The sequence below is a fragment of the Taudactylus pleione genome, unplaced genomic scaffold (genome assembly GCF_031769625.1).
Source record: "Taudactylus pleione unplaced genomic scaffold, aTauple2 ptg000537l, whole genome shotgun sequence".
Taxonomy (NCBI): domain Eukaryota; kingdom Metazoa; phylum Chordata; class Amphibia; order Anura; family Myobatrachidae; genus Taudactylus; species Taudactylus pleione.
In genome coordinates this window covers 4,768,342-4,912,520 of record NW_028284939.1, presented here as the reverse complement: position 1 = coordinate 4,912,520, position 144,179 = coordinate 4,768,342, and positions in this window count along the sequence as shown.

The window sequence follows — 144,179 nt, the reverse complement described above, 5'->3', positions numbered from 1 at the left end:
AATACGCCCCCTGGCCGCTCGCATCCTACGTCATGTCCGCTATTTATTAGATTAATCAAGTAAATCGACCAGCGTATGAACTGCTCGCTATTCTTGTGGTTGGTTTTTGCTACCACAATCTTGCGAGCAGTTCTGGCTATAAAATAACCCAGTGACGTGGTCAATGATGCTGCTGTATTAATTATGCACACCCTTAAAACGCCCGTTTTGACCTTTAAGCAAGCCGGCGTTCGGATCTCCACTCCCCGTTTTCAAGCACCTTCCCCTGTTACCACCCACATACGCCTCATTCTGTCACTCAAAATAGCAGGCATTCGCTATTTAGCGAACAAACGATTTTCGGCCACACTGACTGGTTCGCGCATGCATATTACGATCCGTACACATGCGCAGTTGGGCAAACATCGCTCGGAGCGAACGAGCGGCCGCTTACGAGCTGCTCTGAATCAGGCCCTTAGTGTGTGGCTGCATTGCATTTTCAGGAATGAATACAGATCTTTTTCTCAGGACATTTAGCCTACTTGTGAACGCTGGGTTACACCCATTCCGCTGCAGGTGGACATGTGGCTGATGTGCGTCTGACCCTAAATCACCCGTAGATGCTCACAGTTGCATATGATTTGCTTGGACACATGCGCAGTGTGATAAATCTCAAGATCTGTCCGCAAAACGGACCTGCGTGGAACGACTGAGACCCTAAGTGCTCCATGTAGATTTCATCCTGTCATTTTTGTTCCGCTTAGAACTAAGGGCCTGATTCAGACCCGGACGCTATGCTGCGTTCGCTCACAAGAGGGCGATTTTTCGCAAACTGCACATGCGTATGAGTCGCAATGTGTGTGCGCAAACCAGTCATTGCGATGTGAAAGTGCTCGCCCGTAGCCCGCAGTCGGGCTGCTATTTTGAGTGACAGACAGTGCCGTTTGTGGGTGGTGACAGGGGAAGGTGCTTGAAAACGGGGGTGTGGATGTGCGAATGCAGGTGTGCCCAGGGGCTGGCTGGCAAAGTTTAGCCTGGGGGGCATGCTCATGGCCCTGGCCCATGAGTGGCAGCCCTAATTTTTAACTATCAAGGTGGTACTCCCTGTAATACCATCCACACGTATGTCATCAGAATTAAAAACATAATGCTTGATTCTTGGAATAAAGCATTTGTTTAATGCAACACTATGGGGTCAATCCTATAATGTGCGTAGGGTGCGAGTTGCTGTTGCAACGGCGTTAAAATGCCAGCAATGGACCGGTACCTCGCACCCTTAGCAGCCCACTCTGAGCCCTAATTCCCTGAATTTTGCTCAGAGCCCTATGGAGCTGCGAGCAAATTCAGAGAATCTGGGCTGTCGTAAAGTGCGGCCATTGCCGGGATGACTTGCACCGGCGAGATCATTGCGCCTAATAGGATTGACCCCTATACCTCCCAACATGATTATCCCTACTATTTACTAAATGTAACTCGCAGAGACAGCGGTAGTGATAACCATTGTCCCAGAGAGTTACTTCCCCGGCATATCGGAGGAGTCTTTCGCACTTTGCTGCAAGGGGATGAGCCTAATGACACCCAGTCCCACCATCATCTACAACCTGCAGCTCCTGTATAGTAAGTGTGTGGGTGTAATGTGGATTATATACATGCGTGTTATAATATACTGTACAGCAGTGGCGGATTTTGCCTAGGGGCTGCGAGGCTGCAGCCCCCCGAGTAAAATTTGTCACCTCAGTGAAGTCCGTGACTGCACTGACTACACTGTGACTGACAGTGGCTTCCTAATGGAAGCGCCACCTGCTAGTCACGTATACAACAGGCAGTCTCAGCGGGAAGTGTCTCCTTGTCTCTGCTATTATCAGAGAGCGGCTTCCAGTAGGTTTTCTGCCAGCCCTACCCGGCTCCTTGGGGCTGCAGATGATGCAGCCCTTTGGAAGCTGGTGACATGCGCATGGAGCGGTGCGCTAGGTCCCGGCGCCTGTCAGATTGATTACGCAGCAGGAGTTGGGACTGTCACCAGGCCGGGGTGAGTGACTCTCGGCGGCGGCAGCCCCACTCATCTAAGACGTAAGAGCCGCCATTGCTGTACAGTATATATATATATATATATATATATATATATATATTAGGGGTGTGCACCGGCCACTTTTGGTGTTTTGGTTTTGGATCTGGATCTTTCTTCGTGTTTTGGATCTGGACTGGTTTTGCCAAAACCACCCTTCCGTGTTTTGGGTTCTGGGTTTTGTGTTTTGGATCTGTATGTTTTTTAAAAAAAAGCATAAAAACAGCTAAAATCACAGAATGTGTTGGTTTTTCTGCTCCTATGCTATTATTAACCTCAATAACCTTAATTTCCACTCATTTCCAGTCTATTCTGAACACCTCACACCTCACAATAGTGTTTTTATGTCCAAAAGGTTGCACCGAGGTAGCTGGATGACTATGCTAAGTGACACGAGTGGGCGGCACAAACACGTGACCCATCTAGGAGTGACACTGCAGTGGCAGACAGGATGGCAGTTTGAAAAACTAGGCCCCAAACAGTACATAATTCAAAGAAAAAAAAGAGGTGCAAGATGGAATTGTCCTTGGGCCCTCCCACCCACCCTTATGTTGTATAAACAGGACATGCACACTTTAACAAACCAATCATTTCAGCGCTAGGGTCTGCCACACGACTGTGGCTGAAATGATTGGTTCGTTTGGGCCCCCACAAAACAAGCTGGCAATTAATCTGTCCCTGCACAAACTGGCTCTACGGAGGCAAGATGTCATCCTCATCCTCCTCATCCACCGATTCCTCACCCTTTTCAGTGTTGTGTACATCCTCATAGAGTATTAATTCGTCCCCGCTGGATTCCACCACCACAGGTCCCTCTGTACGTTCTGGAGACTGGTCTCCCTGGAAGAGTTGATAATTCATTTTATGAACATCATCTTCTCCACATTTTGTGGAAGCAACCTCCTACGCCTTTCGCTGACAAGGTTCCCGGCTGCACTAAACACTCTTTCGGAGTACACACTGGAGGGGGGGGGCAACTCAGGTAAAATAGAGCCAGTTTGTACAGGGACCTCCAAATTGCTTCTTTTTCCTGCCAGTACAGGTACGGACTGTCTGTCATGCCTACTTGGATGTTGTCACCGATGTAATCCTTTAACAGACAAACGCACGCTTGTCGCTGCTGCTTTAAGGATGCAGGTGCGGCTACAGCCCACACTTTTCACAAAGACAGAAAAAAAAAGTAGAATATTTTTATTGTTTGTGGAGCGCACTTTGAGGGTTACACCACCCTTTAACAGACAGACGCACACTTGTCGCTGCTGCTTTGAGGATGCAAGTGCGGCTACAGCCCACACAATTCACAAAGACAGAAAAAAAAAGAATATTTTTATTGTTTGTGGAGCTCACTTTGAGGGTTACACCACCCTTTAACAGACAGACGCACGCTTGTCGCTGCTGCTTTGAGGATGCAAGTGCGGCTACAGCCCACACAATTCACAAAGACAGAAAAAAAAAGAATATTTTTATTGTTTGTGGAGCGCACTTTGAGGGTTACACCACCCTTTAACAGACAGACGCACGCTTGTCGCTGCTGCTTTAAGGATGCAAGTGTGGCTACAGCCCACACATTTCACAAAGACAGAAAAAAAAGAATATTTTTATTGTTTGTGGAGCTCACTTTGAGGGTTACACCACCGTTTAACAGACAGACGCACGCTTGTCGCTGCTGCTTTGAGGATGCAGGTGGAATCTAGACGGGATTTGGAACCGGGGACACACTACCTCCATCAATTGTCTAAATCCCACTGCACTAATGGCGGATACCGGACGCACGTCTAACACCAACATAGCAGTCAAGGCCTCAGTTATACGTTTTGCTTCAGGATGACTGCTGTTGTAATTCATCCTCATCGCTAGGGACTGTTGGAGGGTCAATTGTTTAGTAAAAGTAGTGGTGTTCCTATTTCCTCTCTGGGATGATGAACAACTCCCAGCAGCAGCAACAGCACTAGGAGGAAGTGGTTCTTGATCTTTCCCTATTTTATTTTTATCGGAGAAAGTTTGGTCCTCCATTTATGTTATATTGATATATGCGTGCGGCTAAGGCGCACACAAACACAGAAAATATTTTTTTATTTTTGCTGGAGAGTAGTGCACTTTGTGGGTTACACCACCCTTTAAGAAATGAGCCAGCCCGCACGCTTGGCGCTGCTCCTTTGTTGATGAACGTGCAGCCACAGTGCACACAATTCACAAACACAGAAAATATTTTTTTATTTGGTTTGGAGTGTACTTTGGGGGTTACAGCACCCTTTAACGGTCAAGCCAGCCGGCCCTTTACTTATGACACAGGCGCACGCTTGGCACTACTTTGTTGATGCACGTGCGGCTACTGCACACACAATTCACAAACACAGAAAATATTTTTTTATTTGGTTTGGAGTGTACTTTGGGGGTTACAGCACCCTTTACCGGTCAAGCCAGCCGGCCCTTTACTTATGACACAGGCGCACGCTTGGCACTACTTTGTTGATGCACGTGCGGCTACTGCGCACACAATTCACAAACACAGAAAATATATATTTTTTTTTAGCACTTGGGGGGAGCACCCCTGACAGACAGAGCACCCCCTGGACAACACTACAGCACCCCTTTAGGACTGGGACACTGCACAGGACTTTGGAGGGGACACAGCCCCTATGGACAACTGACTGCACAACACAGTCCAGCCAGCCCCTATGGACTTTGAAGTAGTGGACACAGCCCCTATGGACAACAGCAGCACAGCACAACACAGCCAGCCCCTATGGACTTTGAAGTAGTGGACACAGCCCCTATGGACAACAGCAGCACAGCGCAGCACAACACTACACTACACTACACAGCCCAGCCAGCCCTAACTCCCACCCTCCCTCTTCACTGTCCACAGCCGAGTGAGAAAATGGCGCCGACGCGGGTACCTTATATAGGATCCAAAACCCACGAGATCCGGAAGGCGGGATGATGACGTTTTGCCTCGATTTCAGATCCGAGTCAGGCGGGAAAAGTCGAGCCTGACTCGGATCGGCCTCGGATCGGGGGGGCTCGGGGGGTTCGGATTTCAGAAATCCGAACCCGCTCACCCCTAATATATATATATATATATATATATACACACACACACACATATATGTACACACAGTATATACATATATACTGTATCTGTGTGTGTGTGTGAGTGTAGACTGTATAGCTTTTTTCTCTTACCTTGTGACCTGGATGGGGGTTGGCCATGCTCTGACTGCAGTTCCTTATGGCTCCTCTTCTTCTTGATGTGTAGGAAGCCGAGTCATGGACATAGGAGGACTAGTAGGCTGGGACAGGAGGAGGAGTGCTGGGTAATAGGCATAAGATGATAGCCAGGGACAGGAGGAGTAGGCTGGGACAGGAGGAGGAGTGCTGGGTAATAGGCATAAGATGATAGCCAGGGACAGGAGGAGTAGGCTGGGACAGGAGGAGGAGGGGGGGTTGCTGGTTAGTAAAGGAGAGCCAGGGACAGGAGGAGCCAGGGACAGGAGTAGTAAGCAGGCACAGGAGGAGGGGTGCTGGGTATTAGAGGAGAGTCAGGGTCACGAGGAGCCAGGGACAGGAGGGAAAGAGCTGTAACTGGGACAGGAGTAGTAAACTAGGACAGCGCACAGGAAGTCAGGTACCACCACCGTTTAATCAGGCGTCTGTAGAAAGCTGAAGGAGGTGTGGCCAATTCATGGGCGGCGTGGTCACGCCCCATGGGGGGGAAACTGTTTTGCACTGCACAAATCGAGGAGGTGTTGGGGTGGGCGCGCGATCATTGTGATCACTACCCTCCACTCCCCCCACAGACAGAGGAGACTGCTCCTGCTTAGTAGAAGTGAGCAGTCTCCCAGTACATGCAGATAGGTACTAGGTAGGAGGGGGGGGGGTGGTGTCAGCCCCTCTCTCGGTGACCCTGCAGCTGAGCATCAGAGAGAGACACTGACTCAGTGAGGGGATTGCTGGAGCCAGTAGTGCTGCATGAGCATGGCCGCTTGCCTTCAGACAGCAGGCAGGGGGGAGGAGAGACTCAGACTAGAGCCAGCGGATGAAGGGCCTGATTCAGAGCCGCTCGTAAGCGGCCGCTCATTCGTTCCGAGCGGTTTGCACAACTGCACATGCGTATGGAACGTAATACGCATGCGCGAACCAGTCAGTGCGGCCGAAAATCATTTGTTCGCTAAATAGCGAATGCCTGCTATTTTGAGTGACAGGAGGAGGCGTATGTGGGTGGTAACAGGGGAAGGTGCTTGAAAACGGGGATTGGAGATCAGAACGCAGGCGTGCTTAAAGGTCAAAATGGGCGTTTTATGGGTGTGCATAATTAATACAGCAGCATCATTGACCACGTCACTGGGTTATTTTATAGTCAGAACTGTTCGCAAGATTGTGGTAGGAAAAACCAACCACAAGAATAGCGAGCAGTTCATACGCTGGTCGATGTACTCGATTAATCTAATAAATAGCGGACATGACGTAGGATGCGAGCGGCCAGGGGGCGTAGTTTTCCAAAAAACGACCGCAAGTTTTGTTTGCTCGTTCAGACCTAGAGGAGTGAACAGACCGCAAAGAGCGAACGGTTCATTTGAATAGCCACCCTTTTTTTCTGAATGAGCGAGCGCAAATAGCGTCCGGCTCTGAATCAGGCCCAAAGTGGGTCGGTGCACTATTCTTAAGCATTGCCAAGCGCAGCCCATTCTGCAAGGACCAGTGGCCAGCCCAGAGTGCTAAAAATGGGACCGGCCCGGGGGGCATCTGTCACCCTGCCCCACGGCCCAGCCCGCCTCTGGGTGTGCCCGACCGTCAGAACGGTGTTTAATGGGTGTGCATAATTAGCAAAGTAGCATCACTTCACACGTGACTGGGTTGTATTTTAGCCTGAACTGCTCGCAATGTTGTGGTGGGAAAAGGCTACCACAAGCGCTGCGAGCAGCTCCGTTGGCTCTCGATGTTCCCGATTAATCCTACAACTGCTTGAGATGACGTGTGTTGCGAGTGGCAAAGGGGCATCTTTATACAGGTGCGAGTGCATAGTGCGGCCGTTCGCTATCACTTAGTGGGCGGCTTTACGCGACGCAGTGCGAGCGCATGACTTAAATAGCCGGCCCCTTTTAGCCAGCGAGCGGACACAAATAATGTCCGGATCTGAATCAGGCCCTAAATTCCCAGCACAGAGCAAAAGGCATTTACTCTCATTTCCCAGCTCCTTATGGTCTATAAATTCTGCAAAATATTTGTTTACAGATACGTTGTGGAATGAAAACCAAAAGTGAAGACACAAATAGATTGTATCAACGGGAATTGCTGATGGTTGTCAGATGTAGACGTCACTTTGAAGTACAAGTTATACTGCAGCTATTCCCTGCAGGTCATTTTATTAATTACTGCTTCTTTATCTCATGGATTGTTCAAGGGGCTGACTAGTACGTATATAAGGTGTTCTGTCATATGGTTCACTGCATGATATGTTATAGTGTAGTGTGATAACTTGGGGGTTAATTAGCTCAGTAGACTGGGGTCAGTGGTGCAGTGAGTAGGTGCAGAATTAGAGTCCACACGTAGCATTCCAGTTTAAATAAACATAAATGGTGCTTTGATTCCAGCATGTGAAATCAGGAAACAGAAAAATAATAAACAACCTAGCCCTTGTTTAGGGCACTAGCTCACTTCTTGAGCCCTCTCTATTAAAGTGCAGCTAGTCTGTAAATAAAAGTCCAAAGTCCGCTTAGACCTGCTTCATGCAGGTTAACACAGGCTCTGGCCTGGTCTTTAGTTGGCTGGCTGCCACAGCCTCACAGTCTGGCCTGCTTCCTTGCAGGTACCATAGCTCAGTCCCAGAGTTTAATAGCCTTCCCTGTTTCCCACAGGTCTAGATTCAGGCCTCCTGGCCCTCAATGGCTTGCTAGCACAGTGAGCTCTGTCTGACTGGTCTGCCTCAGTCCTGAATTCACTGGGCCCCCTTACACCTCTTCCCAGAATCCTTTTCTTCTCTGTGTGGGTAGATCTCTCCTGCCCAACACAGAATCTGCTGCTCACCAGTGCCATCTCTGGTGATACTGCCAAAGTAGTTACCAGTCAGAGTACTATAGGAAGCAGTAGGGAAGGTGTGAGGATGCATTAGTGTGGGTAGTATAGGTGAGAGTAGGGTAGGTGTGAGGGTGTATTAGTGTGGATAGTATAGGTGTGAGTATGGTAGGTGTGAGGGTGTATTAGTGTGGGTAGTATAGGTGGGAGTAGGGTAGGTGTGAGGGTGTATTAGTGTGGGTAGTATAGGTCATGCTTCTTTTTATTAAAACTTGCAACAAGTATAATAATAATAAATACATAAAATGTAAATAAATAATTACATAAAATCAAAAACTTAATAAAAAAGGCAAAAAAAATACATAATATTACTTCATATTATACCTTTCCTATACTAATACAAACACTTATCTACCCTACTACCTATATACAATCCACCACCTGCAAGGGAAAACTAAACAAGGATTTAGAAACCACCTCAAGTAAAAGGAAACTATCTAAATCATACATCAAACCCTAAACTATATTACACATCACCAACACCTACAGGCAGATGTATGCAAACCTTTCCATAAATAAAACAAAATACTTCTAAAAACCATCTACAAGGGAGTGAAAAAAGAGAAAAGAAAACCCAAAGCTGGAATTCAGAGAGACTGTTTGCCACCCACTCAAGGGGGTTTCAACTGGCCCCACCGACGAGACCAGCCGACAGCATCCAACCCCTCCCTATGCAAATCCATCATCCTTCTCACCTCTTGAAGAATCAAACCCACCACATTCCTATAGGGGAGGACCTTTTTCCTTATGGACACCTGACACCGTGCGCTCCACGTGTGAAATCTAACTGCTAAACTAACTAAATAAATCGTGACTAAATTAAATCCACCGTATCTTCTGACTACCCCATAAACCCACTCAGGGTAACTAAGCCCCGAAAGGCACGGAATACCAATGGCTTTTGACACCTCCTCATAAACCTTTACAGTAAAGGGACACTCAAGCAGAAAGTGGTCCATCGTCTCCACCACCCCTGGACACTCCTCCCGTGGGCAACCACGATCATTGACACTCTTCCACCTGAGATTCTCCCCAACATAAAGTCTTCCGTGAAAAGAGAGCCAAGCAATGTCTCTAAACTTCTGCGGTATCCTCTGTGAATTTAACAGAGCTAACCCGGCCGAAGCGACATCACTCAGACAGTCCCTCAGGGACAGCTGGTCATGGAAGTGAGTCTGCAAAATTCTTCTCTCCAACTCCCTTCTAGAGAAGTTTTTGACTTCACTCACCACCATGCCAAAACGCCTCTGGATGACATAGATCGGGAGGTAACCACACCGAATCCAAAAGCTTTTCACCTGGCCACCCTCTAGCCACAACCTGAGGAAGGGGAACATCCAGAATCTAAATCCCTCTACCCACCGAGGGGGAGCATCTAAAATCAAACTCCCAAGATTAAATTTTAAAAAGGCTGTTACAAAAAAGACAACGGGGTTTACCATATTTAAACCCCCGTCTTTCCTCGGTCTGTAGGTGATGTTTCTCCTGACAATAGACCCCGTTTCCCCACAAAAGAAGGAAAAACAAGGAATTCAGTCTGGACCACATAGATTGAGGCAAAAAACACACATAACTGACATATAAAAACATCGGAATCAAGTAAGTCTTACACAAGTCAACCCTTTCCCTCAGAGATAACTTCCATCTCTTCCAGCTCTCTACCTTCTTGGTAGCATCTTCCAGCTTCTTATCCCAATTTAGGGAGGCATAGTCACCATGGTCAAATGTTATGCCTAGAATTTTAATCTGCTGACAGGCCCGAGGGAAGCTGTCCGGAAGGCAAAATTCATCACCCTCCTCCCCCATCCAGAAAACTTCACACTTTTCACAGTTTACCCTGGAGGACGAGGCTTCAGAGTATTCACAGATAAGATGTTCCACATCACGGGCCTCTATCCGTGAGGAGAGAACCACCGTGACATCATCTGCGTAGGTCACCACCTTTAGCGAAAACTCTGGGCTCAGCTGCACCCCACCCACAGTTCCGCTCTCTACCCTTCTGACGAAGGGGTCAATCGCAAAAACATATAGGAGGGGGCTCAGGGGGCATCCCTGACGAACACCAGAGCCTACCCCAAAAGTGGGACCCACCCAACCATTTACAAGTGGGAAGCTCTCGGCCTGACGATAAATAGCCTGCAGCCAATTCACCACCCGCTCTGGAAGACCATACCTTTTCAGTAGGGCCCAAAGGTACTCATGATTTACCCGATCAAAAGCATTATATTGATCCAATGCCAGTAAATACTTTCCACACTTCTCAGCCCTGCACCGCTCAATGACCTCCCGGACACCTAGGACAGCACTAAAGGTGCTACGGCCCTTCACCGTACAGTGCTGAGAGGGGTAAAGCAACAGCTCAGAAAATTCCGATAGCCTATTGAACAGTACCTTTGCCAAAATCTTCCTGTCTGTATAAAGAAGGGCTATGGGGCGCCAGTTCTCAATACGGGACGGATCCTTACCTTTAGACAGTAGTATAAGGGCAGATAACCTCATGGAAGGAGGGAGGACTCCCTCATCCAGGCTCTCATTAAATACTTCCACAAGGCGAGGAATTAAGAGGTCTGAAAAGGTCTTATAGAATTCAGATGTTAAACCATCCGGTCCTGGAGATTTTTTGGAGTTTAACCCCTCTATCGCTATCTTAACTTCCTCTGCCATTATATCACTCTCCAAAGATTCAGAAGAAACAACCTGAGAATGCAAACCTGGTGTCCTCCTCAGAAATTCCTCCATCCTCTCCCTGATGAGTGAATGCTCAGATAAAAGATCTGAATAATAGGACTCAATCACTTCCAGAATGCCCTTCTTATCAATATGAAGAACACCCTGTCCATCCTTCAGTCCCCTGATCTCTTTGGCATCAACTGACCTCCTACAGCTCTGGTAGGGATCTGGCGAGTGGTATGTTCCATAATCCCTCTCCAGAACTAAGGATGCCAGTCGGTTGTACTGAAACTCCTTCATCCGAGCCTTCACCCGGGAGATTTCCCCACTATCTCCCTCCTCAGAGATCAAGAGATCCAATTTCTTTCTCAGGTTATGGCAGATGTTACGTCTTAACAAGTTTTTTTTAGCAATAGACCCACGGAAAAACTTCCGGATTCTCTTTTTAATCACCTTCCACCACTCAGATCTACTCCAACCCGCCTCCAAAAGTGTCTCCTGAGATTGAAAGAAGACCCTAAAGGATTGTCTAACGCTCTCTTCTTCCAGAAGCTCTGAGTTCAATCGCCACAGGCCCCGCCCTTTCTGAGGGGTTTCTGAGGCATTCAAAGTCACTGAGAGAAAAGCGTGATCGGAAAACTCCACTAACCTCACCCCTAAAGATGAGGTCTTTGAAGATTCCTTAACAAAAAACCTATCTATTCTAGATCTATGACTACCACTAAAAAAGGTGAAACCTGTGAGGTCTGGGAAATGCCGATTATGCACATCTACCAGACCCGCCTGTCTAATCATGCTACCTAAAAAATTGGAGTCATAGCCCAGAGTTTTCTTTGAGCCTCCCCTATCTTTTGGCCTAATTATGGTATTAAAATCACCACCAAAGAAAACTTGCTGGGCCGTAAAAAGAAAAGGTTTAATCTCCATGAAGAGACATTTCCTATCCCACTGTGATTGAGGACCATAAATATTAATTAACCTAAAGGTCCTGTCCCTTCATGTTGATATCCAAAATCATACATCTACCTGCTTGCAACTCTATAACCTTGTACACAGTTACCATGTCAGTAAAAAGCACTGCCACCCCACCATACGGCTCGGCCGCAAGAGACCAGTAAGAAGGACCCCTCCTCCACTCACGCTTCGCTTTGTGGAGGAGATCCAACTTACTAATCCTAGTCTCCTACAAAAACAAAAAATCAACCTCAACCGTGTTGAAAAAATCAAAGGCCATTATACGAGCACGTTCAGAAACTACGGAAGCCACATTAATCGTGGCACATCGTATGGGTTGGGGATCCATGATGTATAGATTATTAAATGCAAGACCTTGCTTACTTTTACCTTGCACAATTCCCAGCACCAAATCCACCACAAAACTACAAGCTAACCCTACTCGGGCCAGCCTTCTCTTCCATAGCGACAACTGTCACTACCCGTTCCTCCCTTACTCCCTGACAATCTACAGGGACCTTCTCCCCCATACGAGAAGGTCCAGGATCAGGAGGTTTGGGTACAAACTTGATAACCTGATGCTCAGTACCACGTACCTGTACCTGACTCGGCCCTACACAGGAGCCTTGGGACACACCTTGAGCCACCCTATCCTCCTCCATACCCTGGGTCTCCTCTATCACCGTCACTTCCTCCACCACACTCCCTAAACTGCACATATTTTCCTCTTCCAGCTGAGTTCCAGCAGGGTCACACTCTAATCCCTCCCCATCACCTTCCTCCTGATCTGATCTCTTTCTCCTCCTTTTATTCCTTTCCTCCCCCCCTTTAATTTGATTAACTTTCTTTGTCACTTTCCTTGCTTGCTTCTTATCCTTCCCTGTTACCAAAATCAATTCACCCCCACTCCTCATTACTTCCTCCTCATCAGAGGAAAATACATCAAATTTGTTGCTTAGCACAACTTGCACATCTTCACCTTTCCTCTTTTTCTTATTTCCTCTCCTTACCTCCTAAAAAGGTCCCTCCTCTACCTGTTTCCCTTGCACCTGCTTTACATGTTCATCTACACCTAGTGGTTCTTTTTGTCTCACCACCTCCTCCTCCCTTCTTGGTTCTGGCCTAACCTCCTGCTCACTATTATGGCTGGCCCGAGGACACCTGCTATATGGGTGGCCTTCTTCCCCGCATAAATTACATTTGACCACCCCACATTCTCTGGATACATGGCCGATCTTATTACACAATGAACATTTTATCACGTTACATTCGCTGCTCAGATGCCTGAAATCCCCGCACTTAAAGCAGGTTCTTGGCTGACCCTGGTAGAAGCATTGTACTCGATCCCTGCCAATGTACGCAGCGGATGGTACATGGATGAATCCTCTGTCAGAATGACGCAGCTTTACTAGGGCCTCCCAAGCTCCCCCCCATACCCCCATCGTATATTCAGATTTACTTAGGTCAGACTGTATATCACAATATCTGGACAACCAGTACGCAATATCTTGGACAGGAATGGACTCATTCCTCACTAGAATATGCACCTTCACTTTATCATGCTTTGTAACCAAATTTACTCTGTACATATCATATGGTTTTGACATTTTACATGCCTGCCATTTTGTCCAGAACACTTGTAGTCCCTGGTAGGATAAAAAACTCAAATCAAACTCTGCAGATTTGACCAGGTGTATGCAAGCATATAAATCTGAGGGTTTAAACCCCAGACCAAAAATCATTTTTAAGAAGGTCTCCTTTGTAGGAACTTCCCCCTCTCCTGCCCATCGGAACTGGATTAAATTTCTCCTTTTTCCAACCTGGCCTGCTGCACCCGGCATTTGTGGACCAGCATTGTTCACATTCATATTGAAAGCATTAGATCTTGTCACCATTTTAGCATACGATACACTTCCAGGAACAGTCTGTTTGTCCGATACGTTTGTTACCACACTCCCCCCACCCTCTCTCCTTCTTACATCATCACAAATAATTTTGGCAGCCTCTGCAGCCCTGGCTGGTACAAGCATCTTATCTCCATAAACAGTTTCTATTACTTTAATCTGCTCCTCCAGCAGCCCAGTCTTTTCTAATGCAGGCATTCCTTGTGCAAATTGTCTTTCCTTTATGCGCCCTCCTAAACCAGTACCATGCGGCAACCTCCTTGTACCTATAACCTTCTCGCCCTGCACGTCTCCGGGAACAATCCCCAGAGCCTCCCCAGTAACAGGTAATTCACCTGCCACTGCTGATTCACCTGGAGATCCCCCCTCAGTGTCACTTTTCTGTAAAGCTTCCTCAAGCCTTAATTCCGCCATAACAACCTCCATTTGAGCCGGGAACACCGCGCCCTCTGTGTTCCTGGCTCCGCCATCTGCCATCACTACAGGTGGAAATAGTTCATGCCGGGCACTGTCAGGCTCAGCTGTCACCGGCCACTTCTTACCTGCCTTACCCCCAGCACCCGGCACACTGTTACTCACCTGCAGGACAGCCGGCTCACCGAAAGCGCCCTTTTCCGCAACATCCTCCACCTCAGGATCGCAAGACATCTCCACTGTGTCCCCTGCCACGGACTTCTCCTGGGAATCAGCAATCACACCACCACTACCTCTGTCATAACTTTATCCCCCATATTTGCTGCATCTTCAGCTGTATTAGACTCAGCGGCTGCCTCCAGCTGCATACACTCTGCCTGGACATCAGCTGGTAGGTTTCTTTCACTTTCAGTTGCACAGACAGGCTGTGGGGTGCTGCTGCAATCACCAGGTACACTGATAACACCTGTCTCCATGGGTGTCGGCCTTGATTGGACCTTTGCATGAACTGGTAACCCTTTCACTGCTGCTTGCATCTGCTTTTCCTTTTTTTCCAAACGCTTTTCTTGCAATTTATTTTTAACCCTTCCCAGAGTTACAGAAAGGGTTTCAATCACTTCTTTTAACACTGGTTTCTCCCATTTATAGCAGGTATTTCTTTTTTTCTTCTTATCATTAATTCTGGTCTGTATACGCTTTGCCTCTCTTTGTAATTCCTCAATAGAGAAGCTATCAAATGATTCCTCCTCATCATCATCTTCTTCTTCATCCCCAGTATCACCAGGGGATCCAGGAACATTCTCCAAGGCATCAAGGGGCTTCACCCCCCCACATACTTCACTACCCCCTGGGCAGACAGTAGCTACTGTCACTCCACCCTGTGTTACATCACACAGGGGAGCACCCAGGGAGAGTTTGTGGGAATCCGACTGTGGCTCCAGTTTCTTCACTGGGGCCACACCGATAGGGTAGGTAGCTTCCAGCACTGCTCGACCCTTTGTTCCATCACATAGGGGAGCACCCTCAGACATAGGGGGAACAAGCTGTGGTTCCAACTGCACAGAAGCCGGGCTGATGATATTGCCTCCACTATCGCTCATGCTGCTTCCTGATGATCCGGACTGGCCTGCCGCACTAGTTATCCGGACACCAGGAGTCTTTGCCTTGGCTTTTGCTTTAGAGCCCGAGCCACAGGCTGAACGTTGGGAGCACTCTCCCCCAGGAGGATCCATCCCCCTGGGGAAGCCAGCAGGGAGTCTCCCTGCAGACACGGGACACACCTGCAGCAGCTAGAGCTCTCCTCCACACAACCTCCTCACAGCTAAGACAGCACACACTGCAGAGTCTCCGCCCCCAGGATAGGTGGGAGTAGGGAAGGTGTGATGGTGTATTAGTGTGGGTAGTATGGGTGAGAGTAGGGAAGGTGTGAGGGTGTATTAGTGTGGGTAGTATGGGTGGGAGTAGGGTAGGAGTGAGGATGTATTAGTGTGGGTAGTATAGGTGGAAGTAGGGTAGTTGTGGGGGTGTATTAGTGTGGGTAGTATAGGTGAGAGTAGGGAAGGTGTGAGGGTGTATTAGTGTGGGTAGTATAGGTGAGAGTAGGGAAGGTGTGAGGGTGTATGAGTGTGGGTAGTATAGGTGGGAGTAGGGTAGGTGTGAGGGTGTATTAGTGTGGGTAGTATGGGTGGGAGTAGGGTAGGTGTGAGGATGTATTAGTGTGGGTAGTATAGGTGGAAGTAGGGTAGTTGTGGGGGGTATTAGTGTGGGTAGTATAGGTTCAAGTAGGGTAGGTGTGAGGGTCTATTAGTGTGGAAAGTATAGGTGGGAGTAGGGTAGGTGTGATGGTGCATTAGTGTGAGTAGTATATGTGGGAATATTTCCATTTATTAAAACTTGCAACATATATGCATTAAATTCTGTATAACACACAAATAAAGTAAATTCAAACTAATCATTGTAGATAAATACGCAATCAAATAAATATACACACAAATAACTACTACCCTTATCTATTTTCTCCATATTTACATATTGTGTAAAGAAAAACTGACCAAAGCTTCTTAGGTATATGCAGACCTATTCCATAAAAAAAACCTATTACCAAAATCTAAATGAAAGACCTCCAGCTAGATTTAGAGAGGACTTCTGCCACCCACTCAAGGGGGTTTCTGGTGACCCCACCATTGAGACCACCTGACAGCATCCATCCTCCCCTTATCCAGAACCATCATCCTTTCCACCTCTTGCAGAATCAAATCCACCACCACGTCACAGGGAAGGACTTTATGCCTTAGGGAAACCTGAGACCGTGCACTCCATGCGTGATATCTAACCGCTAAACTGACTAAATAAACAGTGGTCAAATTAAATCTACCATATGCTTTGAGTGCTCCATAAGCCCACTCAGGATAACTAAGCCCCAAAAGGCATAGGATACGTAAAGCTCTTGAAACTCTCTTATAAATGTTTACGTTAAAGGAGCACTTGATCAAAAAATGGTCCATCATCTCCACCTCCCCTAGACATTCCTCCCGTGGACGGGAAAATCTGAGCCGACTCGGATTTGACTCAGATCCCCGTATTTCGGGCGGGTTCGGATCTCTGCGATCTGAACCCGCTCATCCCTACTTTTAACAAGCGGGAAGCTCTCGGCCTGATTATAAATTATTCTTAGCCAATTCACCACCTTCACTGGAAAATCATACCTTTCAAGCAAGGGCCATAGGTACTCATGGTTCACTCAGTCAAAAGCCTTAGCTTGATCCAATGCCAACAAGTACTTTCCCCACTTCTGAGCACGGCATCACTCTGTGGCCTCCCAGACACCAAGGACAGCACTAAAGGTGCTTCGGCCCTTTACCGTGCCATGCTGAGACAGGGAAAGCAGTTGCTCAGAGAATTCTGACAACCTATTAAATAGTACCTTTGCCAAAATCTTTCTATCCGTATTGAGAAGAGCAATGGGGCACCAGTTTTCAATACGAGATGGATCCTTACCCTTGGACAATAAAATGAGAGCAGATAACCTCATAGAAGGAGGGAGAATTCCCTCAGCCAGACACTCATTAAAAACTTCTACAAGGCAGGGAATCAAGAGGTCTGCAAATACCTTATAAAACTCAGATGTTAAGTAATCTGGGCCCGGAGACTTCTTTAAGTTTAACTCGTCAATCGCCTTCCTGACCTCCTCTGCTGTCACATCACTACCCAAGTTATCAATAGAGGTATCCGGTTTACAAAGTCCAGGCGTCCCCCTCAGAAAAACTTCCATCCTTTCCCTGATGCTCAGACAAAAGATCGGAGTAATAGGATCAGCCCTCACCACCTTCACCTCAACTGATTTTCCACAGCTCTGGTCAGGATCAGATGAGTGGTACTTTCCAAAATCTTTCTCCAGAACCATGGAATCCAGGAGGTTATACTGATATTCCTTCATCTGAGCCTTCACCCGGGAGATTTCCCCACTATCTCTGTGCTCAGAGATCAAGAAATCTAATTTCCTTCTCAGACTCTGATAGATATTCTGTCTTATCAAGTTCTTTTTGGTTACCAGCCTACGGAAGAGTCTCCAAATTCTATTTTTAATTTCTTCCCACCACTCAGATCTACTCCAACCTGTTTCCTGTGATTGAAATAAGTTTTTAATGGATTGTCTAATCCTTTGTTCCTTTAGGAGCTCAGAGTTCAAGCGCCATAGGCCCCGTCCTTTCTGAGTGGGTTTTGAAGCATTCAAAGTGAAAAAGAGAAAAGCGTGATCGGAGAACTCTACTAGCGTTACCTCTGGAGACAAGGTTTTGGAGGACCCCTTAACAAAAATCCTATCTGTCCTAGACCTACGACTACAACTAAAATAGTGAAATCTGTGATGTCTGGGAAATGGCAAATGTGGACATCCACCAGACCAGACCGTCTAACCATACTAGGGATGTGCGCCGGACCATTTTTGCCGGATTTGGATTTGGATTTGGTTCTAATTCGTCGTCCGGCTTTGGATTTGGATTTGGATTTGCCAAACTGCGGTGACTGGCTTTGGATTTGGATTTGGATTTTTTTACAAAAATTGACAAAAAAAGCTAAAATCACATAAATTGGTCTTTTTTTCCTTCCTAGAGTATTATTAACCGCAATAACATTAATTTCCAGTCAATTTAGACCATATCACAGCTTATAATATTGTTTTCAACATTATTGGCCAAAGGTTGCAGTGAGCTGACTGGTTACTAAGCGACAAAGCAGCGGCACAACGACACAGACACCACAGTATAAAGCACATCTATGACACATTGCCACACAGCAGTGGCAGAAATGAAAAGTAGTGCACCCACCCAGTGGGGTACGGCCAGCAGAGTCACAGTACTTGTTTACATAGTGGGCTACGGCCCTAGGAGTCACAGTGCACAATCTTATTAGCATTACACCGCACATAGGGCCTGATTCACATTACACCATAAAGTAGTGTCTCTTATTTATGTTACGACACACAGTAGTGCCCCTTTTACACAATGCCCACAGTAGTGACCCTTTTACACAATGCCCACAGTAGCGGTGTCCCTTACACAATGTCCCCCAGCAGTGGTGCCCCCTATGCTGTCCCCTTAGTAGTAGGGTCCACTATGCAGTGCCCCCAGTAGAATGCCCCCCAGTAGTATGCCCCCCATTAGCAGCCCCCCCCCCAGTAGTATGCCCCCCATTAGCAGGCCCCCCCAGTAGTATGCCCCCCATTAGCATGCCACCCAGTAGTATGCTCCCCCAGTAGTATGGCTCCCCCAGTAGTAGGCTGCCCCAGTAGCAGGCCCCCCCAGTAGTAGGCTGCCCCAGTAGTAGCCCCCCTGTAGTATGGGCCCCCCTGTAGTATGGCCCCCCCTGTAGTAGGCTGCCCCAGTAGCAGCCCCCCCAGTAGTAGTAAGCCCCCCCAGTAGTATGGCCCCCCCAGTAGCAGGCCCCTCAGTAGTATGGCCCCCCCAGTAGCAGACCCCCCCCAGTAGTATAGCCCCCCCAGTAGCAGGCCCCTCTGTAGTATGGCCCCCCCAGTAGTATAGCCCCGCCCAGTAGCAGACCCCCCCCAGTAGTGCAGACCCCCCCAGTAGTATAACCCCCCCCAGTAGCAGGCCCCTCTGTAGTATGGCCCCCCCAGTAGTATAGCCCCCCCCAGTAGCAGACCCCCCCAGTAGTGCAGACCCCCCCCAGTAGCGCCCCCGGACCTTTGACAAGTAAAAAAATAAAAAAAATAAAACTTACCTGATTCCCCGCTCCCGCGCCGTCCGCTCTGTCACACGCTGAGGAGGGAGCCGGAAGACGGAGCTCATGTGTGAGCTCCAGCCGGCTCCCTCCGTGCAGCAGCCAATGAGAGTCTGTGTGACTCTCATTGGCTGCTGTAACAAACACACAGCTGCCGCTGGCGGCTGTGTGTCTGTGTCTGTGTAGGGCAGAGCGCTATCACTGCGCTCTGCCCTACACGCGAGGAGACCTGATGTCGGATTCTCTAGTGAGAATCCAACATCAGGCGGCCGCCGTTCGGCCCCGAACGGGGATCCGAGTCAGGCGGTGAACACCCGAACAGGGTTCGGGTGGACTCGGATCCCCAATGTTCGGAGCGGTTTGGATTCCACAGAATCCGAACCGCTCATCTCTACACCATACTAACTAAAAAATTAGAATCAGGACCCAGGGTTTTCTTTGAACCTCCCCTGTCTTTTGGCCTAATAACGGTGTTAAAATCCCCTTCAAAGACAATCTGCTGGGCCGAGAAAAGCAATGGTTTTATCTCCCTCCCTCTGAGCCTTACAGGATATCTCATGTCTGCCCCCCCTTGCTTACCCATTCCCACACGGTCCATCCTTTGTGCTACAGTATCTCTAACTGTATGTTGATTGCATGATTTGTAGATACCCACACGCTCAGTATGGTATGATGAAATCTGCCCTTAATATGTACCTGTATATTGTCCCCCCAGGCAATTGTTCTCACGTGTCTTGTGTGCTCATGTCTCTTTTGTACTGCTTGTTTTATTCGGATTTATTTAATTCGTCCCTGACCTGCCTGGCACTGCTGAATGTACACTGTAATTAATCTCTGAGGATGATAACATTAATGGTAGTCCACAGAGCTTCACGGCTACCAACAGATATTTATGAAGAAGGTGCTTCAATCCACAGCAGCTAATCAGTTTGCAATTGAGCTCAAACACTGGTTGCTAAGCGTTACAGCACTTTTTTATTACCTAGGCAACAGTATTCATAATTGTTGCCCAAGGTCTATTTAAGTCCTGAAGACTACGGGCCTGATTCAGACCCGCTCGTGAGCGCATATCGCTCACAAGCAGGTCGATGGTCGGACAGTGCGCACGCGTGGCATACTCACTGCGCGTGTGCGGGCCCCGGAGAGAGAAATCACTTTCTCCAGGGCTCGCTACAAGACGGGGTGGCTGTCGCCCCATTTTGTAGGGAGGTTGGGGAGGTGGCTGTACAAACTGAGGCGTTCCCGAAGGAACGCCTTCCGTTTGTGGGCAGCCCTACTGACATCACACGTGATGTCAGTAGTGAACTTCCTCCTCTATCAGAGCAGGAAGTTCACTGGGGCTTGCGGTGGACGAGACCCTACCACAAGGGTCTCGTCGCAAGCCCGATGGTCATGATAATCGTGACCATCACCAGGCCGCCCGCACAAGCTATGGGTGGTCACCCACAGCAATGCGAGCGGCCTGGAGGCAGATTTTTATTTTTAAATCCGCCCTGATTCATAGCGAGCGCCTCTGAATCAGGACCAAGATCTTCTGATCAAGACCCTAGTAACAACATTGAGGCTTATTCTGGGTGTAACACTGCAAAGGTGCAATTAAAAGTCTAAAGGGGTTTAGTAAATGTTTCCAATACTGACAGTGAAATGTTTTATTGAATTTTGCACAATGAACAGAGAATGATCTGTAAGCACCAGAGGGCATAATGATCTAACAGAGGGGCTTCCTTGTGGTTCTCCAACCCTGGAGAAGAGTGAGGGCTCTATTTATCAAATAGACTATATAAACACACCACGTAGAGTGTGAGTGATTAGCCGCCACATCTCTCCTGTGTCCTTCCAATGGATCATATATTTTATTTTGATGCATGATATATACACGGAGATTTTGTGGTTGTTCTACATCACTACAAATTGAATTATTTTGAATATGCAAGTGAAACTGAGTCTAGAAATAACTCAAATATCTAGAGCTAATTAAGTAAGTCACACCTAAACTCAGATCTGTCACAAGTAGAACAGATCAGGGCCTGATTCCTACCAGGTCGCAAGGCTGCGTTCACACACAGCTGTCCGCAGCCAGAGTATGCAAATCCCGTGATCGCTAGTAAACCATTAGCGTGCCCACTATGTTTTGCCGTACGATCGCAGTATGAAATTAGACGCCCACCAGCCTGACACAAGACGCCCACTTTACCTTAGTAACATACATCATCTCCAGGAAGTGTATTAAACAATCGGTAACATCGGCTGACATCAGACCCACTGCGAGTGCTGCTGTGTGTAATTCAGCCATGTGACGCGTATGCTGACGATGCGTCTTAATTATGCATGCCCCTGAAATGGCATTCAGATGCACAGACACGCCTGTGTTCGCACCACCATACCACTGTTATCATCGACCACCCCGTCACCACCCACAAACGGCAGGTCCTGTCACTCATGCTTGCGGAGCGTCTGTGTACTGGGAGCGAACGCTTCCCGTTCGCGTGGACTGGTTCGCGCACGTGCACTGCGTCTTGTGCGCATGCGCAGATTGCAAACATCGGCAGGCTACGTGCGAATACAGCCTTGCGATCGACCGGGTCTGAATCAGGCCCTCAGTTCACACGATTGGGTGTCACCATTGCTGCCCCATGGCACCTTCATTTGGAACCGCAGCCTGTAGATCTGCCTGGAGCATCCTAAGGACTCCCTTGGCACTCACCTTGCAGCTAGCAGAGCTGCCTGTAGTGTCCACAGAATGCTCAGGGCACCGCTCTGCTTACTGGTGACAGCAGCCCCGAGATGTGACATCATGAAGTCACATGTTCAGGAGGCTAGGATTGCACTGCAAGTATTTGAGCCCTGCTATGACCCTGGAACAGATTCTTCACTAAATCCTTAACCACGCTGCACAGTCTGCTGCACTAAAGTCTACTCACATTAGTGTACAGACACTACCCAGAGAGATTGTGAAGATTTGCTCCCATGGAGAGTCCCCAGGAGAAGGATTTGTCACCTTTTCAAGAGTGCCCGGCTACAGTTCTCACTAATTTAGCCATTATGCCAGGCAACAGGTGGTACAGGCACTAGGCCTGTCACCATTTCTTTACTCACTGTGTCTTGGGCCTAAGGGCCTGATTCAGAGCCGCTCGCACGATGTGTAAGCAAATTGCGTAGGCAGTGCTATCACACAGCAATGCATTAGCACGCCCAGTGTTTCTTAGAGAGCGATCACATAATGTATGCAGACACCCACCAGCCTGTTTTAAGATGCCCACTTGTGCATGTCATGTCCAGGAAGCGTATGCAGCCATCGGTACATTGGATGCGATCGCAGCGCTTGAGGTTGACCATACCCTGCCGCAAGCACTGCGAGCACTTCAGTGTAAAAACAAGCCCGGTGACGTGTACTATGATGCTGTCTTAGAATTATGCACACCTCTAAAACGCCGTTGGATACACAGGCACGCCTGCGTGTGCACCTCCACTCCTCCGTGTTTAATGGCCGGCCCCTGTTACCACCTACAAACGGCTTCTCCTGTCACTCCCTCTGCTGGGCTGTCTATGCGCAGCGGGCGAATGCATTGTGAACTTTCGCTAAGGTATGCACATGCGCATAATGCATACACAATACATACCATCGGCAGCAGCGAGAGTATGCATCTTAGCGAGTGGGTCTGAATCAGGCCCTAACTCCATCAGTAGGCCTTATACCACCGACATATTTCCCTGTAGAAGAGGCATTGTCTGTTATACGCATAAAAGGCTCTGGGGCACTGTAGGGGGTCCCTCACCAGTGTTTGGATTGTGAACTAAGGCCCAGGAATACTAGCACCAAGTATGTGGGTTCTTGGATTATTATTGGATGACCTTGTATTAAACCTGTTTTCCCACCCTGGTGTGCCCTATAAATCAGTTCCCCAATAGTCAGCCCCCAGTCATTAAAGGTGGTCTGAAGTGTGTTTCCTGTTTGAATTGTTTGTAGATTGTCTTGCTGTTTACTGCTTATTGGTTGTCCCCTGTAATGGCTGTATTGCATTGTGTTGTTTTGTACCTGTGATTGTGTAGCTAGCTGGGGTAGTACATGATATCTACTGTTAGATTAGTTGCACGTAATGGCTGACCACATAGGTTGTTGTTAGTGCAGTAGGGGTTCGCCCTGATTTACTCAACAATGCCCACAAGTCTTGTCCTTGTTCTGGTAGACCCTGCCCCTTTCGTGGGTCAACAATTGAGACAGTCCTGTCCAAAATTGGAACCACGGCACCCGAGACGCCTGTCCATGCCTAAGGGGCTGCAAGACTACTGTACAGTACGCTCAACTGTAAGTATGGCGCATTTTGATGAGCATGTGCAGTAGATAAATGCCTATGTAAATATATATATATATATATATATATATATTAGGGGTGTGCACCGGCCACTTTTCGTGTTTTGTGTTTTGGTTTTGGATCTGGATCTTTCTTCGTGTTTTGGATCTGGATTGGTTTTGCCAAAACCACCCTTCCGTGTTTTGGGTTCTGGGTTTTGTGTTTTGGATCTGTATTTTTTTTTAAAAAAAAGCATAAAAACAGCTAAAATCACAGAATTTGTGGGTTTTTCTGCTCCTATGCTATTATTAACCTCAATAACCTTAATTTCCACTCATTTCCAGTCTATTCTGAACACCTCACACCTCACAATAGTGTTTTTATATCCAAAAGGTTGCACCGAGGCAGCTGGATGACTATGCTAAGAGATACGAGTGGGCGGCACAAACACGTGGTCCATCTAGGAGTGACACTGCAGTGGCAGACAGGATGGCAGTTTGAAAAACTAGGCCCCAAACAGTACATCATTCAAAGAAAAAAAAGAGGTGCAAGATGTTGTATAAACAGGACATGCACACTTTAACAAACCAATCATTTCAGCGCCAGGGTCTGCCACACAACTGTGGCTGAAATTATTGGTTCGTTTGGGCCCCCACAAAACAAGCTGGCAATTAATCTGTCCCTGCACAAACTGGCTCTACGGAGGCAAGATGTCGTCCTCATCCTCCTCATCCACCGATTCCTCACCCTCTTCAGTGTTGTGTACATCCTCATCCTCACAGAGTATTAATTCGTCCCCGCTGGAATCCACCACCACAGGTCCCTCTGTACGTTTTGGAGGCTGGTCTCCCTGGAAGAGTTGATAATTCATTTTATGAACATCATCTTCTCCACATTTTGTGGAAGCAACCTCCTACGCCTTTCGCTGACAAGGTTCCCGGCTGCACTAAACACTCTTTCGGAGTACACACTGGAGGGGGGGCAACTCAGGTAAAATAGAGCCAGTTTGTACAGGGACCTCCAAATTGCTTCTTTTTCCTGCCAGTACAGGTACGGACTGTCTGACATGCCTACTTGGATGCTGTCACCAATGTAATCCTTTAACAGACAGACGCACGCTTGTCGCTGCTGCTTTGAGGATGCAAGTGCGGCTACAGCCCACACAATTCACAAAGACAGAAAAAAAAAGAAGAATATTTTTATTGTTTGTGGAGCGCACTTTGAGGGTTACACCACCCTTTAACAGACAGACGCACGCTTGTTGCTGCTGCTTTGAGGTTGCAAGTGCGGCTACAGCCCACACAATTCACAAAGACAGAAAAAAGACGAAGAATATTTTTATTGTTTGTGTAGCACACTTTGAGGGTGTCACCACCCTTTAACAGACAGACGCACGCTTGTCGCTGCTGCTTTGAGGATGCAAGTGCAGCTACAGCCCACACAATTCACAAAGACAGGAAAAAAAAGAAGAATATTTTTATTGTTTGTGTAGCACACTTTGAGGGTGTCACCACCCTTTAACAGACAGACGCACGCTTGTCGCTGCTGCTTTGAGGATGCAAGTGCGGATACAGCCCACACAATTCACAAAGACAGAAAAAAGAAGAAGAATATTTTTATTGTTTGTGTAGCACACTTTGAGGGTGTCACCACCCTTTAACAGACAGACGCACGCTTGTCGCTGCTGCTTTAAGGATGCAGGTGCGGCTACAGCCCACACATTTCACAAAGACAGAAAAAAAAAGAACAATATTTTTATTGTTTGTGTAGCACTCTTTGAGGGTGTCACCACCCTTTAACAGACAGACGCACGCTTGTCGCTGCTGCTTTAAGGATGCAGGTGCGGCTACAGCCCACACATTTCACAAAGACGGAAAAAAAAAGAACAATATTTTTATTGTTTGTGTAGCACACTTTGAGGGTGTCACCACCCTTTAACAGACAGACGCACGCTTGTCGCTGCTGCTTTGAGGATGCAGGTGGAATCTAGACGGTATTTGGAACCGGGGACACACTACCTCCATCAATTGTCTAAATCCCACTGCACTAATGGCGGATACCGGATGCACGTCTAACACCAACATAGCAGTCAAGGCCTCAGTTATACGTTTAGCTTCAGGATGACTGCTGTCGTACTTCATCCTCATCGCTAGGGACTGTTGGAGGGTCAATTGTTTAGAAAAAGTAGTGGTGTTCCTACTTCCTCTCTGGGATGATGAACAACTCCCAGCAGCAGCTACAGCACTAGGAGGAAGTGGTTCTTGATCTTTCCCTATTTTATTTTTATCGGAGAAAGTTTGTTCCTCCATTTATGTTATATTGATATATATACGTGCGGCTAAAGCGCACACAATCACAGAAATTTTTTTTTTATTTTTGCTGGAGAGTAGTGCACTTTGTGGGTTACACCACCCTTTAAGAAATGAGCCAGCCGGCTCTTTACTTATGGGACACAGGCGCACGCTTGGCGCTGCTCCTTTGTTGATGCACGTGCAGCCACAGTGCACACAATTCACAAACACAGAAAATATATATTTTTTTTGTTTGGACTGGAGTGTACTTTGGGGGTTACAGCACCCTTTAACGGTCAAGCCAGCCGGCCCTTTACTTATGACACAGGCGCACGCTTGGCACTACTTTGTTGATGCACGTGCGGCTACTGGGCACACAATTCACAAACACAGAAAATATATTTTTTTTTGGTTTGGACTGGAGTGTACTTTGGGGGTTACAGCACCCTTTAACGGTCAAGCCAGCCGGCCCTTTACTTATGACACAGGCGCACGCTTGGCACTACTTTGTTGATGCACGTGCGGCTACTGCGCACACAATTCACAAACACAGAAAATATATATTTTTTTGGTTTGGACTGGAGTGTACTTTGGGGGTTACAGCACCCTTTAACGGTCAAGCCAGCCGGCCCTTTACTTATGACACAGGCGCACGCTTGGCACTACTTTGTTGATGCACGTGCGGCTACTGCGCACACAATTCACAAACACAGAAAATATTTTTTTTTTTGGTTTGGACTGGAGTGTACTTTAGGGGTTACAGCACCCTTTAACGGTCAAGCCAGCCGGCCCTTTACTTATGACACAGGCGCATGCTTGGCACTACTTTGTTGATGCACGTGCGGCTACTGCGCACACAATTCACAAACACAGAAAATATATTATTTTTTTAGCACTTGGGGGGAGCACCCCTGATGGACAGAGCACCCCCTGGACAACACTACTGCACCCCTTTAGGACTGGGACACTGCACAGGACTTTGGAGTGGACACAGCCCCTATGGAGAACTGACTGCACAACACAGTCCAGCCAGCCCCTATGGACTTTGAAGTAGTGGACACAGCCCCTATTAACAACAGCAGCACAGCACAACACAGCCAGCCCCTATGGACTTTGAAGTAGTGGACAACAGCAGCACTACACTACACTACACTACACTACACTACACAGCCCAGCCAGCCCTAACTCCCACCCTCCCTCTTCACTGTCCACAGCCGAGTGAGAAAATGGCGCCGACGCGGGTACCTTATATAGGATCCAAAACCCGCGAGACTCGGAAGGCGGGATGATGACGTTTTGCCTCGATTTCAGATCCGAGTCAGGCAGGAAAAGTCGAGCCTGACTCGGATCGGGGGGGCTCGGGGGGGTTCGGATTTCAGAAATCCGAACCCGCTCACCCCTAATATATATATATATATATATATATATATATATATACAATTTCCCAAAAGACAGGCACTCCACAATACCTCACAAATTCTTGCCTTGATGCCTTCCCCGGGAGGAGAGTTTCCCAAACAATACTACAGCAGACGGGCGGCACTTACAGGACTTCAAAAATACCAAAGGAAGATTGACCTTCAGGTCATTTATTGCCAACGTTTCAATCTCACACCGGAGAATTCTGAAAAATCTCCTCCCACACTCCAAAAATATACTTGTAGGTTAATTGGCTCCCAACACAAAATTAACCGTAGTGTGTATGTATGTGAGCATGTGATAGGGAATATAGATTGTAAGCTCCACTGGGGCAGGGCCTGATGTGAATGATCAAATATTCTCTGTAAAGCGCTGCTGAATATGTGTGCGCTATATAAATAACTAGTAATAAATAAAATAAATACAAATAATTATATATATATATATATATATATATATATATATATATATATGCCTATAGTCATACCCTGCAAATGTATTTCTGTCCAAATCTAAATCAGAGCATCCATGGGTGTCGTGTATCCTTCCTTGATTGTACAGCGCTGTGAAATATTTGGGTGCTATTTACGTGTTAATTGTTTATTAGCAGCTATTTATGTGCCCCAGTTGATCTTGCACTCTATGGAGCTCATTCAAACCCTCTCGCTAGGATGCAAACTCTCGTAGCTGACCGATAGTTGCATTCTGGGCATTCGTATGCATCTCAATGCGCGTGCGCAAACCACTGCGATAGATCAGAATGCATTCGCTCGTTGCACATAGACAGCCCAGCAGATTGAGTGACAGGAGCAGCCGTTTGTGGGCAGTCCACAAGAAACGGGGGAGTGGAGGTGCGAACGCAGGCATGCCAGAGTGTTGCATCACCGTTTCAGAGGCGTGCATAATTACAAGGCAGTGTCATGGTACACGTCACTTGGTGGGATTTCATACTGAAGTGATCGCAGTGCTTGCGGCAGGGCATAGTCAACCACAAGCGCTGCGATCGCATCTGATGGTGCTCGATGCACCAATATTTTCAAGCACTTCCAGGATATGACGTGCACAAGTGGGCGTCTTATGAATGGTTGGTGGGTGTCTGCATACACTGAGTGAACGAGCGACCAAGACATAGTGGGCGTGCTAATGCCTTGCCGTGCGATCGCCTGCCTTGCTGGGCATGCGCTGGATTTGCGAGCAAACGCATCTAGCACAGATGGTGCAATGGTAGCATTACTGCCTCACAGCACTGAGGTCGTTGGTTCGATACCCACTACGGACCTAACTGTGTGGAGTTTGTATATTCTCCCTGTGCTTGCGTGGGTTTCCTCCGGGTACTCCGGTTTCCTCCCACACTCCAAAAATATACTGGTAGGTTAATTGGCTCCTAACAAAAATTACCCCTAGTGTGTGTATGTGCGTGTGCATGTGGTAGGGAATATACATTGTAAGCTCCACTGGGGCAGGGACTGATGTGAATGGCCGAATATTCTCTGTAAAAGCGCTACGGAATATGTGTGCGCTATATAAATAACTGGTAATAATAATAATAATCTAACGAGCGGGTCTGAATGAGCTCCTATATTCCCAACCACCCAAACACACTCATCAATTCATCGAAAGCCAATATTCTTTAGAGGGAGTGCTACCTAAATAAAGGGTAATAATAGAATTGTTACTATCACCTACTAATCAGGAAAGCAGGACAATGGTGTTTGTGTAGCATGTAGGAAGATCAACCGTCTCCACGGTTTGCCCGGCACAATTTTGGGTTTCGGCACTCTAAGATCTGTGTCCTGGACAAAAGCTCCCCGGACGCCTTAAAGTTCCGGCTTTCTTCAAAGAGTGTGATAGGCAACGTAACATACATACGGTGGCTTTAAAAATATTTTTTATGATGTTGAATAGACAAGAAATAGGATAAGTCCATCAATGTGGCAACTGCAGTCTGGCAACAATTTAATAGATCGTATATTTTTGCATCACTCTCCTCTTTGAAATGAAGGCCATTGTTACCGTGAGCCCATGACTGATAACAGGCAGTCTTTGGGATCTACTCATCTTTCTGTGCCCAATACAGAAATTGAAGTATTGTCCCAATTCATTGACTAGGTCAGTGGTTCCCAAACTGTGTGTCGTGGCTCCCTGAGGTGCTGCAGGACACTTCCAGGGGTTGTCTCAGGTTGGTGGTCCACGACCAAGTCCAATTATTTATGGCCAATTTGCTTAATTTAATAATGTTAATAAGAAATGTTAGGCCTTTGGATACTGTGAAAAATATTCTAATACTCTAGGGCACAAGTTCTCAAACTCGGTCCTGAGGACCCCAAACAGTGCATGTTTTCCAGGTCTCCTCACAGAATTACAAGTGAAATAATTACTGTAGCTCCACCGGGAAGCAATCGGGAAGCCGACTGCCTAAATACCGGCAGCCGGCTTCCCGACTGTCTTATCCTGGCATGGGTGAAATGCCGGACGTCTAGATGTACACGCCCGCATTCCCCCGACGCCGGGAGACCGGCACCCGGCATCACGATCGTAGTGATGCCGGGCGCCGCGAGCGGACAGCCGCGGTGGGGGAGGGTTAGGTTTAGGGCTCCCGGGGGGGACTTAGGGTTAGGCACCCCTCCAGGAGGGTTAGGGTTAGGCTAGGGGGAGGGAGGGTTAGGGTTAGGCACCCCCGGGGGGACTTAGGGTTTGGCACTCCCCGGGGGACTTAGGTTTAAGCAGCGGGGAAGGGGGTGGTTAGGGTTAGGCACTTACAGGGGGGATTAGGGTTAGGCACTTGGGGGGAAGTTAGGGTTAGGCACCCCTAAGGATGGTTAGGGGGGTTAGGTTAGTACATACTTACCTATCCACGATCGGGATTTCCAGCGCTGTCGAGCTTCCGCTGCTTCGCACTCTGCTCCTGTCGGGCTGCCGCTGACGGGAAACGAACAGCCGGCCATGCGGCCGGCGGTATATCATACCCATTCCGCTCCACCTGTTAAGCTTTTAGAATGTGTCAGTGAGTAATGATTACACCTGTGCACCTGCTGGGTGACCTGGAAAACGTGAATTGTTTGGGGTCCTGAGGACCGAGTTTGAGAACCACTGCTCTAGGGTGTTGTGATTCAAGATAGTTTGGGAACCACTGGTCTGGGTAATGCAGAAGGTTTAACTGAAATCTGTTTACCTAATAACACCGGAGCGGAATTTTCTAATTCAACAAGTAATTTTTGGGGTAATTAAAGTCCCCCCAGCTGTTGTAGAACTACACACCCCAGCATGCCCTGCCACTGTTTTGCTATTTGGCCATGCTAAAACTGTTGCAAGGCATGCTGGGATTTGTAGTTCTACAACAGCTGGAGGGCCGATTACTGCCCACCTCCGAGTTAAATGCCACCTCAGTATGGCATAACAAGCCACAATCTTTTTTTTTTTTCACTTTTTAACCCATCAAAAAAAATGTAAGTTAAAGTAATGCGTAGTTAACTTTTTTAGACTTGGTAACAGGGGCAGAACTATGGGAGACAATGGAGGCGCCTGCCTTTGGACGCCAGCACTGAAGGGGCACCTTCTCCATTGCCCACAATATATTTACCCCCCTTAGGGCTGTCAATATGTTTCCAGAGTGTACCGACATGGCCGCCCAATACATGGAACATCTTCCTGGCACCGGAGAAGCCACCATAACCATATGCTAGTGGAGAGCTCTGTGTCAGACCATCAGCTGCCACTTCCGTCTATCTATAGCCGGTCTCTGCTCATTGGTGTCGCTGCCCCTCAGCAGCTTCTTATGCCAGTTTGACACTTACGGAGCCCCCCCTCACCCACATCTCCCTGTCCCACTCCCCGAAAAAGGGTGTTTTGGGAGGATATCCTGCAAATTTACTTTAGTAGAACAAATTCACATATTCTATATTAGTGTTTTTGTGCGTGTGGATAGATAGATAGATAGATAGACAGATAGGTAGGTAGATAGATAGATAGATAGACAGACAGACAGACAGACAGACAGACAGACAGACAGACAGACAGACAGACAGACAGATAGACAGACAGACAGATAGACAGATAGATAGATAGATAGATAGATAGATAGATAGATAGATAGATAGATAGATAGATAGATTGATAGATAGATAGATAGATAGATAGATAGATAGATAGATAGATAGATAGATAGATAGATAGATAGATAGATAGATAGATAGATATGAGATAGATAGATAGATTTGAGATAGATATACTGTATATGAGATAGATAGATAGATAGATAGATAGATAGATAGATAGATAGATATACTGTATATGAGATAGATAGATAGATAGATAGATAGATAGATAGATAGATAGATAGATAGATAGATAGATAGATATGAGATAGATATACTGTATATGAGATATATAGATATATATGAGATAGATAGATAGATAGATAGATAGATAGATAGATATGAGATAGGTAAATAAATAGATATGAGATAGATATACTGTATATGAGATATATAGATAGATATGAGATCGATAGATAGATAGATAGATAGATAGATAGATTGATAGATAGATAGATATGAGATAGATAGATAGATAGATAGATAGATAGATATGAGATAGATATACTGTATATGAGATAGATAGATATGAGATAGATAGATAGCCAGATAGATTTGAGATAGATAGATATATAGATAGATAGATAGATAGATAGATAGATAGATAGATAGGCACCATATTTATTTTCCCTTTTTTAGGGGGGCTGTCACTAAATTATAACTTGCCTCCGGGCATCTGGGATAAACTTACGCCACTGCTTGGTAAGGATGTGTCCATGGTTGATCCTATCAAAAGTTGGTCACCCTATTGTAAAAAACATCATCTTTTTGTGAGAATCCTTGGAGTCTTACTGCAGTTTTGCGCCCATTGAAGCTGCCAGTTTGTCCAATAAAACACGAGCCCTGTTTACTTGCCATAAAACTCTCAATTTTACGCAGAGTATTGTAAATAGAAATGATTCACATTCCCACTTACCATAGACATCAGACATACGTGACAGCGCTACATGTCTGTAGGATCTGTACCCCCCACGTGCTTTAATTGCTGCGCACAGCTCATAAGAGGCGATGCTAACTTTGTTTTGTAAATGCAGAAAAGGACTTTAACAGGCAATTACCAAGCTAGAAGCAGTTTTGCAAACACAGGCATACGTGTAAGCACTTTTTTAGATTCGGCGAAGACAGTTCTTTGCTTTCCGTGTTCATCTTTTTAATTCTGCCGTATATTTCATAGAGGCGCAATGAAACTGTCTAAATTAGTTTCTGACTCAACTAAGGCAGAAATAATATATTGTTACATTCCGGTGTGTTGAGTACATTTTGTATCTCTGTAATGCACCCTCTAACTCACTGCAATGACGCTGTAAAACAGGAGATCTGTGGGGGCGCCAGGTTCTGCCGCCGGATGAACGCTTGATTTACATTCTGAGCAGCACAAAATCCACTTCGCTGCTCTTATCCCTGCCAGTGATGTACTAGTCTTAAGCTTGTCAACTTCTATCCGTGCTGGCTATATTGAAACAAATGCAGTATACAGATGTGTCCTCAAACACCTAACGCCTATATGCCATGCAGTGTGAGACGCCCAGAGCACGTGTGACATGACATTGATTGGTGTAATCTAGCAATGCAGTTTTGTCGCTCTCAGTTGTTTTATGTATGCGAATAAGTTGCACATTTTGAGCGAAAAAAAATCACTTGGCGCGGCCAAGTTGTCTGGGCACCCGGCGATACGTGAGGTTCTATTGCCGCGACTTGAGCAATGGTGTATGGTGACACATCTCTTCGTGATCCTGCTTTATTAGGACAATCCCCTTTTAATGACATGATGATTGTAAATGTGCCCCTCCACTAGCCGATTACACTGTACGTTTGCACAATTCCGACAACGTAATCGTGCAATCGCTCAGTAATCAGCCGCAAATCATGCACAAATCGTGCATCAAATGTCGGAAACGAACAGCGATGCGCGCTCCTACTGGTCGTTTCCGACATCAATCATCGGCCGAACATGCAGTCCAATCTGCCGATAACGACAGATTGGCCATGTTCGGGGATGATTGATGTGCCTACTCTGAACGATCAATCATTCAGTGTAGGCACTGCACCCCCTAGGGTAACGACGTTACGATTACGATGTCATAATCGTACCATCTATGCCTGATCTGCTAGTGGATGGGCACCTTTAGGCACGTGGTAGATTGTGCTGGTTCTGATAGGGTGACTGACCATACCTGATGATGATTTTGTAGCCATTTACTAGGAAGTAGTTTCAAAATCAATTACTGCAGTGGTATTTATTGGTAGAGGATGCAATGACGTCATAAATCTTCTTCCTTCAAGGCCTTGGGATAGTGATGCACATAAAGCAAGTACAGTGTTTCAGACTCATGTGGGGATTGAACCAGCTCCCACCTGTTCCTGGAAGGTTGTCGCTGACTGAACAGAGCTGATGCTCTCTATAGATCATGGGCAGGGAGCCTTCACCTCAACAGACTCATCTATGGCAGTCACATGACTTACAGGGCATATAACCTCTCTGCACAGCATTTTTTGTACTTTATATTTCCACATATACTCAGTAAAACCTGTTCTCATTGGCCCTGATTCGAAGATGGACTATTAAGTCATCGCAGACGCTGGCATTTGTATTGAGACGCCCACAGGCACCATCGCAAATCAAACAACTTCTTACTAATATGTGTTAGCAGAGGTTGTTAGTTACCAGATCAAATCTTCTTTCATAGACAGTGAGTAGGCACACACAGGGAAACTCTTTGTGGCAAAACTATTTATAAAAACTAGCGACCCGCCCCGGCTTCGCACGGGAGCATTTTTATTTTGCCAAAGCATCCTGAGCCTGCTGCCACCCTGCAGCTGGCTGCAGCCACGTCACTGGGATGTGCTGGGTAGGGCAGAAGGATCATGGATGAGAGATTCATAGTGTAGCTACCAGAAGCTTTATCAGCAGCATTTCCCCAGGACTGGGGGACCTGTGCATATTTCCTGGGCTTCCAGTTGAGCTTCTTCACCATCTTGCCCCTGTCTGATAACAACGCTGACTTCCATGTGTTCACCGAGGGCAGGTGGCTGAGCGGGAACATCACACTGGAGAGGGAGCACTTCACAGTGGAGTGATGGCCAGAGTCTGTCTGCAGGTTCAGCGTAGGGATGGACATTGGAATCTGATGGTTACTAACCATCAATGTTTTTTGTTCTAATGGTAGAGTTTTTTTATTATTTGATGGTGGCGGCCCGATGTTTTCCACCATCAATTGGATGAATTGTTTGTTTTTCCGATAGCTATGCTTCCCCTGGCTCCTTCCTGGCTACTGTGTCTGCATCTGGGCATTATAATGGGTTTGTTGGAGGTTGTCTCTCGCTCTCTGTCTGTATAAGACGTGACCCTACTCAGTCCCTGTCTCCCTCCCCTCTCTAGGCTGCTGCTAAGCAACAGGGCTCATTGCTATCTCTGATTGGCTCTCACTGTCTCAGAGAGCCAATCCGAGTGCATCTCTCGGCCCTGTAGTAGCAGTCAGTCACTAACACAGCACAACAGTTTTTTTCTGTTACTTGCTTCATTCCAAGCCTCATTTTCAAAGGCCCTCTTGCTGTTTTAGCACCATGGCCTGCTCCTGTACAGCAGCTTGGTTCAAGATTTTATTCTGTGAATTGCTTCACTAAAATCATCACTGCTCGGCTCCCTTTTATCACCATTGAATGGTTCACTCACCTAAACCTTCCTCGACCAATGCTGTATAGAATCATGAAAACTCCATCAAAATCCATCCAGTGGTTCAAGAGATTAGCCCGAACAAACAAACAGACCCCTAAACCAGGGACTTTATTTTATATACTGTGTGTATATATACAGAGAGAGAGAGAGAGAGAGAGGGAGAGAGAAGAGATAAACTGATTTGGTTTAACAGTATACAGACATGACAGGTACACACATGAACAACATACATTACTTCTTCACATCACATCTTCTTCTCTGTACAGACTGAGGGGGTCATTCAGACCTGCTCGCGAGCGCAGGACGCTCGCAAGCGGGTCGATGTTGCCCCACTGCGCATGCGCACGACGGAGGGAGCTCCGTCGTGCGCATGCGCGAGACCCAGATAGCAACGGGCTCTCCGTCGCTCCGGGTCTCGCACCAAAGGGGGCGTGCTGTCGATGTTGATTGACAGCACGCCCCCTTTGGTGGGCGTGCCGGGGGCGTGGCTGCCAGACAGAGGCGTTCCCATGGGAACGCCTACCTTCTGAAGCCGGCCCCACTGACATCACTAGTGATGTCAGTGGGAGTGATTTTGGCTCTGATAGAGCCAAAATCACTCCAGGGCTTGCGGCAGCGAGACCCTACCGCAGGGTCTCCATCGCAAGCCCGATGGTAGCGATGGTCTTGACCATCGCGACCATCATCATGGACGCTCGCATAAGCTGTGGGTGGTAACCCACAGCTATGCGAGCGTCCATAAGGCCGCTCCTTTTTCATGTAGGAGGGCCCTGATTCAGAGCGAGCGCTCGGGTTAGAGCGTCCGGCTCTGAATCAGGCCCTGAGAACACACCAACACATTACGTCACCTGCTGTCCCTCCAGTGTAATCATACAAACTACATTGTCTCAGCCTGTTGTCTCAACAATACCCAACGGCTTACGCAGATCCTTCAATAATCCACCTCCTGGGTTACCCTATGGGCGTACAGAATGGCCGGCAGAACTGAGACGCCACAGCCATGTTTTGTGTGCACGGGATCGCAGACAGAGACATGCCCCAAAACTGGTCGCAACACGCCTGAGTTTTGGCAGCATACCCCATTATCTCCCCAAAACGTCCCTTAGCTGTCAATCACTCTGCGCATAAAAAGTCACTGCTTGCGACTACGGTAATGAACTTTGATGCATGTGCAGTGTGATTTAGATTATGGATGTGTGCCGACCCCCGTGTTTTGGTTTTCGATCTGTGTCTCCTTCAATGTTTTGGATCTGGATTTGGTTGCCAAAACCACCCTCAAGTGTTTTGGTTTTGGTTTTGGATCTGGATTTTAAAAAAAAAATAGCTAAAAAGTTTTAAAAATAGCTAAAATCATGTAATTTATGCAATCCGAACCGCACATCTCTAGTTTAGATGAATGCGCAGTTTACCAATAATCGCTCAACTGCGAAAACACCTTTTCAGAATCAGGCCCATAGATTGAAAACTCTACTGGGGCAGGGACGGTTGCAAGTCCAGAAAATATCTGTAAAGCGCTGCGTAATATTTCTGCGCTATATAAATGATATATAAGTCCTAACACCACTTACTAAGCAACAATGGGCCGTATTCAATTAAAAAAGCCGCTTCCCCCGAAAACGTATTGCCGATCACGGCTTTTTGCGTGGTTGGAACTTAGGCCCTCATTCAGAGCCGCTCGTTAGCGGCAGTACGCTCGTTCCGAGCGATGTTCGCACATCTGCGCATGCGTACGGTTTTTAGTACGCATGCGCGAACCAGTCAGTGCGGCCGAAAATCGATTGTACGCTATATAGCGAGTGCCTGCTATTTTGAGTGACAGACTGAGGCGTATGTGGGTGGTAACAGGGGAAGGTGCTTGAAAACGGGGAGTGGAGATCCGAACGCAGGCGTGCTTAAAGGTCAAAACGGGCGTTTTAAGGGAGTGCATAATTAATCCAGCAGCGTCATTGACCACGTCACTGGGTTATTTATAACTCAGAACTGCTCGCAAAATAGCGGTTGAAAAAACCAACCACAAGAATAGCGAGCAGTTCATACGCTGTTCGATGTACTCGATTAATCTAATAAATAGCGGACATGACGTATGGTGCGAGCGGCCAGGGGGCGTTTTTATCAAATAAACGAGCGTATGTTTTGCTCGCTCGTTCAGACTTAGAGGTGTGAACAGACTGCAATGTGCGAACGGATCATTTGAATAGCCACCCCTTGTTTTTGAACGAACGACTGCAAATAGCGAACGGCTCTGAATGAGGGCCTTATCTCCAAATTCAATTCCAGCCAGTTTTTGCCTACGCGGAAAGTCAATGCAACGTAATAAGCGAAAAAGGTTTGCCTAGGAATAGCAGGAGAAAGTAAGTACAACATTTTTATTTTGGGGTGCAAATGTGGGGAAACCAGTCAGAACGCTTGGGACAGCCCCCCAAAGAACAACACTGTCAAAAAAATCCTGGGAAAAAACATAAGAACACCCCAAAAAAGTACTTTCATTTTGGGGGTGAAAAAGTACAAAGTGGGGGGGACAAGCATAAAAACTAGAGACATAGCATTCTTAGGGGTCTGCAAGGATGGGGGAGGTGTTTCTAGGATTGTAGGTGCATGCAGCAGGTGCGCTTTTCACGATTATTTTAAACTTCACTTTAGAGACTTTGGGCTCTATTTATTAACATTATTTTGACTAAAATAAAGTGATAAAGGCGTTTTCACACCCTTTTCACATTATTTTAGTATCACCTATAGTTATTACAGGGCAATTGGAGTAGAATTTGTAGAATTCTACTCCAACCCCTAAGTATCACTTATTTTTAGTAAGCAGATCGCATTTCCCATAATTGTAATGGGAAATGTGATCTGACCAGAGTTACTAAAAATAAATTGTAAAAATATATTGGGGAAAGCCTTGTGATAATAGCGCCACCTGGAGGTCTCCCCCGGTTACCGGCCTCATGCCCTGCTCAGGGAGAGCAGAGCCGGGAGTCGGTCCCAGTGATCAGCTGTGTGGTCTAAACAGACCGCAAGCTGATCACTGCAAAAAAAATAATAATAATTGGTAACAAAAAAAATTTACTTACCTGACTACAGGGACCGGTGATCGGGCCTCCGGTCAGCTGGTCTCCCATAGTGCACTGCTGCCCGGTCATCAGGTGATCGGGTCCCAGTACAGTATGGGAGATCACCTGACCGGAGGCATGGAGAACATCACCGGAGGCCTGGACCATGCAGGTAAGTGTAATTAAGGGAGGGGGGTGTCGCGGGAGGTCCGCGATTGCGGGGGGCGGGGTTTAGTGCCAGGGGGCAGGGCTTAGTGGGGAAGGGGGTAGCAGCGGCGTCCGGTCGGTGCATGCGCGGCCACTTAGTCACGGTATTTTTTGTGAAAATACCGTGATAAGGCTCCGAAGGGGATTCGCAGGGACAGAGCTTTCCTACAGACAATCCTACTTTATTTCACAAAAAAATACTGCTTAATGCCATTCTGTACTTGGACACTAATAACAAGGATTTTAAGCAACTTCAGTATCGCAAATAGTTTTATTAGGGCTATTGGTACACATCTACATTGATTCGCAATGTTAGTGCATCTTTTGGGGGGGTTCGGACTGATTTCCCCAGTACTTTCCTCCTGTTCTGCATTCGCTGCTTGCCGTTTTTCCCTGGTTAGTAATTGAATAGGGTGAAAAGCGGGGACGCACTCGATAAGTTTTTTGCGTCTAAAACACACGATGTAGGCGAAAAGTTGGGCAGGTGGAACTTTTTCGCCAATGCAAAACTAATTGAATACGGCCCAATGTTTGAAAATAAACAATTTCAGATGCTAGTAGTTTTGTTTTAAATATGATTTCACTAAAAGGAAGCCTGCAATACCTAAAGATTATACAGGAAATGTTTAGTATATGTTTTATCAATGGTGACAGGGCTTTATTTAACACAAGGTGACAACAAATCACAACATGCAATACAGATAATATTAAGCAAAATTAAAGAAATAGACAAACTGCTTTCCAGTCATAGTGGAACTCTTGTAGGTCTAACCAAATAGGACACCATGGTCTGACTGGCTCAGGTTGTCAGAGCTAATGATAGTGCAATATCCAAATCATTAACATTATCGTTATCATATTGTGATTACAGATGTGCGCCGACCCCCGTGTTTTGGTTTTGGATCTGGATCTCCCCTGGTTTTGGATCTGGATTGGTTTTGCCAAAACCTCAGCTCCGCGTTTTGTTTTCGTGTTTTGGTTTTGGATCTGGATTTTTTTCTAAAAATATAAAAAAAACAGCTAAAATCACATAAAACGGGCCTGTTTTTGTTCCTACAGTATTAATAACCTCAATAACATTAATTTCCAGTCGTTTCCAATCAATTTTGACCACCTCACAATATAATTTTTTTCATCTAGTTAAGGCCAAAAGGTTGCATGCAGCTAGCTGGCTGACTAAGCTAAGTGACACAGTGGGCGGCACTAACCTTTGGCAGTTCAGTTTCTAATTTCCGACACGGATACAGAGTGTTATACAGTGTGGGTTGGATACACCAATAGTGCACTTATTGTGACAGCAGTGTTGGCAGAGCGGGGTTGCTGACGGTGTCCTCAGTACATGGAATGGCAGTGCTGCGGTGCTGACAGTGTTCTCAGTGCAGGGTACTGGCGGTGTCAGTAGAGCTGGGGTGCCAGGGGTCTCTTCAGGGCAGGTTTGCTGGCTGTGTCTGCAGATAAGAGGTTGCCGACGGGGTATGCAATCGGGAAGCCGGCGGACGTAAGCCCGACAGCCGGCCTCCCGGCTGCTTTATCCCGGCGAGGGTTAAATGACAGGTGTCTATTTCTAGACGCCTGTCATTTTACCAACGCCGGGAGACTGACACCCGGCATCCCGATCGAAGTGATGCCGGGCGCCGATGCGGACAGCCGCGGGGGTGGGGGAGAGTTAGATTTAGGGCTCCCGGGAGGGAATTAGGGTTAGGCATCCCCCCAGGAGGTTAGGGTTAGGCTAGGGGGAGGGAGGGTTAGGCACCCCCGGGGGAGGACAGGGTTAGGCACCCCCCCGGGGGACTTAGGTTTAGGCTGCGGAGAAGGGGGGATTAGGGTTAAGCACTGAGGGGAAGGTTAGGGTTAGGCACCCCTAAGGAGGGTTAGGGTTAGGGGGGTTAGGTTAGTTAATACTTACCTGGGGACGATCGGGAATTTCAGCCGTGTCGGCCTGCTGCTGTCGGGATTTGAACCACCGGACTTGTGTCCGGTGGTAATTCGTATGTATTCCATTGACGGTGTCCTTAGTACATGGAATGGCAGTGCTGCGGTGCTGGCAGTGTCCACAGTGCAGGGTACTGGCGGTGTCAGCAGAGCGGGAGTGCCAGCGGTGTCTTCAGTGCAGATTTGCTGGCTGTGTCAGCAGTGCAGGGGTGTTCTCAATGCAGGGTGCCAGTGGTGTCAGCAGCAGGGCTGCCGGCAGTGTCAGCAGTGGGGGTGCTGACAGCTGGTGTGTTGGCAGCGGGGGTTACTGGCAGCAGGTGTGGTCAGTAGCAGAGTGTGCCGGCCTCGGGGGGTGCCGGCCGTGGGAACCAGCACCATCTTCTTTTTTCCCTGCATTCAATGGGCTTAATGCTGATTGGTTGAGAGCCATGACAGACGGCTCTGTCAGCCAATTAGCGCTTTGCCCATTAAAGGCAAAGGGATTTTTAAAAATGGCCGCTCAAGGCAAAACCTCGAGATCTGACAGAGGATCGCGAGGTTTTGCCTGGATTAGGGATCTGGGGCAGGAGGAGAGATCCGAGGGGTGCCTCGGATCGCCCCGGATCCCCAAAACTCGGGTGTGTCCGGTTCTCAGGGAACCGGACCCACTCATCTCTAATTGTGATATAAAGGTGTTTTTATTCAGTCACCACTTTTGTCAGAGCCAGTGCTAAGGAACAGTCCCCGCAGGAAATCAACTTTTACTGGGCAAGCCACTAAAATTGCAAATTCAATTTTGAAATCAGAAACATCAAATCATAGACAGAGTTTTGTTGTGAGGGGACGGGGCCCTAATGACTCACCGGGCCCCGCCCCCATCACCTCCCATCTGCTTCTCCTCTCCAAGCTGCTCCTGCAGAGGAAATCATAAAGGTAGGTATGGTGTACCAGTGGCGGAACTCCCGGAGACAATGGAGTCATTTGCCACCGGGCACCAGACCTGAAGGGGGCACCTGGCTCCATTGTCACCTGGCCGTTCCAGGCACTGCTGAGGAGGAGCTGCATGGAGGAGAAGCGCCGATGATTGGCGCTCCACCTCCATGACCTGCTGCTGCCGGAGTGCTCTATGGTCGCGGACGTCACGTAGCATGTGACCGCCGCGTCCTGCCTGAGCACCCGACGCGCACTTAGGGGGGGGTTCTGAGTAAACAGAACGCCCTCTGCCTGCCGATCAGTAACAAACACATGTGTTTGTTTTAGCAGCCAATGAGAGTCAGTTAGACTCTCATTAGCTGCTTTATCCACTCATGAGCTCTGCCTTCCGGCTCCCGCAGTGGTGATGGGAGAGACGTCATGACGTTTCTCCCATAGTGCCGAGCGGGAGGACAGGCAGAGGAGCGGACGTGGCGTGCGCAGGAACGGGAATTCAGGTAAGTCATCTGTGTGTTATGTGTTATATTTGTAAGGGGCACTGCATAGTGGGGACACACTACTGGGGGAACTACATAATGGGGCACTGCATAGGGGGGGACCCACTACTGGGGGCACTACATAACAGGGCACTGCATAGGGGGGATCCATTACTGGGAGCACTACATAATGGGGCACTGCATGGGGGGGACCCACTACTGGGGGCACTACATAACAGGGCACTGTGTAGGGGGGACCAACTACTTGGGGCACTACATAACGGGGCACTGCATAGGGGGGACCCACTACTGGGAGCTCTACATAATGGGGCATTGCATAGGGGAGACCAACTACTGGGGGCATTACATAATGGGGCACTGCATAGGAAAGGCCACTACTGAGGGCACTGTATAAAGGGCACTACTGGGGGCACTGCATAGGGGTACCACTACTGAGGGCACTGTATAAAGGGCACTACTGGGGGCACTGCTGGAGGCACTTCATAGGGGAACCACTACTGAGGGCACTGTATAAAGGGCACTACTGGAGGCACTGCGTAGGGGGACCACTACTGGCGGCACTGTATAAGGGGAACTACTGGAGGCTCTGCATAGGGGGACCATTATTGGAGGCACTGTATAAGGGGCACTACTGGGGGCACTGCATAGGAAGGGCCACTACTGGGGGCAATGTATAAAGGGCACTACTGGGGGCACTGTATAATGGGCACTACTGGGGGCACTGCATAGGGGGACCTCTACTGAGAGCACTGTATAAAGGGTACTACTAGAGGCACTGCATAGGGGGATCATTACAGGGGGCACTACATAGGCGGGCACTGTATAAGGAGCACTGCATGGGGGACCACTACTGTGGGCACTGTATAAGGGGCACTACTGGGGGTACTGTATAAGGGACCCTACTGGAGGCACTGCATAAGGGGACCATTTCTGGGGGGCACTGCATAGGCATTCACTGTATAAGGGGCACTGCTTAGGGGGACCTCTACTGGGGGCACTGCATAGGGGGACCACTACTGGGGGCACTGTGTATGGGGCACTACAGGGGGCACTGTATAAGAGAAACAGTATAGGGGGGTGGCGACAGCTGGGGCTGGCATAGGTCCTGGGGGCAGTGGCAAATTTTAATTTGGGGGGTGGGGGCACCAACATTTATCTTGTCTCCAGGCACCTGGGATGAAGTTACGCCACTGTGGTGTACTGTGTGGGGAGAATTGATATCTATATAATGTTTGCAATGATTGGCTAGCTGGGCATACTGTGCAGGGTATTTGGGGTGTGTCCTCTATTTAACATAATATTCCAATCTATATAAAATTTTAATACATTCTGCTTGGCGAATACACACTTAGACCTGGCCCCTAAGTATCTCACATAAAGGGCTGTACAGGGCCGGCTCCAGGGCTAGTAGCGCCCTGTGCCGGCTGGGTGTACAGCGCCTCTCTTCGCGCACGGCTTCACCGAAAATGGGGGAGTGAACGAATTCACATGGGCCATGCCCCCTTGCGTGATGTTATTTGGGGGCATGCCCGCATAACACACCTCCTGTGCGTGCTGCATCCATTCAGCCTTCGGGGTCCGGCTCCACCGCACAGCTGTGGCGGTGGGGGTACCCAACCTCCCGACCAGACCACCCGCGGGCCACTTCGGCCCAATGGTTGAACAGCGGGACAGTACTGTCCCGCTGAAATCGGGATGTTGGGGAGGGGTGCACCCTCTATGGGGTGGCGCCCCTGTTTGACTGCACTTGTCGAACACCCCAAAAGCCGGCCCTGGGGCGGTATCATGTATCGCATGTTCTCGACCGTTATTGCATGCATATCAGTGTTCATTATCACCATATGCATGAATATTTACACTCGGGGCAGCTTTTCCTATAGGAGCTATCCTTTGCAAAGTTATAACTTCTGGGTTTATGACCCAGCAATCCTATTGGCTGGCTGACGGGCGCGCATGTGCAAACCGCGGGAAAAAGGGATTTTTGTGGAAAGAAACCAATGGGCTTCAATAGGCACTGTCGTTTATAGATGTTGTTGCCTATCGTGCACAAGCTCTGGAAAGTTTTGCTTTTTCGGAGCTCGATACATATGGGCACAAGGGAGTTTTTGGAGGTTTGTCCCGCAATGGGTGCTTAGTACCATACTTACTGACTTTCCTACCATCCTCTCCAGGAGCAGCCCGGAGAGGAGACGTTGCTGTCAGCTATGGGGGCGGGCCCAGATTGTAGGCGTCATTAGGTCCCGCCCCTTTGTGGGAAAAGCCTGTGATTTGCGGGTCTGCGACTTTCGGGAGAGTAGGCGAATGTGGCTTAGTACATACCACCCACAGTATTTATTTAGTTGCCTGTTTTAAAGGATTGTCCTAAACCTTCTTCCAGTAAACTAGCTATTATAAGAGTCTTAAAAGCTCCTGCAAATGGACAGCTCTGCTCATCTATTTCATGTTTCCCATTCTTTGTAGACACAATAATGTTCTTAATATAAATTTAGCAACAGAATGCAATGTTCCGACTGTAAACAAAAGACACACCAAAATATTTAATCATTTCCAGCTAATCCATGTGACCTTGCTATAGAACCATTAAAAGAAAAAAAATCAATAACCTAATCAAATTGTTAGAAGCCGGCGTGAGAAAATTGCAAGGCGGCCATTCGGAGAGTCTGTTTATAGTGATCTAAAATGGTCCTTTCCTTCAAAATGTGTTAATTCCCTTTCAAGTTATTGAGCTAAAAATAATAATCCTTATTCTGCAAGAATAGATCATGGATATTACAGGAGAGGAGAAGCAAGGCTGGCTGGGAGACAGAGACCAAGGGGTCTATTTACTAAGCAATGTTAGGAGACAGAGTGAAAAGTGATAAGATAGTGATAAGGTACCAGCCAATCAGCTCCTAACTGCCATCTCACAGGCTGTGTTTGAAAAAGGACAGTTGGGAGCTGATTGGCTAGGACCTTATCACTTTCTTATCACTTTTCACTCTGTCTCCTAACACTGCTTAGTAAATAGACCCCCAAGTAGTCATACGGCCATCATTAAGCAGGTTAATGTGGATGAGCAAAATAAAGTGGGTCATGTGATAGGGTCCGAGTTTTCAGAAGCGGCGCAATTCCACAGACCATGGCTGCAGGTTTAAAGTGGCAGCAACCAATCAGATTCTAGCTATTATCTTGTGCTAGATAAATGATAAGTAGAATCAGATTGGTTGCTATGGGCAACAACTCCACTTCTAAAAACCTGCACTTTAGTAAATACACCCTAGATATCCGGAAGTGCACTGCTTCTGAAAACTAGGACCCTTATCCATAACCCCCAAAGAGTTTACTGTCATCCAAGAAAACAGGAATGGCTGTAATCAGAGCATAATCAACCACTTAATAAACTCTCCTCCCACTACCTGGTCACAGCCAATCCTCTGTATAGGGATGGGCATCGGCGTAAGTACCTTCGATGACAAAATAGCAAGTGGCCATTGATAGTAACCAACTATGCAATGAATGACCATAGATGGTTTTACCAACCGATGGTCATCCCTATTCTTTGACTGACTGGCCCATGGGCCAATCAGAACCTGGGGGTGGGGCTTCGTGGGTGTCGGAGACGGGGCTATGCTCCATGTCCCAACAGCTTGAAAAAAAAAAGAAAAAACTTTCAATTGTGCTGTTTTATCAAAGGAGGGAAACCATCTGGTTCTCCCCCATCGATGGTAAAAACATTCGACATCAGCCATAAACCATCGATGATTATAATATGTCAATCGTCGATGGCCATCCCTACCTCTGTATGCTATGAATATTTAAGGCAGTGCTGGCTATTATATTGCCTATCTGCCTGGATTGTGCTGAACCTGCTACATACAGTACTTGTTGTCTGGTTCTTGTTACTGACCCAGCTTGTACTTTGGATTCTGGGCCTAATTCAGACCCGCTCGCGAGCGCAGGACGCTCGCAAGCGGGTCGATGGTGCCCTAATGCGCTTGCGCACGACGGAGGGAGCTCCGTCGTGCGCATGCGCGAGACCCGCATAGCGACAGCCAAGCTGTCGCTCGGGGTCTCGCACCAAAGGGGGCGTGCTGTCGATGGTGACTGACAGCACGCCCCCTTTGGTGGGTGTGCCGGGGGCGTGGCTGCCAGATGGAGGCGTTCCCATGGGAACGCCTACCGTCTGGAGCCGGCCCCACTGACATCAGTAGTGATGTCAGTGGGAGTGATATTGGCTCTGATAGAGCCAAAATCACTCCAGGGCTTGCGGCAGCGAGACCCTACCGCAGGGTCTCGTCGCAAGCCCGATGGTCGCGATGGTCTTGACCATCACGACCATCATCATGGATGCTCGCTATAGCTGTGGGTGGTAACCCACAGCTATGCGAGCGTCCAAGAGGCCGCTCCAAGTTGAGGTAGGAGGGCCCTGATTCAGAGCGAGTGCTCTGGTCAGAGCGTCCGGCTCTGAATCAGGCCCTGTTTCCTTCTGGCTTCCTGACCTCTAGTTGTCTACTGGATATCCTTGTCTGCTGCCTGCCCCAAACTTGAAACATGACCCATTTAATCTCTTGTTTGCCACCGGTCCTAAATACCCAGGGCCGGCTCCAGGGGTCTGAACACTCTGTGCCGACCCGTTAGGATGCGCCCTGTCAAATTGGGGGTGTGGCCTCATTACCATAGGCCACACCCCCTAAGTGACATTATTAGGAGCCTCCAAATAACGTCAGGCTGGGCTAAAGCCCAGCCCTCAATCACTGGCTGGGCTTCCCCCAGCCCTCTGCCATCAGTGAATGGATGGCGCGTTCATGCGCACGCAGCATCCATTCACGGTCCGGGGGCCTGGCACCGCCGCACAGCTGAACACGTCCCGATTTGACCAGCCGCCGGCCACTGCGGCCCACGGGTGGAACAGCGGGACAGTACTGTCCCTCTGAAATCGGAATGTTGGGGAGGCGTGTGCCCTCTATGGGTGGTGCCGCTGTGCGACTGCACTGGTCAAACACCTCTGGAGCCGGCCCTACCAACCTGCCGCTTACACTGTCTTGTGATCTGTATCCAAGCTCACTGTTCTGTCCTGGTGTCCAACCCATCTCTCAGCGGTAATCCTCTGTACTTACCTGGGGTGCCGAGACCTGCTAGGTCTCATCAGCAGCATCCAAACCTTCTTTCGGGGGCTCCGTGTGAAAACCTGAACATCAACATTGGTGATGTATACTATATCTATTCAGTTGTCATGTAATATTACTAGGGGTGAGCGGGTTCGGATTTCTGAAATCCGAACCCCCCTGAGCCCCCCCGAACTGAGGCAGATCCGAGTCAGGCTCGACTTTTGCCGCCTGACTCGGATTCCGAAATCGAGGCAAAACGTCATCATCCCGCCTTCCGAGTCTCGCGGGTTTTGGAACCTATATAAGGTACCCGCGTCTGCGCCATTTTCTCACTCGGCTGTGGACAGTGAAGAGAGAGGGTGGGAGTTAGGGCTGGCTGGGCTGTGTAGTGTAGTGTAGTGTAGTGCAGAGCAGAGTAGTGTTGTGCTGTGCTGTGCTGCGCTGTGCTGCTGTTGTCCACTACTTCAAAGTCCATAGGGGCTGGCTGTGTTGTGCTGTGCTGCTGTTGTTAATAGGGGCTGTGTCCACTACTTCAAAGTCCATAGGGGCTGGCTGGACTGTGTTGTGCCGTCAGTTCTCCATAGGGGCTGTGTCCACTCCAAAGTCCTGTGCAGTGTCCCAGTCCTAAAGGGGTGCTGTAGTGTTGTCCAGGGTGTGCTCTGTCCATCAGGGGTGCTCCCCCCAAGTGCTAAAAAAATAATATTTTTTGTGTGTTTGTGAATTGTGTGCGCAGTAGCCGCACGTGCATCAAAAAAAGTAGTGCCAAGCGTGCGCCTGTAAAGGGCCAGCTGGCTTGACCGTTAAAGGGTGCTGTAACCCCCAAAGTACACTCCAGTCCAAACCAAAAAAAAATTATTTTCTGTGTTTGTGAATTGTGTGCGCAGTAGCCGCACGTGCATCAACAAAGTAGTGCCAAGCGTGCGCCTGTGTCATAAGTAAAGGGCCGGCTGGCTTGACCGTTAAAGGGTGCTGTAACCCCCAAAGTACACTCCAGTCCAAACAAAAAAAAAATTATTTTCTGTGTTTGTGAATTGTGTGCGCAGTAGCCGCACGTGCATCAACAAAGTAGTGCCAAGCGTGCGCCTGTGTCATAAGTAAAGGGCCGGCTGGCTTGACCGTTAAAGGGTGCTGTAACCCCCAAAGTACACTCCAGTCCAAACCAAAAAAATATATATTTTCTGTGTTTGTGAATTGTGTGCGCAGTAGCCGCACGTGCATCAACAAAGTAGTGCCAAGCGTGCGCCTGTGTCATAAGTAAAGGGCCGGGTGGCTTGACCGTTAAAGGGTGCTGTAACCCCCAAAGTACACTCCAGTCCAAACCAAAAAAAAAATGATTTTCTGTGATGGTGAATTGTGTGCGCAGTAGCCGCACGTGCATCAACAAAGTAGTGCCAAGCGTGCGCCTGTGTTATAAGTAAACGGCCGGCTGGCTTGACCGTTAAAGGGTGCTGTAACCCCCAAAGTATACTCCAGTCCAAACCAAAAAAATATATATTTTCTGTGTTTGTGAATTGTGTGCGCAGTAGCCGCACGTGCATCAACAAAGTAGTGCCAAGCGTGCGCCTGTGTCATATGTAAAGGGCCGGCTGGCTTGACCATTAAAGGGTGCTGTAACCCCCAAAGTACACTCCAGTCCAAACCAAAAAAAAATTATTTTCTGTGTTTGTGAATTGTGTGCGCAGTAGCCGCACGTGCATCAACAAAGTAGTGCCAAGCGTGCGCCTGTATCATAAGTAAAGGGCCGGCTGGCTTGACCGTTAAAGGGTGCTGTAACCCCCAAAGTACACTCCAAACCAAAAAAAAAATATTTTCTGTTTGTGAATTGTGTGCGCAGTAGCCGCACGTGCATCAACAAAGTAGTGCCAAGCGTGCGCCTGTGTCCCATAAGTAAAGAGCCGGCTGGCTCATTTCTTAAAGGGTGGTGTAACCCACAAAGTGCACTATTCTCCAGCAAAAATAAAAAAATATTTTCTGTGTTTGTGTGCGCTTTAGACGCACGTATATATCAATATAACATAAATGGAGGACCAAACTTTCTCTGATAAAAATAAAATAGGGAAAGATCAAGAACCACTTCCTCCTAGTGCTGTTGCTGCTGCTGGGAGTTGTTCATCATCCCAGAGATGAAGTAGGAACATCACTATGAGGATGAAGTACGACAGCAGTCATCCTGAAGCAAAACGTATAACTGAGGCCTTGACTGCTATGTTGGTGTTAGACGTGCGTCCGGTATCCGCCATTCGTGCAGTGGGATTTAGACAATTCATGGAGGTAGTGTGTCCCCGGTTCCAAATCCCGTCTAGATTCCACCTGCATCCTCAAAACAGCAGCGACAAGCGTGTGTCTGTCTGTTAAAGGGTGTTGACACCCTCAAAGTGTGCTACACAAACAATAAAAATATTGTTCTTTTTTTTTCTGTCTTTGTGAAATGTGTGGGATGTAGCCACACCTGCATCCTCAAAACAGCAGCGACAAGCGTGCGTCTATCTGTTAAAGGGTGGTGACACCCTCAAAGTGTGCTACACAAACAATAAAAATATTGTTCTTTTTTTTCTGTCTTTGTGAAATGTGCGATGTAGCCGCACCTGCATCCTTAAAGCAGCAGCGACAAGCGTGCGTCTGTCTGTTAAAGGGTGGTGACACCCTCAAAGTGTGCTACACAAACAATAAAAATATTCTTCTTTTTTTTTCTGTCTTTGTGAATTGTGTGGGCTGTAGCCGCACTTGCATCCTTAAAGCAACAGCGACAAGCATGCGTCTGTCTGTTAAAGGGTGGTGACACCCTCAAAGTGTGCTACACAAACAATAAAGTGCTCCAAAAAATAAAAAACATTTTTTTTAATGTGTTTGTGACTTGTGTGCGATGTAGCTGCACTTGCATCCTCAAAGCAGCAGCGACAAGCATGCGTCTGTCTGTTAAAGGGTGGTGATACCCTCAAAGTGTGCTACACAAACAATAAAAATATTCTTCTTTTTTTTTCTGTCTTTGTGAATTGTGTGGGCTGTAGCTGCACTTGCATCCTCAAAGCAGCAGCGACAAGCGTGCGTCTGTCTGTTAAAGGGTGGTGACACCCTCAAAGTGTGCTACACAAACAATAAAAATATTGTTCTTTTTTTTTCTGTCTTTGTGAATTGTGTGGGCTGTAGCCGCACTTGCATCCTTAAAGCAACAGCGACAAGCATGCGTCTGTCTGTTAAAGGGTGGTGACACCCTCAAAGTGTGCTACACAAACAATAAAGTGCTCCAAAAAATAAAAAACATTTTTTTTAATGTGTTTGTGACTTGTGTGCGATGTAGCTGCACTTGCATCCTCAAAGCAGCAGCGACAAGCATGCGTCTGTCTGTTAAAGGGTGGTGATACCCTCAAAGTGTGCTACACAAACAATAAAAATATTCTTCTTTTTTTTTCTGTCTTTGTGAATTGTGTGGGCTGTAGCTGCACTTGCATCCTCAAAGCAGCAGCGACAAGCGTGCGTCTGTCTGTTAAAGGGTGGTGACACCCTCAAAGTGTGCTACACAAACAATAAAAATATTCTTCTTCTTTTTTCTGTCTTTGTGAATGGATGTAGCCAAACTTGCATCCTCAAAGCAGCAGCGACAAGCGTGCGTCTGTCTGTTAAAGGATTACATCGGTGACAGCCTCCAAGTAGGCATGTCAGACAGTCCGTACCTGTACTGGCAGGAAAAAGAAGCAATTTGGAGGTCCCTGTACAAACTGGCTCTATTTTACCTGAGTTGCCCCCCCCCCTCCAGTGTGTACTCCGAAAGAGTGTTTAGTGCAGCCGGGAACCTTGTCAGCGAAAGGCGTAGGAGGTTGCTTCCACAAAATGTGGAGAAGATGATTTTCATAAAATGAATTATCAACTCTTCCAGGGAGACCAGCCTCCAGAACGTACAGAGGGACCTGTGGTTGTGGATTCCAGCGGGGACGAATTAATACTCTGTGAGGATGAGGATGTACACAACACTGAAGAGGGTGAGGAATCGGTGGATGAGGAGGATGAGGACGACATCTTGCCTCCGTAGAGCCAGTTTGTGCAGGGACAGATTAATTGCCAGCTTGTTTTGTGGGGGCCCAAACGAACCAATCATTTCAGCCACAGTCGTGTGGCAGACCCTGGCGCTGAAATGTTTGGTTTGTTAAAGTGTGCATGTCCTGTTTATACAACATAAGGGTGGGTGGGAGAGCCCAAGGACATTTCCATCTTGCACCTCTTTTTTTTCTTTGCATTATGTATAGTTTGGGGCCTAGTTTTTCAAACTGCCATCCTGTCTGCCACTGCAGTGCCACTCCTAGATGGACCACGTGTTTGTGCCGCCCACTCGTATCTCTTAGCATAGTCATCCAGCTACCTCGGTGCAACCTTTTGGACATAAAAACACTATTGTGAGGTGTGAGGTGTTCAGAATAGACTGGAAATGAGTGGAAATTAAGGTTATTGAGGTTAATAATAGCATAGGTGCAGAAAAACCCACAAATTCTGTGATTTTAGCTGTTTTTATGCTTTTTTTCAAAAAAATACAGATCCAAAACACAAAACCCAGAACCCAAAACACGGAAGGGTGGTTTTGGCAAAACCAATCCAGATCCAAAACACGAAGAAAGATCCAGATCCAAAACCAAAACACAAAACACGAAAAGTGGCCGGTGCACAACCCTAAATATTACCATTATATTATATACAGATTCATGTGGCACAATAAATTTACAGACAAGTCATTCACCTAGAAGAGCTCACAGATTATTTTATCACCATTTGTCACAGTAAACAAAACTCGGGCCCTCGGGGTGCACCTACACAGGGCCGCAACTAGGGGGGGGCTAGAGGTGCACGTGCACCGGGAGGGAATTGCGGGGGGGTGAAAAAGCTGACTCGAAGAGGAGACTAATGCTAGAGGTCCTTACTGGACCTCTAGTGTCTGTCTCTTTCTTGGCGGCGGCCATTTTTGGATGGCCGTTTTCAGCAGATTCCATGCGGACTAGCCGTCTGCATGGACTCTGCTGAAAATGGCCATCCAAAAATGGCCACCGCCAAGGAAGAGACAGATGCTAGAGGTCCTACTGGACCTCTTGTGTCTGTTAGCAGAGCGCAATGCACACAGCGTTCCCGGAAGTGCCGGGAACGCTGGCGCTGCAGGGAGAAGATGCTGAGAGCTGCATCTTCTCCCTTCAAATCCCCTGGCAACGAGTATAAACCCCCCTGGAAATGAGCATAAACCCCATGGCAACGAGCATGTAACTCCTGGCAATGAGCATGGAACCCAATGGCAACGAGCATGGAACCCCATGGCAACGAGCATGGAACCCCATGGCAACGAGCATGTAACTCCTGGCAATGACCATGAAACCCCTATGGCAACGAGCATGTAACTCCTGGCAATGAGCATGAAACCCCTGGTAACAAGCATAAATCCCCTGACAACAAGCATGAAACCCCCTGGCAATGAGCATGTAACCCCTGGCAACGAGCATAAACCCCCATGGCAACGAGCATGAAACCCCATGGCAATGAGCAGGTAATTTTAAAGTAATTAGAAGCATTACTGTGGGGCATAAAATGGTGTCGGGCAAGTATGTAAGTGGCACTTTGGTAATAGGCATTACAGTGTGTGGCATAATGTGTAATGGGCATTATGGTGTATGGAATAATGTAAGTCACTATACCAGGGACGTCTGAGTAGTGCACTGCTTTATGGAGGAGCAAGGACAAACTCCAGGTACAGGAAGGGAGGGGGCGCAAAATTGCTGCCTTGCACCGGGTGACAGATATCCTAGTTTCGGCCCTGACCTACACCAGCCCTAATCTTGTTGCAAGAGGTCCCTCTGTAAACAGGTGTATTACTATTTACACTTCCAACGACTTGGCACAGCCACGTGTCCACCCAAACAAACTCATTGCGTGTAGTCTACACAAGAAAGTCCTGATACAGCTCAGTTGGGCCTCTTCAGGTGCATGCGAAGATGACTGTTTGTACCACAATTGCAGACGATTGCCCCTGGAGTATGCACAGAACTAAAACACACTCTTTAATTAATTGTGGCTAAAGTTCAAATATAGCGACACAACATTCTCTTAGAAATGTCCCCACAAATTTGTGCAAATTGGGTAAATGACCAGATTTGTTTCCTTTATTTATACGAGGTTACCGGTACAGAATTTTGTATTGTACATGTTTACGTTTGTCCTATAGAAATGTAATTATATAATGATGGATCGTTTGACAGTCTGGGCAAACAAATATATAATGCAATTGCTGAATGTATTTTTCCAGCATCGGAGCATAATGCTTTGCACCACTTTCGGTTCCAGTGACATTTGACTATTCCTTGGCCGTCACTGAGGAAACTGCAGCCATTTCCAGGCGTTTCAGGAACATTTGCCTGAGATTTATGTTCCAAGGTTCTAAAACTGATAGCTAGATAGATAAATAATTCCTGCTACCGACAGATAGGTTCTAACAGTGAAATGCTACTTGCTGAGAAATATCTCTTGTTCTTTGATCTGGATGCCTGTACAATTACAGTTTTAATCATTTAAACACAAGAAACATTGCTTTGTTCTGCAGAGTCTCCGTGCCACGGGTGTGTTTGTGATGCAAAGACGCAGACAATACGCCAATCTCTAGGGATCGTGTCGAAAAACAATCCTCTGAGTTGTGATTGTTTCGGTACCAGTGAAAGGAACAATAGATGTGGGAACGGCTGCTGATCTGAATGTGAATGTTCTTCTTCTACAGTATAGCAGATACCTTGTATGCCCGTTTTTCCAAATTGTGCGCTAGATGCAAATATCAGTCTCTGGGCCTGATTCAGAGCCAGACGCTATTTGCGAACGGTCGTTCAGAAAAAGGGGCCGACTATTTAAATTGAGCGCTCGCTCTTTGCGGTCTGTTGACGCCTCTATGTCTGAGCGAGCGAACAAAACATGCGTTGGCTATTTTGTAAAGACGCCCCCTGGCCATTCGCATCCTACGTCATCTCTGCTATTTATTAGATTAATCGAGTACATCGAAAGGCGTCTGAACTGCTCGCAGTGCTTGTGGTTGGATTTTCCTACCGCAATCATGCGGACAGTTCAGGCTAAGAGACAACCAAGTGACGTGGCCGATGACGCTGCTTTGTTAATTATGCACACCCTTAAATTGCCCGTTTTGACCATTTGGCACGCCTGCGTTCGGATCTCCACTCCCCGTTTTCAAGCACCTTCCCCTGTTACCACCCACAAACGCCTCATCCTGTCACTCAAACTATTTTGCGAACACACAATTTCCGACCGCACTGACTGGTTGGCGCATGCGCATTACGACCCATACGCATGCGCAGATGTGCGAACATCGCTCGGAGCGAACGAGCGGCCGCTTACGGGCGGCTCTGAATCAGGCCCTCTGTTCTTATGTTGTACACATGTCCAGCTAGATAGATCCTTTTGGACTGTAATCTGGAACATCCATGTTTCTGACATCCATTTTCACTCTATGGAGTCTATGTACTAAGGACCCCATTCAGAGCCGCTCGCAAGCAGCCCTATGGTTAACGAACGCGCATGCGCACGCTTCGTTCTGCGCGTGCGTGAACTACTCTGTGTGATTGCTGCCCGCTCGCTCGCCCAGCAAAGACCGCCCAGTGAAATGAGTAACTGGAGAGGCCGTTTGTGGGTGGTAATGGGCAGGACAATAATAACGGGGGAGTGGAGGTGCGAACGCAGAAGTGCCTGAGTGTTTTAATGCCATTTCTAAGGCGTGCATAATTAACAAGCAGCGTCATAGTACACATCACATGTCTGTTATTTACACTGAAGTCCTCGCAGTGCTTGCGGTAGCTTAAGGCAACCACAAGCACTGCTGATGGTGCTCGATGTACCAACGTTTAATACACTTCCTGGAGATGACGTGCGCTAGTGGGCGTCTCTACATACGCTAATGGGTGTCTGCATATACAGAGCGATCGCTCACACAGCCAAAGTGGGTGTGCTTATGCCTTGGCGAGTGATCGCTTCCCATGGCGTCACTTTGACAAATTTGCATACGCTGGATACGAGCAATCACATCTAGTGAGCGGGTATGAATGCGGTCCTTAGCCTTGGAGAAAGATAAAGTGTGAGCAAGATAAAGTACCAACCAATCAGCTCCTAACTGTCACTTTACAGGCTGTGTTTGAAAATTGACAGTTAGGAGCTGATTGGTTGGTACTTTATCTAAGTCCACTTTATTTCTCTACAAGGTTTAGTACATAGACTCCCATGTTCCTGCTCTAGGTGTATTTTACTGAGCGGCACATTAGTTGGCATTGCTCTCTCACAGAATTGGAGCCATGACTTCATCTGACAACCGAGACAGTTTCCCTAAGTCGGGCGCGGGGCGAGCGTCTTTTGCTGCAGTTGCACCTGTGTGTTTATGCTAATGCCGCTACACAGTCCTTCCTTGGTGTACATCCAGGCTGACACAATCATCGTCAGCATCTGTAGACGCTGAAATACCACTTGGTTGCGTCTTTAGGCCATCGGTCACACCATGGAAACTTGCACCAGCTCTACGGTCATGCAGGTGTATTTCCTACGTCCGGATACGGTCTCCTATGCGAGCATTTCAGCGCCTTTATACGCAACGGCCTTCATTAACAGACCAGCGACACTCCCATAAGATGCCATATTTACACAGTCACCGTCTAGGAACACACCTCACAGTTCTGCTACTATGCATGAAAATCAGTACTGCGACTTTGTATGTATAAAATCAGACCGCGTACAACTCAGACACATGCGCTAAGTATGCCAACCCTGTTGGGATGCTGGCATCGGGGATTCTGACCGCTGGGATCCCAAGTGTCGGCATCCCGTACCCGAACCCGATGAATGCTACATTAAAGTTGATTGATCGCTGTAAGCAGCCTCTCCAGTATCCGATAAATGCTACATTGAAGCTGATTGGTCGCTGTAAGCAACCTCTCCAGTACCCGATAAATGCTACATTGAAGCTGATTGGTCGCTGTAAGCAGCATCTCCAATTCTTCGCTGGTCTGATAAATTACGTCTCTCCCCCCTTAGAGATGAACTAAGCCTTGGAGATAAATAAATTGGAGAGAGATAAAGTACCAACCAACCAGCTCCTGTCACTTTGCAATGCTTAGTACATCTACCCCATAGACTGTAAGCTCCAAAAGCCAGTGACTGACGGAATTAACGGATATTCTCTGTACAGCACTGTGTAATTAGTGGAGCTATATAAATAAATGATGATAATAATAATTATCTTGCTTCCAATATCTGCTCCAATATCTGCAGATGACTGCACTTGTTGGATATAGGGCATAATTCAGCTGGGAACGCAGCCGCGAATTCGCACGCACCCGGCCGATGTATGCGTATGCATTGCCTGTGGGCATGCGCGAATACTCCACTGCGATGGGGAAGCGATCGCAGGGAGCACGCAGTCTCAGCACACATTGATTATCAGAAAGTGACGGTTTGAGGGTGGTGACAGGGGGTGGTCAGTGAAACGCAGGCGTGCCTGTGCGTTTGAACGCCGTTACAGGGGCGTCCATAATTAAGCCCCTGCGTTGGAAGACACAGCTTGAGTACTAGATACACACAGGAAGCGGCCCAAATCCTGAGTGGGTTCGATGGTTCTCGATGTTACCAGTGTTTACGCAGTATAGCGTGGTATTGCGGATGTGAGTAAAGGTAAGGGGGCGGCATTATGTAGTGCTGGGCGTCTGCATCTTGTGCTGCGGTAGCATTGCGATCGGGTTCATTAGCATATTTTCTCAGCTGGCAGGTGCGTGCGTATGCAGACTCGCGTTCCGTGGTGAATCAGGCCAATAGTTCTTATTCTAATTACCTGGTCTTATTATATTATATTACTGTATATTATATTATATAGAAACACAGTGTAATCTGTTGTACTCAATTTCCTCTGCCTTCCCAAACCTTCACCTGTTTACTGTTTGTGCTTAGGACCTCATTCAGAGCCGGACGCTATTTGCGCTCGCTCGTTCAGAAAATAGGGGTGGCTATTCAAATGAACCGTTCGCTCTTTGCGGTCTGTTCACGCCTCTAGGTCTGAACGAGCGAACAAAACTTGCGGTCGTTTTTTTGAAAACTACGCCCCCTGGCCGCTCGCATCCTATGTCATGTACGCTATTTATTAGATTAATCGAGTACATCGACCAGCGTATGAACTGCTCGCTATTCTTGTGGTTGGTTTTTGCTACCAAAATCTTGCGAGCAGTTCTGATTATAAAATAACCCAGTGACGTGGTCAGTGACGCTGCTGTATTAATTATGCACACCCATAAAACGCCCGTTTTGACCTTTAAGCACGCCTGCGTTCGGATCTCCACTCCCCGTTTTCAAGCACCTTCCCCTGTTACCACCCACATACGCCTCCTCCTGTCACTCAAAATAGCAGGCATTCGCTATTTAGCGAACAAACGATTTTTGGCCACACTGACTGGTTCGCGCATGCTTATAACGATCCGTACGCATGTGCAGTTGTGCAAACATCGCTCGGAACGAACGAGCCCCCGCTTACGAGTGGCTCTGAATCAGGCCCTTAGATCATTATTTGGGTGTCAGGGCACAGCGCCATCTCTAACTGGCATCCGCCTGCCATCCAATACATCCTTGTTAACTTCATTTAGTTTTGTTCCGTGTTCCTTATTTGCTGACCCTCGTTGCGATATGTAATAGTATAATACGCTGCACAAGTGCTCTTCCTGTGTTGAGGTCCAACTTATTCAGGGTCCCACAGAATAGAGGAACTGGATCCCTGCAGGAATATTAATATGGGGGGTACTTATGTGCATATGCACTAGGCAAGACAGGAATGACACTAACACACCAGAGAAGATGAATCCCTTCAAGACCAGAGGTGTTTGACAGCTCTAAAGCCAGATCCATTTCCATGGATTAATATAAAAAATATTTACAAGAGTTTACTTTTCCATAATATTTGCATGGTGACTGTTACACATTGAACTTTGGGGGTGAGTTATTACGGAAGGCTATTACAATTTTGCAGATGGCCGATTATTGCAGAGCTCGAAGGCACCACTGCGATCACGGAGACCACGCAGAGCCATCGCAGAGTGAATGACAGGCAGTGAGTATTTGGGGGTGGTGATAGTTGAGCGGTTAGAGAAACACAGGCATGCCTGTCCGTTTGAACGCCGTTAAATGGACGTGCATAAATTAGCCATAGCGATGGCATACACAGCCTGAGTACTCACTGCTTGCAACGAAGTTAGCAATTTCTGAGTAAGGTCAGGGCTGCTGTAATTCTGCGTGAGAGTCCGATGGTTCCCGATGTTACTCGATGTTACCGATGTTTATGGAGGTGTGCAAGCTAATACGGATGTGAGATAGCGGTAGTGGGAGGCAGTGGGCGTCTTTATGCTGGAAGTGCGACGGCATTGGGCTAGCATAAATTAGCATATTTTCGCAGCAGACCTGCGTGTGATTACAGAGCTGCGATCGCAATAGCGAATAGCGGGAGCGCGCACGATACTTTTCCGTATGCAGAACACACGATGTACTGTAGTCAAAAAGTCCGGCAGGCGAAAAAGTATCGCGGGTGCGAAACTAATTACAACCCTATGTTTTAAAAGTCACAGTGCGCATAATCGGCCCTCTAAATAACCCTATGGTCACACAGAATGGAATTGGATCATCGGAGCCACTTTTACTTTATGCGGGATTGCCATCACAGGCTTAGACATGCCGGTAGTGCGTCACTGGGAGGCAAAAGGAGGGGGCGGCGACTTAACCGCAGGCGCGGCACCTGCGGTTAAGTCGCCACCCCCTCCCGTTGCCTCCCAGAAGCTGTCCTCGCCTGTTAATCATTTTTGCAAATTAATCCTCACGGTGTGCGCCATCGGTAGTGGAACTTGGCGAATGTTCCGACCACCAAAAATCGCTCAACTGCTCAATTATCGGTGTTGCATCTATTTTTGAATCAGGTCCAAAATTGTATTGGGTGCTGCAACAGATGCATAAAATGTCCCGAGACCATCAAAATATATTTAATGACTTTGCTTATAGTGGAAAACAAATGTTTAAAAGCTTGGATTGTCTCTGTGAAGTGTAATTATGTATGCAAGGAGCTTCAGCAGCAAAGTGTCCTTGTTACGGCATAATAATTGGTAACTAGGCACCGATTTATTCTGCTAAATATATATATTCACCTGTCCACACATTTACGGAGATATGGAGATTAGTTTAATTGAAATTTACACTGAATTTAACCCAGTTGGTGTGTGCATCACGTTGCTAATTATCTGACATCTGTCTCCTGTAAATGACTTGATTGCCGTGTGAAGCATTGTATGACGTGACTGAGGGGCCTCATCTAGCGGTTCACGCTATGCCGAAGTTTGCCGATTTGGGCGATCAGTTTTGTACTGCGCATGTGCAACCCATTGGATTACTGATGGCGGTCTGCTTGCGGAAATGCAGAGGGTCTGTCAGCTTACTTCCTATGGACATTCTGAGAATCCATAGTGATACTCAGAGAATCAATCGTGGGACCAATGTGTGATGGATTGTGAGCTCTTTGTATGACAGAGTGAAAAGTGATAAGGGGCCAGCCAATCAGCTCCCAACTGTCTTTTTCAAACACAGCCTGTGAGATGACAGTTAGGAGCTGATTGGCTGGCACCTTATCACTTTTCACTCTGTCTCCTAACACTGCTTAGTAAATAGACCCCTGAAGGTGAAATGGAGGGTCATGTGTTTTGTGCGGTGAAACCTGACTGCTGGGTCATTTAGGCACCTAGTACTTTTCCACTGGCACTGTCAGTACCCTATAATGTTATATGATCTATAGTACTGATTCTTTTTAGCCTCCCTGTAATAATTAACACACCCAGCAAACTCTTGTAGACAGCTATAATAAGCACAGACATAAAATGCAATTTGTTTGCTATTTGGGATTCTCGCCAAGCACACAGACAAGGGTGATAGCCTGGAATAGTAAACTGATAGTTTTCTATTGCTGCCAGACTTCTTCCATTTATCAGCTCATGCACACCCTCCTGCAACTTTAATCAAATGCATTATTGTATATGTCTAGCTTTCTTCTATTTATATCATCAGGGGAAAATGATTCTTTACAATATGACGTATAGCAGGGCTACAAAATTGGCATTGTCTTGCTATATATGCATTGCTGAAAAGCACAGAATTGAGCTGCAATGACAATACAATGGGGCAATGTAGAGTGAGTATTATGGCAGTTTGCGTATGGTATCTTACATGATTTCCCACTGTGCATAATCAGAATGTTAAGACACGCATGCAGTACGTGAAATTGCAGACCTGCGTGTAGACTGCACATATCAAACCTTACGCATACTTGCCTACTTTTAAAAAAGCATGTCAGGGAGATTGTGACAGCACCACCTATGAGCTCGACGGTAAAGTGGGCATGTACTTCTACATCTGAGGGGCGTGTACTGCTACATCTGAGGGGCGTGTACTGCTACATCTGAGGGGCGTGTACTGCTACATCTGAGGGGCGTGTACTGCTACATCTGAGGGGCATGTACTTCTACATCTGAGGGGCGTGTACTGCTACATCTGAGGGACGTGTACTGCTACATCTGAGGGGCGTGTACTGCTACATCTGAGGGGCGTGTACTGCTACATCTGAGGGGCGTGTACTTCTACATCTGAGGGGCGTGTACTGCTACATCTGAGGGGCGTGTACTGCTACATCTGAGGGGCGTGTACTGCTACATCTGAGGGGCGTGCAATGCTACATCTGAGGGGCGTGCAATGCTACATCTGAGGGACGTGTACTGCTACATCTGAGGGGTGTGTCTGCTACATCTGAGGAGCGTGTACTGCTACATCTGAGGGGCGTGCAATGCTACATCTGAGGGGTGTGTACTGCTACATCTGAGGGGCGTGTACTGCTACATCTGAGGGGCGTGTACTGCTACATCTGAGGGACGTGTACTGCTACATCAGAGGGGCGTGTACTGCTACATCTGAGTGGCGTGTACTGCTACATCTGAGGGGGCGTGTACTGCTACATCTGAGGGGCGTGTACTACTACATCAGAGGTGCGTGTACTGCTACATCTGAGGGGCGTGTACTGCTACATCTGAGGGGCGTGTACTGCTACATCTGAGGGGCGTGCAATGCTACATCTGAGGGGCGTGTACTGCTACATCTGAGGGGCGTGTACTGCTACATCTGAGGGGCGTGTACTGCTACATCTGAGGGGCGTGTACTGCTACATCTGAGGGGCGTGTACTGCTACATCTGAGGGGCGTGTCCTTCTACTTCAGAGGGGCGTGTACTGCTACATCTGAGGGACTTGTACTGCTACATCTGAAGGGCGTGTACTGCTACATCTGAGGGGCGTGTACTGCTACATCTGAGGGGCGTGTACTGCTACATCTGAGGGGGCGTGTACTGCTACATCTGAGGGGCGTGCAATGCTACATCTGAGGAGCGTGCACTGCTACATCTGAGGGGCGTGCACTGCTACATCTGAGGGGCGTGCACTGCTACATCTGAGGGGCGTGCACTGCTACATCTGAGGGGCGTGCAATGCTACATCTGAGGGGCGTGTACTGCTACATCTGAGGGGGCGTGTACTGCTACATCTGAGGGGCGTGTACTGCTACATCTGAGGGGCGTGTACTGCTACATCTGAGGGGCGTGTACTGCTACATCTGAGGGGCGTGTACTGCTACATCTGAGGGGCGTGCAATGCTACATCTGAGGGGCGTGCAATGCTACATCTGAGGGACGTGTACTGCTACATCTGAGGAGCGTGTACTGCTACATCTGAGGGGCGTGCAATGCTACATCTGAGGGGCGTGTACTGCTACATCTGAGGGGCGTGTACTGCTACATCTGAGGGGCGTGTACTGCTACATCTGAGGGACGTGTACTGCTACATCAGAGGGGCGTGTACTGCTACATCTGAGGGGCGTGTACTGCTACATCTGAGGGGGCGTGTACTGCTACATCTGAGGGCCGTGTACGGCTACATCAGAGGTGCGTGTACTGCTACATCTGAGGGGCGTGCAATGCTACATCTGAGGGGCGTGTACTGCTACATCTGAGGGGCGTGTACTGCTACATCTGAGGGGCGTGTACTGCTACATCTGAGGGGCGTGTACTGCTACATCTGAGGGGCGTGTACTGCTACATCTGAGGGGCGTGTCCTTCTACTTCAGAGGGGCGTGTACTGCTACATCTGAGGGACTTGTACTGCTACATCTGAGGGGCGTGTACTGCTACATCTGAGGGGCGTGTACTGCTACATCTGAGGGGCGTGTACTGCTACATCTGAGGGGCGTGTACTGCTACATCTGAGGGGCGTGCAATGCTACATCTGAGGGGCGTGCAATGCTACATCTGAGGGACGTGTACTGCTACATCTGAGGAGCGTGTACTGCTACATCTGAGGGGCGTGCAATGCTACATCTGAGGGGCGTGTACTGCTACATCTGAGGGGCGTGTACTGCTACATCTGAGGGACGTGTACTGCTACATCAGAGGGGCGTGTACTGCTACATCTGAGGGGGCGTGTACTGCTACATCTGAGGGGCGTGCAATGCTACATCTGAGGAGCGTGCACTGCTACATCTGAGGGGCGTGCACTGCTACATCTGAGGGGCGTGCACTGCTACATCTGAGGGGCGTGCACTGCTACATCTGAGGGGCGTGCACTGCTACATCTGAGGGGCGTGCAATGCTACATCTGAGGGGCGTGTACTGCTACATCTGAGGGGGCGTGTACTGCTACATCAGAGGTGCGTGTACTGCTACATCTGAGGGGCGTGTACTGCTACATCTGAGGGGCGTGTACTGCTACATCTGAGGGGCGTGTACTGCTACATCTGAGGGGCGTGCAATGCTACATCTGAGGGGCGTGCAATGCTACATCTGAGGGGCGTGTACTGCTACATCTGAGGGGCGTGTACTGCTACATCTGAGGGGCGTGTACTGCTACATCTGAGGGGCGTGCAATGCTACATCTGAGGGGCGTGTACTGCTACATCTGAGGGGCGTGTACTGCTACATCTGAGGGGCGTGCAATGCTACATCTGAGGGGCGTGTACTGCTACATCTGAGGGGCGTGTACTGCTACATCTGAGGGGCGTGTACTGCTACATCTGAGGGGCGTGTACTGCTACATCTGAGGGGCGTGTACTGCTACATCTGAGGGGCGTGTACTGCTACATCTGAGGGGCGTGTACTGCTACATCTGAGGGGGCGTGTACTGCTACATCTGAGGGGCGTGTACTGCTACATCAGAGGTGCGAGTACTGCTACATCTGAGGGGCGTGTACTGCTACATCTGAGGGGCGTGTACTGCTACATCTGAGGGGCGTGTACTGCTACATCTGAGGGGCGTGCACTGCTACATCTGAGGGGCGTGCACTGCTACATCTGAGGGGCGTGCACTGCTACATCTGAGGGGCGTGCACTGCTACATCTGAGGGGCGTGCACTGCTACATCAGAGGGGCGTGCACTGCTACATCTGAGGGGCGTGCACTGCTACATCTGAGGGGCGTGTACTGCTACATCTGAGGGGCGTGTACTGCTACATCTGAGGGTCGTGTACTGCTACATCTGAGGGGGCGTGTACTGCTGAGGGGCGTGTACTGCTACATCTGAGGGGCGTGCAATGCTACATCTGAGGGGCGTGTACTGCTACATCTGAGGGGCGTGTACTGCTACATCTGAGGGGCGTGTACTGCTACATCTGAGGGGCGTGCAATGCTACATCTGAGGGGCGTGCACTGCTACATCTGAGGGGCGTGCACTGCTACATCTGAGGGGCGTGCACTGCTACATCTGAGGGGCGTGCACTGCTACATCTGAGGGGCGTGCACTGCTACATCTGAGGGGCGTGCACTGCTACATCAGAGGGGCGTGCACTGCTACATCTGTGGGGCGTGCACTGCTACTTCTGAGGGGCGTGCACTGCTACATCTGAGGGGCGTGCACTGCTACGTCTGAGGGGCGTGCACTGCTACGTCTGAGGGGCGTGCACTGCTACGTCTGAGGGGCGTGCACTGCTACGTCTGAGGGGCGTGCACTGCTACGTCTGAGGGGCGTGCACTGCTACGTCTGAGGGGCGTGCACTGCTACATCTGAGGGGCGTGCACTGCTACGTCTGAGGGGCGTGCACTGCTACGTCTGAGGGGCGTGCACTGCTACGTCTGAGGGGCGTGCACTGCTACGTCTGAGGGGCGTGTACTGCTACGTCTGAGGGGCGTGTACTGCTACTTCTGAGGGGCGTGTACTGCTACATCTGAGGGGCGTGTACTGCTACATCTGAGGGACGTGTACTGCTACATCTGAGGGGCGAGTACTGCTACATCTGAGGGGCGTGTACTGCTACATCTGAGGGGCGTGTACTGCTACATCTGAGGGGCGTGCAATGCTACATCTGAGGGGCGTGCAATGCTACATCTGGGGGCGTGTACTGCTACATCTGAGGGGCGTGTACTGCTACATCTGAGGGGCGTGTACTGCTACATCTGAGGGGCGTGTACTGCTACATCTGAGGGGCGTGCACTGCTACATCTGAGGGGCGTGCACTGCTACATCTGAGGGGCGTGTACTGCTACATCTGAGGGGCGTGTACTGCTACATCTGAGGGGCGTGTACTGCTACATCTGAGGGGCGTGTACTGCTACATCTGAGGGCGTGTCATAAAATGTACTTACATCCAAAAGTAAATGAGCCCCAAAGCAATTAGTAAGATCTATTTGTTGATGAAAACACACTGATACTTCTCAGAAAATACATGTAACCATAGGGATCATTGTGCCTTATACCCAAAGCAGGGAAATGATACTAATGATCACATATGAAGGTATATATATATTAGGGGTGTGCACCGGCCACTTTTCGTGTTTTGTGTTTTGGTTTTGGATCTGGATCTTTCTTCGTGTTTTGGATCTGGATTGGTTTTGCCAAAACCACCCTTCCGTGTTTTGGGTTCTGGGTTTTGTGTTTTGGATCTGTATTTTTTTTAAAAAAAAGCATAAAAACAGCTTAAATCACAGAATTTGTGGGTTTTTCTGCTCCTATGCAATTATTAACCTCAATAACCTTAATTTCCACTCATTTCCAGTCTATTCTGAACACCTCACACCTCACAATATTGTTTTTATGGCCAAAAGATTGCACCGAGGTAGCTGGATGACTATGCTAAGCGACACGAGTGGGCGGCACAAACACGTGGCCCATCTAGGCGTGACACTGCAGTGGCAGACAGGATGGCAGTTTGAAAAACTAGGCCCCAAACAGTACATACTGCAAAGAAAAAAAATAGGTGCAAGATGGAATTGTCCTTGGGCCCTCCCACCTGCCCTTATGTTGTATAAACAGGACATGCACACTTTAACAAACCAATCATTTCAGCGCCAGGGTCTGCCACATGTGGCTGAAATGATTGGTTCGTTTGGGCCCCCACAAAACAAGCTGGCAATTAATGTGTCCCTGCACAAACTGGCTCTACGGAGGCAAAATGTTGTCCTCATCCTCCTCATACACCGAGTCCTTGGATAAAACAGGAAAAAGGGATTTAGGTGTCCCTGGACTACTTACGGTCTTAGCCAAAGTTTCTGAACTTGACAGTAACTTTTTATGAACGCGCTGCAGGGAGGATGTTCCTAGGTGGTTAACGTCCCTACCCCTACTTATTTCACCTTTACATACGGTACATATGGCAAGACAGTTGTTGTCCGGATTTGGATAGAAATATTGCCAGACCAAAGAGGTGGAATGTTTGGTCTTCTGCCCAGGCATGACCGTGATGGGCTTTTTCATCCCACGGACAACAACTGTCTCCCCGGAACCTGATTTAAACAAACCACATCACAATCAGAATCCTCCTCGCCAACTTCCTCCTCAGTGCCAGCTACACCAGTATCCTCATCCTGTTGTACTTCAACAGTGACATCTTCAATTTGCATATCAGCAAGTGGACTGTGGGTGCTCCTTTCAGCACTTGCAGGGGGCGTGCAAATGGTGAAAAGAGCAACCTCTTCCCATCCAGTGCTGGGAAGGTCAGGCATCGCAACCGCCACCACACTTGGACTCTCCTTGGGGATTTGTGATATCTTCTTAGAACGCACAGTTCTTCGCTGTGCTTTTGCCAGCTTAACTCGTTTGATTTTTTTAGCGGGAGGAGGGCTTCCATCGTCATGTGAAGCTGAACCACTAGTCATGAACATAGGGAAAGACCTTAGCCGTTCCTTGCCACTCCGTGTCGTAAATGGCATATTGGCAAGTTTACGTTTCTCTTCAGATGATTTAAATGTATTTTTCAAGGTCATTTTCCTGAACTTTGTCATTTGGGATTGTATGTGCCCTCTACTATGACATTGGGCATCAGCCTTGGCAGACGACGTTGATGGCATTTTATCGTCTATGTCATTACTAGTGGCAGCAGCTTCAGCACTAGGAGGAAGTGGTTCTTGATCTTTCCCTATTTTATTTTTATCGGAGAAAGTTTGGTCCTCCATTTATGTTATATTGATATATACATGCGGCTAAGGCGCACACAAACACAGAAAATTATTTTTTATTTTTGTTGGAGACTAGTGCACTTTGTGGGTTACACCACCCTTTAAGAAATGAGCCAGCCGGCCCTTTACTTATGGGACACAGGCGTACGCTTGGCACTGCTCCTTTCTTGATGCACGTGCAGCCACAATGCACACAATTCACAAACACAGAAACATTTTTTTTATTTTGTTTGGAGTGCCCTTTGGGGGTTACAGCACCCTTTAGTGGTCAGTCAAGCTGGCCCTTTATTTATGGGACACAGGCGGACGCTTGGCACTACTTTGTTGATGCACGTGCGGCTACTGGGCACACAATTCACAAACACAAAAAAATATATTTGTTTATTTTGTTTGGAGTGCCCTTTGGGGGTTACAGCACCCTTTAACGGACAAGCCAGCCGGCCCTTTACTTATGACACAGGCGCACGCTTGGCACTACTTTGTTGATGCACGTGCGGCTACTTCGCACACAATTCATAAACACAAAAAAATATATATTTTTATTTTGTTTTGAGTGCCCTTTGGGGGTTACAGCACCCTTTAACGGACAAGCCAGCTGGCCTTTTACTTATGGGACACAGGCGCACGTTTGGCGCTGCTCCTTCGTTAGTGCACACAATTCACAAACACAGAAATTTTTTTTTTATTTTGTTTGGAGTGCCCTTTGGGGGTTACAGCACCCTTTAGCGGTCAATCCAGCCGGCCCTTTATTTATGGGACACAGGCGCACGCTTGGCATACTTTGTTGATGCACATGCGGCTACTGCGCACACAATTCACAAACACAAAAAAATATATATTTTTATTTTGTTTGGAGTGCCCTTTGGGGGTTACAGCACCCTTTAACGGACAAGCCAGCCGGCCTTTTACTTATGGGACACAGGCGCACACTTGGCACTGCTCCTTTGTTGATGCACGTGCAGCCACAGTGCACACAATTCACAAACACAGAAAAAATATTTTTTTTTTAGCACTTGTGGGGAGCACCCCTGACGGACAGAGCACCCCCTGGACAACACTACAGCACCCCTTTAGGACTGGGACACTGCACAGGACTTTGGAGTGGACACAGCCCCTATGGACAACTAACTGCACAACACAGTCCAGCCAGCCCCTATGGACTTTGAAGTAGTGGACACAGCCCCTATGGACAACAGCAGCGCAGCACAGCACAGCACAGCACAACACTACACTGCACTGCACTACACTACACTACAACAGTACACTACACTACACTACACAGCCGAGCCAGCCTTAACTCCCACCCTCCCTCTTCACTGTCCACAGCCGAGTGAGAAAATGGCGCCGTCGCGGGTACCTTATATAGGATCCAAAACCCGCGAGACCCGGAAGGCGGGATGATGATGTTTTGCCTCGATTTCAGATCCGAGTCAGGCAGGAAAAGTCAAGCCTGACTCGGATCGGCCTCGGATCGGGGGGGTTCGGATTTCAGAAATCCGAACCCACTCACCCCTAATATATATATATATATATATATATATATATATATATATATATCTGTTTTTGCTTTATATAACAACTACATAATTGAGGTAAGCTGCAATCAGGGAGATTGCTGGACTCTTCAGGGAGACAGGGAGATTGTTGCTATTGCAAGGAGTCTCCCTGACAATCAGGGAGAGTTGGCAAGTATGATCTTACGACCTGTGGTGGGATGGGGGTGGGAAGGAGCATAAGCAAAGCTCTGGGCAGGTTCACCAAATTGCAGCTCATGGAGCCTGGCAGTCTATGACTTTGCATATAAACCACCCTCAAGTGTTTTGGTTCGGTTTTGGATTTCATTAAAATTGCTAAAAACAGCTAAAGTCATGTAATTTGCACCTGTTTACATGCAATCCAAAACTCGAGATTCAGTTTTTAAATCTGAGTTACGAACTTACAGGAAGACCCGAGCCGGGACTCTGTTCTACTCAGAAACCCAAAAGTTATCCAAGCCGGGACTGAGGGCCTGATTCAGACCCGCTCGTGAGCGCACAGCGCTTGCAAGCGGTTCGATGTCCCGACTGCGAGACCCGTACTGCGATGGTAGCTCCGTCGCAACGGGTCTCGCTACAAGACGGGGCGGCTGTCGATGTTGGTTGACAGCTAGCCCCATTTTGTAGGCAGGGAGGGGGAGTGGCTGCACAAATGCAGGCATTCCCTTAGGAATGCCTGGCGACGGTGGGCGGCCCTACTGACAGCACTCGTGATGTCAGTAGTGGACTTCCTGCTCTATTAGAGCAGGAAGTCTACTCAGGCTTGTGAGAGCTGAGACCCTACCACAGGATCTCCTCGTCGCAAGCCCGATGGTCGCGATAATCGTGACCATCACCAGGACGCTCGCTAAAGCTGTGGGTGGTCATCCACAGCTTAGCGAGTGGCCTGGAGGCCGAGAAAAAAAAAATCGCCTTGATTCAGAGAGAGCACTCGCAAACAGCCAGCGGCTCTGAATCAGGCCCTGAGTTTGACTTGGAGCCTGAAAGTTTGCGTGTGTTTATTTTTCAGCAAAACCACACCGCTCCTCATATATATATATATATATATATATATATATATATATATATATATATATATATGGAAATACACCATTTTTCCATAATTAATGTCCATTTTATTGCAGACTCAACAGCCGCAAAGTATTGAGTTAAATTTGCACTAAACAAAAACTTTCAGAACATTTTTTTTTAAAAATGTAATGGTATATATATGTACAAGCCGTTAAAACCAGCAGACTCCCCTTTAACAAGGTGAGGTACACTGACAGGCTGGGAGTTTTGAACTGAACTCTGAAACTGTTTCCTCTTGAAAGAGCTGTCTATTGTACAGTATAAAAGCACTCTCCTCTCTTCCTCCGACTCGCACTAACTGTTTCATAACATCTCGCTCCTGTATCATGTTAAAAGGCTTCCGCTCGCCATGCTTTAGATAGGAGAACTTTAGAAGTAGTGTTCTCTGTACAAATTTCAGATACTTATTCTGAATATTTTACGGTAAAAAAGTGCAAATAGGCAACTTTTATTCAGAAGCACAGACTTCAAGGTAATGCCATATGCATACATAACTACACTAAGGTCCTCATTCTGAGTCTCACATAACGTGGTTGCAATTCTGGCCACTTTTTGCAATAGGAAGTCCTATGCCAACGTCATCCGTTATTCGGATTCAGACGCAGACATTGCCATCATCCATTGATGGTTTGCAATCGATAGCTGATGGGTTTTATTATCGATGGAGGAGATCCAATGGTTCTACACCACTGAAGACATAAAGGAAGCGACCCCCCCCTCATTTATATAGAAATGTTTATTTAATAGAATTATTAATAACAAGACAGAAAATCAAATAAAAAATCAAATAAAAACTATAGCCACTATAATGATAGACCTCAAAGTGCATATATTAACATCAATAAACTAGATTATTATAAAAAAAATCAATGTAGCTACAGATGTGTCCTCTTACATCCTTGCCAATCGTGATACAAACGTGCACATGCCTCGCGCCATGTGATTACCCGCAGCAGCATACGCTACGGTACGCTATGGCGTGCACTACGATCGCATGATGTAATCCCATGGAGTCGCAGGTGCGAACGCAGTGCGCATATCTGCTCGCGGGCGCACACTCATTACTCCGGTAATAGCAATGAAACAAATAAAGAGTTACAAGTACTACAGTGTCTATATCTTTGAAACAACTAACTTTTTAGAGACCAGCAGTCATCTGGTTGGGATGTAGGTACTTTACCGACAATCGTGATGCCGGTGGGCGAAATCCCGGCGCCTGAGCATCGAGATGCCGCTTTCGGTCTTTTGATTGCCGGCATCCCAACTGCCTACCTCCCATATCCAACCCAGGATGTAGGTACTTTACCGACAATCGGAATCCAGACGATGAGATGCTGAACCTGGAATCCTGATCATAAGTATAGCGCCTCGGGATAGCTGTTAGCAGTGGGGTGGAGGGTTAGGTTTAGGCACCACAGGGGGGTTGGGGTTAGACTGCAGGGAGAGGGTTAGGCACCCCTGGGGGTGGGTTAGGGTTGGGCACCATCAGGGAGGGGTTAGGGATAGGCACTAAGGGACGGGGTTAGGTTTAGGCACTAGCCGGGAGAGTTAGGGATAGGGTGCTGGTGCGGAGGGTTAGGTTTAGGATGCAGGAATGGAGGGTTAGGAGGTGAAGGGGGGAGGGTTAGGATACTTACTTACTGTACTTCCTGTTGGGAGTATTTTGACAGCCGATATCCTGACTGCCGGTCTCCCATACCCAACCCATTTAGTGAGCCGTGGAGCGCTGCCATCACCGAGTCAGGAGTTCTGGTGCTTTCTCCCAATATGTGGCATAATAACCTGATGGCAAGGTGCAGAGGGTTGTCCAAAAACTAGCAGCACAGTGCCCTACTGACGTGTTTCTCAACATAATGAACTCTTGAGCCTGTGCCATGGAGACCTTTCAATTTTGCAGTTTCATCACTGACGGCTTTAACCGCAGAATGCCAAAGTGCCACACAGCCGGCTAACCTATTTGTAACATTATTAGGAGCACATTGTATTAACTTATGAGCAGTGCTGGGATTGCAGTATTGGTGGCATAGCTCTCTGTATTACCACTAAACCACGTGAGACGGGGCATGACAGACAAATTTGCTCTTTAATTAAGGAGATTGCGGTGAACGTGGGAACCACTCTGAGGATATCCTGTTTACCTGTACTGCAGATGGATACAGGTATTACACCATTACAGCACTTCACCTCACTATGCTTTATTTGGATATATAGAGCTAACCACTTAAAATCACCAAAACACAGATGAATACTTCAAGACAGTTTTTCAAGGGCATCTGTATTTCCTGGTCTACATACAGGTGTATATACTGTATTGATTTAAACCAGAAAGGTGGTGAGTGCTAAATAAATATATTGACTCGGCTATCTCTCCATATATGCGGCTGATTTGTTACATACGAAGAATCACATCAACCGGATGACTGCTGGTCTCTAAAATGTTACAGTTGTGTCAAAGCCTTAGACACTGTAATACTTATAACTCTTTATTTGTTACATTGTTTCTACCAGAGTGTGTGTCTATACTAGCTACATTGATTTTTTATAATGATCTAGTTTATTGATGTTAATATATGCACTTTGAGGTCTATCGTTACAGTGGCTATAGTTTTTATTATTGCTTATTTATTAAATATTCTATATATATATAAGTCTATCTAATCTCCTTGAGCTCTCTCCTTGGGGCCCATTTATTAAGGATCGCATTTTGCAATGCGATCAGGGCATGCAGTACCGCCCATGATCGCATTGCAAAATGCGATCATACCGGCCGAATGTATGACCCGGCACATGCAGGGAGACGGGCTCCGAAAAGAGCCCGTCCCTGCGATGTGGCCGGTGCGCATTCCGGGCTGCTGCACATGCGCAGTCCCGCGGACTGCACATGAGCGGCGCCCATTGCCGGCGGAGGGATCTGGAAGATCCCTCTGCCGGCTGAAATGCAGGTAAGTGTCCATAGGACACAGCGGCTAATGCTATCTTCAGATGGCGTTAGCTGCTGGGGTCAATATTGGGAATGTTTCGCATTCCCGATATTGATACATTTGGCAGCATCGCATCCCCCATAGAAACCAATGGGGGATGCGGCTGCCGATGGCAATGGAGGGATCGCAGCAGGTATCGGAGATACGTCCCTCCTTCATACATCCGGGGGATTCTTACAGGGGTATTCAATATTGGTGCAATGACATCGTTTTTGCATTAATATCGCAATTATGACGTAATTATCGCAGGTTTTACTTTTACTCCGTATTCAATTTCAAAGACTTATCGCAGTTTTGAAAAGTCTTTGATAAAAAACGGTGATAACTTTTCACCATTGAATAGGTGTCGAAAAAAGTGCAGAATTGGGGTTTAGGGGTGCAGGATTAAAAAAAAATAGCCTGCACCCCTGGGAATGACATTTAGAAAAGAACTGTGTCAAAAAAAGTTTAACAAAAAATAGGGACACGCCAAAAAATTAATTTCAAAATTGGGGTGCAAAAAAAAAATGGGAAAAAATTGTGTAACAATAGGGAAATAGGTTCAGGGCTATTCTGCATGTATGCGGCAGATGTTTTCTAGAATAGAATTATAGCGGCAGGTGCACAAATGCAGAATTTTTAAAAACTTACTTTAGGGACATCAAAATATGCTAGTACCCATTTTCATGTACCCCAAATTTGATGGGACCACTTAAAAAAACGAAAAAATTAACCTAAGTGCTCTTCTGCATCACTTCTTCAATGTCGGGAAAAAAACAACTGCTGCGGCTATTTAAATCCCGACTTTCAATTAAAGGCTAAAACGGGGGTACCCATAGTGTTCCCCCATGTTTTTACAACTTTAGGGGGGGTCTTACAATTATTTTAAGGAACATTTTGTAACTTTATGCAACTCCAACTTCGGAGTTTCCCGTTTTCGTTCATTTTATATTGAATACGGGGATAAGCGGGAGCGCGCACCAGACTTAACGCAGAAAAACACTCCTATTTGAAACGTAAACTTCGACAGTGAAGTTAACGTTTCATAATGAATACCCCTCTTAGTATTTGAGGTAAACCCCCGAAAACAGGTGTTTTCGGGGAATTTACCTCAAATGCACTTTGATAAATGGGCCCCCTTGTGTTTATTATCGTCCCTGATTGGCCCACTGTCCATCTTTCCCCACAGCAGGGATGGCCATTAATTGTTTGATGCCGTCGCGGTCTACCCCCAATGCACCATTGATGATTAAGCCACCGATCGCCACCCCTATTCAGATGCATTTATGCCACCGCAGTGCCCTTACACCTACCCCATCCTTGGTGCAGAAATTCTGACTGAAGATGGCATGAAATCTGCATGCACTCAATAGGCCACAACACCCACCGAGACACTTCTCCTAAATTGCCAGTCAGTTGCCACCCAGAAATACCCATTCAACCATTGGTGAGGTGCGGCTAAGATTCATGCCACTCAGAATAGCTTGTACAGTAGTTGCTCCAAATTGTGCGTGTAGGCTACGCCGCATTCGCAGTTTGCTAAACATTGGCGAAATGCGTCCGCATTCGGAATTGTGTGCAACTCGGGATCAGCCTCTCAGTCTTCTTGGTGCATTATAAATAATGAACATTACCCATAACCCATATCTACATATAAGTGGCTGATTTGCATATCATCCCATAAGAGTAACTTTTATCATTAACTTTAGTGCCGCTGTCTACAATACTTCATATAATGATGAAATAGTCTGTATATAGATAACGTGTGTTGTTATAGACCTAGTTAAACCCATTGGGCACAGATGTCAAAAATAGTGGTGACACTTTAGTGCAAATTCCCTCCCTTGGCAAATCGGGTGGTTTCACATAGGTGTGAAGTTTCGATGACACAATTTTCGCGTTCACTGTCATCCGTCATTCCATACTGCGCAATGTAAATTTGCATTATGCTGAATTGACAGTTTATATACCGTGTGGTGCGATTGTAGTAGAACTTGGAACACTTAAATCCAAATTCCGCTGGCGGAACATCTCACTAATGGTATTACCCAGAATTCTAGTCTTCTGAGCAGAAGTGATATTATATTTGCATAATATCCTGAGGGAGTAGCTTAAAGATTTTACAGTTTAATTATGCCAGCGACTAAAGTAAAATTAACCCTACTATAGTTTGTATTTGGTTTCATTGTCATCCAATGTACTACAGTACATGTCAGAATATAGGACTGTTTATTTGCATGTATCCCAGTTGCCATGGCTACATTTAGCATACTGTAATCCCCAGCAATGCTATTGTATGCCTTGCCGAAATAATGCCGTTTTATTTAAGAAAAGCGAAGCTTGTGACAGCTTTCTGACAGCGGAACATTATAAATCAGCAGAATATAAAGACGTACTGTATGTTCTATTCATTTTATCACTAATATGTCTTCCTTTGTTTTGTAAACAGTGTGTATAGGACACGACAGAATGACGGTGACCTTCCCGCACTAATGTCATGTATAATATCTCTAGCTGGAGACGATAAGCTTGAATAAACTAGATGGGTTTCAAGCCATTGGGCTTGTATCCACAATGCTAATATCTATTTCTATCACATTCGTATATTAAGTGGTGAATCTACCACTGTTTCGTCTTCTGCATTCTGATGTATGCGATTGGCTGAGGTGTGCCACTTCCCTGAGAATGAAAGAACCAGATATTTTGCAGGAACAATTGTCTTTATATTGGTTAAGTTTTCTAGTATATGAGGAACTCGTGTGACCTATGCCTCAGACTGCCGGATTAAAGATGAGCTTGTCGGTGCCGAGATCAGGACAGGGTAAAGCCAGATGTATTTTTATGCTGCCAGGGTATAACCAGTGCAGGGGCGTCTTTAGGGAGGAGGGGGCCCGTGTCCATTCCCCGCCCAAGGCCCGTGTCCATTCCCCGTCCGAGGCCCCCTTCTCTTTTCCCGGCGGTCGGCAGCCGCATGACGCGTCTCGTTGATCACCGGTGCATTAGTAGACTCTGGGCACTAGAGTGTGCCCGGAGTGAACTGCCGATGCACAAAACGCTGGAAAAATGGCCGGGCAGACATTTTTCCGGCTTTTTGTACAGCTCTGACAGCCCGGCGCGGGACCTTGGAGAGGTAACTCTTAAACAATATGGGTGGAGGGTGTGCAGTGCGGGCCCCCCCTGGACCCGGGGGCCCGTGTGCACCGCACACCTTGCACCCATTACAGATACGCCCCTGAACCATTATAAATTAGAGATGTGCGCTGACCCCCGTGATTTGGTTTTGGTTTTGGATATGGATTCATCTTTGTAATTTGGTTTTGCAAAACCACCCTCAAGTGTTTTGGTTTTAGTTTTGGATCTGGGGTTTTATATATAAAAAAAAAAAAAAATTACAAAAAGTACTGCGGGAAGATCAGAATCAGGATCTGTGTGGATCACCGCAGCAGATGAACCATGATTTGATCTGTCTGGAATCACGAAATTCGTGTGGATTTGGATTTCTAGAGAACCAGACTGAACATCTCTAGAGCAAAGTAATTCTTGGGGTTTCCTAAACTTGCTTCTCAAGGCACTCCAACAGTCTTGGTTTTAAGGATGTCCATGCTTGTGCACAGATGGTATAATCAAACTGACAGTGGTACTAACTACAGTATGTCACCTGTGCTTAAGATAGCCTTAAAACCTGGACTATTAGGGTGTCTTGAGGACTGAGTTTGGGAACCACTGCATTAAGATAAAGAAAAAGAATCTTGTTGATGGACTAAAATATCTGAGACCTCTGTATCTCTACTCCTCCTCTATGACAAAGCTACTGTAATAGATAGGTGAGCAAAAAACAGGAACTACAGGACTTGTGTCAGCTCTGGAGCCAGGAGGTAAAGAGGCCAGGCAATGCCGGGTCCTCCCCACCCCTGCTCCCCTTAAGGCCCTCACAGTGCTCTCTACAGAGGGCACAGAGCTCTCAATGCTGAGGCCTCCTCTAGGACCACAAATGGTCAGACAACAATCACACACTGAATTTTTTAGAGCATTATCCCTACTAAAATTTTGCTGTGTCACAATGATGCCCTGTTACACAACCAATAAGCTGTTTCCCACTGCTGCCCAAGGCCAAGCCTAACTAATAAACTTGACCTTGTTCAGTAGCTGGCCGAAGAGGATCTTGAGAGGAGAAGCAATACTCAAAGTGCCATGGAGAGATGCTAGGTCCAAGTTCTTAGAGTGGGCAGCCAAATTAGCCCCAATTGAGCATAGAATTGCCTGAGACTGGCCCCAGTCCCATGAGTGAAAGCAGGAGAATACTAACATAGATGTGATGCCTATGTCCAGAGGAACCTTAAAGTTCAGTGTAAAAGACCTGATATTGTGTAGATCAAGAAAGCTGCTATAGTCCACCTCCACAGCACCAGGCTTTCAATATACTGAGGAGGCTTCAGGATTCTTGATCTATCAACTAGAGGCACCAAGTCTAGCATCACCAGGGGCCCCAGCAAGCAGGTTTGGGACTTACTGTACATGGTACATGGGTCACAGCCCCCTGAACTGGTTCCTAGCATGATAGGTTGGAAGGGGTTAACACAAGGAGTAATCAGCAAGCTGAGGTATGGTACATGAGACCTCATGGGTGAAACACAGGGATTTGCAGAGGAGAGTCATGGATTAGCCAAGGGTTATACGCAGGGAATTATCAGAAGTCAAAGGGATAAAGCAATAACAAGTAACATAGGCCCTGATTCAGAGCCGGACGCTCTGACAGAGAGATCACTCTGAATCAGGGCCGTCCTTCTTGTTTTTCAGAGCGGCCTCCTGGTCAAGACAGTCGCGACCATCGGGCTTGCGACGAGACCCTTGTGGTAGGGTCTCGTTGCCGCAAGCCCCGGAGTGCTTTCGGCTCTAACTGAGCCGAAAGCACTCCCACTGACATCACTTGTGATGTCAGTGGGGCCGGCCCCAGATGGTAGGCGTCCTCATAGGAACGCCTCCATCTGGGCAGCTACGCCCCCGGCCCCCCCATCAAAGGGGGCGTGCTGTCACTCAACATCGACAGCACGCCCCCTTTGGTATGAAACCCGGAGCGACGGTTTGCCCATTGCTATCCGGGTCTCACGCATGCGCACGACAGAGCCGGCTCCGTCGTGCGCACGCACACTGGGCCACCATCGACCCGCTTGCGGGCGCATAGCGCTCGCGAGTGGGTCTGAATCAGGCCCATAGTCCACTTGTGTAAGATCAGAATCAAGGTAGCTGGAGCAAGATTGTGAGCTGAATACTCTGGCAGCTTGCTGTAACCAGATTGCGGTTTAAAATAGGGAAATCTCATTTGAACCATATTTGCCGGCTATAAAGATCTCCTCGCAGGGAGAAGCCCTGAGGGGACATTCTGCTTAGGGATGGCCAATGACCATCAATGATTCATAATCAAGGATGGTTTATAGCCGATGGCGAATGCTTTTACCATCGATGGGGGAGAACCAGATGGTTTCCCTCCATCGATGGCACAGCATAACTGAATGATTTCTTTTTTTATTTTTTACAAGGTGCCGGGACACAGAGCATAGACCCATCCCCGACATCTGTAAAGCCCCGCCCTCAGGTTTTGATTGGCCCAGGGGCCAGTCAGTCAAAGAACAGGCATAACCATCAATGGTCATCCATTACATAGTTGGTAATCATCGATGGCCACTTGCTATATTGCCATCAATGGTAACCATACTGATGGCCATCCCTAATTCTGCTGACATCTTCATGGGACAGAGCTGGACTGTAGACATCATTACACTCCACCCCATCACAGAAAAAGGCCGCAATTTGCGGGTCCATGAGGCGGCGGGCTAAATAACGCGATTCACATCATTTTAGCTCCGCCCCCTCCGTACGGACCCGTTAATTTCCCATAAAATTAGGAAGTGGGCAGGAAGCGGGAGATTTGCCTACTCTTTCTGGATGCCTGTAAAATCGGGACCTCCCGCAACTTCCGGGAGAGTAGGCAAGTATGATTTGAACTGCCTGCCTCAGTGATGTCAGCAGTCACATGACCTCCATGATTAAAGTTAGCAAAGTGCCATGCGTCCACCCACATGGGAATGGGATGTGCTGCCGTCAAAACAGGTTGCCATTATTGTTGATAAAGATTAGCTTATTCTCACATAATCACCGTTTATAATCTTTTTGGAATTCTTTTTTTTTTCTGGCTGCACCAATGTGGAGTTTATTTAGGGGTCTAGTTACTAAGCAGTGTTAGGAGACAGAGTGAAAGGTGATAAGAAAGTTATAAGGTGCCAGCCAATCAGCTCCCAACTGCCATCTCACAGGCTGTGTTTGAAAAATTACAGTTGGGAGCTGATTGGCTGGCACCTTATCACTTTCTTATCACTTTTCACTCTGTCTCCTAACACTGCTTAGTAAATAGACCCCTTAATTGGTCTATACAATATATACAAATATATTTAATATCCTCCACGAAAAATCTCTTCTGAGATGAGATGATGTTCTTTCACGCAGTCTGGCACCTTTGGTGGTCACCTGTTCCAAATCGGAGATGTGGATATTTCTGGGGTATGAAATTGTTTTTCACTTGTGCCTGAGTGTAATTTATATGTATGTATAGTCTATACTAGAATGTAAAGTGTTGAAAGGCAATGAATCCACAAGGATTACGCAGCTGACATTTTCCATCTTGGATGCAGCGACATTTTCACTCTCTTCACACACTTTCCGTCTTCCAGGTTGTCACAGCTGAGTGACACCAGATATGGATTTGGCTGTCACTGTTTAAATCACCGACAAATTACTATGTTATATTTCCACATATATCCTCAGATGTTTTTGCAACAACGTGGTGCCTACTGTGACCGATTTATCGGTGAGACTGCCCCTGAATGTCCCAATACTTCTGATCAATAAAATGAGCACTCAGGCTAATAATATACTAAAGGCAAAATTTACCTAAGTACGGTTTCGATAAACTGCATGTTTTCTATTTGCAGTTTTATAGGTGCTTTGTAAACCTCAGGCTTTTTCCAAAAAGCAAAACTGCTCATCAAACTGCATGTTTGTGGCTGAGGAACTGGGGGCCTGATTCAGACCCGCTCGCGAGTGCAAAGCGCTCGCAAGCGGTTCGATGGTCCCCCACTGCACATGCGCCGCCTCCGGCGTGCGCATGCGCGAGACCCGTCCAGCGACGGCTGCTCCGTCGCTACGGGTATTGCTACAAGACGGGGCGGCTGTCGATGGTGAGTGACAGCTCGCCCCGTTTTGTAGGCGGGGAGGGGGGGTGGCTGCACAAACGGAGGCCTTCCCTTAGGAACGCCTGGCGTTTGTGGGCGGCCCTACTGACATCACTAGTGATGTCAGTAGTGGACTTCCTGCACTATTAGAGCAGGGAGTCCACTCGGGCTTGAGAGACCTGAGACCCTACCACAGAGTCTCCTCGCAAGCCCGATGGTCACGATAATCGTGACGGGCTCCAGGCCGCTCGCAAAAGCTGTGGGTGGTCACAGTGGCCTGATGAAAAAAAAAAAATGCCCATCAGACCTGTGAGTTACCTGTGGCAGCGAGCGGGTCTGAATCAGGCCCTTGTTTTTTTTTAACTAAGTTCAGAGAGGGCCTTACGGGTGAATCTACACATTTATGTCTCTACAGAAATATCGGGAGGATCTACTCTATGGTCAATATGTGTATGTCACGAGTCCCCTAGTAGTTATTTGCCAAATAGAATAATATATAAGGTGGGATGAATCAATCATCGCATTTTGGATGCAATACATCGTGCCACTTATTGCATGCATAGCTGTGTAAATAACGCCAATATGCAGATAAAATTGCAATTAAAATCACAAAGGACAACTCTTCTGAAAGGGTTGTCCTTTGTGAAGAGAGGCCGTCCGGGGTTATGACTTTCTTGCGCATGCACGGCTGACGCAGCGGACCCTGGGAGGGATCTCATTGGATCCCTCTCCAGGAATTATGCAGTGAGAAGCCCATAGGCTTCTATTAGGCAATGTCTATCAGGTACAAGCTCTTTGTACATACAGTATAGGAAATGCAGGCAAGCCTCCGAAATGTCAGTTTCCGTAGTTCTGATTGCATTTTAGCTTAGTATTAGAGCTGAGCGGTTTGGTTTTGACCAATTAGCGTAAATTCAGATTAGTTCGGATTGATCTTATTGGCTTTTCAAAACACGTGAGAGCCGGACAACCGATATGTGCCATATTTGAGATCCGAACATAACTGGGTAACACCGAACCGCTCATCTCTAGTTAGTTTATGCCATTCTATATGTACTGTATATATTTATATTTATTTATTTGATACATTTATAAGAAGACCGATAACGCTCCAAAAAAAATTCAAAATGCAGGAAAAATAACTGCAAACATAAGACAGCCCTACTGAATGATACATAATAATTGTCTCTTCTCCACAATGAGTGAGCCCCCAGGGCTTCCACTGTGAGAGAGTTGGGACAGCCTTAGGTAAGAGACAGGCCACTGGGGTAATTTTGGGAGTGGTAATGGGGGGCTGTGTTGGGGCAGCATGTCGTGGATGGAGGGGGGGGGTCAGGATAGAGCATCATGTCTTCTTTGGCATCCTTGAGAACTGACTATATACCATCGGTGGAGCAAAAATATGCATCCACAGGTCTCCACTGGTGATTTTTACAATTTCATTTGAGTTCACTACAGAAACTTTGGGTGGCTTGAAAATAGGTGGTTTTTGGTGCAATGAATGTAATGGTGCGTACACACGGTCAGATATTACAGGACGATAACGATATTGATCATATCATCCTGTTTTTGGCCCCTTCCAACCCCCAAATGATGGTCGATGCTCAGGCATGGATGGTCGATATCGATATCGACCATCGCCCGTGCATGCAGGCCAACCTGGACAATATCGACCATGTTAGCCTGGGAGCAGCGATCGTGGTGCATGTGCTGGATGTTCGATATCGAACATCCAACACATGCAGGACGATCAGACAACGATATCTGATCATTGGCCCTCATTCAGAGCCGCACGTTAACAACAGTACGCTCGTTGCGTTCCGATGTTGACTAACCGCGCATGCGTCGGTGTTACACCGCGCATGTGCGTACGGCAGATTGCGAGCTTTTTTTCTCTCGTTCCTAAAATAGCGTACAGGAAGTGACATGTCAAATGTGATTGACAGAACAGGGCGTTTTTGGGTGTTGACGGGGGTGGAGATGAAAAAACGCAGGCGTGGCGAGGCGTTTTTGGGGCGTACATACATTAGCAGATGCGAACGTCAAATGTGTTCGGACCGTCTCATACGTCACTGGAACATCCGCTTTCCCTTCAAAATGCTCGCACAGCTTAGGGTCAGGATTACTCGACCACATTGGCGATGGCCTTCTCCTCCGTCCCGGGACTCCACGATGGTGCAGCGATTAATCGTGGCTGGTCAGTAAAGTAATTAGTGTTGGATTGAAATCCGGCTTGGTATGTGTTTGGAAAGCAGTTTATTGGGATAGCACAAAAGCGTACGCAGGTGGAAATCAGAGCTGCTAATGTCATGATTACATAATCAATTAGCGTACATTTTTGGGCTTTGATTTTGGCCACAATTTGTTGGTTATGGCCTATTGTAACAATAATGTCATCATGTTTTAATTAGCTCCCCTTTTTTTTTGTTTACTGTGGAATTTGCATCGCTATGTGTTTTTTTAAACGTTCCTTAAAGAGGCCTTTATTTTAAAAAAAGAGGGTCAGTTTTTGCGTTTAAGGCCAGGATTAAATGTAACCCATTTGTACAATAATGTCACAATACAATGTCAGTGTTTTGTTTTTAATTTATTGTTTACACACAAACAAATTGGCATAATATTGTATTGCCTTTTTTTGTGGCCAAGATATTTGATCAAAAAAAAAAAAAAACATAACTACTAACATAAGCGTAAATACAAAATTTAAAAACATTTCACAAGAAAGGAGAGGGAAGTTTTGACCAGAAAGGAATATGAGCCAAGCACAGAAGGAAAGTGGGAAAAGTCGCCATTGCTGTCACCGTTTTCTCGCCCGTTTGGCTGGGTGAGGGTGGGCGCCAGACCGGGTCCGGGATGCCATCGGGCTGGCCTGTCCAGAGGCAGATGTTGTGGCCTCTGGACTAGGCACAGGGCTAGGCACATTTGGAGGATTGCCTGATGTTGTGCCAGAGGTAGAGGATCTGGATGTTCCGGCAGGAAGGGAGGTCGGCTCCACCATGTGCTGGCGAACGAGCTGCTCCAGGGCATCGGCGATGCGGATGTTGGCCCTGGTATTTTCCGCCAGGGCCTGAGCAATGGTCACGTTGGCCGCAGCATTTTGCTCCAGGGCCTCAGCCACCCGTATCAGACTGGCGTCCATCCTCTGCAGAATCTCCGTATGGCAATCCGATTTAAAATTGAGTTCTGTGAGGAGGCCCACTGCCTGCGAGGGGGCACGCCCTGGACTGGCTTCTGCAGGGTCCTCAGCCGGATGTACTGGTTCCTCCCCTGCAGAGTCAGCAGAAATTCTGCGGCCAAGGCTCCCCTCTGGAGCAGACTCATCCGCCTCTGTCTCTGTTAGGAAATTGGAGAAAAGACTCACATTAGAATCTACATATTGGCACAATAGCATTTCAGAGTTGGTGACATCACAAGACTTACCTTGCCCAACATGAGGAGCCGCAAAGTCTGGCATGTCCGTATCCATGTTGGACACGCCAAACACCTCCACAGCCTGCACACACCCCTGTGCCATCTCTTCTAAGTCTGTCAACTCCAATGACACAGGGGTGGGACCCCCACCTGTCCCCCTTGCATGCCTAGCCCTGTCGGCAAGTTTTTGTTTTAGACGATATTTGAAGTCTGCCCATCTGTGGAATGAATTTGGAACCATTATCCTTTTTTTTACAATGGGGTTTGTTTATAGGATGGGAAAGTGTTTACTTACCGCCGTTTGACATCCCGGGCTAGACGGACATAATCACCCACCCTATTGACAGCAACGGCGACCTCCTCCCACATTCTCCACTTCTGGCTTTGGCTCATATTCCTGGCTGCCTGGGGCAGGATGTCAACGCACTTCTGGATCAAAACCTCCATCTCCTTGCTTGTGAAATGTGGCTGCCTTTTTTTTTTTGCAGCTTTGGCGGGTTGACTGGGGCCAGCAGTCTCTTCCATGTCATCCTCCTCACCTATTTGGGTAAATATGCAGATTTAGCCACTTCACAACTTGCACAATATTATGTTTTAAAATACTCATTGACACAAAATGCATGAAGGCCTTACCGCCGCAATTTTGACCATTGTTTCCCTGGTTTGAAGCCATGTCTCTGCTTCCAGCATGAAATCATCCAGAAATTCTATGTGATTTCGTGACGTATTTATACATGCGTCGTTAGTTTGCGGCCGCATCATTGATTGTGCGTCCCTATGATTCATCCTTAATTTGTGCGGGAAAATAAACACTATTTATGGCTTGGTGTGTGTGGATTCGAGGTGGGGTTGTTGGAGTGTTGTTGGTTAAGTGGTTTGGATTTGGTTGGTTGGTTGCGTTTGGAGGATTTTGGAGAGTTGTTTTTTTGTTTGTTTTTGCTACATTTCTTTGGTTTTTCCGTTCGCATTTTTTTCATTTTATCAACATCCTTTCCTGATTTGGTAAGTTTTGTGCATTCAAATTTGTGGCCAATTGGTGTATTCTTCTGTTTTGTGGTTAGTTAATTTGTTTAACACTCATTTCATCTTTTTTAGTTTTTTTTTTTTTCGGACCCAAAGAAGTTTTTTGACGACATCTTATATATTCGAGTTGGGTAAGTCCATTTTTTGTCTTGCATTTGCGAATGAATTACTGCATTTTTGACTGTTGGTGTAGTGACTTGCATTTGCGAATAATTTACCGCATTTTTGACTGTTGGTGTAGTGACTTGCATTTGCGAATAATTTACCGCATTTTTGACTGTTGGTGTAGTGACTTGCATTTGCGAATAATTTACCGCATTTTTGACTGTTGGTGTAGTGACTTGCATTTGCGAATAATTTACCGCATTTTTGACTGTTGGTGTAGTGACTTGCATTTGCGAATAATTTACCGCATTTTTGACGGCTTATTCATCATATAATCCAGTTTTGCTTTTCCCTTTTCCATTTTTTGGGTCCATTTGAACCCTATTTGACGTACGGTGTGCAATGTAGTTTTCATCGATGGCCAAATGTGTTTTTCCGCTATTTTCTGTGTTGGCTTGCAACAATTTTTAAACAAAAAAAACACCCTCTAAATTTTTGAAGTCTCATTGTTGCCTTTTTTACAGTTTATACGTATCATGACAATACCCCGGCATGTAAGCAGCTATGGATGGTATCAGAAAGCTAAGTTGTTTTTTCTTACTTTTGGGGTGGGTCAAAAGCCTTACATTGTAAACTTTGAATTTCAGGTAGATCTGGGGCGAATTGTTCTGGCCCTGCTCCCGGAAGACGACCAACCTCAAACTCGTCCCAGGCGTAGGCATCGTAGGCATGCAAGGCCCCAGATATTTCGAACACGTGTCACCCTTTTTGGAATGCCCGATGATGAGGTTTTAAGACGCTACCGTCTACCTCCCAAAATCATCATAGACACTCTCTCATTAATAGAAAGTGATCTTGAGCGGCAAATTGACAGTCCAACAGCAATACCACCACTGACGCAATTTATGGCGGTGTTACATTTCTGTGCCTCAGGATCGTTTCAAACAACGGTGGGAATAGTGGCGGGCATCTCCCAATCCTCCTTTTCCCGGATCCTGAGGGCAGTGATGGAGGCACTTTTCAAGCACCTCCATCATTTTATTAAAATGCCTTTGGATATGGGTGCCCTTAGTGTGGCCAAGGCCAATTTTTACCAAATAGCTGGCTTCCCACACATCATAGGGGTTGTGGATGGTACTCACATACCACTTCAGCCTCCAGCACGGCTGGAGGCAATATTTAGAAACAGGAAACACTATCACTCCCTGAATGTAATGGTGGTATGTGATGCCTCCCTCCAGATCCTGTCCCTGAATGCTAAATTACCAGGAAGTGCACATGACTCCTTCGTCATCCGGCAATCAGGGATATGGCAGAAATTAACCAACCTACAAGCTGGTGATGCGTGGCTTCTGGGTAAGTGGAGACCTTTAGTACATAACAATGTTAAGCTTGATACACAGTGTTCCTGATGTGGTCTATTTTTGTTCACAGGAGACAGTGGATACCCTTGCATGTCCTGGCTGCTCACTCCTTATTTGGCTCCCACACCAGGGCCACAAAGTGCGTATAATTCCGCACTTACAGCCACCAGGCAAGTGGTGGAGCGCTGTATCGGCCTTTTAAAAGGCCGATTCAGATGCCTCCACCGCTCTGGTGGCGAGCTCATGTATGTGCCGGATATGGTGTCGAAAATTGTGGTCCTGTGTGGGATATTTCACAACATTGCCATAAGGAGTGGTGTCCCAATGCAGCCAGAGGATGCCTTACCTGAGGATGGCCCCCCCGAGGTTGGTCGAAGGTCAGTATGTGGGGGGGCCATACGCGATGATGTGGTGGCCAGATTTTTTAGGTAAGTTTGTTCAAAACTCCAGTGTTTATACCTAATGTGTTTGTTTTTTTTGGCAAACATCTAATTTTTTTATAATTTTCTCACCATCTTCTGTTTGTTCACATAATCTTTGGCACTCCAACGCTCACTACTTCCTGCTACCCTTACCAAACCTGGATCTGGTCCTTTTGGGCATATATTCTGGAACCCATATCGCAACGCCATGTTTGTGGAATCATGTTGGCATGGTCCTTCGTCAACCAGTTCTTGATTTTGTGTTTTTATTTATTTTTTTCTTGGTATGTGTTGTATTTGAATTTATCACTGTGTATTTTTTTTGGGAGTGACCACTTTGTTTTCTCTGTTATGTGGTGAATAAATGTTTGAAGAGTGAAATGGTCTTCCTTTTTTGGGACGTTAACAGCAAGTGTAACCAGGTTAACACAAGTTACATTTGACTAAGGGGTAAACCAGTACTGACGCCAGTTGAGCAAAACTGAAATATGTTTTCAGCTTTCCAATCCACACCAAAAGGAAGCCTGGCCCAACCTTGGGATTTGTAAGATTGGCCTAAGCAGCTTGCGCACCAAGTAGGAACCTGGAAAATGTAGAAATCTGAAATTGACACTACACCCAAAAAGGGAAATTACATTGTTACTGTTATGTGTTTCTGGTGTCTGTTTGACATACAAAGACAAAACACAATCTAACTTTTAAAAAAGGGAAATCCTTGCAGGAACTTATGTCAGGCTAAACTATCTTGGTTTTGGTTTTTAAAAATGAGCCACAACGTATATTTGTCTTTAAAAATTTATTTGGCAAATACAACAAAAAAAAAAAAATGAATGCCGAAGGAGGCCAGACAGCCGGTCGAGGGCCACCAGAAGGCCGATTACATGGTGGCGCATCTGCCCCACAACATCCGCCACCTCTTGCCGACGCCTCTGTTCCTCTGTGGGTGAGAAAAGTGTGTGGGTTAATACAACAATAGGGACTCCACAGAAAAACATAAAAAAAAAAAAAAAACACTCCTAAACCCAAAAACATAAATAAAAAGGGTGGGCTGGCAAAAATACAAGGCCTAGGTACAAATTCCCACAGGTATGATATGTGTATGCTTAAATCACCAGGAAGAGGTAAAGGCAAACCTTCACAATCAACAAAAGTCAAGCCACAAAAACACGAAGAAAGGCACGACACATGATTACATACAAACAGTTTGTGCTTTTAAAAAAAATAATAAAAAACATACCGGGAAACAAATCGGGAGCTCCGGCAAAACCTCCATGATCCTCCTCGGAGGATCCGTCATTCCCCAAAGAATGGGGCGGAGTTATGCTGGACTCCGGGGAGGGGGTAATTGGAAGAGGGGTGGGTGGAGGAGAGGGGGAAGTGGGACGGAGGGGAAGGAGGCCCGACATTTCCGGGAGAGGGTCTGGGAAGGATGGGGAGGAGTGGGGAATAGGCGAAAGATTTGGGGTGGAGTGTTGGCTGGGGGTTGGGGAGAGTGGGCGGGAACGCCGACGTTGACGGCGGAGTCTTGGCTGTCCCCCTAAAATATGTCAAATAAATTGCGTTTAGTTTATGGACAAATCCGGGCAAACAAACAAAAAATAAAAAAGAAAAAAGAAATAAAACCAAAAAAATAGCAGTAGAATTAAAAATTCATAAAAAGAGGGAAAACATGCAGACGCAGATATGAGTACAAATAATAAATAGAACAGACAGGAAAACATGCAGACGCAGATATGAGTACAAATAATAAATAGAACAGACAGGAAAACATGCACACGCAGATATGAGTACAAATAATAAATAGAACAGACAGGAAAACATGCAGACGCAGATATGAGTACAAATAATAAATAGAACAGACAGGAAAACATGCACACGCAGTTTGCCCCACAAACACAAACATTAAAACCACAATACATAACACTTACTTGCCAGGATCTGCATGCGAAAGCATGCCAGCAAGCGGGGCGTTCGCCGTTGCAGGTCGGACCACCTGCGCTCCAGCTGCCCGATGTTGCGGCGTGATCCGAAGGACCGCAGGCGGGACCGTACCTCCGCATACGCGGAGCGCTTCTGCCGGTTGGTCATGGGTTCTGGCTGGCTGGTGATCCGGCGATCCATGACCTCCGTAAGCACCAGCAGCTCACGCCTGGTGAATGCGGAGGCTCTCATGATGGCAATGGTGTTTTTCTTAAAAATCATTTTTGATAAAGTGTGTAAAAATTTTCTGATTGGCTAATGTATTTTGGAAATTAACAGGAGCAATTTTATTGGTTAGTGTATGAGTCATGTGTTCGACAGGGCCAGAAATCTCTGGAGAGTTATGATAGGCTTGATGCAGTGACATGCGTAAGCAAATTTAAATAAAGAAATGAACCCAGGGAAATATGCGGGGATCCACAGCAATAGAACAATTGTTTAATTGTGGTTCACATGTTTTTTAAACAATAAAAGCAAATGTTTCATCCGTACGTATTCTGCGGGTAAACACAAACACGGACAAGAGTAAAGTTTCTTGCATTGTGTTGAAAAAAAACAAACATTAAGCTAATTGATACATTGATTGGCATGATACGATTGATGGAGGTAGGCAGAATAAAGGAGCAGGTAATCGACATCTGACATGGCCACTTCCTGTTTATACTTGTGCGTGCGTTCCTTTCAAGCCATTTCGGGGATGTACGCTCGCTATTTCGTACGCTCGTTAGTTAGAGGAGGGGTCGTCAGAGTTTAGGGAGGAATTTTAGATGCGAACGAAAATACGAGCGAGCCATTGAATTTAAATATTTTTGTACGTACGCCTAACGTACGTGCGCCCGCTTGCGTGCGGCTCTGAATGAGGGCCATTGTCTGATCTCTCCGTGTGTACGGAGCTTAACTTATTCAAGAGGAAAATAGACTTTTACCATCCTAGTAACTGCACATATCTGTATATACTATAGCTGTCTGTCACATGCAGTTACCTAGAGCTGTAATACATTAAAATCACAAGAACAGAAGAATGAAGCATCTGTTATTATAATGTTGGTGGTCTTGGAGGTGCAAAGTTAAACTACAAAATGAAAAATAGAGCAATGTTTTCCTGGGCTCAGCTTGTATACAATGCAGGCATGTTAGATTGCAGCCAGAAATAATTAATGGTTACTGAAATGACATATTGCTTCTGTATTCAGGAATAAATCTTCCGGACCTGCACCTGCTTGTGTCACCATAGCTGTGGGGTAGGCCGTTGTATGTACAGTTATATGGTCATAGCTTCTTCAGAATATACTGATTACTAGCCAGGGAGATGATTACTATTTGTTATACACCAGTGTTATAGTCTATGCTTGGTTCCACTTACACACGTGAACAGACAATCTCTATCGTTGGTTACATTACAAACAAAAACCCAAGAGAACGACAAGTGGGAACCCCCTTTAAGGAATACATTGTGGCTGTTCCGTCTAATGGTCAAAAGCTGGTGCAATATCTGGGCACCCAGGAGTGACATTGAATTGCTAATTGCTATTGTTATACTGTTATATACTTGTTTAAATCACATTGAAAACGTTGGGCATGGGATGCCGGAGTTTAGAGTCCCGGCTGTCAGAGGCCCTGATTCAGAGCCGGACGCTCTGACAGAGTGCTCGCTGTGAATCAGGGCCGGCCTTCTTGATTTTTAGAGCGGCCTCCCGGCTGCTCGCATAGCTGTGGGTGACCACCCAGAGCTATAGCGAGCGGTCATGAAGATGGTCGCGATGGTCAAGACCATCGCGACCATCGGGCTTGCGATGAGACCCTTGTGGTAGGGTCTCGTTGCCGCAAGCCCCAGAGAGATTTCGGCTCTCACAGAGCTGAAATCTCTCCCACTGACATCACTCATGATGTCAGTGGGACCGCCCCCAAATGGAGGCGTTCACATGGGAACGCCTCCGTTTGGGCAGCCACTCCCCCAGCCGGCCCACCAAAGGGAGCTTGCTGTCACTCAACATCGACAGCACGCCGCCTTTGGTACGAGACCCGGAGCGACGGTTTGCCCGTCGCTATCCGGGTCTCGCGCATGCCGGCTCCGTCGTGTGCATGCACACTGGGCCACCATTGACGTGCTTGCGAGTGCATAGCGCTCGCAAGCGGGTCTGAATCTGGCCCAGAATCCCGACGCCGGCTGCCCAACATGGTTAGGCTACAGACACTTGTCGGTCAGTATCCTAACCCTCTCCTTTCCCCTAACCCTCTCTTCCTGGTGCATAAACCTATACTCCTCCCCTAGTGCCTAAACTTAACCTTCCCCTCCCCACACCCAAAACCTAACCCTCCCCCATTAACCCTAAAGCTGCATACACACAAAATTATTTTTTGAACAAGTATCGTTACACGATATCGTTTAACGATAATCGTTTGAAAAAATCGTTCACTTTCTGAGTCAAACGATGAACGATTATCGTTCATGCACGTTCACGTTTGTAGTTTGAGGTTCAGTCAGACTTGTCAACTCAACGATTTGTAGTTCAAAAAAATCGTCCATTACACTTTAAAAAATCTGACAGATAATCTGACAGAAAATCGTTGGTAACAAATTCGTTGTGTGTGTATGCACCTTAACCCCTAACCCACCTCTTAACCCCAGTATTTACCATCGGGATCAAGACAGATGTTGGGATTCCAACGTTGGCATTCTAAGCATCCCGACTGTCAGGGTTTTGACCGGTTCCCCATTGAAATACCAGATATGTTATTACATTTTTGTGTCTTTTTATTTGTTTAAATTTATATTTTATGACTACTGAGATTAAGGGTAACGCACGGTTCTTTCGAAGGTTTCTAGTTGCCTATCACTATTGTACTATAGGGTGTGTCTTAATTGTGTAATTTACATGAAATACAGAGGAACAATTTCAGGTCCGCGAAGTATCTGTAGATATTGCAGGTAAATGCTGGTATACATGATAGTGTTAGAGCTATATAAAACCAAACACAATCTTACAGAGAGGTTTTTGTTTTGAAAAAAAAAAAATTTGCATTGTTTCTGGTTCCGTAATTAGTCTGTATTTTCCTATTTCATCGGTACGGGCGCAACTGTCAATTATCCTCTGATGATATTTTCCTGGTACATAGCAATTGCTCAGAACAATGTAGGTAAATTCGATGTGTTTTTGTATAAATCACCTCTGTGTATTTGAAAACAGATTTTAGCAATTCTCTATTGTACAATATATTCCAGGAACGTCCCTCGGGCCTATTCGACATTAAGAGTTGAATCATCCCTGCATGATAAAAAAATGAGAAACTGTATTGAAATACAAATTCATTTTCCAAAACTTACCCACATAAATATTCCAAAAAATAAATAAAAATAAAATATATAAATAAATCATACCTTTAGGAAGTATATAAAGTATTCGCCTGAAGTTTGCTGGCTGAGACCTGATTGAGGTGTTTTAAAAACAATAAGGATGGATTGATAAGAACTAGGGGCCTGATTCAGACCCACTCGCGAGCGGCTGTCCACTCGCAAGTGGGTCGATGTTATGCACTGAGCATGCGCACGACGGAGGGAGCTCCGTCGTGCGCATGCGCCAGACGCGACGAGCGAAGGACTTTCCTTCGCTCGTTGTGTCTGATCAAAGAGGGCGTGCTGTCGATGTTGATTGACAGCACGCCCCCATTGGTGGGCGTGCCGGGGGCGTGCCTCCCGGACGTCCCTCCCGTCAGAAGCCGGCCCAATGACATCACTAGTGATGTCAGTGGGAGTGATTTTGGCTCTGATAGAGCCAAAATCACTCCGGGGCTTGCGGTTGAAAACCTCAACCGCAGGCTCCAGCTCGCAGTTTCGATGGTCGCGATGGTCACGACCATCGCGGCCATCAAAATGCACGCTCGTATAGGCTGTGGGTGGTGACCCACAGCTATACGAGCGTCCAGGAGGACGCTCCATTTTCATGGAGGGCGGCCCTCATTCAGAGCGTGCGCTCTGCTCAGAGCGTACGGCTCTGAATGAGGGCCTAGATGTATAAATGAGAGTAACAAGCACAGCGGACGGTGTATTAACGAAGATTAACTGCGATAATTTCCTACGATCATTGTTATTTCCCCCATGCAATCAGTCCGCTGAAATGCATCACTGCATTCTTGCCGGGCTGCTCCTCTGGTAAATTGCGGATCCAGTGTATGTAGTGCACATGTGCGGCTATCGTGCTGCACATTTGACAGTGGCCACTATTGGGGCCTATTCATCATTACTTAAAAATCGATGGAGGTAATTAGGTTTAGAACTTGCATGGAGTTCTACCTAATTACCGGAGGAATTAATCATTCCTCCTCTCCATCAGTATCTATTCCGAAAAGCTGTCATTTTTGCAACTCTGAAAGCAGGTAGGTATCACCCACTATACGCCATATGAGAGTGCCGTATAGTAACACCATCAAACTCCGAAAATGCATAATTTTCGAAATTTAGAAAATAGCCTAATTTCTACTAATGCAGACGGACTTAACCAGGAGATATCAGTGATATCTCCTGTGTTAAGTGTGTTAATGAATTCTAGGATCAGTGTTAATTAATAGGCCCCTTGGAGTGGAATAGAAAGGATTCTTCCTCGAAAAATCTTGCAATATTGTAGCCAGTAGGCTGCCGCTGCAATGTCTATGGCAGGGACGGGGAACCTCAGGCCCGGGGGCCGTATAAGGCTCCCGGAATCATTTGGTCTGGTCCTCTGAGCTTTTTTCTGCTAGCCTCATTGGCTAGCAGGGTGCCTAGAATATCACCCTGCAGCCAGAATCTATGCAGCAGTGCCGTCTGGAACGTTCTTAAGATGCTTCAGACGGTCACACCACTGCCCTTACAGCTTCCCAAAGCATCCTGAGGATGCTCCAGGCATTGCTGTTGTCACCGGCAATTGTGGCCCCGCCCCATGTGACATCACAACGAGGGGGCGTGGCCTGTACCGGGCCCGCAAATAATGTTATATATATATATCTCAATATGGCCCTTGGCAGAAAAAAGGTTCCTCATCACTGGTCTATGGCATCAAAGTATGGCATCAGCCACAGAGACTCAAGTTTAGCTTTTCTGAGTTTGATGCATTTGACCAGATCGCAGTCCCCATAGAGACCTGATAGCCGATATTAGAGAGCCATGTTCTATTTGTAGACCTGGTGGTATCTTACACTCATAAATCCTTGCGCATAGAGTGGTCGAAGGGGCGTGCAAGTGCGCAATCAGTGCTGTCAGTGCATGGTCTTTCAGATATGACTGAGGAAGACCTGGATGCAGGTGCTCGTCTTCCGGTGTAATAATATGCACAGACAATGATGGTGATGATCAGCAGCATTAGCCAAACGCTTCTCCTTGGCTCCCTTATGATTACACTTTCCAACTGATTGAGCTTAATTCATTTACTGCGCGGTGATAAATCTTCCTTATCCAAATTACCATGTCTAGTGCACTTATACATTCCCAGTACAAAGAATCAAATCCACTCTAATCACTACTGCGCCTTTACTTCAAGTATAAGATCATGCTTGCCAACTTATAAATTCTCCTCCCCTGGAGAAGCCTGGGGAGGAGAAGCAGTTGGGCTGAGATGGGGGCGAGGCCATCCAGGTGGCGTCATTAAGCCACACCCCCTCGTTGGAATTCTCCACGAAAGCCAGATATTTAATATAAGGGGGAGGGGCTAAATGACACGATTCTCATAGAATTGCGTCATTAGGCAGCGCCCCAACGCACAGACTCGCCGATCCCCAATAATATTCTGCCCATTCTGCTCTAGGAAGTGGGCAGAATGCGGGAGAAGTGCCTACTCTTCCGGGGGTGCGGGGGGTTACCCAAAATATCGGGAGCCTCCTGCAACTTCCAGGAGGGTAGGCAAGTATGTATAAGATACTTTTTGGGAGAATTCAATTAGCTGCGGGATATACCCCGCAGCTAGTTGATTGTGCTATGTGGAGAATAGCTATTCAATTAATTAGCCTTTTCCCTACGCAGTAAACTTTGGGTTAACTTATAATGCAGAACTAATGGGTTTCCCCGTGCTGCAGAATCTGTATTTTAACGTGGATGTTTCCTCGCAGCTCCTGAAGCTGCAAGAACAAAAATCCTGCCTCTGGTGAATAGACTGCGGGCAGCACGATCAATTAGCTGTGGGGTAAATCCTGCAGATAATTGAATTCCCCCCTTGTGTTTCTTTTAAGAAGTGCCTAAAGCAAAAAATTATAGACTTTATATAAAATAACAAAAAACGTATGGTAGCAACTTGTAGGTGTCTTTCATATAAGATTGACAAATTAACTATGCCATAGGATAATTATAGTATTGGGGGTCATCATCTCGATATAGAAATAGTTAAATTTTAAAAACGAAAGGGGCACCAAATTGATTGATAAAAAATGGCAACAACTTTAGAACGTAATTAAAATAAGTAAAAGGCTTATATGATATACTGTAGTTGTAAGTTAAGATCGTATTAGAAGATTCTTTAGAGAATAAGTTGACAAAATCCAAATGTTGTTGTCCGTAAAACACATACAGTATGAGGGTGACCACTCCATCCCTGTAGCATTTATGAATTATTTATTAAGAACAATAAAAGGTAATTGCTCACAATTAAAATGAAGTAACAGCCTTATCTATAGTCTCCAACCAGTCCAGCTGGAGATGGCATTGGGCAAAAATTGCCAGTGTCCACACTGACGGTAAGACGGCCGAAGGAATTTTATCTACAAGGAGGTGGTCTCCAGGACCGTTCATTCTCATTGCTTTGTTGGAGCTAATTCACTCTAACGAAGAGACATTAATAAAAATCTAAATACTTCAGCTGTCTAACCTGCAGTGTGGATGGTGGAACGGTCTGACCCCTGTCATCTACTGCTGGACTGGAGGCTAAAGATTGGCTTGTTGATGCATATTAATTGTGATAGGATTTATGCCTAACAATACCCGGAATCAATCATTGAAAAGTTCTACTCTAGAATGGACTGGTCGTCTTCTTATTTGTTTTAGGTCTTAGCAATTTGATGGAATCAACCCAGCGTTTGAGATTCTCCTATTAAGTTCTCATAAGAGAAATTTACACCAGATAAGTCTTTTGCTGTAGTTCTATCAAATAGGCAAGTTTTTGGTACTTTTCATTCATCGATTTGAGTACAAAATTCTGCACCCCAAACTTTCTTTTGCCTTTAATTAGAAATGTCTAAAATCAATCCACTACTGTTCCAGAATTGAGTCAAGAAGGATCTGCCCTCAACCTCTATTGTGCAAATTTGTTTTCATTTTATTTATCTTAAACAACAGTTGTAGGCCAAGCATCATGACGAAGATTATTATCCATATATATATATATATATATATATATATATATATATATATGTATATATATAAAACGGAGGTTGAAATTACTTTCCAGACAAGGTGACTGCTCTTAGTAATAGTGATCAAAACATGAAATATTTCACTTCGGCTTTGGTAGTGGAGCTAAAAACTTACATTTTGGAAAGATTAATTTTAATCGTCTCGGAGAATCATTAGTGATATCTCTAAATGCACACAGAGGCCAAAAGGGTAATTAAAAAAAAAAAATAGATATATACAGTATATTAATTTTGTGCTGCTGCAACAAAACCATTAGGAACTTAAAAAAAAGTGCTAAATAAGAAAGTATTATAACTGGTACAGGGGAAGCAGATGTTGTTAGAAGTAGAAGGGATTAAATGGGTATTACGCAGATAAAGAGAAAGTAACAGAATCTGTAAAATGGAAATCAGGATAGAGAGCGAAATAAACTTATTGCTACCTAAAGTAAGTCTAATCCTAAAAATATATTTCAAATAATATAAATACCAAAAAGGTAAACCTGATAGTATCAAGCCATGTAGACTGTGTGGATTCCTTGGGGGAGAGAGAGAAAAGACGCTGACCTTTTACACATATTGTTTTCAGCAGTGTTCAAACAAGTGTTAAAATGCTAAGAAATGTGTATTAATAGCCCGCGCAAAATATTAAACATTATGGAGCTGTTGCAGCATTAAATGCAAAATGTATTTTGTGGATGTATCTTGCGTGTGTTAAAACTACAAATCCTCAAGAGCTGAGTGCCCACAACTACAGGCAATGGTGAGCCGTATACAACTCAGCCCCAGCCGTACTCGTGGCTGAGGGGGCTTAACTGTGTGGTGATGGTTACGGGGACTACACATGTTTGCTAAGTTCAGTGTAGGTGTGACAGCAGGATTGCAGGAAATGCTGAGTTGTGAGTACGTGGTATAACGCCTGTTTTTAGACGTTATGCGCTCACGTTTACCTCTTCATCAGCCTCTATTTGTTTAACTCACTACTATATGTCTAGACATGATCGAGACAAATAAGCAGTGTCGGACTGGGCCGACCAGGAGAATGCAGTGGTAGGGGCCCATGCTTAAGGGGTGTGGTCATCCACCATAGACACTTGGCTAACCATTAGGCAAATCTTGGTGCAGTTTCTATAGAAGGAAACCAAGCCGCCATGCTGAACATTGGTCCTGCTCCACCAGGTAACTAACCGTCTAATAGAGTAAGAATCTATAATTTGAGGTCTGAAACCTGACACCTAGAGCAGGGGGTGGGCCTACAGGCAGTTGGGCCCACCGGGGATTTCCCCTGTACCCCTGTGGGCCAGTCCAACCCTGCAAAAAAGTCACCTGGTCCAGATAGTATCCTTGTAAAGGAACTGAGTTGAGTAATAAACCACTAAGAAGGTTCTTTATCAAAGCTTGGAGAGAAATAAAGTGGAGAGAGATAGTAACAACCAATCAGCTCCTGTCATTTTTCAAAAACAGAATGTAACATGTTACTTAGAAGAAGCTGATTGGTTAGTACTTTATCTCTCTCCAATTTATCTCTATACATCAGTCACTTTATCTCTCTACAAGCTTTGATAAATCTTCCTTATAGTTATGGTTTCTTTCATAACAGGATCAGCAGCACATGATTGGTGTAAGGTAAATATGGTAACAATATTTAAGAGGGCAACAAAATCAGAGGCAGGAAATGAAGTCATCTTGACATCTGTTGTGGGTGAAGTATTTAAAGAAATTCTAGAAGTTTTATTTTAAGTTAGAAAATAAACTCATAATTTGGTTTTATCATAAATTCCTGAAAGTCTGGTTTTACTAAACCAATCTGGTAAGTAATTATGGGGAGATATTGTAGGTTGGAAACTAGTCTTGGTAGCACTATGGATGTGATAATTTTTTCGTCTAAATCATTTAATGCTTGATTTTCACCTCTTGATTAAATTTTATATTTATTTATTTATTGTTTTATTATTACTATTTTCACTTCACAGATTATTGTTATCAAAGGTATCATCTTTATAAGGCCAACAATGTTCAGGTGCAGATGGTGTATTTTAAATTAAAATCATTCCAACCAAGCATAGCGTAATTGTTGCTGTTATAAAAAGATTGTTCTGTTACAATTAGGTGTAGTAAAATAATTTTAAACCACACCTACTGGAGGTACTATTTACCTAAACAGCAATTTTCTGCCAAAATGAAATAACTGTATATTAAAAAAAAAAAAGTGAATCCCAAAGTATTTTTGTGCTACTTATTTGTGTGAGAAGAGCCAATGTAGTGTCACAATTACAGTAAAAAATATAAAAGTTATTTAATCCATATACTGCTAATAGCTGTGAGACTAGGGATTGTATGTTCTTCTCATCTTTTTGTGGGTTCCATGACACTAGATTAATGTTAGTATGTGTGTTTGGTGCATAATTTATATAGTAATTTTCACTTTGGCAGGTCAGATGTAAATGATTAAGCATTCAATATAAAGTGCTATGTAATTATCATTGTTATTATTATTATTATCATTATTATGTTTTTATTATTATTATTATTATTATTATTATTATTAGTAGTAGTAGTAGTATTATTCATTATTACTTATTTATTATGATTATGATGATTATTATTATATATACACAATTGTATAGATAATTGCATTTATTATATGATATATAAATAAAAGTTGTTAATAATAATACAAATAATAATAATAATAATAATAATAATAAACATACCTACTGCCAACTGCACTTTTTATTTAAGAAAATAAGTAGATGCAAATTATTAGGCATTCAATATAAAGTGCTGTGTAAGTATGATGGTGTCATTATTATTATTATTATTATTATTATTATTACTTTATTAATATACAAATGTATAGATAATTGTATTTATTATATGATTTATAAATAAAGGTTGACAATAATAATAATAATAATAATAATAATAATAATATTATAGCCATACCTACTTTTTTATTTAAGAAAAGAAAAAGGCATAAGTAAGACAATTTTCACTGCCTGTTGTATAAACTATAATATATTAATTTGATCCACACTTATCCCACCATTAATTTGAGAAAAAAAGATATATCTGTAGGAAACATCTTGTAAAGTGAAGGTGGGTATAAATAATATTCTGATTATTTGAACCACACCTACTCCAAATGTATTTGAGATAAAAAAAAATACTGTATGTGTTTTGTTTTTATACCTACTGTAATAATTATGTGTATGAGTAAAGAATTTTGAAAGTATGGAGAACTGAAGTGCAATACATCACTGTTTTGTTCTTGACTGTCAATACATATCGGTCCATCATCATCATAGTTGTCCTGTCTGCTATGATGGCATTTAAGATGCATTAATTAATGTTGCATTTGAAAGGGTTATAGTTCATTGCTTTCTTTCATATATTGCTGTCACCGTAAAATGTGAAATGTGCATTGTGGTTACGTGATGGAAAATAAATTTTTGAGACATACTAAACAGACACAGGGGCTGCACAAGTCTCTGGGAAAATGGTGGTGGCATCATTTTCACAGCAATTTCATAGATTGAGGGTGTGCAGGGTCTGCAGTGTGGCCCCCCTCCTGGACCTAGTGGCTTATGCACACCATACAACCTGCACTTAATATGGGTACACCCAGGCTACAACCCAGTTCTGCCTCTATATTGTTAGTGTAGATGTGATGTGTCGGTACTTACATGTGCCCATTTCTAAGTGTGCGCGGGGTGAATTCATGCAAGATGCGCTATGTAAAAGAGTATAATAATAATATTAATAATAATGTATTTGAGTGTACAGTACATTTAAGACTGCTTAAATTTTCCAAATTTTCTGTTCTGGTAATTCTGTCAGTGCTAATTTTTTGAGCGATCCTCTGGCTCTATAAGTATATTCCCATAATCTGTAACCACACTTTCTGCCATAATTTTTTTCAATGACAAACAGTTGTTCATTTTAAAGCAATTTTCTGGCTCTGTACATACATTCCTTTGCTGTGACCACAACTAATGAAGTATTTAATTCAGTAACTGTAATTAAGACTTCTCTGACATCCCTGTAGTTGTCTGGCAGTGACATATTTCCCAGGAATATGTCCAGAAAGGTGGCTCTACACAGCAGATAGCAAAAATTCCTGCACTATACCAGTGTCTTTGGTCTCTTCTGCGATGCGCCATTTTTCAGAGTATATTACAGGAAAGAATGTGTCATCAGGAACATGTCTGGGGGGAGGTGTGCTGACTGGTTGGAGCACCATTTACGATTAGTAATGAGTGATAGAAAGTATATCACTTATTGATAAATGAGACCCTCAATTCCAAGAAAGGCTACCAACACTATATATATATATATATATAGCATACTAAAAAATGGATGTCACTCAGGATATCAATAATGACCACTGTAACTAAATCATGTGCCCATGATTTAGTTACAGTTGTCATTATTGATATCCTGAGTGACATCCATTTTTCGTATGCTATTGATATCATTGGGAGGATGAGCACCAGGAACACTGTAGTTTTGTATTGATGAGTGCTGGGCATCTCCAGGATACTATGTATATATATATATATATATATATATATATATATATATATATAAGGTTTGAAGTGGGCGCTATTTTCTTAAATTGTTAGGTTATAGATTTTAACCAATTACTTGGTCTACTTGCTTGTTTGTCTGTATCAAAAGCCCATACAAATAATAGAAGTATATAATTGTAGAAACCCTTAAACAATGAAAAAACTTTTTACAGTATGACCACATTATATTAAAATAGAACGTTTACAGAATATAAGATCAGTTTGGCAATTCATCATACAATTTTTCACTTGTGCATTAATGAAATTCACTCTTTTAGGGACATGATTTTTCCAGTTGCCTGCTACAAAATGAATCTTAAAAAACGCTACCCTACGCGTTTCATCAGACAAGACTTCTTCAGGGGTTATCCCTTACTTTGAAGTTTATACAACATACATACATTTTCTAAAATTCAGGAAATATCAGCCATGAATGGATCCAGGATTACAATAGTCTTTTTATGCATAAAGCACACCATTTATAGACCTTATTGTATACACTTATGTGTTAAAATAAAACTCAGGCAAAGAAAAATTCAGGCAAATTCACCATAAAAACAGTCTCTGAGAGTTCAGGTTCCATCCTCTATGGATTATGTATATATATATATATATATATATATATATATATATAGATTGAGGAAGCAGCACTCAACAGGTTAATAAAAAGATTTCAAACAGGTTCCATCAAATCAACGTTTCGGGTTTATTTCAACCCGTCATCAGGACACACATATATATACGCATACCCCAGTTTGTGGTAATAGTTGTGAATATGATGATTGGGGAAAGTCCTATAACTACCTGTCAGATTCTGTCATTTTGCTGAAATCCACTCCCATCCAAACAGGTCTTCATCACCTGTGTCTCTCTACTACTCGTGACAATGACAGGTTTATCACTGTGCGCTCCCTCCTGTAGTCATAGTATTCGCACCAGTGCTAGCGGAAATAACATCTTCTGCCTTTGTCAAATGCTAGCGCACTGCCCACAGAGTGCCAATGGGAAGAAGCCCATGGTGATTAGGCTGTGTAATTCTGTACTGTCTGTTCCCCCCTATAAAGCCTATATAATAAACACAGGATTAGAGATGTACAGGGTGAATTATTGTGCAATAGCAGATTATGTCAGAGCCAAGTATTTGCCATTCATACAGTTCGGCAGGTCCTCATTTAGGGCCTTTTCCTGAGTCAGATGCATCAGCAGAAACAGACGCATTTTGAGATATTCTGCCGAATGCGCATGTGTCTAAAACTGAAAATGGCATCTGCACATACTGTATGTCACACGACGCATCCACAGTACAGCTGCTCCGTCCTTGTCGATTCTTGATTGGATGGAGTCTAATCAGAAAAGGGCGTTTCTGGGTGGCAGCTGTCGGCAACTAGTTGGACGCACAGAACAGCTGCGTTATGATGGAGTCTTGTGGGTGTGTAGACCAACTTCTGCGCTTCTTTGAGTCGTCCGGAGACAGCTGGCACTCCTGTTTCATTTGGATCTTTTGCAACCAACGTGGGGTGGGTGCAGGTACCGATACTAATGATGCCAGCTGAGAATGGGGAAACAGTGGGTGCTGTAACTTTGACGCATGTAGCTGCACAGATACTTGCATCGATGGGAGGTTACTCGCAAAAGCATCACCTGGTTAGTTGGTTGACATACTGTACGTGGGCGCAAAATCGTCCACGGATGTGCCCGACTGAGAATCAGGCCCAGGGGTGGAATTAACCATCATCGCAGATCACATTTGTGTGTAGCAGTTGCATAGAGAGATAGGAGATGACGTTAGTGCATTTTCTGTACTAGTAATGGTATCTTATACTGTAATTTTTATGGGGATGGAAATGGGTCCAGTCTGTACGATAGTTGCAGCAATCGACACTCTGAAGGTTTCCAAAAGGTCATTATTTATAATTAATCCAGAGCATCAGTCTGTTTATCGCTAATTCCAACATATTTATTTAATTTCTGAGTTATTGGGGTGTGGGGGGATAAAACTGAGACAGATGAGTTGGGGGGGGGGCGATGGATAGAGAAATAAGGAAACTGAGTGGCAGAAACTTCTAGCGCTGACATTTTTACTCTGCAGATGAAGAGCATTCCCTGACAGATAAATTACAGTACTCTTCACATTTCATGTTCCGTGGTGCAGTGAACCTTGGACGATATTTTTAGTCTCATCCGTTGATAGCCGTAATATAATAGAAAAACTGTGTTTTCCCGTTCTGTTTTCTCTCATCAAAACCAACTAATAAATATGTCTTTCTATATTAAACTTACTGCAAATCCACAATCCCTCATATCGTACTGTAGCTTCTTCTTCAGAATCTTATTTTTGTTTTTTTTTGCTGGACATACTGTAGGTAAAATTCAGCCCTGGCAGATAAGAGGGACCAGGCCAAACCCTTGCATTGGCGGAAAATCTACAATGAATTATAAATAATTCTGTATTAAAATAAAATAAAATGAATGGCAGATTAATTCTACGTTATATCAATTATTATTTAGCTTTCAACGTAGCCACATGTGACAGAGTATATGAAAATGTATCACCTTAACTTGTAAAGTGGCAGAAGCCACAAATAATATTGTAATAATAATATTGTAATAATAATATTGTAATAATAACAAGTGTTGCTCACCTGTCTGGAAGTGTCACATGGTTAGGCAGTCCAAGACCAGTACACAGCGAGGAAGTAATGGCAGACAGGGGTGAGATCAAAAGATTCACCAAATCCAAGTCCAAAGATTCATTAGAGAAGCAAACGAGGTCCAAGAAGCAATCTGGCTCAGGACACTGGGAGACAGAACAAGGAGGAGGCAGGGGGATAGACAGACAAGTCAATAATCAGAAAACCAGGTTACTACCGTTTCTAAATTGGGGTGTGGTATATTTTGTTGACATGCATTATGTCGACATGAGAATGTTAACATGGTCATACTGTTGGTGTCACATCCCTGAGAATTCGTCTGTGTGTGTGTTTGCCAAAAATAATACCAGCACTACTGAGATTTAGGTGAACTATGATGTTTATCACACATAGGACAGACAAAATAAACAGGATTCAAATTAACCGGTAGTAAAAACAGTCTAGGAATGGATACTCAGAATACACTGTGAATAATACAAGGAAGTCCAGGAATACAATAAGGCAATAACTCAAATGGTAGCAGACATTGGATAATGGCTTAAACGTATACTGTACAAACAGTAGTAGGTAATATTGTGTGCGTATACACAGTATAGCCTACTACTGCTGGTATAAGCATACTTCCCTACTCTCCCAAAATGGTCAGGAGGCTAAAAATTGGGTGGCGCTCCCTGCCACCCAGAAGAGTAAATAAGTCTCCTAGAACCGTCCGCTGCTGAGCAAAAGTGGGCAGTGCGTTGGGGCCAATGACGTAATTCTTGCTAAAGCACATCATTGTAGCCCCGCCAGCCGCTGTACAGTGCCTGTAATATCGGATCTGTACAGCAGGGGGCCACGATGCTGCAATTGAGCCACCACGCCCCCTGCACTGCCCACCCATTGCTATGCCACACCCCCCTGCTGTGAGATGGATGCAGATCTGTATGCCCCCTCCCAGAGGGGGAAGCCAGAAAGTAGGTAAGTCTGGGTATAAGTCCAGGAACAGCTGGTGTAAATAATAACATAATACTGAGCTGCCTGGATGCAGTAAGGTGAGACACAGGAACAGATACATGAGCAAGGCAACTCACTGCTGCAGAACTGTCCGGAAACAGGTGGTGATACTAGAGCAGGTTTTCTGAATAGCACTGGAGAAGAATACTGTGAAGCAGTACTGGACCAGATTTTCTGGATAGCACTGGCGCTAAATGCTGTGAGAAGTTCTAAGCAGGTTTTCTGGGTAGCACTGGTGCTGAATGCTGTGAGCAATACTGAGCAGGTTTTCTGGATAGCACTGGAACAGAATACTAAACCAGGAGTCAGGGTACTGATCCTCATGGAGAGATGTTATTTTGGCTACGCAGGAAAATCAGGAGCCCAAAAAACATCAGATGAAGCACAAGAATCTGACATGATGATTTGGCCCAGAAGTACATGAGGAATAGGTTTAAATAAGACAGTCACAGGTGCTGGATCACGTAATTAAAAGAGGCATGCAGGATCACCAAACAGCATATGGAACCATACTGGCTGGAACATTGCTGAGTAGCACCACTAGAGAAAGGTGTAGTAGGTATTACCGTCGGCCGCATGGTGAAGTTCCAATGGCTAATTAAGGTAAATATCGCTAACCTAATTCCCTACCCTAACCCTCCTTTAGGGGTGCCTAACCCTAGTCTCCCCCCATAGTGCTTAACCCTAACCCCCCTGTAAGTGCCTAAACCCCCCCTTCCCAGCAGCCTAAACCTAAGTCTCCCGGGGGGTGTCTAACCCTAACCTTCCCCCGGCGGTGCCTAACTCTTACCACCCCTTCCCCTAGCCTAACCCTAACCTCCCAGGGGGGGTGCCTAATCCTAACTCCCTCCATCCCCTAGCCTAAACCTAACCCTCCCGGGGGTTGCCTAATCCTAAATCCCCCCCCAGGAGCCCTAAAACCTAACCTTTTCCCCCCATGGCTGTCCGCGCCCGGCTCACCTTCGTTCATTATGCCGGACATCGGGCTCGTGGTGGAGGTCTAATGACAGGCGTCGGGATTTCGACGCCTCTCATTAGTACCTTGCCGGGATTAGGAAGCCGGCTGTCGGCATTTAGACCGTCGGCTTCCTGACTACATCCTCTGGAGGGAGCATAGTACTTTTTATGAATCACTGTATCTGCAAAACCCTGAGAATTAAACAAAAAGGGGAATATACAGAACAACACAGGTGAATGCAGGTATGTGTGGAGTCCATAAAGATGGGTGAGAACCCAAACACAATACCAAGTACAGACAATGGCATGCAGAATGAATAAGCAGGAATAAAGCAGAATGCACTACAGAATGCAAAGTTTGATTAGAAACCAAAAACAGCATCAAATACTTAGAAGATACAGATTTTCCTGAAAGACAATGGAACCTGAATACTGCAGATGTAAATAGAGAAGGTGATCTGGAAGCAGAGACTCTGGATGTCACAGAATAGGATAAACTGGAACCAATACTGGAATAGCCACAGACTGACACAGGAATCCTACAAGATACTCTTCAGGAACATTAATAACGGGATGGGTACGAGATGCCGGCAGTCAAAATCCTGATGCCAGCATCTTGACAGGGTTAGGATACTGACACCTGTCGGTCGGTATCCTAACCTTCCCTCTCTCCCTACCCCTAACCCTCCCTCCCCTAACCTTACCCTTAGTGCCTAATCCTAACCTCCCCCTCCCCGCACCCTGAACCTAACCCTCCCCATGGTACCTAACCCTTCCCCCAACCCCACTACTTACCTTCGGGATGCCAGCACAGGGATTCTGACAGGTATCGATATTCCGGTGCTGGTATTCTAAGGGCCGGTATCCCATGTGTTGGAATACTGAATGTATCCCTTAGTAACTAGCAACTTCCTGTCTCAGAAAGAGGACTTACTGATAGTTACTGTTAACACAGGGTTAGTTTAGCTAGACCCTGTTTGAAGATTTAAGCTGACTAGTCGTGGCCCCTGGGATAAGAGTGAGATGGAGCCTTTGAGCTGTGAAGCAGCCTCCGGGGCTGATTTGCTTAGACTAGTTGTAGCCAAGAGGCTAAAGGTGACGTGCAGTCTTTGGGCTGTTGGAGCAGCCCCGAGGGCTGATTTGCATTGACTAGTTGTGGCCAAGGGCCTAATGATGAGATGCAGCAAATGGGCTGTTGAAGCAGCCTTGAGGGCTGATCTACCTTGGCTAGTTGTGACATGAAGCCCCAGGGTTTGATGCAGCCTTTGGGCTGAAGAGTCTTTGACGGAGTAGGTACAAAGACGTAGAGCTGCTACCAATGTCGCCAGGTTAAGACTGGCGATGCTGCATCAGGTTGCGCACTTGGGATGCTGAGTTGCTACCAGTGCCGCTGGGTTGACACTGGTGACGGTGCACTGGATTGTGCACTTGGGACGCTGAGTTGCTACCAGTGCCGCCGGGATGACACTGGTGATGGTGCGCTTGATTGCGCACTTGGGATGCTGAGTTACTACCAGTGCCACCGGGATGACACTGGTGATGGTGCGCTGGATTGCGCACTTGGACCCGCTGATTGCGGCCAATGTCGCTGGATTGACACAAGCCGCCAGACATAGACTGGAGCTTTAGGTGGAGGAAGCGGACAGTGCCGCCTAGATGACACAAGCAGCACGAGCAGGTGGAATGCAGACTGCACCGCCTGGATGGGACAAATGGCAGTAGAAAAACACAAAAAACTGGCTCTGGAACTCGACTGGAAAACAGGAGACTGGAACAACCGGAAGTACGAGAAACTCTATCACCGACATGGAGTGAAGGGCTGGCTGGAATTTAACAGAACAGGGCCCAACCAGAGCAAGCCTCCCTTAGTGACAGACTACTGTGCATGGACAGGAGAATCAATTAGTGTGCACCTGATACTGCACACAGACAGGCAGTAATTCGTGCAGTGCCTCAGCAGCATCTAAGGCTGGAAACTGCAAACAATATGATCTGCTCAACTGCAGATCCTAACACTTACAGTAAGTAGCTGCCAAATAGGTGAAGTTAATCAAACAGAATTAACTCCTCATAGGTAAACCCCACCACTTCAGACAGCATGCTGCTCAAATAGCAGCCTCCTTGTGGTGAGCCCACAATACTACGCAAATATTGAAACATTGAACAGAGTATTAACAGTACTGCAGCGAATAGTCAGCATTGACCATGGTTGTAATGTCTGCAGCATGTTGACATGCTCGCAATGTGGACAATGTCCATGTCGTCATTCATTATATCAACACTGATAAAATGTCGACATGATTAGAATGTCTAGCTGTGATTTACCTGGTATGGCTGGTACAGCGGCTCCAGCTATGTTTCCTAAGTCCAGTGTTCAGCTGATAAGGACTTCCAGCAGATTGAGTGCTGCTTCTGGCAATGAATACTGCTAACACTAACCCCTAACCTCCCTTCCCATAGTCTAACTCTAAGCCTCCCCTAGTGCCTAACTCTAACTCTCCCCTCCTGTAGTCTAACCCTAACTCTCCCCCTAGTGCCTAACTCTAACCCTTCCCTCCTCTAGTCTAATCCTCCCCCTAGTGCCTAACTCTAACTCTCCCATCCTGTAGTCTAACCCTAACTCTCCCCCTAGTGCCTAACTCGAACCCTTCCCTCTTGTAGTCTAACCTTAATCCTCCCCTTAGTGCCTAACTATAACCCTCCCTCCTGTAGTCTAACTCTCCCCCTAGTGCCTAGCTCTAACCCTCCCCTCCTGTAGTCTAACCCTCCCCCTAGTGCCTAACTCTAACCCTCCCCCTAGTGCCTAACTCTAACCATTGCCTCCTCTAGTCTAACCCTCCCCTAGTGCCAACTCTTACCCTTCCCTCCTGTAGTCTAACCTTAATCCTCCCCTTAGTGCCTAACTATAACCCTCCCCTCCAGTAGTATAACCCTCCTGCTAGTGCCTAACTCTGACTCTCGCTTCCTGTAGTCTAACCCTTCCCCTAGTGCCTAACTCTAACCCTCCCCTCCTGTAGTCTAACCATAACTCTCCCCCCTAGTGCCTAGCTCTAACCCTCCCCTCCTGTAGTCTAACCCTCCCCCTAGTGCTTAACTCTAACCCTCACCCTAGTGCCTAACTCTAACCCTCACCCTAGTGCCTAACTCTAACCCTCCCCCTAGTGCCTAACTCTAACCCTTCCCTCCTCTAGTCTAACCCTCCCCCTAGTGCCAACTCTTACCCTTCCCTCCTGTAGTCTAACCTTAATCCTCCCCTTAGTGCCTAACTATAACCCTCCCCTCCTGTAGTCTAATCCTCCCCCTAGTGCCTAACTCTAACCCTCCCCTCCTGTAGTCTAACCCTCCCCCTAGTGCCTAATGCTAACCCTCCCCTCCTGTATTCTAACCCACCCCCTAGTGCCTAACTCTAACCCACCCCTCCTGTAGTCTAGCCCTCCCCCTAGTGCCTAACTCTAACCCTCCCCCTAGTGCCTAACTCTAACCCTCCCCTCCTGTAGTCTAACCCTAACTCTCCCCTAGTGCCTATCTCTAACCCTTCCCTCCTGTAGTCTAAGCCTCCCCCTAGTGCCTAACTCTAACCCTCCCCTCCTGTAGTCTAACCCTCCCCCTAGTGCCTAACTCTAACCCTTTCCTCCTGTAGTCTAACCCTCCCCCTAGTGCCTAACTCTAACCCTCCCCTCCTGTAGTCTAACTCCAGTAGTTTATATTAGTTTTACTTAATTACCTTGAGTACAAAAATTGCACCATATTTTTGTATGTGTTACAGCACGTGGGAGACAGTTACAAAATATACAGTAATGACCATAACATAGCAAACCCGCTGTGATTTATTTAACTAGTGTATACATTTCTTCCTTTACTCCCATGCTCAGGATTTTGTTGCATTAGTAGACTGATGACCTAAATGAACCTACACTGACCTCTACAGCAAGGAAACAAAGATCTTGTCTAACAACAAAGTATCCACTGTAAACACAAAGTATCCTAGACAGGGGTGGTGAGAGGGGGGGGGGGGGAGTGGGTACTCTTTACCTGGGCCTGTTGGAGGGGCCCGGGTCCAGCAGCCCAAACTCCCATAGCCCCCCGCCACCGCTGGTACTTTACTTCGGGCAGGGAGAGAGAGAACTGACTGCTGTTGTCACGCTTTGTGCTAGGCTAGGGAGAGAGGCTGCTGCAGCAGCAGTCAGTCATCTCCCTCCCTGTGTTATGTGCGGGAGGGAGGGAGCGATTGCTTCCCCCCCCCTGGAAAATAGCATCTCCCTGTGCAGTGTATGCACCCACTTCACTGCCGCGAACATGTTAATTTTTTTTTAGTTTGTACGGATGGGGTCTGGCCACACCTCTCTGGGTAGGCCACGCCCCCTCCCTGTACCTGGGCCCGGCACAGCTGTAGGCCGCCCTGCCCATAGAGAGCATTCAAACTGGCTTTTACAATACATGTCTTTACCTAACCTGTGGCAGGAATACGACAGAATATGATTGGTTGTTACAGGTTACCACCCATTCCCCCCATTAACACGTAGTCCTCTATGTATTTTTAAAGCATTTTAATATGTTACAAATTTCTTCTGGAAAAATCTTTTGTGTTTTCCGTCTGCGACTGTCCCGGCCTGATTTATTCATCTATCTCTTGTGATACCTTTTTCATCTGCTTGAGAATCTCTACTTATCCCCGTCTCATCTCTTTGAGGGTGATACAAGTATATATTCTTTGCTACAATCTGCAATAATATACAAACGCATTTGGTATTATCCCCAGTCCCTATAATAACCTGTTGTCGTGCAGTGTTCTGGTTCTTTTCTTAAAATCTAAGGATAACAAGAGGAGAATAGTATTGCGGATGAATTGCCAGGCAAGGCCTCTCCAGTGCATGTTTCTAATGAGGGCACTTAAGCATCCTGTTACAATGGCGGAGTGAGGAGGATAATGTTTGGGGACGTGTGCTATGAATTGTGAAGTGATTTAGTGAAAGATGATACACTAGATGCAAGTCTGTTATACATCACAGCTGATGAGCCTGTTCCTTCCTAGTGGCTTGTTCTCTCCAGGCTGCAGCCATAATAGAACAAGTCCAACTCTGGTTCTCGCACATTAGACCTGTATTGCCTTTGTTCCTGTAGCTTCGCCAGGACTTGTAATCCCCCAATGTCTAGGGCCGTGGGTCACTGAAAGTCTACATAACAATGGCCATTAGGTAGAAAACATAGCTCCTTATTCTCTTTAATTGTAATGAAAAGGCAAAGATAAAACAAATTAGATGCATACTGTACAATCTGTACAGGAGCTTCAATTGCCTGGAATATAGAGGGGTGGAATGAGATATGGAGTTAAAAGAGAACTGAATTGGCACAGTTTACTGCATTATTGGGAGATGGTTGTATGTTTTGCATTACTCTGAGATGGTAGTATGCTCTGTACCTACTGGTATATGGTTGGATGTTCTGCATTACTAGGAGATGGTAGGATGCTCTGTGTTACTGGGTGATGGTAGGATGTTCTGCACTAATCAGAGATGGTATGATGTTCTTCATTACTCTGACGTGGTAAAATTCACTGTATTACTGGTATATGGTAGGATGCTCTGCATTACTGGGTGATGGTATGATGTTCTGCATTACTCTGAGATGGTAGTGGTAGTATGCTCTGTATTACTGGTATATGGTAGGATGCTCTGTACTACTGGGTGATGGTAGGATGTTCTGCACAAATCAGAGATGGTAGGATGTTCTTCATTACTCTGGCGTGGTAGAATGTATTGTATTACTGGTATATGGTAGGATGCTCTGCATTACTGGGTGATGGTTGGATGCTCTGCACTACTGGGAGATGGTATGATGTTCTGCATTACTCTGAGATGGTAGTATGCTCTGTATTACTGGTATATGGTTGGATGCTCTACATTACTGGGTGATGGTAGGCCGTTCTGCATTACTCAGAGATGGTAGAATGCTCCATATTACTGGGATATGGTAGGATGCTCTGCATTACTGGCTGGTGTTCTGCATTACTTTGACATGGTAGGATGCTGCATATTACAGCTATATGGTAGGATGCTCTGCATTACTGGGTGATGGTAGGATGTTCTGCATTACTGGCATCTGGCATGATGTTCTACATTACTGGGATCTGGTAGGATGCTTTCCACTACTGGGATATGGTAGGATGCTTTGCATTATGGGGATATGGTAGGATGCTCTGCATTACTGGGTGATGGTAGGATGTTCTGCATTACTGGCATCTGGCATGATGTTCTACATTACTGGGATCTGGTAGGATGCTTTCCACTACTGGGATATGGTAGGATGCTTTGCATTATGGGGATATGGTAGGATGCTCTGCATTACTGGGTGATGGTAGGATGTTTTGCATTAAAGGAATATAGTAAGCTGCTCAACATTACAAAGTTGTAGTAAGATGTCCCACTTTACTATGATTTCCATGAATGTTTCATTTTCCTGGGATGTGGTGGCTAGATGCTTCACTGTACTGGATTAGGGTAGGCATGCTCCAAATTATTGGGGTATTGCATGATGTGTCAGTGACTCTGTTGGGATATGATTGGCAGCTCCAATTTACTGGGTTACGGTAGAATGCTTCACTTTCCAGGGATATGGTGGGCTGCTCCAGTGGTGTCTGAAATGACACAGAACTATTGCCCAACACAGAGATGGCCCTCTGCTAATAACATTGGGTTTCACTTATCTGTATCTTTAGGAGGAGAGATCCAACACAGCTGGATGCTGATTGACAGAGCTCCTAATCCTCCACTGACCTCTGGATCTGTTGTAGCCAAGCAGCGTTGAAATAGATCTCCAGAGCTACCGGCTATGCAAGTACCGGGACCCTGCTCTATAAACAAAAACTGACAACAAAGAAGGAAATTTGCAACCTTAGAAATATCTTTTAAGTGAAAAATCTCTTTCAATTCTGAAAGTAAATTCTATAAAAAGTTAGTTTACAGAACCTTTTTTGAAAGTTTAAATTGACTAAGATTCCTTCATTTCCTATTATATAAACATGTTTTTTTCAAGACTTTTCAGCGTGTTTAAATAAACCTTTGTATGAGATGTGGAATGCAATATTCTCCTTTACAATTCTAAACACTCCCAAAACTCTTTACTCTGAAACCCTTTAAGCATAAAAAGGCTTTTAACCTTATTTTGTGAGGATTAAAATATTCCACGTTTTGCGCCTGTGCATACAGTGTCTATTCATGTTTCCCTGTTAGAGAAATGCTGCAATGTTCTGTAACCTTTTAAATTGCTTTTGAAGAAGGTGTCACTACATTACTATTAAAACTAAAAATGCCAACAGATTGCGATTTAAATATATAAATATGTATACCTGACCTCCTTCACATTCATAATGGCATAAACATTACAGAGAGGGTAAAGAGGATGGAGAGTCCGACTGCCGCAAAATAATTACTATTATAAACCTTGACCTTTATTGGGAAGTTAAATCAATATATCAACCATCAAAATATAATATTAAAAAAAAGAATACCAGCATTTGTGGGGAATATTTAAATCCGTGCATGTAATTTCTACAGGTAAGTCATCATTTCCTTGTAATGTCATCCTGTAGGAAGCAATCCAAATGTGACAATGGGGCTCATTCTGCAGAACGCAGTTTCCCGATAGTTGGGACCCATTCTGCGTACCGGGTCCGGCAGCAGACTGTCAGTGATTGACAGTCTGCTACCGTTTGGGGGTGGGAAAGGGTGGTGACGGCCTTCATTTTCCAAAACAGAGCAATGTCGGCTCTGTTGGGGTTAAAGGAAGAGGCTTGGATCTCCGTCAGCAGACGGCGATTTCCTGGCCTCTTTTGGACATCTGCGATGGCCGGCCTGTGTGACTCCAAAGACACTTAGCCTGCCAAGGATCATGCAGATGTTTCGCTGCTGCGTCGGTGGAATTGCAAAGCTACTTGAGTGCAGCTTTGCCATTCCATCCAGTGCTGAATCTTCCCCAATGTTTCAAAGTCCTGATTTGTTGTAGTTTAATAAATATGCTCCTTAATGTCAGATTGCGATATTAAGAATTGTGAGAATTGTGGCCAAACGTCCGTAAAATGGACGTTTTGGGAGACTTGACACATTTTTTTATGTGGTGCGGATATTTAGTATGAGGATACTGCAAAGAATATCGGAGGTATCTGCTGTAGTCCCTCTACTATCGTTCACAGAAGCAGTCCCTACAGCTGTGTATGGGGATGATGAGATACAGATAATGAAAATAAGCACCCCTAGAATATTGGAACACCGAGGGCCTGATTCAGAGACGGACGCTCTGAAAGAGCGTTCACTCTGAATCAGGGCATTTTTTATTTTTTTTTGTGTGGCCTGGCCGCTCGCTTAGCTGTGTGGCCAGGATGATGGTCGAGATGGTCAAGACCATTGTGACCATCGGGATTTGCGACAAGACCCTTGTGGTAGGGTCTTGTGGCCGCAAGCCCCAGAGAGCTTTCGGCTCTAATAGAGCCGGAAGCTCTCCCACTGACATCACTGGTGATGTCAGTGGGGCCGCCCACAAACGGCAGGCGTTCGCTTGGGAATGCCTCCATTTGTGAAGCCACCCCCCGCCACACCTACAAAATGGGCGAGCTGTCAATCAACATCGACAGCCGCCCCTTTTGTAGTGAGTCTCGGATCGAGACAATTTCTCTCTCGCTCCAGGGCTTGCACACGTGCAGTGAGGCTGCTGCACGTACGCAGAGCCCACCATCGACTCGCTTGCGAGCAGGTCTGAATCAGGCCCTGAATCCATTCAACTTAGTGTAGTTGGGTTTTGTTATTTAATTCAGTGTAATATACCTTTCCTCCCAACTGCTCAAAATAGAACATTGGAATATAATATTTGCCAAACCCAAGTCCTCCCAGTCATACCCCATCCTATTTACGCAATATCATAGACCATGGTACTTTTTGCTCAAGTTTGACTGGCTCATACATTATAAGAAGGGACTGTGGAGGTGAATGGTTCAACCATAAGCAAGACTTCTGTAAATTAAACAGATGGCATAACTCATTTACAGAGGGCAGACTAGTCTGGGATATAAACAGATCTACCTAGGGTACATACTGAATGGTCAAGGATACATACTACCTAGTCTAGGATCTTGGGTACAGATAGAATTACCTAGGTTACATATACTAGAGACTACAGTCCAAGTAAAATGGCCTACTCTACAGACACCCTCTTCTAGGTACAGAATGTCCAAGGTATGTATAAACAAGCTGGTTCATGGTACAGATAAAATGGTCTTTGGCGCAAAAGGAGTGTACAGTCTAAAGAAAGAATGGTCTAGGAAATAGACAGGTATTCTAGGTTACAGACAAAATGGTCTTGATGCAGACACCATGGTCTGTGGTAAAGGTAAAATGTTCTATCTCAGTTACAGTATCTGTGATACAGACAGACTAGCTTAAGGTGAAGATAAATTGTGTAGTTCAGGGTAGACAATGATTTTCCCTTTGTGTGGCAGATGTTCAACATTATAATCCAAAACAATTTCCAGAATGCAATCATCATTACAACATATACAAATGTCATAAAATAGATGGCTTCCTTTCCTTCAGTATTTTGTCCTGCTACTGGACTGTGAGCGGGACTACAGTAACTGTGTGAAGGTTCACTCACCAGAGATCCAGGCTTCCCTGGCTATGCAGGCCACACTTGAGTTCTCCACTTTGGAGAAGTTCTAGCAAGCTGAAAGGCCTCCTCTTTTAAGGGAAGGAGACAGATCTGGAGGGGAGGAGTAGTAGGATAAGGACTGACACTTTGTTTTGCTAGTGACCCTTGTTGTCCACACCTGGTCAAGTTCAGACGGGATTGGTAATAAATGCCGACATTGTAATATCAATGTTACAGTGATGACATGGTAGTAATGTGATTTAAAGCACTTTAACCGTGTTGACATTTTAACTTTTTAAAGCATCATATTTAAATTTATATTGGAAACATGGTTAAAATACTTGAAATCACATTACTACCATGTTGTCATTGTCGCAATTACACTGTCGACATTTTCATTGTTAACTACATCCTGTTCTGACATGGACAAAAGGTAGATGGCTATGTAACAAGAGACTCTTGGGTCATCCGTTGACCGATTACAGCACCCTTCTGACCCCTGCTGCTTCTTTTTGTTAACACTTCACCAGAAGCGCAGGAGAGCATGCCTACTGTGTGTACTCTGGGGAGCAGAGAGGGGACTCAAGTATGCCCACAGGCTGTCTGTATCGGTATATCAGCAGAGCTGGCATGCAGACAAGCCTGGAATTCAGTTTCCAGTGGGTTTTCTGTAGGGATGTGCGCCTGACCCCTGTGCTTTGGTTTTGGATCTGTATCTCCTTCAAGGTTTTGGATCTGGATTTGGTTTTGCAAACCACCCTCAAGTGTTTTGGTTTGGGTTTGGGATCTGGATTTTTTAAATAAAAAGTTCTAAAAACAGCTAAAATCATGTAATTTATGCAATCCAAACCCTGAAATTCGGATTTAAAATCCGAATGCCGAACCGCAAAAAGATCAGAACCGCGACCCGGATTTACCCGGATCTCCTCAGGAAATTAGAACAGCGACTCAGATTTACCCGGATTCACGAAATTCGGATGGATTCGGATCTCTGGAGAACCGAACCGCACATCTCTAGTTTTCTGGCATCAGAGTGAGGGGTCCTGATTGCTTGCGCCACTGCAGAGATTGTAATTGCTGTACTCGGTACAGGTAAAATCATTAATTGGTTTAATTGCATCCCTTACAAATTTTTGTTTTTATATATTTTTGTTTAAAGTAAAAAATAAGTGAGTGTTAGCTGTGAACTTTATTAAATGGCTTTAGCTGCTTATATATATGTATATTAGATGCATCTTTAATTAAAGATGGATATGGTTGTCTCTGTTTGTCTGCTCATTTTATTAAATATTGGAATGGTTGTTTGCATTAGCTGCATATTTGGATAGGTATGTGTGGTGTTATTTTTCTTGAAAAAATATTCTCAGGAACACTTGGGTGGAGCCTAATTATTTAAAATTATTTCTTTTGTTCATGATTATTTTTTGGCTTACTATCCTTTTTAAAATACATTATTGTGTGTGGTTGTTTCAAGTACTGGAATCTATAACACCTGTCTGTGCAGGATAATAATTTGCTCATAAATGATTTAATTTCCTTTTGGAAGTTGGTTATAAAAACTTTCTTTAATTTATTTTAGCTTTTATTTTTGTTAAAAGAATTCACGTTGGGTGCAGAATCATTATTCTACTCCTCACGGAGTCCTTCCCTCGCAGCTGCTCTCTCTGCAGATGGTCTCCAGTCCCCGTGAGAGCAGCAGGTGTCCTTAGGAGAGCAGCAGGTCTCCAGTCCCCACAACAGCAGCAGATGTCCTCAGAAGAGCAGCAGGTCTCCAGTCCCAGAGAGAGCAGCAGGTGTCCTTGGGAGAGCAGCAGGTGTCCAGTCCCCGTGAAAGAAGCAGGTGTCCTCGGGAGAGTAGCAGATGTCATCAGGAAAGCAGCAGGTCTCCAGGCCCCATGAAAGCAGCAGGTGTCCTTGAGAGAGTAGCAGGTGTCCCCGAGAGAGCAGCAGGGTCCTTGAGAGAGCAGCAGGTGTCCTCAGGAGAGCAGCAGATCTCCAGTCCACCTGAAAGCAGTAGGTGTGCTCAGGAGAGTAGCAGGTCTCTAGTCCCCACGAAAGCAGCAGGTGTCCTCAGGAGAGCATCAGGTCTCCAGAGTCTACGAAAGCTGCAGGTGTCCTCGGGAGAGCATCAGATCTCCAGTCCCCAAGAAAGCAGCAGGTGTCCCCAGGAGAGGATCAGGTCTCCAGTCCCTGCGAACTGCAGGTCTCCTTGAGAGAGTAGTAGGTGTCCACGGGAGAGCAGCAGGTCTCCAGTCACCATGAAAGCAGCAGGTGTCCTCAGGAGAGCAGCAGGTGTCCTTGGGAGAGCAGCAGGCATCCTCAGGAGAGCAGCACATGTCCTCGGGTGAGCAGCAGGTGTCCTCGGGTGAGCAGCAAGTGTCCTCGGGTGAGCAAAAGATGTACTTGGGTGAGCAGCAGATGTCCTCGGGAGAGCAGCAGGTGTCCTCGTGTGAGCATCAGATGTACTCGGGAGAGCAGCAGGTGTCCTCGGGTGAGCAGCAGATGTCCTCGGGTGGGCAGCAGGTGTCCTCGGGTGGGCAGCAGGTGTCCTCAGGAGAGCAGCACATGTCCTCGGGTGAGCAGCAGGTGTCCTCGGGAGAGCAGCAAGTGTCCTCGAGTGAGCAGCAGATGTACTTGGGTGAGCAGCAGATGTCCTCGGGAGAGCAGCAGGTGTCCTCGGATGAGCAGCAGATGTTCTCGGGAGAGCAGCAGGTGTCCTCGAGTGAGCAGCAGGTGTCCTCGGGTGAGCAGCAGGTGTCCTGAGGTGAGTAGCTGGTGTCCTCGGGTGAGCAGCAGGTGTCCTCAGGTGGGCAGCAGGTATCCTTGGGAGAACAGCAGATGTCCTCGGGTGAGTAGCAGATGTCTTGAGGTGAGTAGCAGGTTTCCTCGGGTGAGCAGAAAGTGTCCTCGGGTGAGCAGCAGGTGTATTCAGGTGAGCAGCAGATGTCCTCGGGAGAGCAGCAGATGTCCTCGGGTGAGTTGTCCTTGGGTGAGCAACAGGTGTCCTCAGGTGAGCAGCAGGTGTCCTTGGGTGAGCAGCAGGTGTCCTTGGAAGAGTAGCAGGTGTCCTCAGGAGAGCAGCTGGTGTCCTCGGGTGAGCAGATGTCCTCTGGAGAGCAGCAAGTGTCCCCGGGTGAGCAGCAGATGTCCTCGGGAGAGCAGAAAGTGTCCTCGGGTGAGCAGCAGATGTCCTCAGGTGAGCAGCAGGTGTCCTTGGGTGAGCAGCAGATGTACTTGGGAGAGCAGGAGGTGTCCTCGGGTGAGCAGCAGATGTCCTCGGGTGAGCAGCAGGTGTCCTCGGGTGAGCAGCAGGTGTCCTCGGGTGAGCAGCAGGTGTCCTGGGGTGAGTAGCAGGTGTCCTCGGGTGAGCAGAAAGTGTCCTCGGGTAAGCAGCAGGTGTCCTCGGGTGAGCAGCAGGTGTCCTCGGGTGGGCAGCATGTGTCCTCTGGTGGGCAGCAGGTATCCTTGGGAGAACAGCAGATGTCCTCGGGTGAGCAGCAAGTGTCCTGAGGTGAGTAGCAGGTTTCCTCGGGTGAGCAGAAAGTGTCCTCGGGTGAGCAGCAGGTGTCCTCGGGTGAGCAGCAGGTGTCCTCAGGTGAGCAGCAGATGTCCTCGGAAGAGCAGCAGATGTCCTTGGGTGAGTAGCAGGTGTCCTCGGGTGAGCAGCAGTTGTCCTCGGGTGAGCAGCAGGTGTCCTCAGGTGAGCAGCAGGTGTCCTCGGATGAGCAACAGGTGTCCTCGGGTGAGCAGATGTCCTTGGGAGAGCAGCAAGTGTCCTCGAGTGAGCAGCAGATGTACTTGGGTGAGCAGCAGGTGTCCTCAGGTGAGCAGCAGGTGTCCTCGGATGAGCAGCAGGTGTCCTCGGGTGAGCAGATGTCCTTGGGAGAGCAGCAAGTGTCCTCGGGTGAGCAGCAGATGTCCTCGGGGGAGCAGCATATGTCCTCGGGTGAGCAGCATATGTCCTTGGGTGAGCAGCCGGTGTCCTCGGGTGCGCAGCAGATGTCCTCGGGTGGGCAGCAGGTGTCCTTGGGAGAGCAGCAGGTGTCCTGGGGTGAGTAGCAGGTGTTCTCGGGTGAGCAGAAAGTGTCCTCAGGTGAGCAGCAGGTGTCCTCGGGTGAGCAGCAGGTGTCCTCGGGTGAGCAGCAGGTGTCCTGAGGTGAGTAGCAGGTGTCCTCGGGTGAGCAGAAAGTGTCCTCGGGTGAGCAGCAGGTGTCCTCGGGTGAGCAGCAGGTGTCCTCGGGTGGGCAGCATGTGTCCTCTGGTGGGCAGCAGGTATCCTCGGGAGAACAGCAGATGTCCTCGGGTGAGCAGCAGGTGTCCTGAGGTGAGTAACAGGTTTCCTCGGGTGAGCAGAAAGTGTCCTCGGGTGAGCAGCAGGTGTCCTCGGGTGAGCAGCAGGTGTCCTCGGGTGAGCAGCAGATGTCCTCGGGAGAGCAGCACATGTCCTTGGGTGAGTAGCAGGTGTCCTCGGGTGAGCAGCAGTTGTCCTCGGGTGAGCAGCAGGTGTCCTCAGGTGAGCAGCAGGTGTCCTCGGGTGAGCAACAGGTGTCCTCGGGAGAGCAGCAGGTGTCCTTGGGTGAGCAGATGTCCTTGGGAGAGCAGCAAGTGTCCTCGGGTGAGCAGCAGATGTCCTCGGGTGAGCAGCATATGTCCTCGGGTGAGCAGCATATGTCCTTGGGTGAGCAGCAGGTGTCCTCGGGTGGGCAGCAGGTGTCCTTGGGAGAGCAGCAGGTGTCCTGGGGTGAGTAGCAGGTGTTCTCGGGTGAGCAGAAAGTGTCCTCAGGTGAGCAGCAGATGTCCTCGGGTGAGCAGCAGATGTACTTGGGTGAGCAGCAGATGTCCTCAGGTGGGCAGCAGGTGTCCTCGCGTGAGCAGCAGGTGTCCTCGAGAGAGCAGCAGGTGTCCTCGGGTGAGCAGCTATTTTACTATACACGCCAATGGCCAATGTTTATTTGCCTGTGCATGCATTGAAGTCGTATCACGCATGCCTCCCGTTTTTGTACGTACAGAGTCGCAGTACAGATTTGGACGCATGGTAGCAGATATTAGAGGGCCGTTTCTGGATGCTGTTTTGGGAGGTAACAGGGCCACCCCGGCTGAGAACTTGCATGGTGATGTTGCAACATATAGGAGTGTTTGCAGTCACGTCGCTGAAAGCGGTTGCATACATAGATGCTGAGCCGCTCACATAGGAGGCTATACTCAGACGGAGATGCTACACATACCATAAGGTGCAAACAATGATGCGTCTAAAGCGTCTGATTCTGACTCAGAATCCACTCCACAGTCTCATCCCAGTCAGCATGTGTTGCTGGGACTTGTAGTTTCAAGTTGTTGCACAGCCACAGCAGCCGCGAGACTACTAAGGACATACCGTCTGGGGCCGGGTAATCTAGGTCATCTGCATACTCCTATGACATCTTCTGATGAATAGAATTTCCAGGGTAAGGCTCAGGAACACTGTTCTTAATTGCATCGTTGCATTCCCCCTAAAAAAAAATGGCACTGAGTATGTGCATTGACTGTGTATTGGAGAAGGGCCTTTGAAAGGCCATAGTGCACCCTGTGACTGCCCCACCTCCTGAGCATATGATGTCATGATGAGGAGGCAGGGCCACTGTAACACAGGAAGAAGCTGAGCCCTGCTGTGACTCTCTAGTCTGTAGGGAGATTAGGGATGGACATCAGTAGGCTGTACATTGATGGTCACCATCGATGGTACCATTGGTGGAACAAAACCATCTGTTGTGAACCATCAATGGTTTGCAACCCTTTGATGGTCACCACTGCTGGGTGGCATGGCGATCCAATCAGAATTGGGGGTGTGGCTTATCGGGCCACTGGGGGGCAGCAGGGCTATGCTCCATGCAGTCGGGAAAAAGAAAAGAACCATCGGGTCTCAGCCTGCCATCTATGGTAGAGAACCTTTGGATTTCTGCCATCAATGGCAAAACCATCGGCCATTGGTAGTTAATAACCATCGTTGGTTAACTATCAATGGTTGATGGCCAACCTTATTGGAGAGTTCAAGGAGTGTATGGGTTTCTGTGATTTACTGTTTAGAACTGTGATCTACTGGTGGATGCCTGTGATCTCCTGGGAGACCACAATCTTTCTTTTGGTCACGTCTGATGTAGATTACAGACAGGATGGTCTGGATGCAAACAATTTATAATAAACACTGCAAATATTTTTCTAATTTCCAATTCTCTCTTAAGAGTCAGAAAAATTAGGTCACTATTTTTGGAGGAGAAAGTTTGCAACTTGTTTCACTTTAGGCACCTTTTATCATCTCATGGACTTTTAAACCCATTTGTTACACTCCCGGGCTATGCGCGTTCGTAAACGCCGGTCCGAATCAAGCAAAAGGACACATTTTGGACACTAATCAGAATGCCATTTTTCATCTCAGGCATAAACATTTACATGTACAGCGGAGCATCCGCCTGCTCAGGAGGATCTGCCTGACATTCTCCTGCCTGAGGATAGAGAATTTATAATTAAGAAATAAATCTAATTAATTACCAAGTAAAATAACAATGCACACAAATCATTAATCTTGTAGTTTTAATGTTAAGAGCAGTGGTAATCAAGAAGGTATTAGTCGAACATTGCAAAATATGACATGAAAAATGTTTCCTGGGCTTATCAGGCTCGCAAAACATCAACTCTTCATTATATTTCATGTCCGATGAGATATAATTTTCTTACCTGACCAAGTACAGTACCCACAAACTTCTTTTAGAATGGAACTAAATGCTAAAAACTTTTCCTGTCATGTAGTGAAAGCACTTACAGGACGTTGGCTTGTAGGGCATTCTGCTCCCAGTATTGAACCTTATACATGCAATGGTCCAATTTTTTCAACTACAGTCCCATGCACGGAGTAAAGGGATTGTAGGCAAGGCCTGCGCAGATCATGTCTTGCGTCATTAGATTGGGTGACACAGAGGAAGACGCAAAGTCTTCAATTTGGCTCACATGAAGGTCGCTCTCAAAGGGTGCTTGATGCCATATGTCCTGATCTTCTGACTGCATTAAACACCTTGTCCAACAATCAATTGTCATTATTAATGGGATTGTATTCGGCCATCATGGCATGTTTGGCCTACATATGCTCCAATATCAGGCCCGTTGCCAGTGAAGTGCGGTGAGGTCAATGGCTGGGGAGGCACACATGGAATGAGTGCTGGGAGTCTGTCTCACCCCCTACTCACTGTGACTCTCCCCTCACTACACTAAGTTTCAGTGTCCAATGATTCTCCTACCTGCATCACTGTGTCTTCTCTTGCTGCTGCTGACAGAGCTCCGATCTCTAAAGACATGACACATCCAAGGTGTCCATCAGTGCTCACAGCATGCCCTCCATACTCAGAGGCATGCCTTTATTAGCTCTCTTTGTGTGCAGCTTACTGCCTGTGGTGTGGCCCCGTTCCCAGCAAGCAGTGTCTGACTATACAGAAGAGAGGCTGAGATGTTGCTGCCTCATCTCTCGTCTCCCTGCAGTCCCAGAGTGCTCAACAAAGCTGGTGAGTGTTAACTATAAAAATGATTACAATAAACAAAGATGATGTTTATAAGCTCCGCCTCCCCTCACTGCATGTCCCTGCCGGTTGCCTTTTATAAGCTGCAATATTGTCCAGGGCTTACATTTAAATACGTTCATTGGGCGCTTAATAATTGCTGAGTGAAACATGCATATATTGTCATTGTATTTATTGTGAGTCATCAGCTAATTCACAGTCAGTGGCTGACTCAATGTTTCACGCAGGTCAGTTTTGCAGGCGGATATTGCGCTTTTTCGCACCGCACGGTCCATATAGCTGAGCTGACGCTACTTGGAGCAACCCTTGCGCGATTCAGAAGTGTCGGCATCTCAGCTGCATCTCCACTTGCAGATGAGTGTAGCTGGGCTGCAACTCGGCATTACAGGTGTAGGGTGCGTGACCAAAAATGGGGGCGGGCCACACCTGCCACAAACTTTAAGTAATACATACAATAACTTAATTCTTATTTAAACATTGTTTGAATTTTCATTAAATGCGCAAATTGGACTGTACTATGGACCTGATCAGAATTGTACGCTATACCAATGTGTTCGCAGTTGAGCAATTATCGGCTATCCGTACATGGAACTGATTTGCAGAGCGCATGTGTCATGGTACATCACCGTAGTCGCTTGCAGCGACTTTTTACTTGCAGTGTGATTGACAGTCAGAGAGCGTTTGGGAAGGTAATGGGGTGAGGCGTGAAAAAGAACGCAGGCATGTCGCAGCCATTTATGGGGCAAAGTGGCTCAGCCATTTATGTGAAAGTGGCTCTGGCGTCTCAGTATACGAGGCCATTCTGCGCGACCATAGGTATACTCAGCACTGCGACAATCAAAAGGATCTGTGGCCGATGCTGCCTCTTTGTACGAAGATGCTGGGATCTGCAAAGCAGCAGGTGTGAGTCTCAATACATTCATTGGCGCGTCTGCAGCTTTTTGCTTATTTTCACACATTCACTGCATACACAGAGACAGCAGCAGCGGCATTAGTGAATCAGGTCCTATATTATAATGTACAGTATATACAATATTTACATTTACTTAAACATAGTGCCGTTATAGAGTATCTGTGTCCACACGTAGTAAATGATTAGCATTAAATACTTTAACTGAAGTGCACATTGGCTTTCATTCTTTATAAGATACATTATATTAGCATATGTATCGCTGCACAGTACATTACATTGCTCTACAGCATCTGCTGAAAACATTCCGCTATAACAGAACCATATCAATTATATATTATGACCTTACATTGTAATATATTTCACATAACTGTATTTATGAGCAGACTAAATAATTTATATAAGTGCCTCAATAAACACGATGAATCCAGAAAAATGTACATATGCTAATACTTCATTAGATATTCTAAACAGTGAAATTATTCCACTTTAACAGAGCCATATCAAGTGTATCAGTATCTAACATTGCTAACGTTATATAGAAATAGAATATGTTGCAATATTGGGTCGTAATTTATAAGTGATAGTAAAAATATAGAACTTATTGATTAGAAAAATTAAATTAAATATGAAATACTATATTATCCACCCCTATTTTACAATGTGGCACTATTACAGCAGAATATAACATGAATCACTTTTTTGTAAGCCAATTTGTATTCCAGTTCTAGTGGCCCTTTAGCCACTCTGAATCAGTCCCAGAGGTAGTGTAGCCAAGCAGTGCCAGATAACTGTCCATGTGGGCCTGGTGCTGAAAATTGTGAAGGGCCTATTTGGCCCGGGGTTTCAGTGGGTGGGACTTCGTTCCAGGGGAGAAGCTATGCTTTCTAGGGCAAAAACTCAGCTCGCCCCCCCATATCCCCAGTAGATGTTACCAATGGCTTTCTTAAATACAGATGTGAACATTGTAACCGCTGAAATGCTTGTAGGGTGAGGGCAAAAACTGTTCTTAGTCCCATTACATTAAGGTGACAATGCCTGCTGCATTTATTCTGGAGTGTCTTAATCTTTAAATGGAGCATGCAAGTTCTATTGTCTTGGTATTCAAATGTAAAGATCACTGCCTGTACTACACTACCTCAACCACCATAGAGAACATTGCAGTGCCCGTCATATAAAACAGAGAGCATCACAGTGACCACCATACAAAACAGAGAGCATCGCAGTGACCACCATACAAAACAGAGAGCATTGCAGTGACTACCATACAATAAAGAGAGAATAAAGTGACCGTGATATAATACAGAGAGCATATAATAGAGAATATTGCAGTGAACCACCATATACAGAGAGCATTGCAGTGATCGCCATGTAATGCAGAGAAGATACAGTGACCGACATATAATACAGAAAGAGTCAGTAACCGCCATATAAGACTATCAGATAAAGTAAAATACAGTCCGAACCAAACAAGATTTTCTCCAATAAATTGTCCATCTTTCTGAAGAGTATGTGTGTGGTGAAGGTGGCATGTTACAAATGGAAAGCAAGAAAACTTCCAAGGTAGAGTAATAGAATAAAGGGTCAAAAAACAGTACATTAGGATAATGAACAACATAGTTAACTAAATGAATAAATCAGATTGAAGCTTGCAATACAACACACCAGTTACCCATGTAAATTAATTAACTTTAGTTTTAGTTTATTTAAACTTTCCTTGTTCAGAGAAATTCAAACCCCTTTCCTCCTCCCCCACCTCTCTCACAGATGTATACACAGTGAGGAGGGCTCACCAAAAGAGTATATAGTAAGAATCTGGGAAGTATCATTACAGTTTGACTCCCATAGCATAATATTCTATGGTGTTGTCATATGGAACCAGCAAAGGGTTATATTACTTTACATATAGCGAACACACTTATTAATAGCATGAAATGGTGCATTCTGCACTGCTGCTGATCGAGTCTACACCATGGTTGCCGACTTTCTGGCTGCCCCATTCGGGAAGGAGCAGACAGATCGGGAGGGCAAGGGGCGAGGCTGGCACAAGGGGGCGTGGCCGGACAGATGGCTGGCATTTGTGGTCCGATATTACAGGCATTGTGAAACAAGAGCCAGGGCCAAAATTACGCGATTCAGTGTGAATCGCGCCACCGCCCTCCCTGCTGCGGGGGTTTCACATTTAATTTTCGGTGGGTGGTGGCCGCTGGGAGTCTTGCCTGTATTTCCGAGGAAGGGGGGGTGGCAACCGATTTCTGGGAGGCTCCCGGCCGAATCGGGAGGGTAGGCAATTATGGTCTACACTCTGGATAGAAGATATCTAATCACATAACTGAGGACCCTGAAAATGCTAGGACACTCATACCTGCACTGCTGACAGGTCAGTAACAAATATCTAGACATAGATGATGGAGTAATTAACTTATCTTTCATCTCTCATGACCAGCACCATTTTCCACACTGTTTCAGCACTTGGCTCCGCCTCCTTCTACCCGCCCCTTCCTCTCTTCCTCTACTTTGGCTCCTCTTGCCCGCCCAGCACTGACAGGGTCACGTCTCTTCGATACTGTATGGGCATCCTGGCAGGAACTCCCCCCCTCTCCCCTATGGTTGAAGAGGACGGCGTTGTAAGGAGTGGACCATAAGTCACACACACACAAACACACTCTGACTGCTGTCATGATGCAGCTGTGCGGCTCCCCCACTGCCCTCTTTTGCCCCGGGGGTAGAGGGTGGAGCTATAGAGACCGGAAAATGGATATGTCAGAGAGTACTGTAATAACGCAGATGCAGCTATCCTGTTGCCATCCCCCTCCCTTTCCCGCTAGCTGAGTCCAACAGCCCCTGACAGGGCAGGCTGCTGTAACAGGATTTTTTTTCCTGTATACAGCAGAGCCTGTGGGTCTATGTTGTTGTGGGGCCTGGAGCTGCAGCTCCCTCCGCCCCATTGTAAATCTGTCCCTGTAGCCAAGGATGATGATTGGGAGATGTACAATGCAAGTATTGGGTGGAGAACTCATTTGGGAACTTGTATAGTTTTCTGCTTAGTAAACCTGATATTGTCTTGGCTTGCATTAGGTATTTCATAAACTAGTGACAGCGTAGCTTCACAGATGATAAGTAAAACACATTGGCAGTCAAACTGTCATTAACTGTTGAAGGGATGAAATCATTGCTGGCTCTGCTAGCCGTCACTGGCAATCGATAGGTATGATCATTAAGCTTTGCCTGCTGTAAGAGGTAATAGAAAAAGAGGATTGACCTTAAAACATTGCCTCGATTTCTCACCTCCACTCTTCAGGGGAACTCCGTAGAATTGCAACAGACGAAAGTTTAAATATAACCAGCCCAGGGATCAATAATCCAAAGACACTTTATGAACCATGTGTTTATATTAAAATGTATTAAGATATCTTTCACAGATCACATCATCTGGAACCATACTCTCATTTCTGGGAGACTGTGAAAACAACACATACTGTACAGGGAATGGTATTGATATACCAGCGGCTCAAATTCCGACAGCGGATGCCCGACAGGATGAAGATCCCGACTGGGGCACATAAGTACCCTAATCCGCCCTGTTCCCCCATAGCGCTCTCTTAGTGGTGCCTAACCTCCCCCCAGGGGTGCCTAACCCTAACTCCCTCTTACCACTCCCTAAACCTGACCCTCCCGGGGGGTGCCTAACCCTAACCTCTCCCTGGTGGTGCCTAACCCTAACCCTCCCCCCTAGGGGTGCCTAACCCTAATCTCCCACCCCCAAACCTAACCCCGCTATACTCCCTAATTGTAACCCCCCCCCACGTGGCTTATGGTAAGGGCGCCCCGGACCTTCATTTGTTCCGGCGTCAGGATTAAGATAAGCGTCAGTGTTTCAATACCTATCTTAAATCCCTTGCCAGGATTCCGATGTCGGGATTGAGACTGCAAGTTTCATAACTACATCCACTGTAAAGTCGGCTAAAGGTGGCAGGAGACCAGTATGCAGTGACATGACACCTGTAGCCAATCCATGCTCTACCAGGGGTATATAAGAATTATCTCTGAACACAGCATTTGCCATTGACATGTTGATTAGAGAAAGCTCCAGTATCTGCTTCCATCCCAGAGACCCTATACCATTGGTTCCAGTCCATCAGTTCCAGTCTGATATCCTCTACCATTGGTGCCAGTCCAATATCCTCTACCATGAGTTCCAGTTTGATATCCTCTACCATGGGTTCCAGTTTGATATTCTCTACCATCGGATCCAGTCCGATATCCTATACCATCGGTTCCAGTCCTATATACCATCGTTTCCAGTCTGATATTCTATGCCATCTGTTTTAGTCCGATAATGTCCAGTCCGGTTCAATTCCGGACACTCAGTCATCAGCTGCCAGTACAGGAAAACCCAAGCAGAGGATCGCAACCTGCCCTGGTGAAGACCACTGGTCTGTTAGACTTTGCACCTCTGTTCAGGGTCTCAGCCATTTCCCCAGTACTGTACAACTTCCCTCAGCCTCAGACTACTTCTCATGAGCCATAACTACTAGACCAGCCAGTCGGGAACGCCTCAGTGTGGCCAGCCACCCCCCCTGCCCGCCTCCAAAACGGGGCGAGCTGACGATCAACATCGACAGCCGCCCCTTTTGGATGCAAGTGCTGGAGCGAGTGATTTCTCGCTGGCTCCGGGGTACGCGCAGTGCGCACACCACGCGTGCACATTGCCCAGCCATCGACCCGCTTGTGAGCGCATAGCGCTTGCAAGTGTGTCTGAATCAGGCCCTGTGTTTGAACAAAGAATCTTCAGTAAGTTTTGCAAACCATTTGTAGTTGTCACGTTAAAAAAAAATCCATGGGCAGAGAAAGGGCCTGAATAGATGGCCAATAAGCCTTCTCTTTAGCCCATTAGCCCACTAATGGGAGATCTTTTAACATTAAAAATATGTTGTATGCTATAAATGTGCTGCACTCTACTATTCTCTAGCACAGTGATTCCCAACCTCGGTCCTCAAGGCACACCAACAGTCCTGGTTTTAGTGATATCAATGATTGTGCACAGATGGTTTAATCAAAATAACTGAGGCACTAATTAAGTCACCTGTGCTCAAGTATGGCTATCCCTAAAACCTGGACTGTTAGTGTGCCTTGAGGACCGTGGTTGGGAACCCCTGCTCTAGCATCTTAAATTACCCCCTCTAAATCTCTCCATTTCACCAGGTTCATGCAATTTGACCCACATCCTCTGTAACTCATACCACACTCTTGGGCCCACAGCCATTGATGAACCCATCAATGTGGTGGAATGCAGTGGCCATTTTCTTGTAGCACACATCCTCCACATCCTCTTTATTCTTCTACCCATTGCTTCCTCCAATCACTGTGCTGCGCCCACCAGGCCAAGTCACAAGGAGAGTGCTAGATGAATCAGGGAGATTTCAGGGGGTGTCAGCAATGTAACTGATACATTGATGAGTGTTACACATTCAAATATTAAACAATTATCACACATTATTAGAGTGAAAATGCAGTGTCATGTCACTCACACACACACCTCCTCCCCTAAATTTTGTCTAGCCAATAAAGCTTTGTATTTTTCATAGCAAAATCAAAATGGAATTGCTATTGAGCGTGAGGAAGAATAGTAACTGATGACCAGTTTGAAACGTCCTGAATTGTAAAGTTGCGACATTTTCATGTCAATCTATCGCCGCAAATCTGTCCGCATTCATGCAAATTCTTTGCTTCAGTTATGTTTCCTTTCCACCAAATTTGTGCAAAACTAGCAGATCAAAATCCAATCGTCCAACTGAAACTGATATCTCAAGACGGTGTGTCTCACTGGGTAATGACCTTTGTTGACATGTGCAAGGCCATCATCTGACCTGGAAGAGAAAAGTACATCTGAGCATCTTAAATGGTCACGTGTGTGTGCAATTTGCTAAACTGCTTCCAAAACTAGTCATTTGGTAATTGTCCGGCGAGCAGATTTTACATTGGGTGCCGAGATTATGAGGGCTCCCATGGTATGTTTAATAATGGGATAGGATAAGGGAAAACAGGATGTCATTGGATCGTTAACAAGCATCCTTATGACATCAAGCATCCATTGTAAGCTTAAAATAATATCATTATTGTAAGCCTACAATGGACCGAGCAACTAGATTTACAGTTGGTCCAGGACGCCCCAATCTGATGCTACATACTGTATGGGAACACTTATTACATTGTTAAATCAATACAAATTGATAGATTTGGAAAATGCTATCTAAAGAAAAGAAGTAACTATACACACCTCAAATTACATTTTAACATAAATAGTAATTATTAGCGAATATAATGAATGTGTATTTCTAAAAAGACTTTCAGGAGGCCTAATAACTTTTTCTAAAGTACAGTAGGTCCAGGTTGTGAGGTTCTGGTTTTGTTGTGGACCCGGGGTGATGATAGTAGCAGACACAGAAGCAGATTTAAATGAAAATGTGGAACTTTTAATGAGTGGTTTAGTAGACATGAATATGGCAAAAGTAAAAGTCCAGGCAAAGCACTTAAGTGCACTTGGGAACTGTAGTGAGGCAAATGGGAGAATGTCCAGAAAGTGACAGGCAGGAACAATCCAGTATGCAGGTATGGTGAGCTGAAATGTTATGCAGGCAGAGGGGATGTGATCCAGCAGAGTGTAAGTGGAGGCAAGGTGCAGGGTGACAGCAGACTCAGGTACTCAGGCAGGAGGAAGGCAAATGGAGGGTGCAGGGAAGATCAGCGGTTGGAGCAGGCAGGGTAACAGGCTAGGTAGCGTTTCCAAGGAGGCAGGTAACAAGCTCAGGAACTCTCTCTCAGCTGTCGCTGAGAAACACGTACTGGCAATGAAGGGAGGCTCTGGACCTTCCTAAATACCAAGTGCCGCACCTTGACTGGCCGGAGAGAGCACGTGACCCACCAGGATTGGACAACTGAATCACCTGGCCGGAGGCAAGATGGCGGCGCCCATGGCGGGCGGAACGGAAACACCGCCAGGCCTCACCAGCCCAGAGTGACAATGTGCCCGCAGAGAACACCACAAGATGCCCTCCGTTACAGCGACCTCACAGGTATTACCCGTTGACCACCATGCCGAGAAACCCTGGTCATGACACAGGTGACTTGAAGTAACCACCGATTCCTGATAGAACTTGTTATGAATGGGCAGCACAGATGGTGTAATGGTTAGCATTACTGCCTCACAGTACTGAGGTCGTGGGTTCAATTCCCACTAACTGTGTGGTGTTTGTATAGTCTCCCTGTGCTTGCGTGGGTTTCCTTTGGGTACTCTGATTTCCTCCCACACTCCAAAAATATACTGGTAGGCTAATTGGCTCCCAACAAAAATGAACCCTAGTGTGTATGTGTGTGCGCATGTGATAGGGAATATAGGACCTGATTCAGAGCCGGACGCTCTGACCAGAGCGCTCGCTCTGAATCAGGGCCCTCCTCCATTAAAATGGAGCGTCCTCCTGGATATATGAGGGTGCAAAAAGATGGTCGCGATGGTCTTGACCATCGCGACCATCGAACTTGCGAGGGAAACCCTGCGGTCGGGTTTCCCAGCCGCAAGGCCAGGAGTGATTTTGGCTCTATCAGAGCCAAAATCACTCCCACTGTGGGGCCTGCTTCAGACGGTAGGCGTTCCCATGGGAACGCCTCCGTCTGGCAGGCACGCCCCCGGCACGCCCACCAAAGGGGGCATGCTGTCAATCACCATCGACAGCATGCCCCCTTTGGTGCGAGACCCCGAGCGATGGAAAGCCCGTCGCTCGCCGGGTCTCGCGCATGCGCACGACGGAGCTCCCTCCGTCGTGCGCATGCGCAGTGGGGAACATCGACCCACTTGCGAGCGTACTGCCACTCGCAAGTGGGTCTGAATGACCCCCATAGATTGTAAGCTCCACTGGGGCAGGGACTGATGTGAATGGCCAAATATTCTATGTTTGCGCTATATAAATAACTGGTAATAAATAATAATAAATCATAGATGCTGTCTGGAAAACCTTTCTTTCCCCATAAAACAAGCTATTGTACAGCCAAAAAACAGCCGGCAACCAAAGTGTGAAATGTGTTTTCATTTGTTACGGAGGCTACATATCTGCTGTATTCTGGCTTTTTAGCTAAAGGAAAATGTAAATCATTGCGACTTGAACATTCATCATTGGCAGGAAACCGCCTGCTAGTCTAAAATGCAAACCATAGGAGGTTAGTGCATCTTCTCAGGCCTGCGAAAGGCATGTTCATTTCTTATCCGCCAAGAGACTTGTGTGCATACAAACCCGCATATATTTCATTATTCCCACTGCTTGCCAGCCAAAGCAAATGATAATTCATCCAGCTATTTAATGCCTATTAATCAGCGATACTTAAGGCACTTTGTTCAAGGTGTGCAACACAAAGATTTTTCAAAGTAGTAGGCTGGTAGGAACTGCGTAAGAAGTTTGTTACAGACATGAAACTTTGTAATAAAGTTTAATAGGAGATGACTAAGGGTCTGATTCAGACCCGCTTGCGAGCGCTATGGTCGGCCAGTGTGCACGCACGAGCCCCGGAGCGAGTGAGAATTTCACTCGCTATGGGGCTCGCTACAAAACGGGGCGGCTGTCGATGATGATTGCCAGCTCGCCCTGTTTTGTAGGCGGGGAGGGGGGTGGCTGGACAAACAGAGGCGTTCCCGATGGAATGCCTGCCGTTTGTGGGTGGCCCTACTGACATCACTCACCCTACTGACATCACTCGTAATGTCAGTAGCGAACTTCCTGCTATAATAGAGCAGGAAGTTCACTCGGGCTTGCGGGAGCCGAGACCCTACTACAAGGATCTCGTCGCAAGCCCGATAATCGCGACCATCACCAGGCAGCTCGCAAAAGCTGTGGGTGGTCACCCACAGCTTTGCGAGAGGCCTGGAGGCGGATTTAAAAAAAAAAAAAAATCCGCCCTGATTCAGAGCGAGCGCTCGCAAATAGCGAGCACCTCTGAATCAGGCCCTAAGTTGCCACATCCGGTGGGTTTTTCTATGGTAGAGCTACTGTAGAATTACGCATCACCTAAAGTAGTAAAGTATCAGTCAGATATGGACTATAGTGGGTGCAAATGCCAGCTCTCCCTGGCACATATGGAAAATACTCAGTTGGGCTAGGATGCGTCCACCTGTGCATTTCACGTTTTACAATTGTCGTGTGTATGTCAGAGCACGACCGTACACCCAAAAGTGGTTAATCTATTACACGTGTTATTTTTTTGCTTTGCTCCCTACTCAGAATCAGACCCCTAGGGGTATATTCCCTAAAAGTTGATTTTAATCGATTGAAAATCGATCAACATCAATGTTATGTTTCTGGGGCTAAATCACACATTTACTACCAGACAATTTCTGATTTATTTTTCTAAGTATTAATAAATGTGTGATTTATCCCTAGAAACACTACATTGAAAATCGACGAAAATTGATCAACATCAATCTATCAAAATTTATTAAAATTGACCTTCAGTAAATATCCCTATAAAAGTATGTAGATTATAATCTATTTTAATCCACCTGTGTCAGACACCTTGCACGCACGAGAATTATTTCCATTTCCTCTTCATGTACATACGGTGTACAGTATATATATATATTATATATATATATATATATATATATATATATATATATATATATATATATATATATATATATATATATATATATATATAGTTTCCAAATAGGATCGGCACTCGTAAATCCAATGTTAATGCAGCCTCCGTGCCTTCCTTGTAATTGGTATACAGAAAGAAATAGTAGGTGGCACTGAAGGTCTTGAGATGCAAAAAGATTTGTTTATTCCAACGTTTCAGGGCATATACAGCCTTGAAAAAAGGGCTGTATATGCCCTGAAATGTTGGAATAAACAAAGCTTTTTGCATCTCAAGACCTTCAGTGCCACCTACTATTTCTTTCTGTATATATATATATATATATATATATATATATATATATTAGGGGTGTGCAACGGCCACTTTTTGTGTTTTGGTTTTGAATCTGGATCTTTCTTCGTGTTTTGGATCTGGATTGGTTTTGCCAAAACCACCCTTCCGTGTTTTGGGTTCTGGGTTTTGTGTTTTGGATCTGTATTTTTTTTTAAAAAAGCTTTAAAATAGCTAAAATCACAGAATTTGTGGGTTATTCTGCTCCTATGCTATTATTAACCTCAATAACCTTAATTTCCACTCATTTCCAGTCTATTCTGAAGACCTCACACCTCACAATAGTGTTTTTATGTCCAAAAGGTTGCACCGAGGTAGCTGGATGACTATGCTAAGCGACACGAGTGGGCGGCACAAACACGTGACCCATCTAGGCGTGAAACTGCAGTGGCAGACAGGATGGCAGTTTGAAAAACTAGGCCCCAAACAGTACATAATGCAAGGAAAAAAAAGAGGTGCAAGATGGAATTGTCCTTGGGTCCTCCCGCACACCCATATGTTGTATAAACAGGACATGCACACTTTAACAAACCAATCATTTCAGCGCCAGGGTCTGCCACACGACTGTGGATGAAATGATTGGTTCGTTTGAGCCCCCACAAAACAAGCTGGCAATTAATCTGTCCCTGCACAAACTGGCTCTACGGAGGCAAGATGTCGTCCTCATCCTCCTCATCCACCGACTCCTCACCCTCTTCAGTGTTGTGTACATCCTCATCCTCACAGAGTATTAATTCGTCTCTGCTGGAATCCACCACCACGGGTCCCTCTGTACTTTCTGGAGGCTGGTCTCCCTGGAAGAGTTGATAATTCATTTTTATGAACATCATCTTCTCCACATTTTGTGGAAGCAACCTTTCGCTGACAAGGTTCCCGGCTGCACTAAACACTCTTTCGGAGTACACACTGGAGGGGGGCAACTCAGGTAAAATAGAGCCAGTTTGTACAGGGGCCTCCAAATTGCCTCTTTTTCCTGTAAGTACAAGTACGGACGGTCTGACATGTCTACTTGGATGCAAAGACAGAAAAAAAAGAAGAATTTTTTATTTTTTGTGAAGCGCACTTTGGGGGTTACAGGACCCTTTAAAGGACAAGCCAGCTGGCCCTTTACTTATGACACAGGCTTAGCGCTGCTCCTTTGTTGATGCATGTGCAGCCACAGTGCACAGAATTCACAAACACAGAAAATTATTCCTCCACCATTCTGTCAGTGGTGACAGTATCATATGCAGTGACAGTAGACATGTCAGAAATTGTTGGCACGTCCTTCAGTCCGGACCAGATGTCCAAACCGGCCCTTGACTTATGACACAGGCGCACGCTTGGCGCTGCTGCTGTGTTGATGCACGTGCAGCTACTGCGCATACATTTCGCACACAAACACAGAAAAAAAAATTGTTTATTTTTTGTGGAGTGCACTTTGGGGGTTACACCACCCTTTAACAGACAGACGCATGCTTGTCGCTGCTGTTTTGAGGATGCAGGTGCGGCTTCAGCCCATACAATTCACAAAGACAGAAAAAAAAGAATTTTTTATTTTTTGTGGAGCGCACTTTGAGGGTTACACCACCCTCTAACAGAGAGACACACACTTGTCGCTGCTTCTTTGAGGATACAGGTGCAGCTACAGCCCACACAATTCACAAAGACAGAAAAAAAAGAATAATTTTTTATTTTTTGTGGAGCGCACTTTGAGGGTTACACCACCCTTTTTTCAGAAAGACGCACGCTTGTCGCTGCTCCTTTGAGGATGCAGGTGTGGCTACAGCCCACACAATTCACAAAGACCGAAAAAAAAGAATTTTTTATTTTGTTTGGAGTGCACTTTGGGGGTTACAGCACCCATTAACGGTCAAGCCAGCCAGCCCTTTACTTATGACACAGGCGCACGCTTGGCGCTGCTCCTTTGTTGATGCACGTGCAGCCACAGTGCACACAATTCACAAATACAGAAAATTATTCCTCCACCATTCTGTCAGTGGTGACAGTATCATATGCAGTGACAGTAGACATGTCAGAAATTGTTGGCACGTCCTTCAGTCCGGACCAGATGTCCAAACTAGCCCTTGACTTATGACACAGGTGCACACTTGGCGCTGCTGCTGTGTTGATGCACGTGCAGCTACTGCGCATACATTTCGCACACAAACACAGAAAAAAAAATTGTTTATTTTTTTGTGGAGTGCACTTTGGGGGTTACACCACCCTTTAACAGACTCATGGGACACAGGCGCACGCTTGGCGCTGCTCCTTTGTTGATGCACGTGCAGCCACAGTGCACACAATTAACAAACACAGAAAATATTTTTTTATTTTGTTTAGAGTGCACTTTGGCTGTTACACCACCCTTTACCAGACGAGCCAGCCGGCCCTTTACTTATGACACAGGTGCACGCTTGGCGCTACTTTGTTGATGCACGTGCGGCTACTGCGCACACAATTCACAAACACAAAAATATTTTTTCATTTTGTTTGGAGTGCACTTTGGGGGTTACAGCACCCTTTAACGGTCAAGCCAGCCCTTTACTTGACACAGGCGCACGCTTGGCGCTACTTTGTTGATGCATGTGCGGCTACTGCGCACACAATTCACAAACACAAAAAAATATATTATTTTTTTTTTTTTGAGTGCACTTTGGGGGTTACAGCACCCTTTAACGGTCAAGCCAGCCGGCCCTTTACTTATGGACACAGGTGCACGCTTGGCGCTGCTCTTTTGTTGATGCACGTGCAGCTACAGTGCACACAATTCACAAACACAGAAAATATTTTTTTATTTGGTTTGTAGTGCACTTTGGGGGTTACAGCACCCTTTAACAGTCAAGCCAGCCGGACCTTTACTTATGACACAGGCGCACGCTTGGCGCTACTTTGTTGATGCTCGTGTGGCTTCTGCGCACACAATTCACAAACACAGAAAAAATATATATTTTTTTGCACTTGGGGGATGGACACAGCACCCCCTGGACAACACTACAGCACCCCTTTAGGACTGGGACACTGCACAGGACTTTGGAGTGGACACAGTCCCTATGGACAACTGACTGCACAACACAGCCCAGCCAGCCCCTATGGACTTTGGAGGAGTGGACACAGCCCCTATGGACAAAAGCAGCACAGCGCAGCACAGCACAACACTACACTGCCCACCACCCCTAACTCCCGCCCTCCCTCTTCAATGTCCACAGCCGAGTGAGAAAATGGCGCAGATGCAGGTACCTTATATAGAATCCAAAACCCGCGAGACCCGGAAGGCGGGATGATGACGTTTTGCCTCGATTTCAGATCCGAGTCAGGCGGGAAAAGTCGAGCCTTACTCGGATCGGCCTCGGATCGGGGGGGCTCGGATTTCAGAAATCCGAACCCGCTCACTCCTAATATATATACACAGTATACTATATACACACACACACATATTTATACTGTATAGATATTTACTGTATACTTATATATATATAGTATACTATATACTAGAGATGTGCGGGTTTGGTTTACTCTGTTCTTTTCAACAAAAGTTCAGATTAGTTCGGATTTATTTTATTGGCTATCCAAAACACGTGACAGCCGATAGCCAATAAGATGCCGTTTTTGAGATCCGAACATATCCGAGTAAAACCAAGCCTGCACATATGTGTACTATATACACACACATAAATATACAGTATATACAGTACTATATACTACATACATAGACAAATACAGTATATACAATATACTATATACATATACACACACATATATATTAGGGGTGTGCACCGGCCACTTTTCGTGTTTTGTGTTTTGGTTTTGGATCTGGATCTTTCTTCGTGTTTTGGATCTGGATTGGTTTTGCCAAAACCACCCTTCCGTGTTTTGGGTTCTGGGTTTTGTGTTTTGGATCTGTATTTTTTTTTTAAAAAGCATAAAAACAGCTAAAATCACAGAATTTGTTGGTTTCTCTGCTCCTATGCTATTATTAACCTCAATAACCTTAATTTCCACTCATTTCCAGTCTATTCTGAACACCTCACACCTCACAATAGTGTTTTCATGTCCAAAAGGTTGCACCAAGGTAGCTGGATGACTATGCTAAGCGACACGAGTGGGCGGCACAAACACGTGACCCATCTAGGAGTGACACTGCAGTGGCAGACAGGATGGCAGTTTGAAAAACTAGGCCCCAAACTGTACATAATGCAAAGAAAAAAAAGAAGTGCAAGATGGAATTGTCCTTGGGCCCTCCCACCCACCCTTATGTTGTATAAACAGGACATGCACACTTTAACAAATCAATCATTTCAGCGCCAGGGTCTGCCACACAACTGTGGCTGAAATGATTGGTTCGTTTGGGCCCCCACAAAACAAGCTGGCAATTAATGTGTCCCTGCACAAACTGGCTCTACGGAGGCAAGATGTCATCCTCATCCTCCTCATCCACCGATTCCTCACCCTCTTCAGTGTGTACATCCTCATCCTCACAAAGTATTAACTCGTCCCCACTTGAATCCACCACCACAGGTCCCTCTGTACCTTCTGGAGGCTGGTCTCCCTGGAAGAGCTGATAATTCATTTTGATGAACATCATCTTCTCCACATTCTGTGGAAGCAACCTCCTACGCCTTTCGCTGACAAGGTTCCCGGCTGCACTAAACACTCTTTCGGAGTACACACTGGAGGGGGGGCAACTCAGGTAAAATAGAGCCAGCTTGTACAGGGGCCTCCAAATTGCCTCTTTTTCCTGCCAGTACAGGTATGGACTGTCTGACATGCCTACTTGGATGCTGTCACCGATGTAAACCTCCACCATTCTGTCAATGGTGACAGTATCATATGCAGTGACAGTAGACATGTCAGAAATTGTTGCCAGGTCCTTCAGTCCAGACCAGATGTCCAAACTTGGTCCTGCCTGCCCTGCATCACCGCCAGCGGGTTGCTTAGGATACCTAAGTTTTTTCCTGGCAGCCCCAGTTGCGGGAGAAAATGAAGAAGGAGCCGTTGACGTGTCACGTTCCGCTTCAGCTGACAGTGTGTTCACCAGCAGGTCTTTGCACCTCTGCAGGCTTGTGTCGGCCGGAAAGAGAGACACCACATAGGCTTTAAACCTAGGATCAAGCACGGTGGCCAAAATGTAGTGGTCTGATTTCAACAGATTGACCACCCTGGAATCCTGGCAAAGCAAATGAAGGGCTTCATCCACAAGTCCCACATGCCGAGCGGAATCGCTCCGTCTTAGCTCCTCCTTCACTTTCTCCAGCTGCTTCTGCAAAAGCCTGATGAGGGGAATGACCTGACTCAAGCTGGCTGTGTCTGAACTGACTTCACGTGTGGCAAGTTCGAAGGGCTGGAGAACCTTGCACAACACGGAAATCATTCTCCACTGCGCTTGAGTCAGGTGCATACCCCCTCCTTTGCCTATGTCATAGGTGGATGTATAGGCTTGTATGGCCTTTTGCTGCTCCTCCATCCTCTGAAGCATATAGAGGGTTGAGTTCCACCGCGTCACAACCTCTTGCTTCAGGTGATGGCGGGGCAGGTTCAAGAGTGTTTGCTGGCGCTCCAGTCTACTGCACGCAGTCGCTGAATGGCGAAAGTGGCCAGAAATTTTTCGGGCCACCCAAAGCGTCTCCTGCACGCCCCTGTCGCTTTTCAGAAAATTCTGCACCACCAAGTTTATTGTGTGAGCAAAACATGGGACGTGCTGGAATTTGCCCAGATGTAATGCCCGCACAATATTGGTGGCGTTGTCAGATATCACAAATCCCCAGGAGAGTCTAAGTGGGGTAAGCCACTGGGCGATGATTTCCCTCAGTTTCTCTAAGAGGTTGTCGGCGGTGTGCCTCTTACTGAAACCGGTGATACACAGCGTAGCCTGCCTTGTAACGAGCTGGCGTTTCTGAGATGCTGCTACTGGTGACGCTGCTGCTGTTGCTGCGTAAGGTGATACATCTACCCAGTGGGCTGTCACAGTCATATAGTCCTTAGTCTGCCCTGTTCCACTTGTCCACATGTCCGTGGTTAAGTGGACATTGTGTACAACGGCATTTTTCAGGACACTGAGGACACTTTTTCTGACGTTTCTGTACAGTCTCGGTATCGCCTGCCTAGTGAAGTGGAATCTAGACGGGATTTGGAACCGGGGACACACTACCTCCATCAATTGTCTAAATCCCACTGCACTAATGGCGGATACCGGACGCACGTCTAACACCAACATAGCAGTCAAGGCCTCAGTTATACGTTTTGCTTCAGGATGACTGCTGTCGTACTTCATCCTCCTCGCTAAGGACTGTTGGAGGGTCAATTGTTTAGTAAAAGTAGTGGTGTTCCTACTTCCTCTCTGGGATGATGAACGACTCCCAGCAGCAGCAACAGCAGCAGCGGCAGCAGTAGGCGTAGCAATGCAGGATCCTCCAGAGGAATCCCGGATAGGAGAGTCAGTCATGCCAGTGACATGGCCTGCAGGACTACTTCCGATCCTGACTAAGGAGGAAATTGACGAGGAGGGAGTTGACGGTGTGGTTTGCAGGCGCTTGGATACAACAGGACAACGGGATTTAGGTGTCCCTGGACTGCTTACGGTCTTAGCCAAAGTTTCTGAACTTGACAGTAACTTTTTATGAACGCGCTGCAGGTGCCGTATAAGGGAGGATGTTCCTAGGTGGTTGACGTCCCTACCCCTACTTATTTCACCTTTACATATGGTACATATGGCAAGACAGTTGTTGTCCGGATTTGGATAGAAATATTGCCAGACCAAAGAGGTGGAATGTTTGGTCTTCTGCCCAGGCATGACCGTGATGGGCTTTTTCATCCCACGGACAACAACTGTCTCCCCCGGAGCCTGATTTAAACAAACCACATCACCATCAGAATCCTCCTCGCCAACTTCCTCCTCAGCGCCAGCTACACCAGTATCCTCATCCTGTTGTACTTCAACAGTGACATCTTCAATTTGCATATCAGCAAGTGGACTGTGGGTGCTCCTTTCAGCACTTGCAGGGGGCGTGCAAATGGTGGAAAGAGCCACCTCTTCCCGTCCAGTGCTGGGAAGGTCAGGCATCGCAACCACCACCACACTTGGACTCTCCTTGGGGATTTGTGATATCTTCTTAGAAAGCACAGTTCTTCGCTGTGCTTTTGCCAGCTTAACTCTTTTGATTTTTTTAGTGGGAGGAGGGCTTCCATCGTCATGTGAAGCTGAACCACTAGTCATGAACATACTAGGGATCGACCTTAGCCGTTCCTTGCCACTCCGTGTCGTAAATGGCATATTGGCAAGTTTATGTTTCTCTTCAGCTGATTTAAATGTCTTTTTCAAGGTCATTTTCCTGAACTTTGCCATTTGGGATTGTATGTGCCCTCTACTATGACATTGGGCATCGGCCTTGGCAGACGACGTTGATGGCATGTTATCGTCTATGTCATGACTAGTGGCAGCAGCTTCAGCACTAGGAGGAAGTGGTTCTTGATCTTTCTCTATTTTATTTTTATCGGAGAAAGTTTGGTCCTCCATTTATGTTATATCGATTTGATATATACGTGCGGCTAAACACAGAAAATAATTTTTTTTTTGGTTTGGACTGGAGTGTACTTTGGGGGTTACAGCACCCTTTAACGGTCAAGCCAGCCGGCCCTTATGACACAGGCGCACGCTTGGCACTACTTTGTTGATGCACGTGCGGCTACTGCGCACACAATTCACAAACACAGAAAATAATTTTTTTTTTGGTTTGGACTGGAGTGTACTTTCGGGGGTTACAGCACCCTTAACGGTCAAGCCAGCCGGCCCTTTACTTATGACACAGGCGCACGCTTGGCACTACTTTGTTGATGCAAGTGCGGCTACTGCGCACACAATTCACAAACACAGAAAATAATTTTTTTTTTGGTTTGGACTGGAGTGTACTTTTGGGGGTTACAGCACCCTTAACGGTCAAGCCAGCCGGCCCTTTACTTATGACACAGGCGCACGCTTGGCACTACTTTGTTGATGCACGTGCGGCTACTGCGCACACAATTCACAAACACAGAAAATAATTTTTTTTTTGGTTTGGACTGGAGTGTACTTTCGGGGGTTACAGCACCCTTAACGGTCAAGCCAGCCGGCCCTTTACTTATGACACAGGCGCACGCTTGGCACTACTTTGTTGATGCACGTGCGGCTACTGTGCACACAATTCACAAACACAGAAAATAATTTTTTTTTTGGTTTGGACTGGAGTGTACTTTCGGGGGTTACAGCACCCTTAACGGTCAAGCCAGCCGGCCCTTTACTTATGACACAGGCGCACGCTTGGCACTACTTTGTTGATGCACGTGCGGCTACTGCGCACACAATTCACAAACACAGAAAATAATTTTTTTTTTGGTTTGGACTGGAGTGTACTTTCGGGGGTTACAGCACCCTTAACGGTCAAGCCAGCCGGCCCTTTACTTATGACACAGGCGCACGCTTGGCACTACTTTGTTGATGCACGTGCGGCTACTGCGCACACAATTCACAAACACAGAAAATAATTTTTTTTTTGGTTTGGACTGGAGTGTACTTTCGGGGGTTACAGCACCCTTAACGGTCAAGCCAGCCGGCCCTTTACTTATGACACAGGCGCACGCTTGGCACTACTTTGTTGATGCACGTGCGGCTACTGCGCACACAATTCACAAACACAGAAAATATTTTTTTTTTTGGTTTGGACTGGAGTGTACTTTCGGGGGTTACAGCACCCTTAACGGTCAAGCCAGCCGGCCCTTTACTTATGACACAGGCGCACGCTTGGCACTACTTTGTTGATGCACGTGCGGCTACTGCGCACACAATTCACAAACACAGAAAATATTTTTTTTTTTGGTTTGGACTGGAGTGTACTTTTGGGGGTTACAGCACCCTTAACGGTCAAGCCAGCCGGCCCTTTACTTATGACACAGGCGCACGCTTGGCACTACTTTGTTGATGCACGTGCGGCTACTGCGCACACAATTCACAAACACAGAAAATAATTTTTTTTTTGGTTTGGACTGGAGTGTACTTTCGGGGGTTACAGCACCCTTAACGGTCAAGCCAGCCGGCCCTTTACTTATGACACAGGCGCACGCTTGGCACTACTTTGTTGATGCACGTGCGGCTACTGCGCACACAATTCACAAACACAGAAAATATATTATTTTTTTAGCACTTGGGGGGAGCACCCCTGATGGACAGAGCACCCCCTGGACAACACTGCAGCACTCCTTTAGGACTGGGACACTGCACAGGACTTTGGAGTGGACACAGCCCCTATGGAGAACTGACTGCACAACACAGTCCAGCCAGCCCCTATGGACTTTGAAGTAGTGGACACAGCCCCTATTAACAACAGCAGCACAGCACAACACAGCCAGCCCCTATGGACTTTGAAGTAGTGGACAACAGCAGCACTACACTACACTACACCGCCCTAACTCCCACCCTCCCTCTTCACTGTCCACAGCCGAGTGAGAAATTGGCGCCGACGTGGGTACCTTATATAGGATCCAAAACCCGCGAGACTCGGAAGGCGGGATGATGACGTTTTGCCTCGATTTCAGATCCGAGTCAGGCGGGAAAAGTCGAGCCTGATTCGGATCGGACTCGGATCGGGGGGGCTCGGGGGGGTTCGGATTTCAGAAATCCGAACCCGCTCACCCCTAATATATATACAGTATATACAGTACTATATACTACATACATAGACAAATACAGTATATACAATATACTATATACATATACACACACATAAATATACAGTATATACAGTACTGTATACTACATACATAGACAAATACAGTATATACAATATACTATATACATATACCCACACACAATATAAATTAATTTATATACTGTACATATCATGGGGCCACTGGCAGGTCACATGGTGCCCTCTGGCTCGCCCATATGCTAAAGCATATGTCATCTCATTGTCTGTTCTCAGCGATGACATCACAGGACGATGTCATGGTTCATTAACAGCGATTTCACAGATGCACCCATGCAATGCGCTGCTCCCATAATGCAAAGCGCTTTAATAACAGATGGCTGTCTACACAATTCAATAGGCTTCAGCAGAGAAAACAAGTTATATGGAAACATGAATAAATCCCTTGGCATTAATATACATTTTATGTGAATCACATAAATAATAAAACCTTTTGAAAGTGATCCAATCATTGGTGTCATCCCCCCATTCAAACCTTCCTTCAGGGTAAAGTTCCCAGCGTTGAACGAAGAGAATTCTCATTCCGGAATAGGATTAAAGAGATGGATTCCAGCTACTCATCACTGTGAGGGAGTCGGGCTCCCATCTCTCTGCATTTCTGACTTTGCAATCAAAATATACAGTGTATTCACTCTCCAGAAGACTCTCCCCCAGGGCACAATTCTCTCTTTATTTCTCCAAACACAATACTTAGAATGAAAAACAACAGATTCGCTGCAGGGGGAAATCACAGACCTGAGAATTATACAATTTCTATTTCCCACCAGGAGAATAATCTTCCTAGGAGACACCAGGCTTGTCCGGTAATATAGAGTGAAAGTCTTTTACAGCCAAGCGCCTCAACTCGTGTCCTTATGGATTACAAATAATCTGGATAATACTCATGATTTTATAAATTTATACATCTATATACAGTATACTCTATGCCTAACTACTGTATATATCAAAATAATACTTACACATATTTAACATAACTTACATGTCAACAAGGTTCCGATAAGTACCCAGAATTTCAAAGAGAGTTCATTGAGGTCTACCAGCCGATCCCCTGCACGTGGACACACTAGGATTATATCCTAGTGTGTCCAAGCAAATATGAATGACAAATCGTGCATATTGTGCAGTGTGTAAGCACAATTGCATGCTCTCGCAGGTCATACCGGCCATGCTGCATGGTTAATCAGAAGATATTGTGTACGGTGGTGCAGTTTAATGATGGACAGAAGGAGATATCATTCCGCCGTTCATTAAATAGTACAGTGTGTACAGGGAATCACGGGTGGTCCGGGATAAAAGGAATTCAACCTGACCTTTGTCCCGATTGCCCGTAGTTCTGATGTGTACCCACCCTTAGTCTAAAGATTATTCTGACAAGCAGAAGAGGGCAAGGGTTATAGAGGACCTTGTCACTTTAAACAAGCCTCATTATACAAAATGCTAACGCAGAAAGGGGATAGCAAAAACATCCAAAACCTGTGCACAGTGGAGCTCATTCAGACCCGCTCGCTAAGATGCATACTCTCGCTGCTGATGATAATATGCATCGTGCGCGTGCATCGCAGTGGACGTGAGCATACCTTAACCAAAGTTCACAATATGTTCGCTCGCTGCGTATAGACAGCCCAGCAGATTGAGTGACAGGGGAAGCCGTTTGTATGTAGTAACAGGGGCTGGCCATTAAAAATGGGGGGGGGGGGGGGTGGAGGTGCAAATGCAGGCGTGCCTGAGCATCTCAACGGCGTTTTAGAGGTGTGCATAATTATAAGACAGCATCATCATAGTACACGTCACCTGGCTTGTTTTTACACTGAAGTGCTCGCAGTGCTCGCGGCAGGGTATGGTCAGCCTCAAGCGTTGTGATCGCATTCGATGTTACCCGATGTACCGATGGTTGCATACACTTCCTGGTCATGACGTGCACAAGTGGGCGTCTTAAGACAGGCTGGTGGGTGTCTGCATACACTATGTGATCGCTGTCTAAGAAATACTGGACGTGCTAATGCATTGCTGTGTGATTGCAGTGCCTACGCAATTTGCATACACATCGTGCGAGATATCGCATCTAGCGAGCGGTTCTGAATCAGCTCCAGTATTCAAAAAGGATTTACATAAAATTGAGGCTTGGAGAATTCTGGAGCGGGTGCAGATGATATTTATATACCCCACCTCTACTACAACCTGCTCACCTTCACTGTGGACCAGGAGGTCCTGAGGCCATTCCTGGCCTTCAAAATCCTCGAAGTGAGACTTGGAGCATGTTGTTCATTGCAGATGGTGGAGGACAGAGAGGACATACAGAATGCTTGACTGGCATGGTAAGTTCTAATGAGTTTTAATGAGACAAGAAGAATAAATATTGAACCAAAAATTTAAAGTTTTATTGACCATACATGCAGAAATAATGTAGTTTAAATGAAAGCACTATATTTTGGCCGAAGATTTGGCACATTTATAGCACCATCTCATTCTGCTGTTCTAGGTCTCCTCTAAAATAACTCAGGTACTTTTTCCCTTTTTTGTCTC